Source organism: Caloenas nicobarica, chromosome 3 (genome assembly GCF_036013445.1).
Source record: "Caloenas nicobarica isolate bCalNic1 chromosome 3, bCalNic1.hap1, whole genome shotgun sequence".
In the NCBI taxonomy this organism is placed as follows: domain Eukaryota; kingdom Metazoa; phylum Chordata; class Aves; order Columbiformes; family Columbidae; genus Caloenas; species Caloenas nicobarica.
The window spans coordinates 100,705,213-100,849,391 of NC_088247.1; the positions used below are offsets into that span (position 1 = coordinate 100,705,213).

At 41.8% G+C, this 144,179-nt stretch overlaps 2 protein-coding genes across 2 annotated transcripts; both read left to right on the forward strand.

Moving 5' to 3' along the window:
* Positions 1-5,582: 5,582 nt before the first annotated feature.
* RRP15 (ribosomal RNA processing 15 homolog) lies at positions 5,583-29,483 on the forward strand. Its single transcript, XM_065632032.1, has 5 exons — positions 5,583-5,692; positions 9,358-9,632; positions 11,509-11,606; positions 12,433-12,634; positions 28,427-29,483. The coding sequence occupies exons 1-5, from the start codon at positions 5,629-5,631 to the stop codon at positions 28,577-28,579; spliced, it is 792 nt and encodes a 263-aa protein (XP_065488104.1). The 5' UTR covers positions 5,583-5,628; the 3' UTR covers positions 28,580-29,483.
* A 12,673-nt stretch (positions 29,484-42,156) lies between these two features.
* Positions 42,157-108,451, forward strand: TGFB2 (transforming growth factor beta 2). The gene is made up of 7 exons (XM_065631840.1): positions 42,157-43,017; positions 84,889-85,052; positions 99,340-99,472; positions 99,591-99,701; positions 102,195-102,369; positions 102,944-103,097; positions 104,944-108,451. The coding sequence occupies exons 1-7, from the start codon at positions 42,675-42,677 to the stop codon at positions 105,100-105,102; spliced, it is 1,239 nt and encodes a 412-aa protein (XP_065487912.1). The 5' UTR covers positions 42,157-42,674; the 3' UTR covers positions 105,103-108,451.
* The last annotated feature ends 35,728 nt before the right edge of the window (positions 108,452-144,179 follow it).

Here is a 144,179-nt window from a genome sequence, read left to right on the forward strand (position 1 = left end):
CCCGTCCCAACAGATGGGATGAGGGATGAGTTAACTCTGAACGTGACACACGCCCAGACTCAACAGATGAGATCAGGTGTGAGTTAACTCTGGGTTAATTCTGTGTGGTTATGTGAAGTGAATGGCAGACAATCACTCCAGAGGTCCAATTCAATTATGAGTTTTACTAAAAGTACGTGTTGGAATACTAGTTACAGTGAATAGTGGCTTGGCAAAAGTATAACAGCAAAAGTCCTTCTACAAGCAATGTATTGGCAACTGTTAGTAGCTATAATACAAAACTTAGCAAGACTTTAACAGCAGAGCTTAAGAAGGTGTTATTCTTATATGTTCAAAAGAAAAGAGAGAAAGAGAGTGGTAGAGATGGAAGGAAAACTAAGGTATAAGAGAGAGAGAAAGAGAGTAATATATCACCACTTATGGAAGGAGAGACAAAGAAATAGGGATATAGAAAAAAGGAGAGAAGGAAAGAGCAGAGAGAAAGGAAGAAAGAAAAGGGTGAGGGATCCAGCCACTCTTATGGCTCTGCAGCATGGATGACGAGACTTGTACGATGATGTATGGCCTCTGGTGTCCCATGGCGAGGATGCTGGGGTTTGTAGTTCGGGAGCGCAGTGCCCTCCGGTGTCTGGTCCAGTTCCCGTGATGAGGCTGGTGGGTGGAGGGTCCTCAGGGTGGTGGGTTCCCTACCAGTGCTCTTTTAGGTGTGCTCTTTTATAGCTGTCATAGTAAAGGAAAGTCTGGCGGGAAGGGGTGATTGCAAAAGATTGACAAGTCTCTGGCCATGTTGAAGGGTCTCAGCTTTTCCCCCTTGTGTGCCAAGCTGGGCATATCAGAAGATGGAGCTATGTGCCCTCCACCACATCCTCCACCTTCGGTATCGGCCAGTCGGCCTGGGCCGTGGCTCCTTAGCTTGTCGTTGATATGTAAATCACAGTTCACTCTATACTGAATGTGTCATCTCCTGTGGCTGGATGAACAAGTTTCGCCACAATGTTTTGGCCATGATCCTTACCAATACATGACAAGAGCTGGGGTTGTTCAGCTTGGAGATGGCTCTGGGGTGACCTTATTGAGGCCTTTCGGTACTTAAAAGGAGCCTGTAAGAAAGATGGGGACAGATTTTTAGCAGGGCCTCTTAGGGTAGGACAAAGGGTAACAGTTTTAACCTAAAGGAGGGGAGATTCAGGCTAGACATGAGGAAGAGATTTTTTTACAATGAGGGTGGTGAAACACTGGCCCAGGTTGCCCAGAGAGGCGGTAGATGCCCCATCCCTGGAGACATTCCAGGCCAGACTGGACAGGGCTCTGAGCAACCTGATCTAGTTGAAGATGTCCCTGCTCATTGCAGGGGGGTTGGACTAGATGAGCTTCAAAGGTCCCTTCCAACCCAAACTATTCTATGATATTTAAACTTTAAGAAAAAAACCCCACACACGCACACAAAATATTCCCCCACACATTTAAAATCTCGGACAAAAATGTTAGGATTACAAATCCCTCTGTCATCTTTTTTACAGCTTTTTTCAGCTCTTGAGGCTGCTGCATCCACAGATCAAAGTTTCATGCTCTGTCTCATTAGCCCTGGTTTTACTACAGAGCTGTATGTGCAGAATGCCAGCTTGTGCCTCAGCTGCTCTTCAGATGCTGCTGACAGTGATAAACTGTGAGGTAACTGCTGCTTTGTCTGGATTGGAAAGATTTTTGTAGGCTGGTTATATCTCCAGCGTTCCTCAGGCCACAATTTCAATACAGAAAAACATTCAGGCCAGAGTGATGGGAGACAATGACAGTCATTTGAAACAAGGTTTGGCAATGAATTTGCTGACAAATGCTTCGGGATAATGCTTGTGGAGCAAAGTACGCTATCAGATGTGACTGGTTAATTCAGTCTGAGGGAAGAAGGTTCAGACCCGTCATTTATTGGAAACCATTGCATGACTTAATCTGAAGATTTTGACATACTGCCTATACAAATATGCTACCAAGAGTGAGTCATGTTCAATAAGGTGCGTGTACTAGGAATTGAGGACTGTAATTGCCATATTGGAGGAGCTTTTTCTCTGTGCCATTTAATAAACCTCTCCTAGCAGCGTCCCTTCTGACGCAACCTGATTCAGAGATGAATCATGCCAAGCAAATGGGAAGTGTCTTTATAATCACACAGCAGACTTGACCAAATGGTTAGTGCTTATTATTGGCAGACACCCTAGGATTTGAGCCCTACAACGTGTAAATGTAATGTGTAAAACATTAGGAATTATGGCTCCTGTAAAGTTTGGGCGTCTTCATTAAACATCATGGAGATGTTTATAGTTTCCTTACTCAGCAGATCATAGCAGAGGCCCGAATTTTTCTGCACAGGATTTCTCTTTGCTTGTAACAATGAATTAGACTGAAATTCTTTCCACATAAGCTGTCCGGCAGAGCAGAGTTATGACAAAAACAGTAAGTCCAATACTTTTTGTCCTCAGCTGGCGTGTAACCAAGACATACATATTTAGCGTTTATAATCTTTTCTTGTGAAACAGTTTCCCCAGCCATGTAATAACTTCTGTCACTCTTATCTGACCTCTCTCAAACTTCTAATTTTTCTGTCTGCTACTGAGGTAGCAAAAGGAAGCAAAGGAAGTTCCACCTGAATATGAGGAGAAATTTCTTTACTTTGAGGGTGCCAGAGCACTGGAACAGGCTGCCCAGAGAGGTTGTGGAGTCTCCTTGTCTGGAGACATTCAAAACCTACACAGACACATTCCTGTGCGATCTGCTCTGGGTGAACCTGCTTTAGCAGGTGGGTTAGACTAGATGATCTCTAGAGGTCCCTTCCAACCCATTCTGTGCTTTGGTGATCCTGTGAAAAGGAATTTGCTGTCTTGGTTGCCATCCACATTATTAGGAAATAAATGTGGAATGACAGAAGTATAAAGACATGGGTCACTGACTCTGCAGGGTAGAAACAACCAATGAAATATTTATTTACAAAAATACAGGGTGCAGAAATTAAATAGCATTTTAAAGATTTTCAAACCTGCAAAATACTGAAGAACACTCTACATTTAACATTTTTTTTCTTGTAGTAATTTTTTGCTGAGACATCATCATATGATTATTGAGCTTTAAAAATCAAGAAAGTCACTTTAAAATCAAATCACCAGTCTGAGATCATTAGTACCTAGGCACAGCATTGCCTTGCACCTCATTTACAATATGAGCCACCATTTCTTATTTTAATACATGTTTGTGTACACGGGCTCTCTAAGGTGTCAGTGAAGGTGCAGAGGAATGCGGTATTTCATACATATGATCAAGCTTAATGATTATGACCTAAGACAGCAAGCATTTGAGGCAAATCTTTTCAAATACATTACTACCTATACTCATATATATATAGATAGATAGATACTTTTCAAAGTCTGAGGTTATTTGTACCGCACCTTCAGGGCTCCAAGGAATACTGGTGCTTCTGCCTACCAGCATATTTAATTGTTACAATAACAGCAGTTCTTGATACCTAACTTCTGCTTGTTTAGTTTAGAGTGCTTTTAAGTAAGCAGTTGCCTGAGATTTGCTTCTTTTACAGTTTTGGTGTTCTAGCGGGTGCTTTCTTCAATATGTACTCCTTACAGATGCATCAAATTGAGTAACTGAATGACCAGTAGTGCTACAGTCTGGCTTTAAAATCTGTGTGTCCATCTATTGGTTGTGAAGTGACAGAAAGTTAGTGTTATTAAGAAATTCTCTAAACTATTTTTTTTCTACACATAGTGGATAGTCTGCTCTTCCAAACACCAAGTGCTGAAAACAAATACTGCCATTATGAGTAAAGAATTTCAGTACAACAACTGAACAGGAGTTTGCAAAAATTTCTAGCATCCTAAAGTCTTAATCTGAAAAAAATGTAGCAGAATGTAAAGGATAGTCAGTGATCTAGTACTTAAACTACTCATGCTAAGCACCAGATCAGTGTAATATTGGTGGATACAGTACTTGTCATGTGGAGATTAACATCTCATCCATCCCACCTTATCCAACCCATCCCAGGGGAGACCTGTAGTGGAACACGTCATTTGGGACACGCAGAAGAAAAGCAGAATTGTTTACGCTGGGTCCATAACTCACCTATACACTCATGTGCCCCTTGGTGTCTGCGGAGGTTTGAGCCCATCTACCCCACAGATACCAGCTAGTGCAGAGGAACCTTAAAAACTGAGTGCGCCCTCCCACGTATGTCCTGAGGGGACATCTCTAGTGTAGAAAAACTATATTCAAAATAGTATGCGGAAGTATCAGTGTGCAAATAGTGTATCTTTAAGCGGATGTAATAAATGTTTGTGTGTGTGTGTCATTTTTGTTTGGTTGGTTGGTAGTTTGTTTTGTTTTTTTTTTTAATTTGACTGAATGAGAAGCCAACAAAAGATCATGAGGGTCCCTTCCAACTGAAATGATTCTATGATTTCAGTTTCTCATTCCTTCCCATGTTAAAAACCACCCTCCTTTTGGGCCTTGACCGATGTCCGAAAGTGCAGCAGTTTTCTTAGGGCCACCAGCCCTGTGAAGGTAGGACTTCCAAATTCTGCTTCCCACTTCAGAAGCTACAGCAAATACGACACTAATTCATCATTGCCATGTTCACTGCAGGTCCCCAAGGTAGAAGAGGAGAATAAGCAGAGAACCACCAGCCTGAGCTTTGCTGGGTTTGAGGTTTTGCAGGGCAACCCTCCATGCTTTGCCTGAGGTAGCCTTTCTGAAGGATTGGAAATGTGAGGCCATGTATCAGCGTCAGGGTGGTGATGACCCCAGATGGGGGCGCAGACAGCCCGTGGAGGAGAAGCCCTCAGGGTCTCGCTGGGCTTTGCTGCCTGAGCCCCACAGACCTCCCTGGGCCTGAGTGACAGAAGCCCAGGCAGACCTCTCTGCTTCATTAGAGAAGTGATTGTGCCACTGTACTCGGCGCTGGTCAGGCCCCACCTCGAATCCTGTGTTCAGTTTCGGGCCCCTCACTGCAGGAAAGACACTGAGGTGCTGGAGAGAGTTCAGAGAAGGGCAACGAGGCTGGTGAGGGGCCTGGAGCACAAGTCTGATGAGGAGCGGTGAGGGAACTGGGGCTGTTCGGCCTGGAGAAAAGGAGGCTGAGGGGAGACCTGATCGCTGTCTGCAACTGCCTGAAAGGAGGTTGGAGCATGGAGGGGTTGGTCTCTTCTCCCAAGTAACCAGTAATAGGACAAGAGGAAACGGCCTCAAGTTGTGCCAGGGGAGGTTTAGATTGGATATTAGGAAAAAAATTCTTGACGGAAAGGGTTGTCAGGGAACAGGCTGCCCAGGGCAGTGGTGGAGTCACCATCCCTGGTGTTTAAAAGGCATTTAGACGAGGTTCTGAGGGGCACGGTTTGGCGCTAGAGTTGGGTTACGGTTGGACTCGATGATCCTGAGGGTCTCTTCTAACTGAAATGATCCTGCGATTCTTTCGATTGTTCCATTTCTGCCGCTTGTTCCTACGCACCTCCTCCTGCCCGCGACCCGCCCCGGAAGCCGCCGCCACGGCTCGCCTGCCCGGAGCCTTCGGAGGCGGAACGCAGGTTCGCGGCGCGGGGCCCGGGCCGGGCGGCGGTACCGGGAGGACCCGGGAAGATGGCGGCCGCCGTGGCGGGCCCACGTGGACGCGGGGCTGCGGCGCGCGAGGAGGCGGACAGTGGTAACGGGCGCGGGGGAGCGGCGGGGGTTTGGGTCCCTCTCAGCTCGGACGGGCTTCTAAGGCTTCCCCGGCCCCCGCCGTGGGGCCGCCTCCTGCCCCGGCGGCTGCTCCTCTCTGCCCCATCCGAGCCCGCCCGTGGGCTCGCCCCCCGCTTCCTCCCCTCCGGAGCCTGGGCCGAGGGTTGGAGCCTGTTGGCGGGGGCAGCGGGAGCTACAGCCCCGGCCCAGCCGCCGCCCCTTCCCGTGGGAGGGGAGGCAGCGCGGCCCGGGGTTCGCCCGCTCCTGCCCGCCGGCCGTGGCTCCCCCCTGCGCGGCCGCTTTTGGGTTTTGTGGTTCTGCCTGCTCAGCCCGCGGGGTCCCGGCAGCAGCTCGTTCATTTCCCGGGCCCACCGAAAGCGCTTGGGCTGCGGGGTGTCTGGGGTGCCCCTGTCCTGGGGGGAGGGGCGATCGGGCTGAGCTGGATGAGCTCTGGGGTGCCGTGGGCTGTGGGTCTGTCTGTGTCTGTCTGTACGAGACGGGGTTCTGCTTCCTTCTCCGAGGGAAACCCGTGCGATAGGCCAGTGACAGTAACGCACCAGGAGCACAGGGTGTAAACACTGCGTGAGCACACATTCCATCCTAAATATGTGATTAGAACCATAGAATGTCCTGGGTTGGAAGGGACCCACAAGGATCACCGAGTCCGACTCCTTTCCCTGCACAGGACAACCCCACAGTTCACACCATGTGTCTGAGGACATTGTCCAGTCTCTTCTTGAACACTGTCAGGCTTGGGGCCGTGACACCTCCCTGGGGAGCCTGTTCCAGTGTCCAGCACCCTCTGGGGGAAGAACCTTTTCCTGATGTCCAACCTAAACCTCCCTGGCACATCTTCCTGCCATTCCCTCGGGTTCTGTCATTGGTCACTAGACAGAAGAGATCAGTGCCTATGCTTCCACTCCACTCATTCTTGCCTCTTCGTGTGTTGGATGGTCGCTTTTTAGTTATATCATGTAGTTGATTTGTTTATTTGTTTGTTCATTTTTTCTTTATTCTGGGAGGAATCAGGGCGGTGGCCATTTGGAGCCATAGCTCACAGTGGTTCTGTTTGGTTGGAGAGTTAAAACAGAACCCGGGGAACCTGGTGTGGGAGCTTCTTTCAGAGCTCACTTCTGAATGATTGCTGGTTTTAACTGTACGTGTCTACACCTAGGTCACCGAGCAAGTTTAGAAGAATAAAGTATGGACATGCATGTGTATATTTCACACACACAATTAGGACATTTTTTATTGCATCTATGCTAGGCTTTAATCTTTGCAATTCAGAATGGAGCCCCACATCCTACTTCGATAGGGTTAACCTGGTTTAAATTACTTTGAAATACCACTTCTTTGTCTCATGTTGCTGACAGATCTTCTCATGTACTAAATCTTGTTTATCTTTCTGTAATTGTTGAAAGCAAAATGTTGTTGGGTGGCTCTGGCGTTATCCTCCTATTTTAGTAGCAGAAATGGTATGTAAAGAAGACTAATACATGCTTTTGAATTTTTATAAATCTGATCTGGTTTTTATGGCTGATGGTGGAAGTTGGTCCTAAGCAGTGTGTGGGATTCAGGTAGTTGTTTTATATGTATAAAAAGTCACAAGTAGGGGTTTAATTAGTTGTTTAAATACTATATAGCAATATTTTAGCACAGACAAGGCTTAGGGGTGAAAACTTGACAAATTGTTTTACATGTAGGAACCAGGATGTGGTGATGGACCTACTTCTTTACATTTGATGGTTTGAATTTTTTTAAAATTTGGAAATCAGGATATGGAGATGTACTGATATCATAAAAAAGATGCCTTTAGTAGTTTCTGAAAGTGTTGAACAAATTTGCCATTGCTAAATTTCCAATATATACTAAGGACTGTTGAAAAAAAAAACAAACATAATTTATCCTGCATGGAGCATGACGCAACACTGTGTTCACCTTGGCGGCAATAAAAGTCGTACTGATATAGATAATGAGCAAGTATTCAGTAAGTATTTCTTTTCTACATATCTGATGTAAAGTTTTAATTTTGCTTCTTTCTGTGATGATAACTAAATGCTTTCTGAGCCTTTAAACATGCCTGGGCAGTAGAGGTTTTGTTTTAGGTTGGTTAATGCCACTGGTTTGCTGCTATGCTGAGGGTTTTTGCTGGTTCAAAAGGCACATGGAGAAAGCAGAGTAATGAGTTAGTCTGGCAACAGAATGCATGTTTATGCTTGTTAAGTAATTAATAAGAAATATCATTAACAGTTGTCTGCTTGGTTTTGTGGAAAACAGACCTTGTGAAGCAGTCCTGACTTCATTTTCTTCATGATTTGGTTGTGAAAGGTGGTTCATGGGATACAGTAGCGCTTACAAAGTAAAGCACTTGGCTCAGCAGTACTTAGCATCGTGATTTCAAAATACACATTTAAAGTAGCGTGAGACTGGTAGATGGATGAAAGCCAGTCAGCTGGTATCTCAGAGTTGGTGGGGAATTGTCCCCTTGCTGGTGGAACTGTGGGGGTGTCAGAAACCAGTGTCCTGCTTTCCAGCACTTGATTTGCGGCCTTGGAAGTTGCATATAACATAATTTATTTAAAACTTTTGGGTGACGCAAGTATTAGTGGAATGTTAGTTAATAGTGGCGGGACACTTGTAAGCTCTGCTCTTGATTATGTGATAAAGTAGGTCCACTGAAATAACCAACCATATTTTAGCACACCCTAAACTTGCCACCTGTTTCATTCTGGTTAATCACCCGCACTGTTCAAAAATTTATTTTTGCTATTTGACCCACTGAGCACACTAATGAGGGAAGTGGTAGATTCTTCATGTGTTCGATTTGCCATCTAGTTGGCTGTTCTCTCCTGTCTTGCTGTTGCTTGATTCCAGACTTCAGTATTTTAACTTTGATTCCTTCTTTTTTTGTTTTGAAAAGGGCATAGGGTAAGAAAAATTTAATTTGGGGATGTTTTATTTGTGTGGCAAGAATTTGAGCAGTTACTTGTACCAGAAAAGCTCAGTGCCTCTGGTTTCTTTTGAGCTACATGACAACTGTCTTGATTTTTTAATTTGCAACGCAGTCTTCCCTCTGTGCTCATTCTACTTAGGTAATAATATTTTTGCTGGTGTTATTTTTCTTGAGCAGATTTTGCTCTCATGTGAGAAATACCCCCTACCTTAAATTTAATCCATGTGTCTGTCTGCATTTAAACACTAGATGTCACTGTTGCAGTTTGTATATAAGTATGTACACACATACATATATGCATGCATATGTGTGTCCCTGCATTTATAAATCATAATTTGGAGCTAGAAAATATATTTTTTTCCCAAAACTTGCTACTCTTAAACATCAAAATATTATTGAATTTAATAATAAATTTCCAAGGCTACCTTTTCCCTTTTACCCAACCTTTTAAATCACTTTAAATTATCACTGAGATGAGCAAGCACTTGCACTGGATACTTTCTGATAAATTCATTATGGTACTGTATGCCTGCTTGAAGAATTAATTGTAACAGTAAACAGTACATGGTCCTGAACTCGGATAACATTTACAGATGGAGCAAATTAACTACACTAGTGATGGATCCTTACTAGAAACAGAACTCCTGATACTTTTCTGATACTTTTTTTTTTGTTCTCTGTTTTTTTACCCCTAGATTCTGAGTTAAGCTCAGGACTCCCTGAAGACAGCTACTCTTCAGGAGGTGAAGCCCTGGATGGTGATGACGAAGATGAAACGGCAGCCCTTGGCAATGTGGTTGAAGAGGCAACAAGTTCCAAAGCTGGCCCAAGTGCGGGCTGGGCAGATGCCATGGCAAAAGTGCTCAACAAAAAGATTCCACAAAATAAGTCCACCATCTTGGCCAAGAATAAAAAACTCGAGAAGGAGAGAGAAAAGGAAAAACAAGAAAGGCTGGAGAAGAGGATGAAAGTGAGAAAAAGATGCAGTATTTTGTTGTGCAGTCAAATTCAGATGGGCATACATGCAAGATCCCCTCAGCAGGGAGTTGGGAGAGTGATATGAGACTGTCTCAGTTTTGGAATCTCTTATCCACAGTGATCTCTAGTAGCTTCAATTTTTTTACTTTCCAGGCAGTCATGTTGTAGAGCTTTTCCCCTTACTGCTTTTTCTGGGCCATCAGGCAGGCTGATCTTTGGCAGCAGGATTGTTCCAGTCTCTCAGCTTAAGGTGTTTTTATTCTTGAAAGGGTGAAAGCAGCTGCTTTAAGCTTAGTTTTCTGATTGCTGTTGTTAATTTGGGGTATAATTCACTTTGTCAACGTTACAAGTTGAAATAGTTCTCTCTTATTGAAAGTCAGAAAGAGAACAAAACTGCTTTCATTTAAATTCGGCTGTGACTTCCAAAATCAAAATCCTCTAGGTTGAGATTGCAGTAATCATTGATGTGGTTGTGAATCCTGGTAAGAGTTTTCTATTACATGTCCAGGCCCTAAGTTGCTTCTGGTTCTTAAACTGTTATGAAGAAAACAAAACTATGTTGGCAATTAGGTCAGTTGTTTGTGTGTCTGTAGTGGAACTTTTAACTCCAGGCTATGACTGATTTCCCTTCAAGCTAAAAATACATTAATAATTCTAATGTCTCATCTTACCAGTTCTGTTTCAATGGGCTAACCAGGTTATCCACCTGACAGTCCGGGACACGCTGTTGTTAGGCCATGGCCTGCCTTTGGGATAGAGAACTTCTGTACGACATCTGCTCACTTGTGGTTGTCCTAAACGGCCGTTCTCCAAGTGGCCAGTAAATGTGTGGGAGTACTGCAAAGCAGAGGTGGGCTGCAAGTCCCCAAACTCACTTGTTTACCCTTAGAAAAACTTGAGAACAGCCTGCCTTCTATTAATTTTTTGCTGACAGAAGCTAGAATAGGGCAGTTCTTTTGATCAAAGGCCAAAGTGTGGTCGTAAACTCATGAATTCGTAGTAGTCTGCCTGGAATTATAAGGATTCTGAAATTCCATGGAAGACTTCTTGCATAAAACAGACTTAATGCAACATCACCAGGCCTAGAACACTGTCAAATTGCTAAAAGGGGAAAAAAAAACTTCACTACCTTACTCCTGAAGCAGGGGCTGGGGAAATACAGTGTTCTCTTACTGTAGTAGAAATAAAGCTGGTGGTGTTGTGGCCGCTGGTAATGGGAAAGTGGATCAGTTTGGTTTTGAAACAGAGCACCTCAAAAAAAAAAAAGAGACAAAAATCAGTGTTGTACACAGGAGTTGTGTTCCAGTGGGCACTTGGTGCTCTTCCTTGTGTCTGAGTGCTGCCTTTTCGTAGTCTTTGCCACGCGTCACTGTCAGTCACAAAACTGTACTGTGATTACTTCAGCAGAGGAAGTCAAATTCCCAAGGTTCAAAATGCAGCATGTCTGTCTTGATAGACACAGGTTTTTATTATGTATAAATTTCAGCTTGTGAAGTATTGGAGTTAGAACTGTCTTTGAATAATTTCCTTGTCCATAGCTGCTGGTGTGAAAGCATTTGAGTTTTTCTGGACTCCTTTTGCTTGTCTTGAGCCAGAGGCATCACTCTGGTGCGAGTCTTTTCAACTTTTTGTTACGGAAAACAAGTGACAGACTGAGATTTTAACTGTGGCCTCTGGTGTGCCAGTGCAAGAGACTTGCCTCAGACCTGTTGTCTAGCCCCATATTGAAGCTCCCCTTACCCTCAAACCAAACTGAGCTTTGTTGATTTATCTTTTTTTTTTTTTTGCCTTCTACTACATACTCTGTCAGAGTATGCTGCATTCTCAAATGCTCCATGTTGTTTCACATAACAATATTTATAATGCAGCTCGATAAAAAGCGGGAGTGGGAAATGATGTGCCGAGTGAAGCCAGATGTTGTCAAAGACCGAAACATAGAAAGAAATCTTCAGAGAATTGCCACAAGGTAAGAGGTTTTTCTGAATGCTTTCCTTAAATAAACGTATATCAAAAAGAGGAAGAAAAGGCCAGCGCAGGTAATCTGTTTCCAATCAGATTGAACTCTTAAGAAGGGGCTAGCAGCAGCCGAGTGATTTATATACAAGTCTGCATTGTACAGTATCAAGTTCAGCAAAGGATTTCAGAAGCTTTATGAAAGAGTAAAAATTTAGATGGGAATGTAATGTTTGCTTAACAGAAGTGCTTTGTTGGATCCCCCCATTTTGTTAATTTAATGCTTTAAAAATGCAGAACAGTTGTTTCTACTACTCTGTTTTTTCCTGCTCTGCAGAGGATTCACCAGATCCATGGCTGTTAAGTTCAGTTGCCTGTTCTGCGTTGCAGTAGTTTGATGTCGCAGAACTGGTTGAACACCTTGATGTTTGGTCTGTGTCGGCCTCCTTACTCATTCCTCTGCCTTGTCCCCCTACTTCTGCTGCTCTTAAGATCTTGCCTGAGGAATTTAATAATGGATTATAGGATGAGTAACGTGCTTCTGGGGATGAAACATGCTCTTGCACTGGTCTCAGTGCCATGTTACCATGCTTATTTTGGGGTCTGAATAGCAATTTGTGGATTTGTTTGCTACTGGTTCCTAGCAATAAGTGTGAAGGAAGAGTGAAAATTGAAAGTGTCTTATGTTGTAGTAAATGTTACTTCTTAACTGAATTGAGGTTCTGAGTTTTGGGGAGCTAGAAGCCATCCAGCATCTGCACTGATTAGTTGCTTTGGTAGAGGGTTCATTTCTGTGAAGGGAACTTGTGTTAAAAACGTTTTTGTTTTGTTTTTCCCAGAGGTGTTGTACAATTGTTTAATGCTGTCAGGACACACCAAAAGAAAGTTGATGAGAAGGTGAAGAAAGCTGGGAGCTCTGACAGGCAGCGTGCGAAACTGCTGTCATCCGTTTCAAAGAAAGATTTCATCAATGTTTTAAGAAACGTGGAGGGTGCTAAAGGAAGCAAGAATTCTGCTGGAAAGGCCACAAAAAGTAAACAGGTAGGCTTCGTCTGGGAGGAAGAAATGCATATGAGCTACCTTCTCAGTATAATTGCTGTCTGTTAATGTGCCTGTTTTTCAGAACAGCTGTCATCCAAGTGTCTGGGCTTTTTTGAGGCTACTTAAAAAGGGAGCAAGTAGCTCTTAGCCTGTTTTCCCTGACTTTTGAGTATCAAGGTACAAAACACTGGAAGCTCTTCTGATTAGACAGCAAGCCTTGTGTATAAATAACTTGTTTTAGCTGTGCGCTTAAGAAAATAATACGAAAAATTGGATTTTATCTTGGATTTTGCACCAACTGTGGAACAAACTGCTAGATTTTAGTGGGTTGTAACATTTGGAGTTTGGCCAGCAATAGTTATCAGCTCTTTAAAATTGTTCAAGGCATGGGTGGTCTGTGTCTTACATGGTGTATTAGGCTGTACTACTTGTGTGTACCCACAGTTTTGGGTATTTCAGACTCATTTGCTCCAAATGATTATGGTGTCTGGAACTGAAGGGCTTTGCCCTACAGGTGAATATTGAAACAGAAAGAAACTGCATCATATTAAACATTATATGTAGGCTTTTCTTTCCCTAATTCTGTGTGTGTTATGGAGATGAGGCTTTATGGCTGTTACCATGTTTTGGAAAGAAGTATTTTAACACATTCCCCTTTTTCCAAACGTGCTCAAGAGAGACACAATGAGGTTGGACTCATCCAAGTCTTCACCAGTTCTTCCAACTCACCAAGTAGCTCGGGGTAGAAAACAAGTTACTTAGATGTACTCTTTCTCGTATTTCAGAAGCTGCACGTTTTGAAGCTTATTTGTGTTCAGGATTGAACTTTGTGCTTGGTAGTGGGTGGAATACTTCTCTTGGCCCAGGCTCACAGCAGTTAACTAAATGCTTTTTTGTGCCAGGAAGAAATACTTTAATCAGTTGGGAGACAACAGTTTGTCATATGTTTTTTGTTTGTGTGCACTTGGGAAGCATGCTGAAACACTGCCTGGCATGAAAAGCTCATACAATTTTCATGCAAGTGTAATATTAAAGTACTTTTTAAATTCTTTGGATAATGAGAACAATTTAGCTTGGTGCTGACACTTTATTTCTCCTTAAATAATTCCAGCTTGCTTGTTTGGGTGGGGGGGTGCGCGTGTGTGTGGTGGTTTTGTTTTGGTTTTTTGTCCCCTGGAATAGCAGAACATTGTAGTGATAGCAGTGCCAACATCTATTGTAGTAGGCACTGAATCAACAGCTGAGCAAAAACTAGGACCTTTTTTCTTTGTGTCAGATTGTAGTAGGGCAATTTTCTAATTACTAGTCAGAAGACATAGATTGCAAATATTTCTCTGCTATAAAAAATGTCTTATTTTGGCAGCATCAGTAACAGAATATTTCCATTGCAGTGCTGTGGAGACGTTTTAAATGCTGGCTGGTTAGTATTGGTTTTGAGTATTGATATAGGTGCTGCTTTCACATTGTTTTTGAACAAAAACTTCAGATCTTGGAGTTTTTCATTAATATAAGGCTATACTTGTAGGCTTGTTCTTTTTGTTTGGGGAGGGGGATTTTAACAGCCATGTCTGCCTGGGTAGACCACCCCTCCTCTCCCTCCGTTGTTGCGTTTGGTTCAGTAACTCTCCATTCAGTATTGAACCGAACTCTTTAATAAAAACTCCTTTTCAAGCTTTTCTTAATCTGCCTTATTTTCTCTTGAGAACATACTTACCCATTTAGCAGGCTCCCATCCTTGTAGTTGTTGATGCTTGAGGTTGAGGCCAAAATTTGATCTTCAGTCTCGTCAGAATTACACACAAACATTTAGCCACTGAACAATACTGCTGGCCTCCACCATCGTATTTCTGCTTCTTGGTCTTTGAGGGTTTTTCAGAGGGATGAGGCTTTTGGGTGGTGAATTCCTTGGAGCAGGAATTTGGCAGATTGTTTGTGCCATCTGAAAGTGTTTGTTTGTTTTGTGTTTGTTTGTTTTGTAGCAGCCTGCTTTGTTTTTAGCAATTGAGAGTATGGTGTGTATTTCATTTTTTTAAAAGAGGGGGGGAAATGTATTTATTTATGTCAACAAAAACAACGGAAGAGATGCCAATCCCAAACTCCAGGCACTCTGCCATCAATTAAAATGCAGTCCAGAACAATAAAAACATTACCCCACCCACATAAAACAAGCAGTCAGCAAGAAAAATAGGAGAATAAAGTTTTCGCCGTGAAAGCAAACCTTTCCTGACTCAAACCTTTCCTGACTTTCCTTGTGCTGTGAAAGGCGACTTGAATATTATTTGCGAGAATGGGCAAATGATTTTTCTTACTCTGCAGTGGTTTTTGAATGCAAAATTTGCTGCTGTATTTTTGAAAGTTTGGCTTCTTCCAAATATCGGGGTCGTAAAGCTCTGTGGTGACTATTTAGTCAGGTATATGTATGTGTGAGAAAAAGAAACTAAATGCTCTGTAAGGGCCCATCTGTGGGATTTCACAATAGCACAACCACTTTAAAAATTTGTTCTCTATTTCCATCAGCTTCATGCATTGATGGAAGGGACAGGTCACCTGTGCCCTGTGAAAACTTCATTTATAGTCTTGTATCCCTATAGCCATCGGTCTAAATATTAGTTGGTGTGTACCGACCCAGCGTAGCTATGAAGGGAAGACTGTCAGGCTGTGAAAATTTTTCTGTGCCATGTGAAACCATAACCCTTCATCGGGTTTTGTGTGTCCAGATGGGAGTAATTACTTTCCTGAGCTGGAGCCAAAACCTTTGCCTTTCATATCATTAGCTGTTTATCAAGGTATTTCTTAATCCTCGCTGAGCCAGCTGACTTGTGTAATATTTTTCCCTGTTTTTTTCCAAGGTAATGTACCTGATGCTTGCCTCTGGGTAAGATCATCTCATTTCCCTCCCTTTGCCACCTTATCGGAAAGTCTTGCAGTGTGGGAGAAAAACATAATCATTTTATTTAAAAACAAAATCACGCTCGTTGTTTGTGTAGGGCTTTTTAAAGTTTTGGGGTGTTTTTTGGAGGGGAAGCATTTATTGGGAGATATGAGAGCTTTCAATCTTGTTCAACACAATTCTTGCAGAGCGGGTTCTTGTTTCAGTATGTGTTGGTTGTAGATTGCTGCTTCCCACCTGTAAGTTACTATAAGAAACATTGTTAAACTGCAGGTTAAAAAAAGGTACACAGCAGAGATGCTGTCTTTCCAGCCCTAGAGGCTGAAGTAATCTTTATATCTATAGAACAAATCCAGAAGTAGGCAGTGGCAGTAAATGATTTCCTGCAGGAATCCTTTGTTTTCTTCAGGTCCTTAACAAATTCCTAGGTCCTTTTAGGACTGTGGGTTAGGGAACTGCCTTTGCTTCCAGGGTTGGGTGAATTTTCTGGCCTCTTAGAGTTGCACAGACGTGTTGGCTGACGTAGTGAATTACATGAAGTCTTGAAATCTTAATTGTAAGAAAACAAAGAAATTCAGCATTAACATTCCCAGAGCAGCCTTGACTCTTCTCCCTTGCTGCATGTTGGTTACAACAGGGTTGTTCAGCACCAGAAGCTCTAGTCTTGACTTTTTATTTGGCATTTGTGCTGCTCCCCATAAGGCATTACTGGGTGGTAAAACATTTTCTAGAGACATAAAAACAACTAGCATGAAAGTTGCAAATATTCTTTGCAACAAGCATAACCTGCACTCATCAACCTTTAATTTTGAATTAGGCCTCTGTAGCATAGTTTTCTGAATCACTTTTGTTTGCTTCAACTTGTAAGTTTCCTTACACCAGATCCATTGCAGAGCATTTCAGTGGTAGAAGTGAATTTCCTGGTTTACTTTCAATAATCAGGGTCCAAATTATGCCAGATAATTTTTCTCTAATCTGTGCTGACTACATGACTTGGAGGTACAATTTGCTTCCTGTGTTTTGATGGCATCTGGAAAAAATTGGTGTATTGGTCTCAAAATAGTACCTATTCTAAAATAATTTATTGATGGGAAGGAAGATGAGAGGAGAAGAATACAAATGTTGTTTCATATTGGTTATTGCTCACATGGGACTTGAAATAAAATACTTTTCCAGAAAAGTTCCTTCTGCCTGAAGTGTGTTTTATAAATGCTCCTAGTGTTTGGTAAGTAATTTGTAAACACAGTCATTAGAGTCAGGTTTGCTATAGATTTTTTTCTTTTGTTCATAAGACTTCTAATATTCATAAATATTTTAATTTTAAGCAGTAGTTTGAAGATTGTTCAAGGGCAGGAGGAATATTGTACTTTTGACTCTGCTGTTCTTGCTGGGATCCTGGAAGTTACACGGGAGCTTTCATTTTTCAAGTTAGATGGGGATATAAATGTGCTTTCCAGCTTAAAAGTTAGATCTGTTTAAAACCTGTGAGAGTGACTGACGCCTTTTTCTTGCAGCTGCCTAAGTACTGGCCCTTGGAGTGGTGTTCTGCTTTTTTCCACAGTTTCCACAGTGCAGAAGTGGGGAGAGGGGAAAAAAAAATTATTTTCATCCATATACCTGTTTGGGAGGACAGTAATCTGAACAATTGCTTCAACCAGGTGTAGAAAATAGTTTAGTTCTGAAGTATGGATGAAGACATAGATGACTTCTAGAAATTTAGTAAGGTGTATAAACACCTCTTGTAATCTTAAAAGGAAACTCTTTTTCTTAGGTGATTATGACATTGCAGAGTAGCAGAAGTTTATTACAACAGCTGTTGTGTGCTGGTTTTACAGAACTAATTGAAGGAGTAACCAGGCGTGCATGTATTCCAACAGATTTGAGGGGGCAGCCAAGTATTAATTTAGTTCAGCTGCAGCCAGAGTAGATGTGTTCTCCCAATTTTAATAAATGTCTTTCCATCACATGCAAATAAACTTTTAATTTGGATTCCTTTATAAATTGTGCGTTTGTATCTGTTTTTCCCATATGTATCTGCATTCTCTTGAAGGTCACCTTGGATATGTTTGGAGCTGATGCTTTTAATACATTTTTTTGGTTTTGTACTAAAAGGTTGCTGACTACGTAGTTGTATGATGTATCCTAATTTTTATCCTTAGGGATAAATACAATGCAGCCTGCCACCAGTTTGCTATGTCCTAATTTCCCTATGTTCTTTAAGGTAAAGGGTTGTTGTGCAATATTAAAAGTTGTTTGATGGTGACATTTGTACTTTAAAACTATATATGGGAAGATGTATTGACTTATCCAATTTGGGTTATCAGCAGCATTAGGTCTTTAAGATGTACAAGCTCAGTTCACTATCTATTGCCATAGCTGGTAACACACATCTGTTAACATGCAAACGTTGGTCTTCGTCAATATTTCAATGTATATTTGATTGTTAAATGTCAAGAACTTGACTCTGAGTTCAACTCCAGATAAAAGGATTAAGGGCCATATGGTGCCTGTATTTATTTCACTAGGTTCACCTATTTTCCTGTGGTTTTATCCTCAGATTTGTCTTTCTGCTGTCTTTTTCAGATACTTGTTCAGAGGAAAAGATTGTGATTTTGCACTCTGTTTCCATCAACTTTTTTTTTTTTTTTTTTTCCCCATAGTATCCTCTTCATGTTTTATGTTCCTGGCAAGGTTCTTTGCCCTGCAATGGAGGGCCGAGCGCGCAGCCGGTGTCCTCGGGCCTAATGCGAGAGCAGCCCTGACAACTGACAGAAAGACCGGTTCCCTCTTTGTCATCACGAGTCACAGAGTCTGGTTTAATGCTGTCTTCTAAGACGCAGATCGTACATGATCAGTGAGGACAGATATTTTAAGAGAATTTGGATACTAAATGCCTGTTGTCTCTACTGAGGTGATGACCTCAGGTTTGGGGAGGGCGGTCCTCCAGGTGTTGTAACTTGACCAGATCCAGGAAGATGTTAATGGAGATACTAAAATACACATTCCCCACTCCAAAATACATCCTTGACTGCTTTTTAAGTCCAAAAAAAAGGAGGACAATGCAAGGTTTTAATGGATGCCTGTAGGAAATGCCTCTTTCCTCCTTAGAGCTGTAGACAAAATGCTTTTAAGTTCATCTTTCTGTGGAAAGGGATGAAGTAATTTTAATTGAAACATCGCAAAAGCTTTCAGCATGGAGCAGTTGAAGTTTGGCAAATTTTGTAAGTGGATATAAACAGGGACTTGTGATTGAAATGTCAGGTAATATTGAGACAGCTCCATCTGTCATATTTGAGACTTACTTGTCTTGCCATTTGATTATTAGTGCACAGGATACTACAATGGTGTTCTTTTTTCCCAGATGACGTTGCAAGGCTTTTTTTTTTTCCCAGTAAAACTAGGTCTAAAACAACCGCATTTGAAAATCTTGTGTTATAGGTCTTCTTTTGATCTTCCTGTAAGTATGCAAAGCACAAAAAGTCAAATCCTAATGGATTTTTATCTGGTACATTGAGTTGGAAGCCTTATAAAAGCATCTCTCTACTTTTGGCTTTGTCTCCACTTTTGGCTCTGTTTGTGACTCTTATAGGCAGGGCAATGTACTTACAGAAAGATATATCTAAACATTTCATGGAGTTTCATAAAAAAATATTCTCTGGAAGTAAGAAAGATCAGGTGGAGCTTGTCTATCTGAATGAGTTTGTTTCCCCCATCTAAGCATTTTCCATTGGAAATTATCTTGAAAAGTGATTCCCTTACTTTGAAGTTTTATTAAGGTCTAAAATATTCTGATTTCCAGAGTGTTGAACTAGAAGGTGTGTATTACAAATGACCTCTGTGGGCACCTACTCATCTGTTTATCTTGGTAGACTTCAAACTGCTTCCAGCTTCCAATGGTTAGAGGGTTGTTGGATTCAGGTTTTTTTAATATGCGAAAATATGGCCAGTTTTTAATGAATGTTTCTGAAATTTACTGAAAGCGTAGAAAATATACTTTTTTTTTTTTTAAGCCTGCTGTTATTGCAAATGATACTAAAGCTGCCTTCTTGGGAATGTCAGACCTCTTTTGGGTTTGTTGCTGAACCCTGGACAGTGTTCTGCATGTGGTCTGTGTCATTTCTTCTCCATCTGCAGGCGTTGGGGAAAACCCATACGGAAATGTAGAAGGAGATGGAAGGGTCAGAAGGGTAGCCAGATGTCTAAGAAAAGGGATTGGGATCGTAGGCAGTTTATGTATTCCCTCTTCAGGTTTAAACTGCTTTTAGAAAGCAGCACGGGAATGCTGAGGGGTATGGTCTGTTCCTTAATGAGTTTGCCACTCACCCACAACAGTGTGAGGGAAATTACAGGAATATAAAATCAGAGAGACTTGGATTTGCAAACATTTAGGATATGTTGCAAAAGCCATTTAAGTAAAAGCAGGGGCAATGAGGGTAGGGAGGTTCAGCCAGACAAGCTGCTTACTAGTCATAAAAACTTCACTATTTCATATTTAGTAATAAAAATACACAAAAGCTAGTTCTTTGTGAGGGTTTTTTTTCCCTCTCCTGCCTTGCAGTTTTTTGGATCCGTGTATTTGTTTCGGAACTCAAATGTAAGTGGAAATCCTGAGTCAGGAAGAGGGGGCTTTTCATTAACCCCACTTCTTCCTCATCAGCTACTCTGTGAGATGATTTCTTAAGTGCTGGAAGTGAAGGACTTGGTCATTACTGTAGCCTTCGTTGTTTGAGATGACCTTTTGGGACTTGCTCTTTTAGGCCTCTTGCTGAATCATAATGAAAAACAGTGGATGATTTAAGCATCATTTGTAGGAAATAATCTGAGCCACATTCAGATTATTCAAAAATCTGCGAACTGCTGATTTATTCTAAAGAAGGATCAAAAAAATACTCCAAGCAGCTGTGCGCCTGAATGTTTCCTTACTGTGCCAACAGGCAAGCTTTTGTAAAAGCCTGCAGAAAGTTTTAGGTACCCAGCTGAGATAATGCATGTGTCTTGCATAAATGGGTGACATCTGAGAAAAATCTGTTGTGACTTGAAAATGTTTGTCTAAAGTAGACTGTTGAAAGACATTAGTACTTGACTTTTGAGGGATAGCACATTGAAGGCCGTAGTCTTGAAGGGACATTTTTTACAAGGCATGTTACTTTAGCTCCATATTTACCAGATACGGCTTGATGGTTCAGGAACTGTGCAGCTAATAAGGATGTTGTGGATCTGAGTAATATTTAGGCAGATCCTTTTAACTCCATCATGTCTTCATTACTGCAGCAAATACACTTTAAGAAATGTAGGACTGGCTGCTGGATAGAAGCAGTTTTTTATCGCCTATGGGAAGCTGCATGGCATTTCTTTCAGGGTTGAAATGCAAAGTATCTGGAAAAGTTCTTTCTTCCTTTATTTTGAATCCCATCCATACAGAAAAATTCTTGGTTCATTATTTTCCTTTTAGGAATATTGATGGAAGCTGGTAAGGAGTCCATATAAGTTTGCTTTTGGTAGTTAACTAATACTAGCTGATTTGTTGTGGTACAAAATGAACAATATTTTGCAGACTGTGATTACCTGGAGCTCAGGATTAGCTAGCATGAAAAGCTGTTCTTTCTGATGGACAACACTGTGTATTTCCAAGTCAGAATTAAGATTCTTAATGAAGCACTGCAGCCACCTTAAACCCTACCTGGTTTATGAACAAAGAGCTTGTGATTCAACTGCTCTGAATACCAGAACTTACTGTACAAATTTTTGACTGATGAACAATGGAAGTATAACATATCTTGCTTTAAATACGAAAGTCTTGATCATATGTTCTTTTTAACCACAGTACTCTTTGGGTTTTTATGTCAAGAGTTAATTGATCTAGGTGCTGTGCAGTCTTTGCTCTAGGGGTCCAGTCATTCAAGTAGGTGAAACACAAAAGCTGCATGGAGACTTACAGATGGAGAAAGGGTGGGAGTAACAGGTGAATACTGAGAGAGAGGTGGCCAGTATGGTAGGCAGGAATTTCACTGTCAGTAGTATAACTGCTGATAAACAGGCATTGCACGTGTGAAGGTAAAAGCATATAGATGAGGGTAATGAAGCAGCTTTGGTTTTAGAGGAGGAAAACCCAAAGATGACTGAAAATGAGCAGTGATGGCATATTGAAAAAGTATACTATCTGGAAATTTTCTGTTCTGATGTGTTACATGATGACCTACTACAGGGAATGTCTTATTTCTCTCTAGGTATCTTTTCTGTAATAATTTGCAGTCTACTTTGAGCTAGCTTTTATGTGGTACCTACTAAACAATCTTACTTGGATACTTTTTTCCTTTGTCGGTGGAGTGACAATGTCAGTAGCCTGACAGTTGTAAGGAGAGTAATGTAATTACCCAATATTCAGGACATTGTCATTTTGCTGGGCATTTTACAGAACATGAGTTAAAAATTACAATAATTTATTCCATGAGTAAGAGTTTATACTTGTGTTGTAACTTAATTAGAAGATTATGTTTTATTAGGTGAGGCTTATTTTCAGGTGAGTTTTATTTGATGAGTTTTTATTTTCTCTGAGTAGCTCCTGGGTCTAATATGCCCATGCTGTTCATCATCTCATTAAAATGTGTAAAGAGAATCTCAATGCCAGACGTTGTCTTGCAGCTGCATGTGGTAGAATTCCTTGTGCGGCAGAAGGATTTCTGAGACTGGTACTCTCAGAGCTGGAGCACAGCACAGACTGGGGAGTTCCAGAGCATCCTGTATGCTGAAGGGACCTGTGGTACCCTTGAATTCTTAAAATATTTTTGCTTTCTCCAACAGAAATACTGATTTATGAGGTTTCAGATGAACTAAGGCTGAGGAAATCTGTTCTCTCATAAGCTCTTTCTGCAATTCTTCTTTACAAGTGAGCATTTAATAACAGAATCACGGAATGGTTGGGGTTGGAAGGGACCTCTGGAGATCATCTAGTCCAACCCACCTGCTAAAGCAGGTTCACCCAGAGCAGATCGCACAGGAATGTGTCCAGGTGGGTTTGAATGTCTCCAGAGAAGGAGACTCCACAACCTCTCTGGGCAGCCTGTTCCAGGGCTGTTCCAGGGCTTTACTGTTCCAGTAAAGAAGTTTCTCCTCATATTCAGATGGAACCTCCTGTGCTTCGGTCTGTGCCCGTTGCCCCTCATCCTGTCGTTGGGCACCACTGAAAGGAGGCTGGTTCCATCCTCTTGACACCCACCCTTGAGATATTTATAAACATTTGTGAGATCCCCATTCAGCCTTCTCCAGGCTGAACAGACCCAGCTCTCTGTCTCTCCTCATAAGAAGATGCTCCAGACCCCTCATCATCTTTGTAGGTCTCCGCTGGACTCCCTCTCAATGCTAATGATCTTTTTTCTTTGCTTAAGTCCAGAAGATTGCTTGTTTTTAGAATTTCTGTAATTCAGTTCTGACCCTGCTAAGATTGGGGCATGTTTAAGCCTCTGCGTGCCAACCTAAAGCATTCCTTCTCATTCACACATCCCCAGTTGTAGTAAACCCTAGAGGAGGATGTGAGGATGGGGAGGCTCCTCATGTAGGTCATTAAGCTCTGGGTGGTCTTCTGGCTGTGCTTAAAGGGAAAATCAGTATTTGTTGTGCTTGTGGTAGTAATTCCAGGGTGTTACTTGCAGAGAAGTTTTAAGAGAAACAGCAGGTTTCAAAACACACTGTAAAAAAAAAAAATTTCATTCTTAGATTTATTTACTGGAAATGCCAGTGCAGATGCTGTTCACAAGAGACCTTGTGGTCTGAGTAAACCTCCTGTGCCATTGCATATATCTGCAAAATAGTGTCATTTCAAATAAACCCAGGCAATTTAGTTCAGTCACTGTAATTTCTTGTTCAGAGAGAGGATGCGAATGGATATTGAATGACTCTTGCCTAAGGAATGAATGATTGTGCAGGCTTATGCTGCAGGAGAATAGGCTTCTATGCAGCTCGCATGTTCTGCAAGCTCAAAAATGCTTCCCAGAGTCAACGTGAGTTGCTGTGGGACTTCAGCTCAGACATTCAAGATAGTAGCGGTACAGGGTATATTCTAAGTTTCCAGATCTGTGGTTTTTTGTGTGTTTGGGATTGAGTGTACATAGGAACCTTTCTTATAGTAATTCAAATTAGTTCAAATTGCAAGCAGCACCGATGATTAAAATCAAGTATCATTTTTCTGTTAAAAATCATTACATTTTACTTTCTGCTTATATTACTGCTGCAGTTTTCTTTAATTCCTCCCAGCCTAGAGGAAACTTATTTTCTCAGCCTGTGAGCCTGGATATTCCTGAAAACAAATTTAGGAGAAATTATTATGCTGATGTTCCTTGTTTTCCATGTCCTCTCATCTCTTACAAGTGTTTTCTGATTGTTGTTATTGGATGGTTTTGTTTGTTGGTGGTTTTTTGTTTGTTTTTTCTGCTTTATTTGTGGAGTTTTGTGTGTGTGTGTTTTTGTTTTTTAATGGAGATTTAGCACACCCCAGCATATGCCTATGCTGGGTTTTTTTGCGCTAGGTTGAAACGAACTTGCTTGGGGCTGGGGAACAGAATAGCAGCAGTCATTTGGAGCAAGATGCAGGCTGGCAGGGACGGTAATTGTCAGATGTATGCGAGAATGTGTTTTGGCAGTTACACTTTTCAACTTCTTCCGTGTGACAAAAGCGTTCCTGTATTTCAAGGTCTTAGATGTTTGTATTGAGCAACAGGGAGGAACCTGGGGAGGCAGTTCAAATTAATTGGACGTGTTAGAATCATTTTCTCGGGGCTTAAAGTTGTTGCTTGAGAGATATTTATGTTAGAAATTCCTTCCCTGACAGGTACAAATAAACTTTTACTGTGTGTGATGGTAAAGAGAGATGCCCCTGCAAGCTCTGGCATTTCATCATGTACATGGGGCAAAGGCGTGTGAGCCCAGTGTCCTGATTGTAATTTCTAGCTCCGAACAATGTTTGTTTGTTAATACTCTGCAGTTACTGTCTCCTGGACCCAGGCTGTAGGGGAATCTCTACGGTGATGTAGGTGTTTTTGCTGTTTGGCGGATGCAGAAACTGGGATATGTTCAAGTGACACATGCTGGTGGAAAGCGGAGTGAAATGTGGTCTTTGATCTGTGAGCTCTGATTTCAAGACATATCTTTTAATGCCATTACTTACCAATAAGCATTATGGGACTTCGGTCTACTTACACATAGGGTTCTAAAAAGCTCTGGCAAACTTTCCTGCTCTGGTTTTAGGATGTTGCTGTGCCAGTAAAGCAACAGATGAAAATGACAACGTCCTGGGACTTAGACTGAGCTTAGCTCCCTTAAGCTTTCAAAGGAAGCAGGTTTTGAGCTAAGGCACTCGTTTGCAGGCTGAAGCAGCTGTGTGCAGTGACAAGTGTCCTGCTGCTGCTTCTGACAATGACAAAAGAGGGAGAGAGGATCCATCTCCCACCTGAGTGGCAGCGCAGTCTGCCACAACTCCAGCGTTGAGTTTGGCAGGTCTCCGCTGAAGATACTTACAGTAATGTCATTACCAAGAGTGAATTAAGTAGCTCCAAATTTTTGCAGTAGTAAAGAAATGAACCAAACCTGGGAGATTTCTAACTTCATCATATAGCTTCTGATGCCATGGGGCTTTCATAGACCAATTCCTCCAAAAGCATCCAGGAGGCAATCCCAGCCTGGATCCTGGAAGGAACAGCTGTTTGTTCTAGGTGACAGACCTAAGCTTGGTGGGCGGGTGGGTGGTTTTGTTAGGATTTGCCTAAGAATTTTGGTTCGTGTTGTCCTGGTGCATATTTTAGAGGGTATGTCTTCAAATCAGAATTAGTTGGGTAAGTGTGTCCTCACTGCAGAGCCCTACATGTGTCAAATTTGAGCTAATGCTGTGATAGCTTAGGTGTCACACCAAGCAGGCAAGATGCTGTTTATTTATATGATCTCTTTTCAACTGGACTACTGGTCTGTCCCAGCAAATAAGTATCTGCACTGGAGTAACCACACTCTGCATTTTGGTCTGTCTGTTTTCAGCTCATGATAACAAGTGCATCACCGTGTACCAGTTGACTCCTGAGATATTTTACTAGTTACTGCCTCTCAGACCTTTTGAAATAGGTTGCCACACCTTCGGGCAAAGAACAAACCAATTCAAATGTATGTATAAAAAAGGAGAAGGGAAAAAGCAACACCAGAATTTTTCACTCATTGCCTTACAGAGGGATCCACTTTATGTAGCATTACCCATTAATGTTTATATAGCCTGTTTTGGTTTTGTTGGAGATGTTCAAAGGGAACTTCAGTGTTGTAGTGAAGCGTGGGAGATGAGGATGAACAGCTGACTGGATGTTCAAAAGAGGTTGTATAGAATGAAAGCTGGTTTATTTTCCATGTGCTGAGAATCAGTTTCGGTTTATTTAGATGAAACCACATTATGGCATTGAAAACCCAAGTGTATTAACGTTCTTACATAAAGCAAGTCGGGAAGTGATGTTAAAGTTGAACTAATTGTTAATTATACAAATAGTCTTGCTGCATATTTTCTTAAGACTCCAGGAATGTTTTGTGATACAATAGATTTGAGTAGTTTTGATTCTGAGGGGAAAATAGAGCAGTAAATGAGTTAGGAATGAAGATACTAACCATGGGGTTTTCTTCACTTGGGAGCATGCTTAAAATTGATTAGATATTTGCTTCCAAGAGTTTAATCTTCATCTGAGGCATAGACATGCTACCTCTGTCTTTCTCCTTAAGGCTTCTTGTAAAACTCCATTCAAAGCTTTGTGGTGCCTTACATAGCGGGTAATGCTATGGAGGGTCAGCATCGCTCTTTTGTCGAGGTCCTGCTTTTGTCCTGTTGTTCACTTGACATAACCAGAAAGAAGGGCTAATGGTTGCTGAATGGTAGCTTGTGATGAATTTGAGCGTTGGGCTTTTCAAACCCTGAGCCTTTCACTGTCATTGCTGACAATAATCTACTGCTTCTATGCTGTTTCACCACCCCCCCAAAAAAAAAAAAAATTCCCCGTTCCACACATTCGGGGGGGGGAATGGAATCTCTGGTTTTATTATTCTTGAAAAAAATAAGACAAATAAGATTGTTTCGTAAGGAAGATGGAACTTTTCCGTTTAGGTATTTCAAATTTGACTCTCTGGCACGTTCAAACAGTGATTTATAGAAGATTTGAGATTAAAAAAGAAAAAGCTTGGTGACTTCGGTAATCTTTTCAACCTTTCTCTACTCTGCATAGGTAAACTTAAAACAACTGAAACGCAATTAAAGAGGCAGGGGGACAGGAGGGGGAAGTTACTGTCTCCTTGCATCCCAGAACAGAGTAGAGTACCAGTGTTTCCAGTAATACAGATAACACCCATGGGAACATCTTAAGGTCTGCTTAGGGATCTCCCTTATCTGTAAGTCTGAATTCCAGGTAATTGAGTAGAGTGGTGAGAGTAGCCTTTCAAAAAGAACTGCCAGAAAAGTCACATTTAGCATTTCTTCTTTGAATGCCTATTAAAAATACCTCTCGTTTGGCAGACTTTTTGCACTCAAGTAACTTCTGTTGATGTGATATGAAGTGTTAAATTTACAGGGATGGACCTGCATTCTCTGTTCCTCATTTCTCCTGCCATTAAGTTCTTTATGCTGCTCTCTCCCAAAGATTGCATGGACGTCATCTTAAATATGCCACGGTTCTACGTCTCGCATATTCCTAGATGCATGACAAATAAGAGGCATGAACAAATGTTTACAGCAATAATACATTTACTATGGGGTTTTGCATCTAGTAGGCAAATCTGCATCTGCAGAGGATGCTGGAACAGGTGACCCCCATCCTCTGTACAATGCCAGGAGGTGGTAGTTACTTAAACTGGGCTGAATCAGCTGAGGTCTGTCCTTTTGAGCAGGGGAGTGGGAAAAGCACACCTGAGATGCTTGTAGGTTCAAAGACCTTGCAAAAGTAAGTTATTGTTTTCAGTGCCCCTAGTTCCCTTTTGGCAACTTTTTGCTTTCCTGCTGGACGCTGAGCCACGTTGTTCCTCGGAAGTATTTTGCTACTAAGGCTTAAACTTTGTCAGCACATTGAACAGTTTTTAGCATTTTCCTTCAGGAAGAATGTAGAAATAGCTTCAAGCTGTTCTTTAGTACTGTTGCCACAGGATGGGGCTGTTGCACTGCTCAAATACGATCGATCTGTCACTTAGAAGAACTGCAACAAAGTGCTGTTTTCAGTGCTAACCTAAACCTACACTCCTGTCACTTTTCTTTATTACTCACCAGTCTGCTGAGCGTGGCCTCAGTTTATCCACTTTCAAGAGGTAGGAAATTTAGAGTAAGGTGGTGTTGGCTTGCTGAGTGTAGGTCAACTTTGTTTCTTTTAGAGGCAGCTTTGCACCATATGAGAAGCCCAGGTAGTGAGGTAATAATCCACATAAAGAGGATTTGGTTCAAGTATCGCAGAATATGTTAAATATTAAATTTGGGGGATTTTAAGCCTTTATTAAATCCATATTTGTGTTTTAGAAATGTGCCAAGAAGTGTTCTAATGAAGCAGCACCTGGGGGTTAATAAATGATATCATGAATCCATTCTGATTGCCAAGAAAGATTTTAATAAAGGAAGCCATGCCCACGGTTGAATGTTTCATCCACGAGGAATAAATGTTTTGTTTCCATATTTCTTTTATTGGTTGGTTAAATCAAGTTTACTTATTAGCATGAAGCCGCATATGATTGTCCTGCGTGTTTCTGTGTACCATCGGCATAAAGAGCTAGCCCCCAGTATGCCTGCCAATGCAAATTGTAAGAGTGTGAGAGGTGTTATTTTGATTGCATGATGAGTTTCCATCTTTTATGGCCTTTCATATTCATCTCATCTCCTTCTGTTCCCTCTTCTCCTCCCTTCAAACATTCAGGGCGAAGTGAAGTCTGAAGAGGCGCCAGAATGGAATATACTGCGTGATGACTTCATGATGGGAGCATCTATGAAAGACTGGGACAAGGAAAGCGATGGAGAGGGCAATGCTGACCAAGGAGGTGGTCTGAAACAAGAAGATGAGAGTGACTGAATGAAATTGAAAACGATTCAAGATAATGTTTTATCTTAACTTTGTTTGGATAAAAGTCAGCATTCTGTGAATGTACAACACTTGGAGGATATTTCTTTTTTGTTTTTTTTTAAAAAAAAAACTTGCACAACTTTGGAGTCTTTTCTCCTCCATGTCAAACTTTTATTTAATATAGCTTCATTTGCTATACTGAAATCCTGAAATATTTTCCAAAACATGTATAATTTTCAACATATTTCCAAAACATTTTGTACAGTCAAAATAGTGGCACCTGCCCAATGAAAGAAAGGTTTTGCCAAGGTCATTAAAAGTTTATACATTAGTCATGGCAATTGATGTATTAGTGTGCCTGCATTTCCAAATCGGTGATGCACTTTGAAAAGTTGTTAGCAATTCGCAACAGAAATGGCTTACAATAAACACAGAAATGCCGTCACTTTGTAAAGTTGTCGGACTCCTATAGAGTCTTTACTACTTTGGCCAGAAAAGGTTTTGTACATAATAAAGAAAAGTCACCATTAATGTGATAGTTCTGGTCTTGGAGCATTAGTTTGATTGGAGACAACTCTGGAAACATAATTGTAAAAAGAGAGACATGACCCTACTGGTTGGCTTTTGTATTTGTTTTTATATATATATGTATGTATGGTTTTTTTCTATTGCAAGTCTGAAGTTGACTAAGCTAAGAGACTGGTAAGAGAGGAAAGGACGGTTGTTGGTATTGTTTTTGTTGGAGGAGAGAGGGCTTTTCTAGCAATACCACATAAAATTGTATTCAGTGTTGCTTCATTTGCAGTTCTGGTGTTCTGGCCTTTTTCAGTAAGGTGCTGGTTTAGTCAGCTATAAAGCTAATTCCTCAGCTCTGTAAAGGGTCAAACAAAAGCCCTTCCTCTTAGGTGTGTATTGTAACAGTACTACATTTTGGAAGACATCTGTCAGCATAACAATTTGGCTCTGTTTAAGCTACAGCAGTTTCTCCTAATTAATGTTTGATTGCAAAGGCGCAGAAGCCAACATGCATAATAAGAATGTATATATTCTGTATAAGCATATGCATACAGAAGAAGGGGCGTTGTGATTAAGTTCTTCTAAATGAGAGGCTGGGGTTGAATTCTGCTGCCTTCACTATTCCAGGCTGGCTGATTCTGTGTTGGTTGTTTAACTTCGTTATCACACTTTCCCATTTGCTATGTGAAGAAAATGATTTGGGGCCTATTAATTTGCACTTAAACAGCATAGGACTATTCTGTCTGTTTCTACAGATGTCTTGTGTACAAACCTTTCTTTGTACCTCCTTATAAGCAAGATATGATTAGGAGCAACTTTTAAATTTTCAGTCTTCAGCATAGGAATGTGTGGTAGGACAGTGGATTTAGATTTTCCTGATGAAGACGTTGAGGAGAGGAGAGGGATTGAACTGTGTGTATGCTGCAGGACAAAAAATGTACGTACAAAATGGCAGAGAAACCCATCCTAACAACCGGCAATGGCTCCATTATCCCTAGCCTATTCATCTGGTATATATTGTAGCATAATTCTTTGAGGAGAACTCAAAGCTAACAGCAGAAATGTTTAGATTTTCAAGCTGTTTTGAGTGTTAAACATATTAGATATCTGAGGAGACATTAGTTTGTGGCCTGATATTTATTATCATAAATGAAGGCGTACACCCAAAATATCAAGTGGTAAAACCACAGAAGTTTGACATATGGTTATCCCAGCTTCTGAAGGTTAGACATCTGTACAGCTGTTCAGCGGGAGTTGGCATCTCATTAGTGCAATACACATATATACTACAATGAGTTTTGAGTCTATAAAGCAGCATACTAGTCTAATCTGGCATTGCTTTTTTTCTGCAGAGTTCAGTTACTTGGTGTGGAAAATTACATCAGCCACCCTTAAATCTACAGTTGTTCTCTGGTTTGATTTCACCAGTGTCTGTCTGAGATCAAACTTTTGGAAAATAATCTAGTTTTTCTAAGGAACTACAACATCCTGAGGTGATTATTCAAAATTTCAAAATACTTTCAGAATACTTCTGGAATACTTGGGTGTTTACGAGTTTTATTTGTGCATTTTTGAAGTAATGTTTTGATTAAAGCGCTGAAGTTTCACTTGTGCATTTAAGAAAACCATGGAATATATTGATATTGCTAAAAATATCTTGAGCTTCCATTTAATTTAGAGCACATAGCAGTACTTTTTGCCTATAGGTGGAGAGCATATCTTACCTGTTAAGAAGCATAATACTCAGATTTTTATGTATATTGGGTAGTTTTTTTCATTTTGGTGCTGCACCTTGCTTTTACCATGTCCTTTGGTTGCGCCATATGCAAACTCCTTGAATAACTTAAATTGGTAACTACCTCCAAAAGAGAAAGAAGCTTGAGACTCTTATGGCACGTGGGAGTGGTATATTTTAATTCTGGGCATTTGGCAGGTGATTTATTTCACAAGTTTTGTTTTAATTGACCAACAGTTCAAAAGAAGAGCTAAACCCTGTTTGGCCCAGACCCCTCCCAGTCTCCTCTCTCAGCTGTGGGATGGGCTGCCCTCCCTCCCTGCCTCCCTCCCTGTGTTTTCAGTCCTATTCTTTTCAATAGTTACCAAGAACAACCTTCAGCAGCTTTTCCCAGCCCTCGGAGCGCTCGGTCTGCTTTTCCTGCTCCCATGAATATCTCTGCTCAAGCAAAACTCTGCTGCTGCCCTTCATTCCAGAGAGCATGAATCATCTCAACTTTGTGTATTTCTGTACCTATCTATATAAAGCCAATAAGGATGGGGTGGTTCCAGTTTTGTTAGGCTTCAGGCCAGCTCCAGAGTATGTGGAGTTTAATATTCTATGGATTGCATGCAAAGCAACAAAGTTTTGTTTAATAAGAGAAGGCACAGGGTCAACTCTTCCCCATGTCTCTTATCCTCTGGTCTAATTTCTCTTCACGTTAATTATGCTAACTTTTTTTTTCAGCAAGGAAAGCATTGAAAAAAAAAAAAAACAACCAAACAACCAAATAACATCTTCTCCCTGCTTTCCTTCAGCCTGCTGTTAAGGAAACACTTTGGGAGTGGTGGTGGGATATCCTTGTTGTGCCTGATGCCACTGCACCACGGCATCTTCCCTGCTAAAAGATGGAGGGAAGAGCTCCCGCTCCCGCAGCTGCGAGCCAGGTTCTCCTGGGTTCACACCTTGAGCAGAACAAAAGAGCTGGAAGCTGCTCCCCGGGGCCCCTGCAGCTTCCTGGTGGAGATAGGGCTTTTGTGTGTGCGTGTGTTTTGTTTTAAAGAGAGAAGTGAGTTGTTTGGAGGCCATAAAAGTGTTTTGACTATCGGATGCTTCCAGAAGAAGGTGGTCTGTAAAGCTGCATCTGTTCAGAGCTGGCTCAGTAGCTGTCTCCAGGGAGGAAGGCAGAAGTCATCTGGCACGCAACGCTCTGTACGACTTAAAATGACAAACTCCTCGTTCTTACGAAATGAGTCCTGGCATAGTTAATATCCACACAGAGCAATCATCAATGTTGTGCACTTCCAGCCCCTGCAAATTGCTCAATGACTTCTTCGAGACTTGCTGAGGTAAGGAGTAAGAGGGCCAGGAGAAGGCTTGACGTAGTGAAGACTCTTAGGATCTTGTTAAATAGATAGTGGTAAAAAAGATCCTAGTGGTAAATAAGACATTAAACTTAGGCTCTAGGACCTCAGGGGCAGACATGGGAGAACAGAGAAGTTCTTGGTTAACAGATGGCAGAAGACTGACGAGTTCTTTTATGTTATTCTAAAGCAGTAGCTTTTAACCTCTTGTCATCATGTAAACCTCAAAGGTTTCACCTCCGTAGATGATCTAGCAAGAAAGGGCTTCTCCTTAATCATTCTTTTTCAGACTGATAGGGATGGCTGATATTTCTTGGACAAAGCATTTTGTTTTCAAATGCATCTTTTTAATTGCTTTATGTCTTAAGGGACCTGTTGAAATGAAACTCCAGACAAACTGAAAAGCTTCAACACCAAAGATGCTTGTGCTTGTGCAATGCTTCATCCTTTGAAATTATTTCCTTTTGTTTAAATCCATGTGTTTAATCTGTTGCATATCAAATTGTAAAATTGAATTAGGACGCTTTCGTCAAGCCTTCAGATATGACCTCATGAGAACAAATGGCTTCCAAGAGGCAGTTTGGAAGGTGATTTTAGGAATACTTATAAAAAAGTATTATTTCTTCACAGTGCCTTGTTCGTTCCAATAGCCCATTCTCTCATGCCAGTGAGTCAACTCTTTGAGCATTATTTTGCAACATTTTCTTAGTGTTTCTTAATTCTGTTTTCAGTATATGTGGTGCTAATTGTGAACTGCTAACCAGAATCAGACTTGCATTGAGTTTTGATACCACTAGGATTTCTTGCAGGTATAAGTGTTCTCGGAAGTAGCTAAATAATTAATAGCAATAGTTCACTTGAAAGATACACTGGTTACACTTCTTATCACAAACCGCCTACTTTAGAAACGGTTAAATATGCACCCTGCTGATGTTATGTACTAATCAGGTCTTTAAGTAGTGTCTATTATAGGCATGTATGATCACAAGGAGAAGGTAACAGAGTTGTTTGCCATAGTTTTGAAACTTGTTTGAATATTGAAGTACTTAAAAGATTCCACTAGCCATTTGTGAGCCATTTATAAACTGTGTTATGAATGTAATCTTGGAGATTATGACTGAGGGCCCTTGGCTATTCAATGACTTTGTTGCTTTTAACTTTGTTTTTCTATCCCAGTTAAGAAGGGCGTTCTTGTTAGGAATGGAAATACATACAAGTGTTGCTTCATCCAAGCAAAATGGTAGTGAAAAGCTTTCTTGATTATGTGGATGTTTGGTTTTGATTATTATCTTGAATATTTACTGCACTGACTTTCAGGTTATGTACAGTTTATCTAAAGAGGATTTTCTTTGTTTTTCAAGTGATCCAAGAATTGCAAAGTTTGTGGGCAGTGATGTATTGGGAGAGTAGGAAGCTGCGGCTGGAAATACAGGTATGAACAATCCTGGGCTTCACTCTCAGCTGTGCCACTGGCAGAGATTTCTAAGAGTATGCTTTTGAAGCAGCCTTATACTTAGGGATTCTACGTCCAGGAACAAATACTGGTGTGGATCGTTGGCAGAGATGGTGCCTGAAGTCTGGCAGCTGAATGACGACTGTTGCTAGAGGGCCGAGTGCCTGAGCTTACTGCTCTTTGTCATTGAGACTTTGACATACCTGCCCGTAGCATCCATACAGTGACCACCTCACAGTGCTCCTTAGAGATGAAGGGCAATCAAAACCACCCTGTTAGCCCTTCCACTGTTGCGCAGGCTGCTCCCTCATTTATAATCCCAATGACTTTCGAAAGAGCTTAAAGTTCGTAAGTAAAGGATGTTGCACAGCTACGTGTTGGTAACTATAGTGTGGTTTTGTATACTGCTGGTTTTTAGGTGAGTTAAACACTTGACGGTACCTGCTGACATCTTGTTATGTGCTTATGAAAAAGAAAGGTTGTTTTGTTTTTTTTTTTTAATCAAGAAGACTTCATAAAATTCTCAAGTGGATGTCACTTCATGATAACAGAAAAAGACTACGAAATTTTTTCAGAATCTTCAGACAAGATCCTCAATTTAAGGGCTCCTTAGTTTACCAAAACAGTGTATTAGACCTGCATATAAATATACTTCCAGTTAGAACATTGATCAAACAAATCCAGCTTGGGGGGATGATACAGTGACATTCATTCTTGCAGGTTGTGTTAGGAAAGGGACCAGTCAGGCCTTGCAAGGTGTTGAACATCTTTCTGACGTTGTATAAGTGCAGCCAGCAGGTCAGATCAGGATTGCCAGTGCCACTGCTGTCCTCTCCATCTGCTATGTTATTTACCTGTATTCCTTTTTTTTAACTGCTGGAGCATACTTTTATTTTAACTTTTGGCATCATTGACTAGAATTAAAGTGGAAGTGATTTTTTTTTTGGTAAATAAGATAGTCTAAGTAAGAAGGGAAATTAATTACTCATGTCTTTCTATAATATCAATATTATACTTACCAGAGACAGACCTTTGTCTTTGGTTGTCATTCACTTCAGTTACTGTTGAAGCATATTGCTGGACCATCTGCCTTGTGACAAATTAACATCTTCTAATTTCTTAATGTCTTCTAATTTCTTAAGAGACTGGAATGATTGGTCTGTGGACTCAGGTTCTTCGTGTAGGATGGTACTAGGTCTGACTTTAAATGCTCATTGTCAGCCAATGCATAGGCTTTTCTAAGCTATGATTTAATGAGGTGGACGTACAAATGACACTTAAATTTGTGATAGTAGGCATTTCAGCTGTCAGTCTATATCCATGATAGAAAAATTTAGAAGCTAATGCCCGAAGTACACAAACGACTTTGAAATGTTCAATGGAGAGAGCTCTCCCAGGACTGTTCAGTAGCTTTGTGCAGAGCAGCCTTCAGGATAATATAAATATGTGGGCTTTATGTAAAGTTCTGCTATGGGGAGATGAATCCCAGCTGAACTGAAGTGGATCTTTCTGTCCTATTTCTAGACTAAATCACCAAGCTCAGGCCGTCTTGATGGAAGGGAGTAGTTCAATCAGCCACTCAAGAATACTGCTTTCATTGATTTCAGTAGCCAGGCATAGAAAATGGGCTTAAAAATGTGTAAGGCTGGGAGGAGAAGAGGGAGTGTCAATACAGAGACCTTCTCCAGAGCTAGTTCTGTGAGTGCAGCACAAAACCTTAATATTACATGAGTGTTGTTTTTGTTTGTTTGTTTGTTTTCTGAAGTAATATCAAGCAATGTGTTGCTTTCTCTAAACTTGCTAGCATCATCTTGAACATGTGTTGCTTAAAAGCCATTAGGAAAAACATTTATGAAGCTGTAGTAGCTTATCAGAGCTTTTCTTCCATGCAGACTGTACCAGCAGATTGTGAAAGAGACAGGACTCCATACCCAAGGCTCTTTGGTTTTTTGTAGGTGCAGAATATGACTTAAAATATAACATTACTGGCTGGCCCATTTTTGAAGTTGCTGCCAATTAATCTTGCTCTGTATGCAATCCTCTTAAACCTTCCCCGGTGCAATCTGGGTGCATATTCTAAGTTGAGTTACATAATTTTAATTTGTTGAATAAACTCCTATAAATGCTCTGTTAGGAATACAATATTTATATTTATCATTTGTGTGTTACTTAATGGGATATAACCCAAATCATCACTGAGCAGTTCTGAAATAGAAGGCAACAGCTGTAATACTGAGAAAGCGATGCAGGTCAGGAGTTCAAACATTGAGATTAAAGGGATGACTTTTACTCTACTGTCTTTACTTTGTCATGCTTGCTGTAAGTAGATGTCAAGACTCTCTGGTATATAAACCACGGCGCTTATATTTCTCCTTTTAAAAAATTATTTTTATTTTTAGTTGCTGAATCCGATCACTTTCCTCTGCTGATATTTAAGTCTTACTGACTGTAGTGGAAACAGAATTTCCTGTGGTGATTAAAACCACAGGTGCTAGGATTAAGGAAGGCCTCTTTTTTTGGTGGTACATAGACTAAAACTGGAATGATACAGAGAAGATTAGTGTGGCATCCTCAGGGCTGACAGGAAGATTTGGAAGAGCGCATGAGGGGATCAAACTCTGGGAGGTGTCACCATGGGGACACTTCTCTGGCATTCACAATATTTTTATCAAGACTTCAGTCTGACTGATTTGAAGATGGGAATTGGCTGCTGGAAGCAGAAACCTCTTTGGATGCAGCACTGATGTGTGCAGCCTTTATAGAAAACGTACATTTTCAGGATAGGCGGTTTAGACCACTGATCATTGCATTGCTTCCCTAGAGCCTCGCAACGTCCAGCTGTGCTGTTTGGAGAGAAAGGGCACCTTTACTACAGGAAAGCTATTTTCTGGGTTGTCAAATCCAAGCCATGTAAGATGTGGATAATAACCCTAGCACTGAAATACAGACTAATGGTGACAATCCTTTCTGTTCCCTTTTACCTTTTATCCATAAGACTTTTTTTGGAGGAGGAGAGTTATTCTAAGGGACAGCTATAATATCTCAGCACCTCCTGAACATTCCTCTTTCCTTCAAATTTTAGTCATTCTGGCTTGAGGAGTCTTGGGATCAGGATCCTGTCTAAAGTTCTCTTGTTTTTTTACTTTTGTAATTGCATTCTAGGTATCTTTTATTAAGGTACGGTTTTAAACAGACTATACACTGCTGTATGGACATTACAGCTTGCTCTAATACTGTGTTCTCACTCAATGGTGGAGGTGGTGCCATTCTGTAAGATCACAGAGGTGACACCTGAATGGCTTTTTGGACCAGATCCTGTTGGCTACTCTCTTGCAATTGTTTGCACTGAATTTATTGAATCTGTTTGTAGGAACGAGAATTTTTATATATGTGTATATATATGTGTGTGTGTGTATAAAAATATATTTATAAAATATTTAAAATATGAGTTTGTATATCCATACATATGTGTATAAAATACATATAAAAATAAGTTTTCATTCCTTATATATAATATATATATTAAAATTCATTCCTATATATAATATATTAAAAAAAGTTCTTGTTCCTACAAAAAGGTTCTCTCTATATATATATATCAGAAACATAGCTTTGATTTGCAAGTTGACAAGTAGTTACATATGTATATGTATATATGGGTAGCAGTCGTGCGTGTCAAACAGCATGTTTTATAAAGTAGCCTTTATCTTCTGGAACATGAGCGTTGCAGGAGCGGGCTGTGGTCGGGTGAAATGCAATCCTTGGGGCAGCGGGGCTGCTTGTGTTGGTAAGGTCAGCAGGATTTGCTCTCAAATTCATCCAGGCATTACTGCGCACACTAATGAAATGTGCAGCGCAGAAGTATGGTCTTCTACTTCACTAAGGATAATAAACAGTAAAATCTAAGGTTTTATTATGGTATATATTACAATTTTCCATTATTTGTCATCTCCTCTTTGCCTCACCTTTATTAGGTGCCACCTCGGCTCTACGAGTTGAACCTTCGTACATGTATTTTTATAAAAAGGAGAATTCAAAGGTTTTTTCCGTAGCACCCTGCATCAGAGTAACTGAGATTCTACACGACCACAGTTACGGCTGCAGATTTCTGTGCGTGCCACAAAGAATTATTTGTGCAATCATCCTGCACTCGTCATCAGCGTGAGAGTTTACAAAAGTCACCTCTTAACTTTTAAAAGTTATTCCTCTTCCAACAATGTTCTTCAGTTTATGAAATGTGGCCAGCCACCTTACTTAATGACCTGGTCGTCAGCAGTTTTACAAAGATTATTGCCTTTGTATTTCACACAGCACATTTGCGTATAACCAAAACAATCTAAAAAGAAACCACAAATTGTAAAATCCTGACCACATAATTTTTAAGTTAATAGGAAACATGAAACCTTTACATTTAGTGAAGTAACTTTCCAGGTGTCCCTGTTTTTCTAATAAACAGTTACTATTTATTAAAAAAAAATCAATTTATAGAAAGACAGTATTGTATTGAATTAAAAGTTCCAAAACAGATAAGTTCTGTTCTTTCCCTGTATGCACACTAGGGGCCCATTTCTGCTTTTTGACTTACAAAGCTTCCACTGACAGCAGCCCCACAGGATAAGTCCATAAAGGCACAGGGAACAGATAAGTGTAAGTTGAGTTAAACTTAGCTCCCGATAATGCCAGCAGCTTTTGAAACTGACAGGTAATCATTAAATACAAACTATTTTGGAATGAATAAAAATAAAAAGCTTTCCAGGCTAAAATACAAAGCCGTAATTGGGATGATTTTGACAGATATATCGGTCCTGAAAATTAAAGGTAGAACATGGGAGCTGTGCAGAAGGGCATGTGATTATTGAATTCTGATGATACTACTCTTTATCCAGCTTTGTAGAGTGCACACGGTTTGGCTCTGTCATTTCTGACAATTTTTCATTGTCTCTTCTGTGCGTTGCTCACTTCAGCAAGGTAGAAATGGCACCTGTTTAGAGTATAGTTTGTAGTGCTTCACGGCAAAAAACCCCACAAATGTGCAGGGGAGATCTTTTAGAAATAAGATCAGGTATTTCATGATGTATGTCATGATGTATGTATTCCAGATATTTTCCATTTACAAAATGGAAAGTTGGTGTTTGTTAATGTCTGTGTATTTCAGTGATGTGCATAGTAGGTAGGTGTCCCTTCCTGAGACAAACCAGAGCAGCTCAGGGATGTGTGATGGGCCTTCTACAGCTGCTGGGGATTTGGCTCCAGTGGTCGGGGCTTTTGGAATGGAGAAGCCACAGCTTGTCTCTGCTGCTGCGCCTGGGAAGTTCTGCATGGCACAAACATCACCATGCTGATAGCAGAAAGTTTTAGGGAATCGAGCTTTGTTGCAGTGCTGAGGCAAAACGGAGACCTGCACCTGGGTAAGCCTGACACTGTGTCACACTAAAAGGGTCTGAGAAAAAGCAAATGGGTCGTCTCGAATGAGAACAAAACCAAGATGTATTTTCTTTTTTTTTGTTTCTTAGACTTTCTGAAGGGCTCTGAGGAAACATTGCCAGATCGGAAGGAATCTCAGCAACTTTCAAAATCTAGTCGGACTGGTTTGCTGTCAGCCTGGCTGGATCTCTGGCAGCTTACGGGGAGAGCTCCTCTGGAGCTTGGACCTCCAGCACTTGTTGCTGCATGGGCAGCCCGGCCAGGCACTGGGCACATGAGGGGTTGAGAGCCTCCAAGAGGGCATCTCGAAGGCTCCAGGATTTGTGAAAGACACCGCAAAGTTTGGGTTGGATTTTTTGGTTTTCGTTTTGGTTTTGTTTGTTGGTTTTTTTCCTTCCAAATTGGAATAAGTTTGTAAGAATCAAAACACTTAATGATTTGTGAAGGTTGTATCTTTGGAGGTCTCCTGAGAAATGGTGGGAAGTTTCCTGCAAAAGGATGGCATAGAGTACTGTCCCCATGCTGCTCTGAAGCCCCTGCAGCAAGTGATGGGCAGAGCACGGACAGCAGCCAAGTCTTACAGGGCCACAGATGCCATCTAAGGAATATCTCCATGGTTTAGCTATAGCTCTCAGAGGAAATAATTTAATAACTCTCTTCTTTAGAAGTGTTTGGGTTTGAGGTACCTCGTGTAACAGAGCTGGTTGCTCAGCTGGTGAGCGGCGGAGCTGTGAGATGTAATAGCTCGAGGAACTGTCCCCTTGGTTTTGTACAGGTGTGTTGCAGAAGTGAAAACAGCTGAATCTACACGTTGAGTTTGCTTGTTTATTTGAGAAATTTTGGAAACATTGCCATTCTTGACACTGCAGCTGTGTTTTTAAGGTCAGTAGGAGCAGCACATTGACATGTACAGCAGTAAAAGCGTGATGTTGTGGCAGAGACATTTAATCTGGCCTTGCAGGAATTCATAGCGAGAAGTGGAAAGCACCATGAACTCTTGCATCAGGAGGATGCGGTCTCAGTTGTGTCTGCAGCATACCCATGCACTTTTAAAGAATGGAGAGTAAGTTTACTTTCAGAGCCTGTGTCCACATACCTGTAAATAATATATTTCCTTAGCTCCTCCACCTCTCAGAGAATCTCATATTTGCTGGTATTTTGGGGGCTGCCATCCTCGTGCTTCAGAAAACATTCAAACATTTTGCAGAAGGGCGATGGTTCCTGAGATGTGGTCAGCTGGAGAAAGTCTTTGGTGGTGTTTGGCTGGTTTGTGTCTTATGTGATTTTCATTGCGCTTTCAGTGAGATCCCAGTCATCCTCTCTCACTTCTGGTGTGTTTACCTGTAATACCGTGGGCAATGGCCCAGCTGTGCTTCTCAGTACCTCAGCTCGAGTACCTCAGCTACATCTTTCTTCATCTCTAGAAACAAAGCAGAGGTTCTTCAGAAGCAGCCTTGTCCCACCCAGGAGGGTGTGATTACAAACCCCTGGCAAGTAAAACCTGTGATGACTTAATTCAGGAGGGAATACAGGGCTAAAATGGGTGAGGGTATAGAAAAAAACTACTTGATCACTGTTAATGTTGATGTACAGCGTTGCTAAACGGAACGCAAAAGACAAGTCTTATGGCATAAAGTTGAGGGATGCCTAGTCATTTCCCTAGGGCAGCTGCCCTCCCGAGGTCAAAGCATGACACATTCCCCACACACAGGCACTGGAGCAGGCATGGATGGAGCCTGTGATGTTTGTTGTGGCCAAAAGAGGCAGTGGAAAAACTGAATTACAGGCGCAGCCTAAGCATTTGGGGCTTGAGAGTTTCTGTCAAGCGCAGATGGGGATGTATTTGCACGCTTCCGACAGGAGAGGAGATCTCGGAGAAGGCGCAAATCCTCCTCAGCTCTGATCCCCTCCCTGCTCGGCAGGTCGCACCAAGTGTCCTGTCGGCGGGGAGCGGTGAGAACTGCCCAAAACCCACTTGGAAGCGAAACCCCGGAGGCGGGCGAGGGGCAGCGCCGAGCCTGAACGCCTCCTGCTGCCGGTACCGCGGGCAGATCCCCGCCCGCTGCCCCTGCAGCCTTTAGCAGAAACGCATCCCAGCGGGTTCCTAGAGGCGCCTAATCCTTCCTCTAAAAGCAAGGGCGCTATTTGTCCCAATTACTTTAATAATAGGTGCAAGCAATGTTAAAGCCTTCCTTTTTTTAGAACAACAGGAAAAAAAAAAAAAAAAAAAGAAAGAAGTAAAAAGCCTGGTATGAGTTGCTTTTTCGTCTGGGCTCCGGGCTGCCTCCTCTCCCCGGCCCCGGGGCGAGGCACCTCGGCGGCCAGGCTGCCGCGACTCGCTCGCCGGTTGCGCGGAGCGGAATAAATAGGCGGGCGGCGGCGCGGCCGGCGGAGCCCTCCGCTCCCCGCAGCCCCTCCACGTCACTCCGCGGCGAGGCGAGCACGTGGGGCGGGGAGACCTTATAAATCTCCCTCTCCCTGCGCGGCCGTGATGTTATCTGCTGGCACCCGTCCCCTCCTCGCAGGGAGAGCCGCGGGGCCGGGGGAGGCGGGCGGGGGGCGCCGGGCGGAGCGCTAGATCCGCCGGGAGCTGCGCGCTGCGCTGTGCCGCGCCGCCGGGGCCAGCCCCAGCCCCAGCCCCAGCCCCGCGGGGGAGGCCGGGGGGGAGAGCGGCGCTGCGCTCCGCGCCAGCGCCGGGCGGCCTCTCCGCGCCTGCGATCCGCGGGAGGCTGTCGGGGCGGCGGCGGCGGCGCTGCCTCGCTGACTGCGGCGTGGGGTTGGCGTTTGGGAAGGAGGAGGAAGAGGAGGGAGCTGGAAAAAGCTCTGCAGCGCGCAGCGGCCCGGGCGGGGGTGGGTCGGTGCATGCGGCGCGGGGCGCACGCAGCAGCCTGCGGGACGCGGCCGGACGGAGGAGCAGCAGCAGCACCGCCGCCGCTCGCTGCCGCCGCGGGGGCAAGGCGCCGCCGCCTGCCGCTCCGCCCGGCCGCGGGGGCCGGGACTCCGCGCAGCCCGGCGCACACGTGCGCGCCTCTGCCGGCGCCGCCGCGGGGGCTGAGCGGGGCTGAGCGCGGGGCGGTGCCGCTGCCCGCCGGGAGCCGCCGGGCGCCGCGGGCGCACGGCGGGGCTGAGCGCCGCGCCGGCCGCCTCTGCCCCGCCGGCTGCGCCAGCGCCCTTTAATACCCATCACTGCTTTTTCTTCCCCTCCTTTTTTTTTTTTTTTCCCTTTTTCCTTTTTTTTTTTTCCTTGATTTTTTTTTTTTGTTTCCCAGCCGGCTCCGCCAGCGCGTTGAGAGCAGTCTCCCTTCCATTTACTTGATTCGCAGGTTTGTTTATCTGTTTGGGGGTTTTTTCCTCCCCTTTTTTTCCTGTCCTGCTTACTCCACCCCCGAATTTTATCTAGTTGTAGCAATTTGCTGCCTTTTTTTTTTAATAATAATTGGTATTTTTTTCACTGACGCCTCCCGTGCGTTTTTTGATTGCAAGCCGTCCTTGCAGTCCGGTTTTTAACTGCATTTTGTCTGCAGGTCTTCCCTTTGTTTGCACACATCCCCTTTTATTTTTAAATTTTTGTCGTTGTTGTTTGCTGTTAAAGTCACTCTTTTTTGGGGGGGGCGCTGTATTTAAACACTTAAAATGCACTGCTATCTCCTGAGCGTGTTTCTCACCCTGGATCTGGCCACCGTGGCTCTCAGCCTGTCTACCTGCAGCACCCTCGACATGGATCAGTTTATGCGCAAGAGGATCGAGGCGATCCGGGGGCAGATCTTGAGCAAACTGAAGCTCACCAGCCCCCCGGACGAGTACCCCGAGCCCGAGGAGGTGCCCCCGGAGGTCATCTCCATCTACAACAGCACCAGGGACCTGCTGCAAGAGAAAGCCAACCACAGAGCTGCCACTTGCGAAAGGGAGAGGAGCGACGAGGAGTATTATGCCAAAGAAGTTTACAAAATAGACATGCAGCCTTTTTACCCGGAAAGTAAGTCATCTGTGTTTGTGCATGTGTGTGTAACTTCAACCCCGAGGCTTGGCAGTGGCCAGCACCTTCAAATACCAGCCCCATGCATCAAAATCTGCCGCCTTTGCTCGGTTTGCTCTTATCTGCAGCATCTCTTCAGTGGTGGCTTCTAGAGTTTGGGTTAGGTGGTGGGGTACGCATATGCCAGGGTGGGTGGGTTGGGGGGTCAGCTGTCCCCCCAGACTCACGGGGTTTCCATCCCCTTTGAAGTCACCCAGGAGTCCCTAAAAATGCCTCTCTTTCCACCACCATGTAGCTGAGCAAAGCCCCCCCTGCCCGGGATCCCGCTCTCTCCCCAGCACTGGGTTCAGCTTCCCCGCAGCCCCGTGTGCAGCCTCCAAAAAGAGCCAATATCTTTCCACTGCTGTTGTTTCCCTTGGAGTGTCTGGATCGGGCAGGTTTCCATTTCTCCATAACTGAAAAGGCGGTCTTTAAAAAAAAAAAAAAGAGAAAGTCACCGTCTCCTCTGCTGTCTGCGCCCCTCTAGAACATTGTCCCGCAGCCCGCTACTCAGGTCGGTGCTCAGAGAGGGCAGAGGCACAGACGTCCTCCCTCCTTCCCACTTTAACTCGCCTCTTGTTTCAGTTCAGGAGCACTTTCATTTCAGATATAGAAAAAGTTTTCCCTTCTGGGTAGCCTCGGTTCTTGGAACCTGTCTCAGCCCGTCTGCTTTTTGCTGGTTTTAATGACCTTCTGGTGATCCGCGCCACGTTTTGCACCAAAAAAAAAAAAAAAAAAAAGGTACAAATGCTCCGTGCTGACCAAATCCACTTAGAATGATTAATAATCATAGCGACGTGCCTTTTTGTTTTGGTAGTGAAGTTTAAGTGTATAGAAAAAAGAAAAGTAAAAGCACCACACTCCCTTAAAAGAATCTAGATCATCAGCATACCGAGGAAAGTGAAATACCAGAAGCAGAAAATAACTTCACCGTTCGCATATCCAATACCTAGTCACTACTCTTTTCATTTCGCTTGCTTTTCTCTCTCTTCCCTCCCCCGCCACTTGATGCCCTATATACTTGCTGTCTGGTTTTGAAAAGCACATACCTCTTGCTTAAATAGATAATGCAGCCATCTTGGTAACTGTATCCTAGAGTTTCTAATTGCATTTTCCACTTATTTATTTTTAGTTTAGCAAGTTGTAGCTTTGGGGCTTGCTCCGTCTTGCATGTGATAGTCCTAGGATGCCAGCCAAGGCATCTGAACCCCACGCTCGGTGCAGCTGCCTGCCTTTCTCCCTTTATTCTTAAATGACAGCATCAGGTACAGGACATCCTGGCAGTCAGAGCCATTTTATTATTGTAATTATGGCACCATCCATAATAGCCATGGTAAATACACTCCACCCTTGTTACCCTCGGGGAAGAAATTTTTTTTTTTTTCTTTAAATGGGTATTTGGAGCCAAGTGGGTATGAGCAAAGAACTTCAGTGTAATTCATAGCAGTAGCGAGAACACAGAAATCATGCCCATTTTCCACGTTGGTATATTGTAGTATTTTGCTGGTGGTTTTGGTGGAAGTCAGCACTTTGTTTTGAGACCTGTCAGGTGATGCCCTGAGCAGAGCACTGAGTACCTATGGGCGAAGGTTGGGAAGACCGATAGCAGTGCCTTGGCTTTGGTGGAATTGACCCTGTAACAGAGAGTCCCTGAGCCGTAAAATGCATCCATCCTGAGCTCGCCTGTCCTTTTCCCTCGCATGAGCAAACTACAAAGAACTGATAGTCCAAAATGCAGCTGCATACTTTGCAGAAAATAAAAATATCTATGGTATGTGACTTGGATGGTGTTGACAAAAGAGGATTTATTTTTAAAATCTTGTCAGAGGCCAGATTTGTACCGAAGTGTATCGATAGAGGTTTTGGAAGAGCAAAGGAGATTGCGGGTATCTACCAACAGAGTGCATCAGACGTTTGGGATCGGAGGGCCAGTTAGCAGCAGATCCAGTACTACTGTGCAAGGGCTGTGGCTAACATCAGAGTAAGTAGGTTAACTGTTTTTCCACTGCTCTCTAGTTATGCTGGATGGAGCGAACCTTTCCAAAAAAGACAGAAAGGAAGAAATTGCTCCACCATATTTTAAAAGAAGAAATTGAGAGAGCAGCTTTGGCGGTCGCGGGTACTTTCTCCTAGATGTCTCAGAGTGAATTTTTTTAACTCTACAGTTTCTGCTGGGTTGGAGAGAGGCAGGAGGGAGAAGGGGATCAATGTGAGCGCACTGGAGGTCAAAAGCTGCTGGAAGGAAGGCATGGGAAAGATCAGTGGTTCAGTTTTTACCACAAGTTGTTAGCGTTCAGTAACTGACTACAACCCAAGTATTACAAATATGCTCTAATTATACTCATAGTCAGCAATATATCACTACAGATCGCTGATAGGTCTTTGTGGGGCATTTTGTAAAGTTCAGACTAAATATTTTTAGCAACGAGGAGATTTAAAAGGAAAACTATAAGAGATATTGTATATACCCTAAGGCATATTTTGTCTTAAATATTATCCTTGGCCAACTGTACTGTATAAATACAGTAAATATGAATAGAACTGGCAAGATGCCAATCTCCTGGGATGAATTTTAGTCAAGAAGGTATTTATGGGATATAAATAATACTGTGTCAACATTTGAAGAAGGGATCTGATTAGTTTTGAATTTATTCATATTAATCTTTTCACATGCTGTTAGTTTAAGGCTCAAAGTAAAGTTATGCTAAGGTTTACTGATAGTTTGCACTGAGGAAGTAAGGGGGCATCTGGCATCTGGCTTGACAGTCCACTTGAGGTTAAAGATACATCAACTCAGAATGTATGTGGAAATTCAGCGAGCTGGGGACTGCTGGACCAAAAACCAACAGATGCGAAAAGTGGTGGCGGAAAAACGTACTACAAAGAGGTTTGGAAAAACCAAAAAGCTTTTGTCTGTGAATCATGCCTCCCTGTGTTGTGCTCGCAACAGCACGGGTCCTAAGTCCAGTTGGCAGTCAGAAAACAAGTTGTTTTACGGAGCAGTTTAAAGAGGGAGGTGGGATATGGAAGTTGAGCACAACCTGAGAGAGAGATTTTGCAAATTCTGTGTCTTGGCGAAGTTATCTGAGCAGGTGCTTAATACTGATTTCTGTGAAAAATGGATCGTGTTGGAAGTTTATTATTTATCGGTTCTTCATTGATTATCTGGGCCCTGATAATTAAGCTAGTGATTGATTTGAGGCTGAGTGCTAGTCACCATTGCACTGATAATAAACAGAAGTTTAATGCTAGCACAGTTATGGATTGCAAATTGTAATACTAATGCATACCTGGGATACCAGGAGAAAAATGGCACCATGCGTATGCGGGGGCCAGGGCCCAGTTCTGTGATCTTCATTCATGGCAATTTTTATTACAGTCAATGAGCCAGGTGGTTTTGATGGCTTAAGACTCACGCAGGTAAATTTTCAAGTTTTCTGCATACTTGGAGGTAGGTCTGTAAGTACTCAGTAGCCTAAGAAGTCATGGTTATTCTGGGTTTGGTCCTGATTTTGCATGGATTTTAAACTACTTTAGTATGAAGGAGCCTCCATGAGTTCCAGCCTGCACTGGGAGGTAGGATTAGTCTTCTCAGGAGCTCTCTACCATGAATATTGCTTTACATAGACTGTCATTCTGCTGCCTGTTCGCCTAATGAAAGACAACATTATAAACTGGCTGGGCACAATGACATGCTTCTACTTTATCAACAAGGGCTCGATTTACAGCAATTATACGTATTTAGGCTCGTTCAGGGTACCAGAATTACTCACACAGGAGCAGCCGTGCTCCGTGTCTGCCGGCACTGACTGCATCATTACCGCGATGTTAACAGCTACGGCTGTGCAGCTCACGTGTGTTTGCATTTAGCAGAACACAGAACTTAATCTTTCAGGATTTCCTATGTTGTTAATGATATGGAAGCAGTCTCAGGAGCAATACCTTGTTTTAAAACCTTGTAGCTACGCTAGCCCTATAGTCATGCTCTGGAGCATCTATTTGCAGGAGGTGTTTGCCAGGCTTACTCTCTGGTTTGCAGAGAGGACTTAAAGCAGTGTGAAGGCTTCCCTGACGAGAGATGTGGGAGGAACAGTCCTTTGCTCCTTGTTCGTGAATGGCACTTACTGCAGTCTTCCTAGGTGGTGATGAAGAAAAAAACCCAACAAAACAGGATATTGCAAATGTCTTTAAAAAGGGCCAGGCAAATCTTCTGGACAGTAGTTTTCTGCATACTAAGAAGGATAATAAAATAGCATGCTCTGGTGCACTAACCAAGGGCAGCTGAAATGAAAGAGCTCTCTTCTTCCACTCCCACTCACGTGGAGGAGGTGCGGGGTGCACCATGTGTGTTTCCTGCCCATCTTCTGAATCACCAGCAATGTGCTGTAAGCAGGGCACCAGGCTGGGAGCGGGGAAGGTCCACAAGCCAGTCTGGCATGGTACATGGTCCCTGCATTTCTTCGAGAGGATGAAGCCTACAGGATATCAAAAGACCCTTGACCCACTTCTTTAATGCTACAACGTTGGAAGACCTGCAAGACAGAAACAAAGGGCTACATTCCCAAGTCCTTTCCATAACCCTCATTTTGTTTATCATCTCTGGTACCTGTTTTAATGAGGCGCTTTCACTCTAATTTGGTGGGTGAAAAGGTTAGATGTCCATCAGTGACCTTGCCATTCCCTAGCCCCCCACCTGTTCGCAGTGCGAACGTTTAACAGTCCCAGAGACCTATCTGGAAATGTGCCCTTGTCTTTTGCTCATGGCTGGAGATGTGCAGAGAGTGCCCAGAGCTTATGTCACTCTTGATGGCTCCACTCATTTGCAGGACTGGGTCTGAGTAGGTGTTTGTGTGAAGAAAACAGAGCATCTTCATTAGCTGCTGGTTTTAGCCTAACCCATCTTTGGTGTGCTACATGAGAACAGTAGTGGTCATCAGGATGGCTCTGTTAGCTTGGAGTTACTGTTCCAGTGTTTTGCAGCCAGTTTGAGATTCGTTCCTGCATCAGAGCTGAGCAAAAGGATGAATGAGGACTCCTGGGTATTGTCATCAGTGAGATTCTTCAGCACGGTGCTGAGACATGCACAGAGCTTCACACACATGAATGGACTCATTAAGGCTCTGTGTATGCCTAATTAGCTTCCTGAATTGGGGCCCGGTTTATGGCACATTTGCAGGGATGAACAAAGCCGGACAGTTGAAATCCCTCACGCTGGGATGAAATCTGCCATTTGGGCATCAGAGCCCAGGGAGTAGGAAATGCTTTACAGCATTGTTTAGAAGGAAAGAAGAGGTTCTTCAGTACTCCGGTGATCCCAAAGAAGGCTGGCCCTGTTGGGCAGCTGTTTTTTTTTTTTTTTGCCTTTGCAGTGTCCCTGCTAGACTGCTTCTGTATTACAGATAAAGAGAGGAACCCTAGGGTATGGTGACAAAACGAGTCATGAGTGAAGACACACAAACATTTCCATTCCTGTTGTGAAACCACATGCTGCACGTTTTCAAGCAGGCAGTTTCTAGCTTGAGGATGATACGCTCCCCAGGTGTTATTTAACGTAATACTGTGTTACAGTTGTTTCTGCTGATTTGTTTAAACAAAAATGTTTGGTTTGGTTATTTGTTTAGGGAAAGTTTGCATTGTGCCATCAATCAGGGGCCATAGTTTGTTTCCCTTTCACTCCATGATGTGGGCTAGTAGGTGCCAAGCTCCTGCATCACTGTCGGTTCGCTTCCTCCAGCGGTCTATCTGAAGCAGCAATGTTTCATATTAAAACGCATCCCCCAAGCTTGTCCTCAGTGTCCTTGCTGCTGTTAAGTGATGGCAGCTGGGCGCACAACTGTACAAGACATGCAGCTGCAAGGTGTAGAGGAAAAACTCAAAGATCTGTCTGTGACAACAGGATGAGGAGAAGGAAAAAAAAAACTTAGTGTGAAGGGTTGTGTTTTATCTCCTTCCAGTGTGACCAGTTGTTTCTGAATTTATGAATGACTCATGAGCCTGTTTAGTACTGTGGTGCTCTTAGCTTGAATGGCACAGGATAGGCCCTGGAGAAATAAAGTGCTAGACCTGGCTTCATTAGACCTGTCTGGTGAGCAGGTTTTTACATGTTTTTGCTGCTCTGCAAGTTGGTCCATAGTAGAGAAGTTGCCTCTTCGGGTAGTGTAGCATTCTCTAAACCAGCCAGGTTTTCCAATGGGAACCTCACGGCAGGTCATGCATGCTGATGGGAAAGCTCCTGGCTCCTTGCGGAGGAGGTCAGGTGGGATGAGTGTGGAAAGGATCTTTAGAACATCTCTCCCTCGTTCAGGTTTTAATTTGGACAGTGAATGAGAGTTCCTTTTAATTTCGTGTGTGGTGCTCATTGACATATCCAAGATCTTAATTCCAGAGCTGAGCTTTTTCCCACTGAAACCCCCTTAGGGTGGGAGCCTCTTTTTGTTCTTATATAAAAGCTAGCACAGTGAGATGCTCACTTCAGGCTATTATATATAACTGTATAAAGCATAAATGATAAGCTGACCTCATAGCTAACCCAGCTTTGAGCTGGAGGTTGAACTAGATGTCCCTTCCAACATGGATTAACCTATGATACTTGTAATACTACATTTAAATAGAAGAAAAACAATGCATTGTGTTTCAGCTTCCCTAAGGTGGTCTTGATTGAAGTATCACCCAGTTTCTAAAGATGTGTTGTTTAATGTCAATCCTGGATTTGTCTCCCTGTTGTAGCTTTCTTGCACCAAAATGTTCCTGTTCTTCTCTCCCGCTGCACTCATTTTTCCTTTACTTTTCTTGGGTGAATATTGCCTTTCAAATAAGCATGGTAGGTTGCATGAAAATCGACCACTGTGCCACACTTCAGCGAAAGCTGTGGCATTGTTTTAGGTGAACTGAGGGGGGAAAAAGAGAGATGTTGTGATACTGACCTTTCACTTTGCTTGTTTGTCTCCTTCCCACTATATCTAACCCACACTGTACTGACAAATACCGCATCTGTCTTGACAGGCAAGTTCACAAATAACCATTCATTCATAACTTGGAGCTGCTGTAAGACTCCTAAAGGGTTGCTTAATCTGACAGTTGTGCATTTGAGCAAACTTTGAAGAAAGGACTTTGCAGAATGACCATACGTTCAGTCTGACTTTATGCAAACTAAGAGGGAGGTCTTGTGTGAAAGAGGATACTGTACTTAAGTATACGTGTGTGTGTGTGTGTGCATGCATGCACACATGAACTTGCATATATTTAAGAGCATTAAAAATCTGTTGTTGCCAAAGCCCAAATTGGAATGTTCTGGGAAAGATAATTTCATTTTTAGCTTCTGGATTCATTTCAGTGATGGTAATTTCAACACTTCCTGGGGAGAGTCTGTCAGTGGTTATGTGCATCAAATGCAGCAGTAAATCTGTCATTCTTTCCATTTCAGTTTTTCAGGCTTACAACTTCGTTATTTTTCCCTGTTTGGCTGGTGTTTGTATCCAATGTTTTCCCTGGCTTTGTCTCTTTTAAACCCCTGCCTTGAATTTTAAAAGGCGAGCTAAGCTTGCTAAGTTCCTTCTCTTGTTTTTGTTTACGTATTCATTTGCAGCTAGCTTAGCTGAAATAGTGATGGTGACTTATCTTTACTGATGATTGAAAGACAGAAATCAGAACATGTTGGTTTTTGTTCCTTGGGGTGGAAAAAAAACCCAACCCACAAAAAACCTCAACCCTGTGGGTGGACTTTTACTCAGGAGGCTGAAAAATTCACAGATGTTAGCAGCACTGACTCTTTTGAAGTGGTCTGAGAGTACCTAGCTATCTCATACTTGATGAAGGCTTCTGCACAATAATACTTAATAATCCTGAGTCCACAGTTGTGTTTACAGATGATCTGCAATACCCCAAATTGAACAGAGAGTAGTCCTTGCTTATTAGAGTGGGTGTTGTCCAATATGGTGTAAAAATTGACTTTTTCGGAGTTTCGGGCAAATAGTGATGAAGATCTTCTCTAGGACTGCCAAGATGTATACTAGGAAGAACACCTGCAAAACTTTCCATCTTCCAAGTAACATGTAAAAACCATGCAGCAAATTTACCCTCTTCAGATGGAGCAGCGGGTTGAAATAATGGCAGAAGTGGCCGGCAGGCGCTGTGTGGTGGGGCTCCAGCACTCGCCAGGGCCTGTGGCACGCTGCTGCTCCGTGTCCCAGCTCTGCTTGGTCCAACGAGTGGCCCAGGTAGGCAAAGCTGGGAGATTTCTGTGCTCTCCTGGGAATGTGACGGTGGAGGGGCCGCTCTGCCCTTTGCATCGCAGTTCCTGGCCTTCGTGCTTCGAGGGTTTGATGCAGGAATCAATCCAGTTGACTCAGTAATACCAAAACTGAGCACTTAATGAATAGCTAGTAAGCAAAATTTATGGATACCAGGGATCAGGTCCACTGACACATGCCGTACTGACAGTTCATTTCTTCATCCAAATGCCTACAGGGGGTGTAGGGAATGTTTGCCTTCAGGGAAGGATAAGTGATATATTGTATTCTTCAACATGATAGGAGATTTTAAACTGTCTGGAGATGTGTTGGATCCATGCAGATCCTTGGTGTTCTCATTCTCGCCCAATCTCTGAGAGATCCAGCCCAGTTTTCTTGGCTGTTGCAGTTGGCTCTGAGCCTCCCTGGCAGCGCAAGGGCTGTATATATCTTGTGCCAATCGCTGCTCTATACTCAATTTTTTCCTGATGCACACTTTGGAAGTGAAGTAGCCACATTTCAACATTGAGGTATGCTGAAAGATGTCTGTATGTATCATCTGTTGTGCTTGTTGCCTTTTTACCTAGCGTATAATGGCAGGCTATTGCAGCAGACATACATACATCTTTAGGTTTGTGAGTGGGGAACAAGTTCCAGCTTTCTTGAAAATAAATCTGCTGTTCTGATCTGGTGGTGTGATAGGAACCGAGAGGCTCCCTGCCAGGATATACAGTTTGGAAAGCAGGGAAGCTGAGCGAGCAGCTTTGTCTCTGTTAGGACGGACTCAAACAGATTGTTGGGTGAGCTTTCTCTCCCTCTTTGGATCTGGATTCCCCCATCCCAGCTTGCATTTCTCCCCGATGCCAGGAGCCATGTACTTGGAAATTTCACATTCCCCTTGCTCATCAGGGAGGAAAAGAGCCCCAAAAGGATCTAGAAAAAGAGATCTTTTTATAAAGGTGGCCAGGGGGACTGAGTTACAACAATATCATGTGTCTGAAGGAACTTACCTCCTTCCAAGTTAGAGTCCTATTATTTACCCACTTTATTGGGAGACTTAATTTTCTCTGGCTGGAAGTGTATTTGTTGAGGTAGAGTCTGGAAAGGAATCTGCCTCATGCACACTTGCCACAAGGCCAGCTATACATGTGATACAGCCAAACCTTTCAATTTTTCTGCTTTTTGAGAGTATGTTCCCCAGATTAAGGGCCCTGGTCCAAAGCCTGCTGAAAACACTGGAAGTCTTTCCATTGACTGCAAAAGTCTTTGGATGAGGTATTAAGTGCCATTCCTTTGTTTCAGGGAATGGCCACATCTTCAAGATACATTGGCATGTTTTACTGTAATGTGGTGCTTTCCCTTTTATTGAGTTGCCACTGGAGATGTTCTTCTGCATAAGGCTTTGCAAAACAAAAACAACAAAAACTTTTAAAAATAAACACCTCAGTAGCTTATTGATAGAAGCATTTGATGGCAGATGTCATCTGGGAACACCATATGGCAGCAATATGGTAGGAATTGCAGCATGCAGAGAAGGAGGCATGAGTTCATGTCCTGTACTTCTTAGGTATTCCACACCTCCCCCTGTCTAAAATAAATGACCATATGACTGCAAAGGCCTTGGCAAAGAAACATGTCATAGTATATCTCTATCATCCTCCCTCCAGCAAGTTTTTGTCATAAGGCTCATCACTCCACATCCAGAGGCTTCTTATAAACCCATGCAAAATCAGACCTCAGTGCCCAGAGCAAGGAATAATCTACAGACTGTGAATAAGAATGTGGCAAATTGCTGTGCAGTGGAGTGTAAAGACGGGTCAGGGCTAAGCCAACAAGGTGTTTTTATGTTATTGATAAAGTCTTAAAAGTCAGTTCTGAATAGAGCTGGATCCAGGAAAACAAATTCTGCAAGTCAATTTGCTGCATGATGCATGCTGAGTTTACAAGCTGGAAAGCCAAGTCATTTGGGAGCAGGAGCTGTGCTCATAGCATGAAGGTGCGTGTGATTTTACCTAAAGCCTCTCTGACTTGATAAGTCTCAAAGTGGCTGACGAAATAACGAGTGAACATTTGAGGTACATTTTTTGCATGGATGAAAAGTTGGAGCAATTTAATTTGAGTCAGTAAAGCTACACCAGATTCTTCCTTGTGGTGTTGAAAATGGAGTCTGTGCAGTGATTGTTTAGGCAAGCAGAACCATCACTGTGGCCAGGGTTTTAAGCAGCACCTAAAGGAGTTAGAAATTTCACTCCTGGTGGTTCCTTTCTAGCCTTTGAGAATCCCAGCCTTTTTTTTTCAGAGGAAGCCTGAGTCAGGTAAATCTGCTTTGCTGATTAGAAATGTCCTACATGCTGTTCTGTATCGTGTTGGTACTACTGCTACTAGTGTGTACTTTTCAAAGCCTGAGAGGACTCAACATCCAACACAGGTTGTTGGGTTGTTTTTGTTTGTTTTTAAGAAAAGAAAAAAGCTTGGTTTATATTTTATCTATGTGGTACTTCCTGTGTCTTGTTGGGATGAGATGTGATCCCAAGCCATTTGATACGGGGTGTGAAACCAAAGGGCTTGGTTCTTGTTTAATCTAAGGCAACATTACAATGTTATAGAGTATAATGTGCCTTAATGTAGTCACAGCCAGACCTGCAAGCAGGTTTCTGTTTGAACATGAATGTTGCCTTAGAACTGAAGGAGATACTCATCTCAGCAGGGATCAGATGTTCTTCTCAGGGTATAACGTTCCAGGTTTGTTCACACTCATAGCTAATGACTATTGTACTTTAGAAAGGACTAGACTGAAGTTGGTGTAGAAGGCTTTGAGTTACGGTCAAATGGACACTTGCAGACTAAAAAAGCTGGAAGCCACCGTGATGGTCTTTTGGTCTCCCTACCTGCATTTTTCAGGCCACTAAGTTTTGCTAGAGTAGTTCCTTTCTGAAAGACAGTTCACACCACACTTGGTAAATTATACTGGTTATTAATTACATTCACTAGAATCCAGCATCTTTGTGTTTTAAGTTGTTTAGCTTCAAGTTCTAGCATTTGAATCTGGTTTAAACCTTCACTTGCTATTTTGAAGAGCCATTATCAAATTCGTGGGCATTGCATGGACGCCTCCAGGAGAAGGAAGTTTTGCAGACAGGATCTGATCTGGCTGAGAGCAACCTGGTGTGGCTGCTGGAAGACCTGGCAGTGGGGCAGCCAGGAGCTCAGCATGGGCTATTCTACCCAACTTTGAGCATGTTTCAGATCCACAGACTGTGACTGAGCCACAGCTCTACTTCCTAGCCTTTTCAGTTATTCTCGCACTTTCCCTCTGAAGCTCCTGCTTTATTCATGTACTGCTGACATTGTGGACAACGGTATTGGCCACAATATTTCAGCAGTGGCTGTGCCTTTATCAAGTACATGCATGTTGCAGGCACTGCTCTAATTCAATATTACACAAGTTTATGCAGCTAATTCTGGCAGTAACTTTACCAGGAGCTCTACAAGAAGTAAAAATTCATATTTGGGTAATTATCCACCAGGGCTTCCCATCCCCAAGTCCTTTTCAGAGATGCTGACTCTCAGGATGGAGTCCCATACTCTATAAGCATGGTCTAGTTTCTCTGTCCTAGAGTTGTATTTTCATATTGATTCTATTGACTTTTACGTCTTGATTATTCAAGATTCAAGTGACCGTATCCATGATGCATCTTCTTCATTATTTGTCAGATCCATATCATTATTTCATCTGCAGTTGGTTAATAATGGTTTAGTTTCCTTCCAGGTGATGGATAAAATTATTAGATAGTAGAGTACAGTAAAATGAGCATTATGGGATCTTGTTAGAAACTTGTCTTTCAGTAACGGTTTCCTGTCTACCTTTGTATTTTGAGTCTCATAAAAGCACAAGGCTTTGATTGCTTTATTGCTTGGCCATGTTGGTGTCCTGTTGTTCCTGTTTCCTAATGAAACCATTATGTAGCACCAGCTTAAATGTCTTGCAGCTACCAAAGTACATTATACTAAATCAGTTCTCTTACCAACAGGACTACTGGTCTCACTCACTAAGATCCCAGACCAGTGAGATCTGTTTTTCTTGGACTGATGTTCAAGAGTTCCTCTGGATTCCTTGAGTTCCTCTGAGTTGATTCTCATTCCTGCACTTTGCATATTTTTTTTCTGGGATCGATATAAGGCTGACTGTAGATGTGAGATAGCATGGCTTGCCCTGTTTAGGCATTGTATATTAGCAAATATGTACTGCCTCAAATCCTTAAGATATTTTCCACTGTTTGGGATTTATTGAAGGTCAATTTTAATAATTCAGATAGTTCCTTGGACAGCTCTTTAAAAAGTCTTTATACAAGTTACCTGGTCTTGCTTGTTTTACAGTGGCTGATGGCAGTAGTTATTGTTTTAAGACCTTCTGAGTTGCTGCTAGAATAAAAAAGCCCAACCATCTTTTAATCTTGTAATTGCCTGGCTATTTTATCTACAGAAGTATATTTTGTATTTCTATATAATTATTTCAACAGTTTTTGACTTCTAATGGATGAATATCATTCTTAAGCTTCCTTAGTGCTTAAGGAAATCTCATCTTTAAGTTTCTTGGCCATGAAGCTGGTATGTCTGTTTAATTTTTCTCTTCTGTTATCTACAGTTCTTATTTTCTGATGTATAGTAGCTCTCAGCAGCTATTACTTTTACCTTTGTGTGTAATATATAGTTGTGTTTTGTAATTTTATCTTCTTATGGTTACATTCAGTTTCTGTAACAGATAGTTTTCTGACTTGAGTGGTCTTACTTGTTGATTGTGGAACTTGCTCACTTCTACCTGTCCAGCAAACTGAGCGTATGTCCATTATCCTTTCCAGTTTTCTCTGTAAACGCTTCTGTCCAGTCGATTCAGCTCATCATTGTATTCGTCTTTATATGACTGTCTCCTTCATAATACTAAACCTGAATGTGTGCAGTTCTTTGGGACTTCTTGATTTTGTGCAGAACACGAGGTGATCACTTCTACCTAAGCTATGAACCTTTCCTGTCACATCTGGGTAACCAAAGCACCTCAGTTCCATGCTTAAAGTAAACTGGTACCTACATCTGCCTCCTTGAAGATGCTTAATTATTGAAGTGCCAGGGGCCTAAAATAAGGGGTCTCTAGAAATCAGCTCTTCAGAGAGTTACCGTATCTCAGCAGGAACCAGATATAAAGATGTGACCTGATGGAGCTGGTTGCCCTCATGCTGGTGGGAGTCGTGCCACCTGCATCTCCTAAGTGCAGAGGAGGAAGTAGGTGGTGTTGGGTTATCTAGTGCTCGTCCAGTTGACAGCTCTTCACGCAGAGAAGTGAGGGGCCAGACACTCCAGCTGTGAGGTTAGTTCTGTTGCTGGAAACAATCATTTTGAAAGGCAAATAATGTTTTGGAGTTTCTTTTCCATGTTCAATAGCACAGGACGTGGAAGATCTCCAAGTCACTGACTCACCTGGTGACTTCATGTTGCAAAGTAGTTAGTGGAGGTGTTCTTCCTACCCCAGCCAGAGGTCTGAGCCCTTAACCCATGAAGAAATTTCGCTCACATTAAAAATGGTGTAGGGGGCACAATGGATCATAACTCATCCTAGTAGTTAGGACTGAGTAAAAGGACCTTGGAATTAGGAATATCTGTACGTAAATAAAGAGTTGATACTCTCATTGAGTGCATCCTCTTAACACTGAACTGGAGGTAACTCTATCAAGTATCTTCAGGGAACAATCTGTTTTTGACAAGTTACTTTATAAAAGAGAGTGACTTAATAGTCAACATCAATCTTCTGATAGCCATGGTTTGATAGCCGTGATTTGGGGATATTTGTACACGAAGCTCTGCAGATGAGCTCCTTCAAGCTCTGTTGTACTGTACTGTTTCTTCTGCAACTCCTAATCCTTCCATGTCCATCTCCATAGTAGTTTCTGGGCTCAGTGAGCAGCCACGTTTCGCATGGAATCCATGAAGCATTTTAGGGATCTTCAGAAGTGAGCTGCCTGGGAGCTTCCTAGGCCAGTTGAGGTGAAAAGTAGAGGAAGGAGTTGAAAGCTGAGCACCTCCACATGGGCAGGCAGGTGTGCATTATCTGCATCCAGGCAGCTAGTGGCCCTGGCTTCTGCTGACTGGAGAGTTTTCCCTAAGACAGGTTTACAATCTCAGTGCTTTTCTGTTCCTGATTTACACTGGACCAGAGTGTAAATAATTTTAATTGTAATTACTGTTATGAAGCAGGAAAGACTGTACAATTTTAATGTGGTTAAAAGCTTTCACTTTTCTCTGTCTCTAACATTCATCTATTACACACTGTCTTTATCTTAATCATTTAAAGATGTGTCTCCTGTGCTTTCAGTGTTAATCTTGACTTCTCTGCGATGCAGAAAAATGTACAGTTTTATTTTGCCTTTCCTTCTCCTTTACACTTTTATTTCTTGTATAATTCCTTTTTCTTTTTTTTTTTTTTTTTTTCCCCTCCCCAGAGCGAAAGGGTTGGACAATCCAACCTGCTTTTCTTGAAAATGACTTGCTTTCATTTCCTCCTCCAGCCAGGGAATAGTTTGGAAAGGCTTTTTCTCTGGACCCTTGGCCGAGGAGGAGAAGGCAGCCAGCCGCGCCGCTTGCCAGGGGAATAGGAGCGCTTCCTGGCAGAGGTGGGGCGAGGAGAACAGAGCCTGGGCCGTGGGACTCGCTTTCATCTCCTTCACTCTCTGCGAGGCAGTCCTGAAATTTCCTGACCGCTTTTAAATCTTCCAATTAGAATAGCTGAGCAGTGAGGCCCACTTATTAAAGGGGAAAAAAAAAAAAAGAAAAAAAGGAGGACAGAGCAACTTGCTCTTATAAATAGCAATATGTTAAAAATACTAATTTCTGCAGGGCAATCCAGTGCAAGGTTCTCTGTATATGATTTTGAATACCCAGTAGGGCAGAAGGGGTGCTTCCACATGCCTGACCACCATCACTATCCCCTTGTATGAATCCCCTTTTGTATAATCATCTGCACAGGATTCTTCTGTAAAGAATAAGAACTAGGTCTGTGGCTTATCTTGTTGTGTTTAGCATATTTAGGATTAGATGCACGTTGTACTATTCAGACTCCTGTATCTTTTGTGTGCTGCACAAATGGCATTTGCTCCTTCAGAGTCATTCCAGTAAGAATTCATGTTTCTGACTGGAAGTTGCAAAGCCTGTGAGAGCCTGGGATCCTTCTGCCTTAGAGACTTTGTTAACCTCAAGTAAATACCAAAATACCCATCTTACCTTTAGCATTATGAAGCAGTGGTACCATTTTTGGGTACTGACAGCTAAGCAGGTAGACATGAGCACTCTTACTTCAAGAGCATTGGCAGCTGTTCTGTGTTGTTTATAATTTTTCATCACTTTTGACAAGGAACTTTAAACTTTCATTGATGCCACCAAAGACAAAAATCTACATGAAAGCAGTCTTGTTCTTCTATGCCAGAAAAATTGAAAAAAGAGAAAGAAGTTCACTCTGGATGAGTTTTTTTGTATATATTTTTTTTTTAACCTGCTTTGTGTTATTAAGAGGTGCTAAGTAAAACATCCATGGGTAGGAGCAGTCCAGCTAGGGAGGCTGTAACTGCCCACGTTGAGTGAGTCAGGGCTCTCCACAGCTCCTGTAACAGAGATCCCTTTCTTTGCTCCCATTCTGGTCCCGCTAGTGCATCAGCCAACTTTCACCCCGTATTGCAGCTGCTGACAGAGAGGTTTTCTGATGTGTGGAGCCAAGGGCCAACCACAATTTGTCCATGTATTTACAGGGATCATTTCACTCCAGTAGAAGCGTGGCCAAATATTTCTTGATAGAAACATGCTGCATCCATCTAACAACACTATCCAATTGAGGCAAAGAGAAGAATGCCGTAATATTTGTATTACAGTAGTTGCTTAAGCCCCAGTGAGGGATCAGGACCCTGTTGCGTGAGGCGTGCTATGGATCTCACAGTACTTTTCCCCAGCCCTACAGACTTCCCCATCTAAACTGACAAAGTCAGATAATGATGCTCCGTGGTGTAATCAGTTACACCACAAAAGGCACGTGTGCTGGAAACCAGAGGCTTTCATATGAGCTTAAATATTTCTTCATGCGATAGCATTCATCATCTTGCGGCTGTGCGAGTCCAGCACGCTTATCTGGGAAGGGATCATACATGAGAAATGGAGAAACCCCACGTGTCATTCAGTGCTACTGGTGGGTTTTTTTGTTTTGATTTGTTGTTTTTGATGTTTGGTTTGTTTTTTTTTTTTGCAGGGCCAGACATTAATCTTGGCCTTACAGCCTCAATAACTATTATTTCTCATCAGTAGCATGGTGAGTCTGAAAAGAGAAATTAGAGTCAAGAGGATATTTTCCCAGAAGATTAGAACGGTTAAAATGGAGGTCAAACTTTTGGCTTCAGCTATTGGACTGTTTCGCTTTAAACTTGAAATGCACATCAGCGAAATCAGCAAGTTCAAAGTTTAGGATGAAATAATGCCAAAGACTAAGGAAAAAAAATCATAGTAATTTTACTAAAACTGCGCCATCACTCTTCACACTGAATATAACTTTTTTGAGCAATTTAACAAGCAATCCCAGGATAATGAATCACTACTGGAGGAAAGCACTGCACAACTTCGCATCCTAGTTTGGGGAATTCAAGGCCAGGAGATAGATTATTAGTTATAATTATTTACTGTGTTGTTTTAAGTATGAACTTGATTATTAATACCACAGAGAATTTACTGATTATACTTACATTATTATACATTTCAGATATCCTGGTATGCATTCCTTTAGCACAAGGCTTATCTCTAACTTAAGGAGCTGTTATGATTTATCAGCTAGTTGCAGAATAGTTGCAGCAGACCTTCAAGCACATTACCCAGGAAACAGGATGCTTCAAAGAAACATTAAACTTTTAAGTTAATCGGTCAAATGGCACATACAAATCATTCTCTCAGGAAGAGTTTTAGAAGCCTGTCGCTCACTCTGGCTGCAGTGAGAGCGTTCTGCACGTGGCAGCTTCAGCTCGGTGCTCCCAGCTGTTATTACCTTGGTACGTACTGGGCAAGGCTCTAGCTGGTTGGAGGACAGGTCTGGTCATGTTAGTAGGGTTCATGTATTGATCTAAGTCCTCTGGAACCTGATCTAATGGCATACATTTCAATATTACTTTGTATAAATATATCTGGTGCATATAGGTATCAATAGATGTGTTCATAAAGCTTGTTTAGGAATGCGAGCCTGTTTGCCAACAGCCAGTTATCATAGAAGAAACACAGAGCTTGGGGGACTTCAAGACGTCATTCTGTTTACAGAATCACACAGAATCACAGAATGTCAGGGATTGGAAGGGACCTTGAAAGATCACCTAGTCCAATCCCCCTGCCGGAGCAGGAACACCCAGATGAGGTTACACAGGAAGGCGTCCAGGCGGGTTTGAATGTCTCCAGAGAAGGAGACTCCACAACCTCCCTGGGCAGCCTGTTCCAGTGTTCCGTCACCCTCACTGAGAAGAAGTTTCTTCTCAAATTTAAGTGGAACCTCTTGTGTTCCAGCTTGAACCCATTACCCCTTGTCTTACTATTGGTTGTCACCGAGAAGAGCCTGGCTCCATCCTCATGACACTCACCCTTTACATATTTATAAACATTAATGAGGTCACCCCTCAGTCTCCTGTTCTCCAAGCTAAAGAGCCCCAGCTCCCTCAGCCTTTCCTCATAAGGGAGATGCTCCACTCCCTTCATCATCTTTGTTGCCCTGCGCTGGACTCTCTCCAGCAGTTCCCTGTCCTTCCGGAACTGAGGGGCCCAGAACTGGACACAATACTCCAGATGAGGTCTCACCAGGGCAGAGTAGAGGGGAAGGAGAACCTCTCTCGACCTGTTGGTCCTGCATTAGAAGAGGGTGTAGACTGTGGCCATGATATTTCAGATAGGTATTTGTGTAACCTTTTCTTAAAGATTTCTGGTCACCACCACAGCCTCCCCATGCAACCTGTTCTAGTGCTTCATTATCCTTGATGTCTAAAAGTTTTCATGGTATCTCACACGAACCACCCTTGCCACAGCTCAGAACTGCTCAGTATTCATCCATCATGGACATGGAAAGTGGATCATTCTCTGTTTTTTTTGTGGCAGCTGTTTACATATCTGAAGGCTGTTTTTATGTAACACCTTCAGTATTTTGGCTGAGCAACCCAAATTTACTTGTGAGAGTGGTTTTATAGCTCCATAGTAATTTCATTGCTCTGCAACACCTAGTTGGGTAGATGCTTCTGTTTTGACTAAGAACCACTGATAACTGCTTCCTCAGTGCTATTTTCTGGTCTTGCAGCCTGCCTACTGTATTTTTTTGTTGAGACCATATCTCCCTCATTTGGTAATGGGCGTGTCGGTGTCCAAACTTACTGAAGTCAAGATAAATGTCATCTGTGGTTTCTCCTGTATTTGCAAAGCTTGTTATCCAGTCCTGGAGGCACTTCAGGTTGTTTGGACATGGATTGCTTCTGACAAGTCCATGTGAGGTGTTATTCAACTCCTTGTTTTCTTCCAGGTGCTAACAAATAGTTTTATTGAATATTTTTCCACTCTTGTTCTGTCTTTAATTCCTCACTACTTCTTATTTCCCCCATCCTTTTTTTTTTTTTAAAGTAGCGTATGTTGTTCTATTCCAAAATTCTGGTACTACATACTTGACACTGTATTTAAAGCTGTCTTTTCTGATATGTAAGTGTAATTGCTATTAGAAGTGGTAAGGAACAGTAACATAGATAAGGAGTAATGTATTAATTTCCAGCAGATCTTTTCAAAAGTTTAGGTACGTGTAGAAAAATATGCAGGTGTCCACTCTCCTTTGCATCCAGTGCTGGGCATTAGACCTGCATTGCTTGTGGAAGAAAGGCAGAAGAATGGAGAAAGGGACTGAATGCATCTGGGCCTGGGTCTCTGCCTGTAATCGTAGTCTGTGTCTGAGTTTTTTTACATTGTGCTCTGGCCCTTGTTCACCAGCTGGTCAAATAATTGGTTCGTACCTTGCTACATACTTGGAGAAGCGAGACAGACTTTTGGAATCCCTTCTGTGGATTATATTGCAAACAGGGAACAGAGTTGCTGGCAGTGTATGAAAGTCACTTCTCTAATTCAAACAGTGTCACAATCGTACCTTTTTTTGTTTTAAAAATCAATCTGAGGGAAGATGAGTAGCATTCTGTAGTAGCTTTTACTCAGGGATCTCCACAGATGCCTACAGGAGGTTATCAAAGGAGAAGAACAGAGCTCAGCTCTGAACTTTCCCGTCTTGCATTACTGTTGTTCCTTTTTTTCAGATGGAATTAGGATTTGATGCCCTTTCAAAAAATGAAAGCTATGAAAAGAATGAAGGAATAACTTCTAAGCATTTTCTCTCAGACCTCTATTTTGAAGTAACCAAATGAATTAGGAAAGTAACTTTTTCGTACTCTTTTCAAGAAATCAAAACAAAGCTGTATCATCTTTCAGGCTGAGTCTACAACATTGGCTAGGCTTGCTGTTCCAGAGCATACAATTGATATTTATGTGAAACATAATATGCTGGGTTCTTTGGGCTTTGTTTTTTTGGACAGGGAGTACTCTAGTTTCATGCCAGCACAGTACCTGGCACAGGTCTCCAGGACAGTGGTGCTTCATCTCCTCTGAGCATTAGTGATTTCCGAGCATCATTTTCTTCCAGTGGCCTATATCTGATCCCATGGATTATGTTACTTTGCACATGAGCTCATCTTTTTTACCTTTCCTCTCCCATTTGCTTCAAGTCTCTGTGGCTCCCTTGCTGTATCCAGGCATCCTTCCCTCCACCCTTGGGGTAGCTGGCAAGGGAGACGGGGGCATTATGTGTTTGCAGTCCTTTAGGCAAGTGGTGACACAGTTTAACCGGAGATGTGGTTTATCGTTAGTAGGTGCTATTCACCTCCTCGTTAGATTAGGACTTTGGTAACTCATTTTCAAAATGAACTGTATGTTTGTGAACTGGATCCTTAGCTGATAAAACTTCAATCAGCTGCGTCTGCTGGGGGGCGGAGAGCTGCCCTGATTTATTCCAGCTGAGCTGAGAGCAGAGTCTACTTCTCATGTGCTTGCATGGTATTTCTTCTAATTCCTTTTTGAAGTCAACTGCAAAGTTTTAATTTTTATAAGTGGCAAATCTGGAGGGTAGATGTGCCATATTTAATTCCCCCAAAACTTGTTGGTGTTTCTGTGTGAGAAGTCACTGATAATACTGTCCTTCTAGACAGTATAGTTAAGAGATCAGCTATATACATGGTGGAGTAGAAGATGAGAATCATAGGATTGTTTACATCGGAAAAGATCTTTAAGATCATTGAGTCCAACCGTTAACCTCACACTGCCGAGTCCACCGCTAAACTATGTCCCTAAGAACCTCATCCCTGTGTCTTCCAAACCCCTCCAGGGATGGTGACTCCACCACCTCCCTGGGCAGCCTGTTCCAATGCCTGACAGCCCTTTCCATGAAAAAAATTGTTCCTAATAGCCAATCTAAACCTCTCCTCGTGCAACTTGAGGCTATCCTCTCTCATCCCATCACCGATCACTTGGGAGAAGAGGCCAACCCCCTCCATGCTCCAACCTCCTTTCAGGTAGTTGCAGACAGCGATAAGGTCTCCCCTCAGTCTCCTTTTCTCCAGGCCAAACATCCCCAGGTCCCTCAGCCACTCCCCATCAGATGTGTGCTCCAGACCCTTCACCAGCCTCATTGCCCTTCTCTGAACTCGCAATGATCCCTCGTCCACTCCCACCTTTGAAGAAACACAAAAGGGAGATGAGTATTCTCCAAGTAGCTTGAATTAAAAATACATGTTTTGCTGAAATCCACACTTGTCTGCCTTCTGGGTAAATGCAATGATCTCTTCAAACACCTACATCTATTGGCATTCATCAGATTGAGCCTCTAGAGGTTCAGGCGTTGTCTTTTCCCTGTGGTTACCCAGTTGCAGGCTGTGTATTTTGTCTTTTTTTGGATGTTACAAGCACCTCAGCTCTTCTTGAAGATCAGGTCGTATGTAAACTTGATAATCTGCTGGTGGCAAAACCACTTGGGTTGAAGATGGATGTCCATGACAAAGTTGCAGAGGGTTAGCAAAATCTTTCAACTAGTGCCCAGAGGTTTTTTGAAAAGCCAGGTTATAGAAAAAAAAAAAAAAGAAAACAAAGGGGAAGATTTTCACTGCTGCGGTACTAGAAGGTCTTGCTGCTGCTCCCCAAAAATGGGGAGGAAGCAAAGAAAAAAATCATTTCTATGGAGATGCTCAGCTGGACTTGCTGGAATCATTTTGGGGGAATTTCAAGTACAACAGCAAGAGGCAGGAGTCTTCCCAAGCTCTGGAAGTGAGGTTACAAAGGATCTGCTTGGCGAGTGGTCTGTTTCTCCACCATTACTGGCATGTCCTTTTTAATTTAGTCTACTTTTAAAGGCCAAGTGTGCAAATTTTTGGAAGTTGCCATTTGCACCACTTTTAGAGGCCACTTGGGTTATTGTTTTAAAATAGATACTTAACTGCCAGCTACAGTTAGGTGAAATATGGAATCACGTCAAACTAGATAGAAAACTACATGAATACCATCATTAAAAAGATGCTGATTTTTTTTTTTTTCCCCACTTTACTTTTTCTGGTCCACTCAATTATATTCCATTACTTTTCATATAGGTGTTTAGTCCTCATTGTCTTTCATCAGACCCTGGAGCCACTAGATCTCCTTCCGTATCTCTGACTTCTCTCCATTTTAACACTACCCTAGTGGAAAGAGAGGTCCAGCACTGAAAGGAAGATTTTTTTTTTTTTTTTTTTTGGTCTTACCAGTTAATTTTTGTAGTGAAAGACTTATTTTCACCTTGCCTTGCAGTCTGAGAGCACATTAATTTTGCTGCAGCGTTGCAGTGAGAACTCTGCATACTCTCCATACATCTATCTGCCATACACTATCAACCCTTGTTGTCTTGCAATATCCTTGCAGTTGAACTAGTATCTTGGATTATTTTCTCAGTCATTTTAATATTTGTGATTACTTCTTATTATGGTTTTGTGCCTTCTAGGTTGCAGTAAAGCTTTTGTGTATGTAAAATAACCTATTGTCCTTGTTGTGAATATTTGAAAATGGTTCTTTGTTATTTGGCATGACTACAGGGTGGTTAGCTGTCTTTCCGTACTTCTCATTTGAATGTGTGATCCTAAAGTGTTATGGTATGTGTGTATCAAATATACAAAGCCGGGAAAGAGACATCACCTCCTCTTCATGGATGTAATCTACATGTACATTTTGAAGACACCTTCATTGTGAATTCTGAAGTTCCACCTCTGAAATGAGGAGCTTTTCCTTTTGACAGTAGGTCAGCCTTGGTTTGAATAGAGCTAGAGTACTCCTGAAGCATCCTGTGTTTTGTGTGAATATGTATATTTTTCTGTCACGTATTCTTTTGTATCGGTGTTTAGAAGGGCTCTTCCTCCAGGGTGTGCAACCAGTACATCCAACAAAACATCCAACTCAACAACAAACTCTCTGGATACTTCCCTGTTTCAGAATCTACTTTCCAGTGTGATGTCCCCTCTGAATATGGTTCTTAAGAAGCTTAAGTATTCTGAGCAATTTGTGCCAGTGTCATATGACTAAAGGAGTAAAGACTATTTCTGGAGCTCTACTTCCATAGGCGCAGGTCAGCTGAACACCGGCAGCACCCCACCAGTAGGAAGTGTGACTCATATTGCATGTAGAGCAGAAAATTTTAAATTTGCTGTGAAGAGCCACCATAGTTTTCATGCTCCTTTGAACTAATGTGTTTTCAAATAATTCTTTAGGTTATTCCGAGAAGCCGCTGGTGCATTCCTAGTCTGTTTTGATCTTTAAGAAAAGCAGACATTGACTCTGTAATTTCTATCCAAATTCATTATCGCAGTCATGGTGTTATATGATGCAATTTGTGGAGCTCTTTCACTGATTGTGATCTCTGTCTGTAGTCTGCGTTAGTTTTGGATCCTTCTGAATCATAAATGGTCAGAACATCTTTTTCTAATATTTTGTTGGATATCATCTTGTTAGTCTGAAATACTTATTCTCTTATACTTTTGGTTTCTTCATGTGCATATATGCCTGTGTGTGTTTGTGCATACCTCTTTCTCTAGCAAATTTTGTCTCAAACATTTATGTTTGCCCAAGAAAGCAGAAAGTAAGTCGCTTGCAAATATGAAGCCAGGTTTTTTTTTGCAATTATTTCAAAAATTGTCAAACAATACAGGTGAAGCTTCAAGTAGAGGCAACAGGTTCAAATTAATTGAGGAAAAATTACCATTAAAAATAGCAGGCAAAAAGTCATCCGTTGTTAAATTTGAGCATAATTCCATTGTCTTGGCAATTCTGTGAGCCCACTCATGGTATGTGCCCATATTGCTGTCACTCGGGTGCTACCACTACTAGTGCAGAGCTGTCCTGCACCACAGTTTTATTATTGTGATATCCCCTTCAGTGTGTGATAGAACTCCCCAATAAAAGGGAATCAGAAAGTCTTGGTGGTGTATGTCTAAAAGCCAGTGCCCCGCAGATGAATCTGAAGCAGGTGGCCACACTTGGAGTGACTGATATTCGTAGCATCTCGGGTAAAGACATTTATCTTGTGCTTTGGAAAATCCAACTGGATCCATTTAGCTGTTTTATTTGGACACAGGAAAACTAATCTAGCCTTGTAAACTTCAAAACTCAGCTATGAATAGCACAGACAAGAACTGAGTGCCCATTATGGTGTGAACCTGTGCCATTGCCTCATGTGTTACCTCTCATCTTAACCTGTCACAGGGAAGGGGCCGCACTGCAAAATGACAAGTATCTGTAATGTCCTGTGTTACCTTGTGTATTGTGGAAAAAAAAAGTATGTACCCGCAGCAGCAGCAGCCAGTCACAGTGAACTATACCATTCTCTGTTTTCCTCCTTATTCCCCAACTCTCTTCTGCTGTTCCAGACACTAAAAGGTTAAAATATAAAAGGTGCATATATTGTAATAAAAAACTTAATCCTTTTTCAATCTGTATGTGATTTTACTGCAGACAAGGCAACTTTTCCAGATTTACATTAACCCATATTTGAAATCGGATGGTTTTAAAACTGGGAAAGCTGTTTAGGACATCTTACTATGTTAACCTGAAATGTTTCAGATTTTTTTTTTTTTTTAAGAATTTCAGAAATAGCAAAGTTTTGTAATACCACCAACAAATATGAGAACTCGAAAAGCTCAAACTCTTGACTATTTTTGGCAATTTTTTTTAAGTGCCATCGCTGTTCTGGAGTGAGCTGGGGAGGCCCTCACTTGCTCACAATGACATTATTAATTCACTTTTAATGTGCTTGGACCAGTAAAGGTTGGAGACCACAATTTCGATCAGACAGGAAAAAGGTGGTTTTGAGTTAAAAACGGAATAAGTCACTTGTTGTCCTCAGTTTCTAGAACATTTCTAGCATTGGGTTAAAAAAAGTGTTCAAATGGAGCAAGAAAGTCTGAGAAGCAATGGTCTTCCCATATCTTGACACCCGTCAGAGGTTCTTGCATGAGTGTTGGTGCTGAATAATGGTGTCTTTTCAGTTTCAAAGGGATTTTGCTTGTTTCTACTTTGTATTTTGAGAGGTTAAAACCTACATTTCGGTCCAGGGCAACTCGGTTCCAGGTTGGTATCAACAAGGAAAGACTGAAGTGGAGCCATTGCTTATGTTTCTCTCGTGTCTAATATTGAGCTGAGACCTACCTATTGCCTTGGCTGTCTCTCCTTTACAACAGGAGAAGGTTGGAATCTTTTTTTGGTGGCTGTGGCAGGCCATGGCAAGGTACTATCCTCTGCACACACAGCAATCTCTCTTTACCTGCCAGTAGGGTCTTGTCACCTGCGAGCAGTTTGGGTGGCCAGGCTCAGTGGTAAAAGGATTCTTCAGCTGATGGTGTAATGTGTGGCGTTTTTTTTAGTATTTTGTTTAGCCTTGGTGCAGCTGTCCTACAGCCATGTCATTACAGAGTAGTCCTCTTTCCTTAGCTTCAGTAGAGAAAAGTGCTTCTCACACTTGAGGAGGCAAGTGGGCTTTCATGCTTCTGAGGATTAGGTTAGCAAGGCATAGTTTTCTGCCTCAAGATGTATGGGCACCATATAGTCTATGTGTAGATTAATAAAGTTATATTTGAGGTAGACTTTCTATCACTGAGTAAGATGAGTTTTGTTACTAACACGAGCTCTGAGAGAAAATTTTGGACACCGCTGGTTTATGTGTATTGTGTAGATGTCTTGTTGAATCGTCTTTGCTCCTTTCACAGGCAATACTAATTCAACAGTTATAGGTTCAGCCAGGTAAACCATTTGGGTGGACAATTCTGTGATTTGTAATAAGAGGAAAATCCGTTTACATTTAGTTACAGTGCCTTTGAGAAAGTCCTGGACCACTGACTGCTCTGGAAGAAGGAGAAAGATGGGTTTATATCTTACTTACACTTTGAATTGATTTGGATTATAATTTTTCCCATCCTGATTTATAAATACCTCTGGAACAAGTCAGTGCATCTCACTTTAAAAAGTCTTTACAACATAGCCAACTATACTGTTCAAAGCTAAATACATATTGGTATGTAGGCATGGCCAGCCATCCCATTCACATGAGAGAAAAGTTTTTAAGCTGAGAATCTTGTCTCTTCCTAACTCGCTGTGCTGGACCTGAAGCATCTAATCCATGCAGTTAAGTTAGTAGGAGAAAAACATTAAACTCAGAAGAGCCCTTCCAGCCTTAGGGGATCTTGCAGTTCTGAACAGAGCACTTTGAAGTTAGCATTTGTCAAGACTGAGCTATATGGACACAGCAGTAGGATAGCAGGTGCGAAATGCTTGGGGTTTTCCTTCCCAAGCCATGCTGTGTGGTGCCATTCAATAACGCTTGATTATAAAGAGAATTTGAGCTTAATTGTTGCTTTGTGACTCTGTTCTCGTTCTTCAATATCAGCAGTATCTTTTGCATGAAAGGAAAAGGCCAGGTAAATGCATACTCTTCTGCCTTGGTAGCTGTGGAAGAAAGCTTTGAGCAGATGCCTTCAGGCTGGCTTTCCCCATCTATTCAATGGTAGGGCTCATTCTGTAAGAGCAGGGCAGTGGCCAAATGTGTGCCAAACCCTCTGTCCGGGAAAGGCCTTCAGGTGGGTCTCAGGGCAGTTCTGTAAACCTTGTTATTAAATCTCAAAGGTTTGCATGTGTTGGTCCTTGCTGTTGTGTGGATTAAAACGTCACAGGTAAGGCTCCTAGGGGAGGACAAAGCATGGCAAACTGGCCCTTATCTTCTTTCTCTTGTCTTTATTTAGTAAGGATGAGAACAAAAACATAAACATATATTCCAGATTGAAAGGTTTATTCGAGACTCTGCGCTTTTCAGGAACTCTAAAAAGTCAAGTAGCACTTGTCTCTTCCCTTAGGAAGGCATTTCATGTTCATACAGTTCTGGGATTTAATATCTTCATTTGTATTGAATAAAGCCAGTAGAATACTGTTTGGCACTAGGCAATAAGGAGGTGCCAAGAAGAGACTCTACTGAGCTCTAGATGCTTTACATTCCAGACCTGTTACCTTGTAAGTGTAATATTTACTGGGTTTCAGTCCGGCTGGAGATGAAGAGCAGGCCGGTGAAGGCGAGCAGAGTTAGGGAATAAGCTAGTACCACATGCTACGTTCTTCCTGGGTACTTGACTTAATACAAAGATGTGTAACAAACAGTCACTCATGGACTAAAATCAATGTGCATAGCGGTAAAAGAAAAAAATAAAAAAGAAAAAGAAAGGGGCGGGGGGGGAGGAGGAAAAGGAAAGGTCTACTCTAGCCATGGATGAAAAGCCCCAGACTTTGCAGGGGATATTGTGCTTGCAAATGTGAACAGATTATTACAAGGGCACAGGAGCAATTTTAAAACTTTTGCTCCCATGCGCACTTAGCTTTTGTACCCAGATGGCTTTGTCTCCTGAGAGGACTTCTTTAGAGGAGATTGTGGTCCATGGTTCAATCAGTGATTGAAATCTTGTTTACAAACAGAGCTGGTAAATGAGCAAATGTGAATGAGTGGAACTCATAAACATTTTTAATCTGTGTGGATCATAAAATCCAAAGCCTGAGAAGAAATGAAGAAGATTTGCAAAGTCACCCAGATATTGCATGTTTCAGTCCCAAGTGAGTACTGCTGGAGAATAATTTCAGATTCTTGTCTACCAAACCAAAATATCAGGGAGAAGCTGGATCCAGTTCAGTTGGACTTTCTGGAGTTATGCCTTCATGCTATTGTAGCTGAAAAAAATGCTACGATTCCAAATATGATGTGTAACAATTGTGCAAATTCCTTAATCCTCTTTTCCATTCATTTATGTAGTAATTACAACCATAGACCTGGAAACTATTTTCACAGGCAACTTTCATTTGCAGAGGCTTATGTAATTTTGTATATTTTATGACTGCATATTCAATTTTACTCTCTTCCTCTACCAGAAGAGAGAGAAACTTGATGGTGTTACATTCATTATCAATCTGTGCATTGGCTCGGTTTCTTACAAGTTGTACATTAGTCCACTGTACAAAACAGGACAGTGTAATTGTGGATGTTTTTTTTTGTTTGGTTGGGTTTTTTAAAAAAAAATTCAATTTGTTCTCCTTAGAGGGCACCACAAAATGCTCTAATGAAAGAATAATCATAAGCTTAAAGAGGAAGGAAAGTTTTAAGGGACTAATTGAAGAGGGGAAATGGCTGAGTGGTTTAGAGGAATGAAATGATGGGAGAGCGCCAAGTGAGATGAAGCAGCAAAAGTAAAAGAGCTACCACCAACCGTGATGAGTGATAGACATGCACTTAAAAACTGCGGTCATGGGGCTGTATAAGTATGCAGATAGAGGGAGGAAAAGGATAGTTCACGGTTTGTTCAGGAGACAGCAGTTTGAAGGTACATTGCCTTATGTGGTAGTCTGCAGCCGTAGGTAACAAGCAGTACTTTGTGCTCCAGACCCGTGGCAGTAGGACACTACCCCTTCCAGGTCCATGTTAACAGGAAAAGCAACTTAGGACATGGTTTATGGCATACTCTTAGTCAATACAGTCATCCATGATCGAGCAAAGACCGCTGCCCTACTGGGTTCTGCAGGATGCGCTGTTTAATTTGATCTCTGTGCAAGGGACCTACCTTAACCAACTTCTGTCAGTTAAAACTGTACTGCGTTCCCATTTTAGAAAGAAAAAAATTTGGTAGACTGCATGGCTCTGTCATCTAGACTAGAATTTATTCCAGACTGGGGAGGCCTGGAGAGCATTAGGAGCAGGTGGCTGTCCATTGGCCAGTTTGAGATGAATGGGATGAGCTCAGCCTAGCGGGTAGATCTCTGCATGCTTGTGGAAAGCTGGCTCTCATTTTCATCTTTCTAATTAGGAGGTTGAACTGGAAGGCCACTAACAGCATAGGCACGAAAGCTGTCAACCACTGGTGCTCCTTCCAAAATGCAGAGGTTGTGTTGGTTAGGAAAGTGGTGACAAAAATCACAGAGCAAGTGTGAGGAGCCTGCAGGATTTGGTCCTGTGAGCTCTCGTCAGTCTGAGGAGCTTCATGAGGACAGGATTCACCCCATTCTCCTTCCCTGCTCGGAGCTCTGAGGCAGGAAGGCTTTTGCGCGCACGGCTTTGTAGGAAAGCTCATCGGATGGCTTCAGCGGGACTGTGTTTAAAGTGGAGCCAATGCCCATGCTCTCTGAAGCAGAGTGTTAGGCTTCTTCCCCTGTAATTCTACTAAATATTCGGACTGATTTTACCACTTATCTCACATATATTCACTTCCAGTTGGTTGAAATACCCTGCAGGTGAATAACAGGGGAAATAAAATGTTTGACTTGGAAACAAGAGAAATGATATTTGGGTTATTTTGTGCTAAGGTAGAGAGACACATAAACACAGCAATATGAACAGCTTAAACTGAATTGTGAAACAGCCTTGAGACTGTCTTTCCACTGCCATTTCCTTGATTTCAACACCACCGAGTTTGTCATGTATGACGGCTTTGTGGTTGTTGTGACACTGTTGGAGAAGATTGGATTTGGGGAAAGTTTTCTTAGTTCTTTAAATAATTCAAAATGTTTTCCAGTTGTGTTTTTTTTTCTCTCCAGCACAGCTTTGTTCTGCAGTGGTACATATTTTGTAAAGTAGATTTTTGTATAGTGTTGCGTCGCTGTGGCAGTGTATAATCCTCAGGATATAGCCAAGTGACTTCCAGCCATCCTCTTGCATTTCATAACAATACTTGTGATTAGAAGCCCTGCTACACAGAAAATGAAAATGCAGATGTGTATTCACGAGCTTTAAACACAGCTTAAGTCATTCAGCACTAAAGGCACAAGTCAGAGCCTGCGATGAGCGTGTTTGCTGTCAGAGTGCAAGCTGTATCAAATTGACGTTTAGTGAATGGCCTAATTTTACAGACATAGACACATGATGGATAACCACAGCTTACCTTAAAAGAAGTATTGAGTCCATTTCCTTGGAGAGGTTAGCCTTATGAACATACTCGCTTGATTTCTAGCACTGAAAGTGCGTGCCTGTGCTTCTGTCCAAGGACCAGGCTTAATCACAATCCTGCTCACTGGAGCTGCCTTCTGGGGTCTCCAACAGCCCACCCTGGTCTCCAGGTCTGGGGGGACCTGATCCGAGTTGTCTCCGCAGGAGCACTGTCCTGTGGCCCTCGCGAGTGTCCTGACCCTGCGGGCTGGCTGCCTTCTCCACCTTTGGTGTCGCTGGAGGGGCACCGTGTTCTTCACCCGACTTCCACGGCACCCATGGGCACAGGGTGCAGGGGTGTCCTGCCCACGGGTGCCAGGTCCCGCCGGGACTGCAGGATGTCTCTGTCCCACCTGCTGCCTCGTCTCTGGTGGCCGCGGATACCCTGGAGCTGAGAGGAGAGAGGGATGCGGAGCGTGCGCGGGTGCATGCAGGTGTGCCGAGCTCCTTTTGAATGCTGACGGGGAGAAGAGATTTATAACAGAAGTAAATTTTTTTTTTTTTTTTTTTTTTTTTTTGGTGAGTCTGATGGATTCAATAAAAGTGTCTGCACGATATATTTTTTTTTAAATATAAGCTCATCAGTAAATTGGCACTGGGATAACACCGTGAAGCCAGTTTTAATCTTGCTGGCTGGGCTGTCAGTGAATTTCGCAAGAAAGGTGCCAGGATGAGGAAAGATTTTTAAAAAATAATAAACATACATAGACTTTCTCACACACACATACATCTAATCTTACACCTAATCTGCTGTTGAGAAGGTAAAATGTTTTCTTGGATAAAAATTATTTGGGGTTACTGGGGTTTTGGGGGTATGATGATTGCTTAGGGGTTTTTAGGCACTGCAGTCAGCATCCCAATGTCTCTGTAAAGCAATACGATATACAAGTAATGCTGCTGGCCTGGTGATCATGTCTGTCTCTTCAGCCTGCTGATGGAGAGGTCTCTTGTTACATATTGCTTCTGAAGATACAGCTTCAGCAGCATGCAACCAGAAGCAGGTTAGGAAATGAAAGAGAGAAAAGGTCTTTGTTATGAGGAAAACTGTTAGTCAGTCTTGTGAGCGACAGAAGGTTAACCTGATCTAAGTCACTGAAGTCATTGCAGCCGTAAAAATTCAGCTGAACAGTGCCAGCAAGTCATGTCTTATTTTGCCATTGAGAAAGGTTGGCTTGTGTTGCCTGGTGAGTTTTTTTTCTTTTTGTCCCTTTTTTTCCCCTCTCTTTTTTTTTTCCTCTCTCTTTTTTTTTTTAATTCTTCAGAAAAGGTAGGGTATTGTACTTGCAATTCTTGTTTATGATTCTTAGTTGAAAGAGGAGCAGCCCTTCATGGAGAGAGATGAAAGACACTAGGAGTATTTTTCTTACTTTCCAGTGTAAGCAGAATAGCAAAGTACATACCTGAGAAGCTTCCAAACACAACACACATCTATTTACATATATGATTTCAGTGGTGATACATGATAACCTGGGATTTCATTCAAAGGATCCTGATGGGGATTTGAAAGGAGTTCTTCTTCCCTGAATGTTCACAAAATAACTGCTGAAAGCTGAAGGACCTTTGTTGGCAACCCAAATCCACAGAGAACAGGAGGCAGAGAGGCTGGAGACAGTTTTCTTGTGCCGAAAATCCTCTCTGTGCTTACAAGTGTGGGGGTAAATTCCTGGCCCTTTTGAAAGTGATGGGAATGTTTTGTCGGTGACTTCAATGGGACCAAAAGTTCACTCAGGTTTCAGAGAGGCTATGGTAACTCTAATATTTGTTCTAATGCCTGTCGACGGACGCAGCAGCTTTGCTGTTAGCTTGTCATGCATCTTCCCAGCAAAAAAGGATCTGTCAGCTCCCGTTGGAAATGCAGAGTCGTGGGCTTGCTACATGAGTGTGGGACACATCTGAAGATGGGTTTTTCTCTCTCACTATTAAAAATGTACTGTTGCATAAGCAGCAGTGAGATTACAGGGGGGTTATGTTTGAGAGATCGAGCTGGTATGCTCTTTCTTTATCCCATATGTTTTAACCTGCCACGAGATTAAGCTTTCTTTGTTGAGAAACAAAGATAGCAGTATGGTTTGTATTTACATTCCCTCTTGGCTCCTTTGCATGACAGGCGATGTGTAAATAGGACTTTAGAAAGAGGATAACTGAGGTCAGACCTTCCAGACTTTCTAAAACGCGTGGAGATTTGTATACACTGAAAGATGGTCCGGAATGGAAAAACCAGCATTTGCTGCTTTCCAGAATACTCCCAAGTAATTAAGTTACCCTAATTAAGCATTGCTCAACAGCTCAAAATTTAGACCCGAAAACAGCTCTCATGTGATGCATCAGTGTTATTCGCATTACCCAGCCCCTGCCTTTCAGCATGGATGAGGGAAAACAAGCCAACAGCCTGGAAAGCTTTAGAGGCAAACAGAGAGGAGGGTCTGGTACATTCATGTGAGGGAATTTTTCTTCAGGAGATTAATTTTCAAGCAATTGTAAAGGCAGGGACACAAAATGTCCACCGAGCACCATGTTCTGAGGGGGATGCCCAGGTGTTGCCATGTGAGGTGCTAGTTTGCCCCCATTTCCAGCTTCTCCAGCTTTTGCAAACAGGCAAACAGTCTTTCCTGCTGGGAGATCATGCATGGGGCTGTGCTATGTGCGCTGCTTCGTCCCAAGAGGGGCCGTGCCCTGGGAGGCGCTCCACTCTCCTTTTTAAGAAAGAGGAGTATTTGAGTTGGTCACACCAAGTCTGCCTGGGTTGGGGTTTTGTTTTTGTTTTCCTGGAAGGGACAGTTTACCCTTTCATTTTAGCCAGAGGCTTCAGCAATTCGAACTGGCTTTTGATTCTCCTCCAGCTTTCCGGGGTTTGGATGCAGGCAAGTCAGTTTGAGGCTCAGTGCTCAGTCTGACTCTTCTATAAGTTAATATCCAGAGTTTTGGTTTATAGCAGAAGTGGCCTTCTGGGCAGTCCTTGCTTTCTTCAGAGTTTCAGATGAAAAGTGCACTTTCTTAGGGACGTTCAGTCTTATTCAACAGAATGCCCTCTTGGGACAGGAGAGTTTGTGAAGGACTGAGACTGTGGCTTGTAATCGCCTCGCAACTGCCCTGTGGCTGTAAAGTAGTCATAACACAAGTTTCTGCAATCTCCATGCTGCTTTACCTTAGCACACATTTGAAAATGTCATGCACACAGTCTGTAGGACATCGTTACTTACAGATCTCTTCCTGTATGTTCCACAACTATTTCCTTTTTGTTCAGGACAGCCTGCACAGGCAACTGATTTCCTGAAAAATAAATTGTGTAGCTTGTCTGGAAGGACTATGCACTGAGGTCTGTCTTCCTTAAGTATTTTTCTTGCAATCCTGAAACTCAGTCAGATTTTCTAATTTTCTTTGCAAATAAGCAGCACTGGGGGACAGGGGAGGCACAGAGGGAGGATTAAACTAGTGTCTCTTGGGAGATACAGCACAGCGCTTACAGCTGTCCCTGAAAAGGGTTATTCTATGAGCATCGTTTTTTGATTGAAAATGGTGTCTCTTTACAAAAACTGGTTAGTTCTTGCTGCCTCTGCTCTGACAGCATGTTGCTTTGGCTGGGTATTTGTTCTTTAATGGTCCAGTTGAGGAAAACATAGGAGCTATCACACTGACACCCAACATGCACCAGTATTGTGTGGACCACCTAGATGAAGGCTGGAGATGACATGTGGTATCAAAAGAAAGGGAGGGAGAGGAAAGGTGCACAGGGGATTTTCCTGACTTTTCTGCTTTTTTGGTAGGCTTTTTTGTGGGTAGACCAGTGGCTTGGCCTCTAATCCCGCTGATGTGTTTTTGAATTTTTTTTAATCATTACTGTTTTCTACATATGTGGCTACACTGCAGCACACAGAGACTGGCAGAGGATTTTTGCTTCAGGTTTTTGGGCAAAGTGAGGCAAGGAGGAGGCAAGATTTAAAGTCATGTCTCATCACCCAAGGCTGGGATTAGCTGGCCAAGAGAGATCCAGCTCTATTTCAATGCCAAAACCCAAACCTGCTTTTCAAAAGATCACAAGGATAGTTAGGCCCTGTGAAGATCAGGCCAGAAATATCCAGTTGGAAGATTTCATTCTAGGGACCTTTGGAAAAATTAAAACAAACAAACAAAATATGCCTCGAAATACTGGATACTGAACACTTGAAAATCTGGTCTAGTCTTTAAAGCACAAAAGGGGTTAGTCGCTTTCTGATTGCTGTACATCAGCATTAGCAGCGGGGGCTCGAAGAAAAGCTGGATGTTTTTGTGCAAGCCTGCACCCACGTTAGCTCACCGTCCCCTTGCAGCAGCAAGTGCCTCTGTGTCACTCACAGGAGAACGATCGCGTGGACTCTGTGCGAGGTTTTTTGGTCATCTTCTCGGATAAAGCAGGGTGTTCCTGCAGTTTTGCTCTCTCTGGTATTAAATTTGACTCCCCTTTGCATTTTGGGTGGTGGAACCATTTTCAAGAAGGGTGTGTTCTTGGCTGTTGATGTTACAACCTCACAGGAGGTGGACAAACATATGTGATGTCAACGCAGAAGTTTTTCTTTATATGGTACCTGTAGGAGAGGGAGGAAGGAAAACAAGAAGCCATAGGTGACTATTCAAAATACATATTCTGTCTTCCTTCTTTCTAGCTAGTATAAGCAGTATGGATTTTTTCAGGCTAAATAACATTTCAGACTGAGCCTGCACAGACTAGTAGCTTTGTGAGAATAATTGTGAAAGGGTGGCAGAGAGAGAAATACAATGGAAAAAATTATATAAATTAGGGCTTTCTGGCTGATAAGATTCAGTTAAATCAGATAGTTCAGTGGTATAGGAAAATTATGGCCCTTTTTACAGTGGTCCCCAGACCAAATTAAGGAACAACCAAAGTCAATTTTAGCTGCAGCAAGTACATACAGTTGAAGTTGTAACATGATTTGGCCCAGCTCAGGGAGATCAATTACAAAAAAATGCATAGGTCTAAAATGGCTTGTATTGTTACAGCCTTAAAAATGCAATGGTAGCTTTTCTTGGCAGGGTTTGATATCTGCTGTAGGACTCACATCCAGCTCCAGTGTGCTAGTAGAGATGAAGTGACAAAAATTAGAGAACATGTAACAAGATGCCATTCTCTTTGCATCTTCAAAATGACCCACAAAACCAGGACTTAACCTATTTTGTAGCAAGAATCTCGTGGAGCAGCTTTCCTAGAACAACACCAGTGATTTGAGTTTTATTTTGCTGCTTGTGTTTGTGAGAATTTAACCTAAACCTTAACTCTAATTATGATTCTCCAATGGCTAATTACACTGTCTCAGTATCCCTACTATCCAGCTGCATTTTGACCCAAAGATGTCTACAGGATATTTTTCACCATTATAGAAATCAAAAGACAGTTACATAAGTGTCAAAGTTCATCAAATTCTAGAGCTATAGGAGTACTTTGAAGGAATTAATTATTTGTGTAACTGGAAAACAGACTACCAGATCACTGTGCTATTGAGGTCATAGCTTTGGCTAGTTGTCTTTTGACTGAGGCTTGGTGAAACAATGAGAAAGTAGCCGCAGAACCAGAAGCACCTTGTCAGATTTTAAGTAAGGAACATATAATTTCATAAACATATCCTCAGAAACTTCCATCTTTGCCTCATTGTATCTAATTCTTCAATCTGGAGAACATCCTGGCGTTTTTTACTTCTCATATGTTGTCATAGATCTTAGTGTGTTTTAAAAGAGGAATAGCAAGTGCTTCTACAGTGGGGAATATGTCACAAAATCTGGTTATTACTCTCTTCTAAACCCTTTCCCACCTAGACCTTCACTGGTGTATGTTTTTTGGACATGTGGAGCTTGGCAGAGACAGTGTAGGCAGAAAAAAGAAACCATGTGTTTGTGCTGTGTGAGCACTGCCGAGTGTCTTTGCTCTGAGCACTCTAGAGTCTAGTAGTGACGTTTATTGAGTCTTTATAGCTGCTTTATGGAATAATAATTACATGTATGGATTCTCTGCTGCATATCAGGAGCTCAGTGAGTCTTCTTTACAAAGAAAAGGTTACCTAATATAGGAAGAACTTAGAAGTGAGAAAACATTTTCAGGATTGGCTTCTGTGAGTGTAACTGGTAAAAGAAAGTCATGTTTGAAGAGCTGCAGCAGAAGTCCCTGTAGGAGTGAGGTTTTGTTTCTTTGTTTTTTACTCCAAGGGGAATCACCTCAGGACTCTAAAATCCATTGTCTCAGTGAAGCTGTATTGAGGCTTCCCCGTGTGACCACAGGGACAGGTCCAGGGGTCGGTATGGGTGGTATTGGATCCCCAGTCTGTGCTCTTTCTGAGGAAGAAGCTCCGTCTTCCTTTATGTGTATGGCTGTCTGTTTCTCTTACTAACTGTCAGCATATCCATGTGCAGTAAATACCAAGACCGAAGGTATCAGGGAATGTGGGATTGTGAACCATCCACTCCCCTTTGACATGGATAAATTACGTATCTAGGGATTGTTCAGCGGAAGATGCCTAGCTGCCAGTTTCTGGCCTGGGTTCTTCACCAAAACCAGGTGCAACAACAGAAGACGTACGTCATGTCTTGCATTGCTCTGTCATAGCCTGTTCTGCAAGAGGAGCTGCTCCAGAGCCGTCGAGCCTCAGCTGAAAGCCTTATCCACTGTGTTCCCAGCAGTTCTGTTCTTTCAGTGCAGTGTCCCTCCTCAATTGCTGATGGTTGAGGACAGATAGAAGTAGTAGCTCTTTGGCAACTGCCTAGGTAAAATCTGGAATATTGGAGTAAGCCTCTTAACGCTGCTTTTGTACTGTCTGACTTTGAAACTTTGCTACAAGAGGCTGGAAACGATGGCTGAGCGGAGAGCGACTCAAGTGTTTCTGTCCACGAGCACTGATAAAGTTATGAACACATCCATTAGCTAATGTCACGGCAGGACAGAGGTTCAGAGCTAATGGAAAGCTGATGTACAACTGATTTACTTTGGAGGGCCAATCCCAGTTCCGGAATATAACCTGTAGGCCTCTGTATTTTGGTTCACTGTATTTATATATCCCCTTCCATTGTAGAGGAGCGGTTTCCAGCAGGATTCCTGCAGTCACGTCAGGGTCAGGAGGGGTGAGCAGAGTAATTATCTGTGGGCTTTGGGAGCCCAGATATATTAAACAAATTTCTAATTTCTTGGACAGACTTTCCCTGGCAAAGACGAGAGGATTTGTGACCCAAGGGTGCCTGACAGGAAGGACAGGATCCTGCTGGAAAGATGTGCCGTTACAGCTGACGAGCTGCCCATCCTTCCAGCAGTCTGGATGCCCTTAAAGGCAGCCTGCCCTGGCTCGTGGCAGGAACCTGTGTCGTGAGCAGAGAGTAAATAATGTCATGGTACGCTGGGTGGCTGCTGCTTGTTACAAAAAAAGAAAAAAAAAAAAAGTAGGATTTGCTATCAGTGAGCTGAAATCTAAACAGCCAAAATGGTCCTAATAGTTAGAGGGGTTAGGGAAGCTTGCCAGAGCGTGGAAAGTGTAACAACTGCATTTAATAACAATCAAGCTACTCTTATAAATATTTGCGCGTGCGGCTTCAGAGCCTACTACATGGTCATTCATGTACTGCAGTTAGAAAGATGAGGAGGGGAAAAAAAAAAAAAAAAAAAGGCTGAGAAGAAAAGGGCACTCCATGGTTTGTAGCTGCCGTAATAAAGAGTGGGCAAAGCACCAGAAAGAAAAGAAAAAGGAAAAGAAACCCTCCAAAGTTTAATAAACACAGAAAGGAATAAAAATAAATCTTTGGAGCATTTATTACAAGCCCTTGATGGAAGGATTAGATTGAAGCTCTCAGCCTTTCCAGTATTGGGTGTATGTGTGAAGTCGGCCTGTCTGGCCTCTTGCAACAAGAAAAGAAAAGTTGTTTACATTTCCTAACTTGGGCTGCACACATAATTGATTTTTTTTTTCAATAGCAGAAACAAAAATTCAGAGAGAAAAAAAGCCTGTTTGGATACAACTGAATATAGGTCTTTTTTTCCTTGCCAGGATGAAAGCCCAACTCTCAGAAGAGCTGTGTCAAGCAGAGTGTTTTGTTTCTCCTGAAATGTCAGTACAGGCAGTACTTGTGTGGAAAGCTGGGGAAAGGCAGGGCTTAGTTCATCAAACACAACTGTGGGAGGCAAAAGTGTCATCCTTTTATGCAGGAGATTCCTGACTTGGGGAATGTCTTCAGCATGGAACAAACTCCTTCCATTCCCACTTTTGGTTTAAGGGAGCTTGACTCCATCTCACTCTTCTCCCAGGAGCTATGCCTGGGGGTCTACGTGCTGTTTTGGGTGGTTGGTCAGAGGACGTGTTCAGTCTCTCCTGTTGACGACTACAGACTGTTGAGTATTTTGGGAGACATCTTCTGCACCCCTGCCACTGGTGCTTTGCTGCTCTCTCAGAGCAGGACTGCTTTCTGTCCTAGTTGCTGGCACAGAAGCTTAGAGGATGCTGGATGTTGAACAAAGTCAGTAAGAAACACAGAAACCACAGTGTCCTCATGCACTTAAATGCTCGCATACCCAAATACGTTTTAACCTGGCAGTTTGGACTGTCCTGTCTAAAACAGCTGATGAAGTTTCAGCTCGTTCAAGAAAAAAAGAATGGAAAAGCTAAACTAGTGATGCTCTGTGTTCAGCAGGCTAAAGGGAGGAGGAGGGATGCTGCCTTCATCTTCTCCAACTGTGTTTTGTAATTCTTGTCTCAACTGTACCGTGGTGATTGTGATTATGATTATTACAGCTGGAAGTCTTCAGTTTTTTGAGGGCTGAATTGATGAATAATTTAAAGATGATAAAAGTGGAATCTTTCATTGCATTTACTATTCCCTCTCTCCAAAACAAAAGAAATCTGTGTTTTCCTAGCTACAGGAAACATATTGATTTAATTCCACTCATTAATGCTAATGGTTCAAAGAATACTTAAGGAGTCTAGTCTGCAGCAGGGTAACTGTGTTTGCAGACTGACTTGGTTGGAGTCATACTGGCGTCCACTGGAGTCATTGGGCCAAAACCAGAGGGGAGTCCAGAGGTATCCAACTGAGACTGGATTGATACAACTGTCAGGTTAAGGTGGAGCCGCAAAGAGATATAAATTGCGGCATCTGAGATCACTTAAAGGCTAATCCAAAACCTTGTAGGCTCCATAGGGTTCTTTCCATTCCCTTAAAGAGAGTAGCAAGTCTCTATTCTCAGTCTTAATGTTGATTAATTTTCACATAAACTCCAATTCTACAGTCAGCCATTTTTTTTTTCAGAGGAAGGGTTCCAGCTAGTAAATAAACCTATTTTTTTCAGCTGTCCATGAATAATGCCTTTTCCCGAATTGACTTTCTGTGGATACTGTTGTGAATGATGGAAGAAAGAAATCAAATTTCTAATGTGGATTTTTGCAAGACGTAAAACTATCTTGTAAGAGAGATGAAAATTCTCTAGGATAAGAATTCATTCTTATTCATTGTGAGTGAAAGGTAAATACTCATTCACTGGGTATGCAAATACACATATGCAAACACAAAAACATGCACACCGAAAGAGTATTACTTCTTTGTTTATCTTTTTTATATATGAGAGAAAAATGTAAATGCAGAGATGATTTAGAAAAATCTGTTCAGATTCACACATTTGTGATATAGAGTATCTAAAATACAGAAACTGAAAAGAAAGACTACAAATATAGTGCAAGAAAGTTCTGGAAGTAAGTTAGAAGCTAAATATAAATAAAACAGACAGTGAAACAGGACTTTTCAATCTGAAGTAAAGTCAAGTTAGACAGGGTTTGTCTGTGCCAGGGCAAATGGCTGGCTGCTAGTTTGGTTTGTCCACAGGGAATGAAATGGTAGGTTGATAGCTCAAATAAATGACAGGGAAGGACAACTTACAACTCATCCTGGAAGCATCAATCTTATATATACCTATTATTATGCCAAATTGTATTCCTAGTAGGATTGGGTTTGGCTGAAGAACAAGTAGTAGTCTCCGAGTTTCCTATACCAGAAGAATAAATTGAAGAGATTATTTCTTTATTAAATCAGGATATAATCTCTGCACTAGGTAGCTTTTATAAGAATTTGCAAAAGTTATCAAAATTAGGATCATCATTGCATAAAGTTAATGTATCTACAGTTGAAGCCGAGAGTCTTCCTTTATGGTCAAAAGTTTTCTCATAGCTGTGATTATTTTTAGGAGTTTTCACCTCTGATCATTTAAAAAAGATATTTTGACTTAATTATGTAGAGGAAGTGTGTTTGTGAGTGTTGTGAAAACAGACTAAATTTGCTTTATTCCTCTTATGACTGATTTGAATTAGGTATTTATTTTGTAGTCAGTTTTGGTAGTCAGTTTGAACTTAGAATTATTCGAAGAGCTACAGCAAATAGGTTATTAAATGTGTAACTGCAAGTGGTGTTGCCTCGTGTAGCCAGTTGCTCAGAAGTTCTGGTAATAGCAGCCAGTCTAGAAACACTAAATATTTTGAAGAAGATCTTTAAGTTATTAATATGTCTTATTGATATGTATAAACATTATTAATCATTTATTCCAATTATGTTTAATCGTTCGTAGTTAGAAATAAAGGTAAATGTACTGGACTTGGCTTCTCACATCTTTTTACATAGAAATGATAACTCGTGTAGATTATATCTGTTAAGAATTAGGTGTCTTCCAGAAGAAGGTGTTTTATTTCATCAATAGGTGCCTGGATAGCCAAGGGAGGCAGTGGAGCAGGAGGCCTTGCTGGGATTTTAGACAAGGCCCAGGTCTTTCACGGGAGCTGAACTTTTCATCTACCTGACCTTGAGGCTGTCATCTCCTGCCACTGCATGGCAAATCCTGAGCTACCTGACTAGTGGGAAGACTTTGTGTTTTGTAATTATTATCCAAAGTCTTCCTGCTGGCGTGGCCCCAGGGAAGCCTGTGAGGTTTGCTTCCTCAGCTGAAAATCCTCCCTTCCCCAGCCCCCCAGCACAACTTTCCTCTTTCTTCTTTTTCTTTACACACTTCAGTTTTCACACTGTGAGAGAAAAGGAGACCTTTCCCTCGGCTTGGATGGAGATTTTTCTCAGGGCCAGGTGGCAGGGCAAGGAGGGACTTGCAGACAGGGATGATGGTGGGGACCGGCTCCTCCTCATGCTGCTGCCCAGGACAGGGTGGAAAGACATCAGCTGGTCCCTGAACCCTTCAGGGTAACCCGTGTTGTGCTTTGCTGCTTAACCTCAGTCACAGTTTACAGCTGGAATGGAAGAAGAGACTGTTTTGAAACCTAAACTGATATTTTTAATGCCATTACTGAAGATTTGAGTCTGCTTTTCTAGCTGTTTTTTCTTCTTTCTCCTCAATATATAGTAAGGAGTGGTTATGTTTAAGGCTTTTCCTCCTTCCAAGTGATCAAAATGCGCATAATTCTGTTTATAATGTCCGCTTTCTGCTTGTCATTTTCCTGCCTTTCTTCTTCCTCTTCTCTTCCTGCCCTTGTTATTATAATCAGAATGAGTATTTTACTACAATAAAATCCTTCAATAACTACATAGAAAACAAAATCTGAAGCTGGCTACTTTATTCTCCCATGTTCTGGGGTTGGAAATGGGCTTCAGTGAACATGCAGAGCACATGAGTTGCCATTGCTTGTTTTCTTAGCAGATCACTGTGAACTCTGTGCAAGTCTGAAGGCGTTTGCCAGATACCAACTGTCGTGATTTTTTTCCCAAGTTACAGTCATCCAGGATTTTCCACCAGTATGTTGAAAGAGAGGAGTTTAAATGCATGACCTGAAATAGAGTTGGAAATGGTTAATCTCTATTAATATGGTATTCCTATAATCAAACACATGTGGGGTTGTTGGGGTTTTTTAAATTAAATTGTTAGTAATATTAAATTTGCAATTGGAAACTGAATCACGCTACAGATACTCCCCTCACTGAGGCTGTCTCGTATTGTACTGTTTGAAGGAACAATTTATTTTATCATTAGAAAAATAATAAAATCACACTGCCTTCTTGCAGATGCCATCCCACCGAGCTATTACAGCCTTTACTTCCGAATTGTCAGATTTGACGTCTCAGCGATGGAGAAGAACGCCTCCAACTTGGTGAAGGCCGAGTTCAGGGTCTTCCGCCTGCAGAACTCAAAGGCACGGGTCTCAGAGCAGCGGATAGAACTGTACCAGGTACGGTGGCACCTCGTACGCGTCACCTCCCCATCTCTCCGCAGCAAACCGGCCTCGTACCCATATAGCCAGATGGAACAAACCACGGGGAGAAGCAGTTGAATCCCGTCTTTCCAAAGTAGCCTCTTATTTCCTGTGCCTTTCCTAGAAAGGACTTTTTTCAAAATCATATGAAGCTGAAATGTGCAAACTTTTTCTAGCAGTTTTTCCTCAGGACTCCAAATTTCAGCACATAACACTAAGTGACAGAACAAGATATCAAACAAGTCATCCCTGGGATCTCTATCTCCCAACACGTGGCCTGTACTGTAGTTTACATAGAAGAAGTCAAATTCCTCTCTCTGGTCTGTGTTCAGGAGAAGCCTGTTAACTGTTCCTCACAGAAATGATGTTGTTAATAATTGAGTTTCAAAGCTTAGCAATTTCAGACTTGGATTCTGTATAGTGGCCTAGGGATTGAGGCAAGGGAGTGTACAATTCAGGGACTGAGGAAGAAAATGACTCCATGACTCTCTCACTCCTGAGTGTTGATAAAATTCATGTCATTTAATCTTTAAAGCCATAAAAGTCACTGACATGGAGCCTGTGCATTTGAGCAAATATTGTCTAGGGCATATTTCATCCGAAGCATAGTTCACTTCACTGAGAAACACAGCAAAAACCAGGGCTCAACTCCCAGCACTTTTCTACTGAGTCAAAGTCATGGTTGTTCCAGCAATCCTGGACTTGTTCTGCTGAAAACCCTGCCAGATAGGACACCATCTTGTAAAACAAAGTGTGCTGAGCCCCTCTTTGGCTCTGTTCTTGCTGCCCTCATTAGCTGACCACTGCCCCAGGTTTGCAGCAGTGTAGAGTCCGGTTCAGATCCAGTGAGCGCAAATTTGAGTTAGTCTTCTCCTTTGCTTTTGACATTCACCTTCTCCTGCTTGGTCTGTTCAAGTGCAATCCAAACTTGGAGCAGAGAGGGGTGTATTTCAGTTCATAGGCTGGCCAAAGTGATAGTATAAGCCATCCTTAGAGGCTGACAGCAGGAAAAGGTGCACTGGACTGTTTAGACATTGTTTAAATGTAGGAGAAGCACGATTCCCAGTTGAATGTGGTTCAGGTCCCCAGGTGGTGACTGGGTGCTTGGCTTCACGACTGCAACCTGGCTGTCTTGCTTCCCAAGGATAGGCTGGCAGAGAAGTTGAGTAAATAGTGACATTTCTTAAAAGAGAAAGTTAGTGGGAATATTTAATGAAAGCCACTGGTGTCATCTATATATAACAGCCATCACAGAGAATTACACTATGAGTCTCTCTGACGCTGCCACACCAGCCTGTTGAAATGATTGTATGTTCTGGCTTGACCTCACTGCTCAGACATCCTAAAAAGAGTTGATGGCATCTCTGGGCTTTCTGTTGTTCTACTTTTGAGAGCTGTTAGTCAACCACCTGAAAGGAGTACAGCTGCTGTTGCCTGAGCCCGGCTCGTTGCCTTTCCGTGTCTGAGGAATGCAGGATGCAAAGGGTTCACTGGAGGTAGGGAAGAAAGAGCCTTTGCTTGGCTGGGAATTTGCTGTGTGATGAGAAACAGCTGGAGCTTATTTGAGAGAGCCTGACTCCAGCAAGCCTGTGCCCATGGAAATGACTGACACCTGCATCCAGGGCAGGTACTTGGGTCCTTTAGATAAATATATAGCTGGTGAGTAAGGCAATTTCTTTTTTAGGCTGGGTGGGGCATAATGAGTGAAGTGTTAGGTGAGTCGTGAGTGTAGGTTATTGTAGAATTAGGTCTTTTCTCTACCAAGTAACAGGCAAGCCAAAGGCAGCAAGCTCTGAGTGTGCGTTTGTGCCAGGCATGTTTTAGGCATGTTACTTTGCTCCTTTGCCTGTAGAGAGGCAAGCTGTCTCTGGAGCCCTTTCAGAGCACCTATTAAAATGATAAAAGCTGCCTGTTAGTTCCTCTCTCTGCTTTACTTCTTACAAGCTCCTGTAACTGCCTTCTGCTGGTTGTTTTTCCCCTTCTTCGGTCATATTTACTTGTTGCAGCCTTGTATGCAGCTCTCCCCAAAACCTCGTATGCAGGTATTATCTTAGCTCTGTGATGGTCAATCTGAACTGCACAGGTTCCTCACCAGCAGTTCTGCAGGAGCTTCGAAGTCCTTTAAATATTGCTGCATCTAATCTCCATGACAATGCATGAGGTTAGTGTACAGTGTTTAACAGGAGGAGCAAAAGCAGGGAGAAGGCAAAGATGAGGATGTGTTGTAGGACAGCACTATAGAAAACATCTTAAAACTTAGAATATGAATTTTAGAGAGAAAAATCTAAGGAGCTGAAGGTGGGGAAGCATGGGTAGGAGGCGCTGGTGCCAGGGTGATGCTAGAGAGGAGCTTTCGGGACTATGAGATGATAGACTGATAGGGGTTGTCTAGCAGTGGAAGAAGGAACAAACATGGGATGTAAAAGGGGGGAATGAGGAAGATGCTTATTTCAGTGGAAGTGGGAGGGGCAAATACGTTCTGTAAGGGCTGAAGACTTTCTTGGATATCTTCACTTCCAGCATGAAAAGCCGTGCATGGAGGCAGAGCCTCACAGAGGAGATTGCTGATGGAGTTGTCATATGCAGCCACCACTCCTCCTCCGTGGAGAAGCCCTGCTTCCTCTCTTGTGAGATGTGTGCTGGGCTTGCCAGGGCTGTTGTGCCCAGAAGGAACAATGTGGGGTTTTGTCTTGCCTAAGCAACATTTAATTATTAGGGGTTTTTTTAATTCCACCAAGTTTTGGGTTGCCTGATGTTTTGCTTTGTTGAGATCTTCTTGATGAGGGTTTTTGAAATTCCTTTCATACCTGTAGTTTCAGGGAATGGTTGTTCCTGTGTACCCTCACCTTTCTCAGTCAAGCAGGAAGAGAGGGGCAGAAGTCTCCTGAAGAGAGTCAGAGCTCTGTTTTTGTGGTTCACTGGGAAAGTGGCATCCCTGAACACATTCAAGTCTCCTAACTGCTCTCCAAGAGCTCTCTGGTTTAGTCCAGTGGCAGTTGAGTAGTATATATATCTACCACTGGTGCAGAAGGGACAATATTACTCTGAAGGACTATTTTAGGAACAGCTAGAGACAGATGTGAAGGGTAAATGGAAAAAATAAGCAAGCAGAGTATAAATATTTTGTTTCTCCTCCCGATTCTTTCTTTGTGTGGTCCTCTGACCTTACAGATCTACCCCTTAAAACGAGAAAAGAAATGCAAGACTGCACCTTTTCGGCTAAGCTTTCCTCAGGCTATGCTTGGCTCCCTCTTCCAAACCACATCAGAAAAGGACTTTTGTGTTTTCCTGCAGCCCTTGTTTGCACTGACTCCGGGAAGGAAGGCAGTCCGGGGCTGCTCGCTGCGGTGAGCCGGTGCCGTGGCCCCTTGCTCCCAGCCCCCAGCACAGCAGCAGCAGGACCCTGTTCCCACCCCAGATGCAGGGGTGGAGCAGAGGTCACCCCATCGTATGCTGGGAGCAAATGGCTGTGGATCTGTTTGCCAGGTCTGCTGCCTCCTGGGTTTCTCTGGGCAGTAAGTCTTGGAGATTAATTCTCATGGGGGTCCCCTGGATGCATCTGCGAAGCCAGTGGGGGAGTGGTAATCTATGAGAGCAGAAACAGTTTCTTTAATGTCTGTTTTCACCCAGAATACTTTTCTTGGTATTTAAGGATTAGTCAGCCACTTCTGTGTGTTCCTGCACAGATGGGAAGGCGCAGTGCACATATTAAGTAGTCTTAGGATGGAAAATAATGAAACTTAAAGAAGTAGGAATTAAGTTTCTTTTTTATAAGGCTGGTGTAAAAGCTTCTGTCTCTTCTTGGCTCTGGTTAAGTGAAGCCCTGGAGAATTAAATTCTTTAAACGCACTATCATTTCTGATATTTCTTCTGCCCAAAAGTGAGGGTTAATCTGCTGGTGGTGCTGCTGCTGATTGGAGAGTGGGGAGCCGGAAGGAAGGAAGCAAAGTGGCACGACATCAGATGCCGCGGGCTCTCTCCTGCGCTGCTTCTCCCGCCCTTCCACTGCACCATGTTCATGTGATTGGCTTCTCAATGTGCACCAAGACTTCAGAAAATATTAAGAGGATAAAGTACTTTCGGGGGAGAGGGGAGGAATAATATTAAATAAACAAGTTTTAGCATCCTCCAGTGGCCCTTGCTATGTTTTTAAAGATTTATGCCAAATGCAGGCTTTATTGGAATTTGATCAGATAAAGCTCAGTTGTTATGGGAATGTCTTTGTTCGTCAGTTTTCTTGCCTGCTTTGAAGACTTCATCACATCTTTCTTTTATTAAGGTGCTTCTGTATTTATGAATAAAGTCCCTGCACCCTTCAAAGAAAAGCTTGTCTTTTATGAATAAGCATTCCAAAAAATAAATAGGCACCGCAGCAAAACTGTATGAGTGGAAACCTTTGCAGGGCAAAAAGCTGTCATTCAGAGAGCATTGCGTTATTGTTTTTAAGGTATTTTTATTATGTACAGACGGTCAAACAATAACAAGTAATAATTACTTCCTATGGAAGTGGTGCCATGTTTTGTTAACACATAGTATCACAAAGAAGGCAGCTGGAGCACTGGTTTTTATTGTCATCGTTATCTGAGGCTGGTGTGGGTGTGGGTACCTGAGAGGTTGTGGATGGGGGGGACACACCACGGGACGTATCAGAGCACAAGGCTGGAGCAAATGAACGGCGCCAGGTTGAAGCCCAAGGGGGACATCAGATTGCGATGAAGAATTGAAGCAAGCAGTAGCAGACCTTTGGTCTTTCCATGGCAGGGAGAGAGCCCGGTCCATGCTGAGGGCTCCTATGGAGCTTGCTCGGGGTCTAGGAAGAACCGTCTGCCCTCCAGACAGTGGTGACCCCCGTTTCTTTAAGGGCCTCTCTCCCTGCTTGGAGGTATGTGGAAGAAGATGCTGTGGAACATATTACCCCATTATGAGTCAGATTTAAATTTAAACCACAGTCGGTTTTTCAAATACTTTCAATTCAGACAGTGTTTTGTCTTGGTTTTCAGTTAGGGAATACGTTTAGAGCGAGCTACTATAGATTTGGGCCAAATCTCCGCGGTGCAAATCTGAGGCAATTTACACTGACTGCAGCTGAGCTACTCCAGACTGATCTCTGTATAATCAGGAGCAGAGGGGCCTTGCTCTGTTTTCTTGCCAAAAAGTGCCGTCTCTAATGCCACGGAAGAAAATACCAGGAAGCAGGATTTGTGGCTGTGAGCTGACGCAGGATGTCTGTATTACAGATATCACCTGGGGCATTTGATTTTAATTGACTGCCGTCACTGTGACCCACATCTAAAGTGGTATATTTAGATCTCACAATTTGTGTACTGCTGTCCTGAAGCCAGACTCTTGGCCATCGGAATGTCTACAAGGTTATGTTAAATGGCAAATGTACAGTGCTCCTTGAAGTGCCAAACTCTGTATGAAGTGTGGACTTTCTACTCTACCAACATCCTCTTCTTTCCCTGGCCCCCTCAGTGACAGCTCAGGACCTGAGGAAGTTAATTTGCAGTATATTTCAGTTAAATTGCTGCTTTCTCCTTGTTCCAGAATCCTTTTGTTTGGTTCCAAATACTGTATCCCCTACAAAAAAAAAAAAAAAAAAAAAGTCAGTACGCTGGAGACCATGTATAGAGTACGTTTGGCAAATAATCTGTGAGCGTGGGTGAAGGGAAGTATTTATCGTTCCATCATATTCACTGCGATTTGAGAGCTTATCTCAGATGCAGCCACCTCTTGCCAGGAACATCTTATTGAAGACGACTTGAAGAAGTGTATAATATTACCATTAGCTACTGGCACGAGCCAGTGTGTACTCTCAGCTCGACACTACTGTGTGTAGAAATGTCGGGCACTGAGCTGGTAGACAGATTTATTGCCATTTGCTGTGTGTGTAGGTTATGGGGAGTCTAGAAATGCAGGACACGGATCAGGAACCAGCCGTTGGGTCTGAGTTCCTGCTCTTTGGGCTGCCGTCTGGTGAGGTAGCCAAGCCCATGTTGCACTGAGACATGGGCAAGTCTTAACAAAGCACCGCAACATGGTAGTAACGGCTGAGGAACATCAGGTTGGCTTACTGACCTTGCATTAGGGAGCCTGTTGAAGGGAGGAAGATAATATTGCAGTTTTGGGGCAATGTAGGGAGCAAAGTGAAGCTGTGTTGGAAGGAAGCCTGTATGAAGGAGAATAGACAGAAGAAAATGGAGGAGGACGGGGTGGTTTGGGTGGAAGCCTGTACGTGGTGGGAAGAGCAAACCACAAGGAGAATCATGACTTAGAGATAACAATGCAGGCAAGAGAAAGGGAAGAAAGAGGAGTGACTTGCAGAAGGAGACAGCATCTTAGAAGAAGAGGTAGGTCTAAATATTCAGATAGCAAAGAAAGTTGCATGCCAAAATGTTGTAGTAAAATGCATGCGAGCAGGACTGAGGAAGAGGAAGGGCTTGGGAGCCCTGCACTTAAAGGGGAGATGAACACAGGAGTACCCTGCGGGATCTAGGGGATTTGGCTAGAAGACAGGAGAGCCCACTCTGTTTTTGTTGACTTTGGCTCCTCTTTGTTGATATTTTAATAAAACATAATGTGCCTCTGGCAAGCTAAAGCTAAATGCTAGATAAGTTTACAGGATTTTTTTGTTTTGCTTCATTTTATATAAAATCTTTCTTTGGAGCCATCTTAAAAATCTCCTAAACGGCAGGAAATTGCGCTCAATATTTCAGAATCTTCCAGGAGAAGGACCCTAGACCCTCCGTTCTTGTTTATTGCTTACACAATGCAGCGTCTTCCTGCCTGCTTAAGCATAAATCAGACTGAAAGGCCTCAGGACTGTATCCCCAGCTTGCACTGCACATGTATCCTCAGTGGCAGGAGGAAGGCCCTGCCTGGGGAACAAATGGAGAGGAAATCCCTTCTCAGGATCCATTCTCTTTCCAGAGCTCATCCCCTCACCACAGGGCAATGCAATGTGTCAGTCACAGTGATTCCATGACATGATACTCAACTTCCCCTCCCTTTTTGACATGCTTTAGCCACTCACCTCTTAACCCCCCTTGCACTTCACCTTCTTTTACCTTTAAGCGAGTAGCAGCCAATGGTCTATGAGAATCCTCCTACAGCTGTAGCCCATCGAGGTATAAAAAGGCTTGGTTTATGCGCGCAATATGTTCTTTTTATTTGCAAGTTTGCATGAAGAACGTGTCTGGCAAGTTCTGAGTAGATGGATCAGAGAGCTATGGGTTTTTTTAAACTTTGGCAAGTACTCCATACCTTTGTATTTTGGCAGGAACTCTGCATCTCATATACTAGTCTCTAAAGATTCTGCCCTCAGTTTGAGCCTGATTCAGAGACCTTTGCCGAGTAATGGAAAGACTTCCCTTGATAAGCAGGGGGGCTGTAAAGCCCTTTTAACTCCATAGCACTGAAGGCAGAGTCTGAATTGCTCTTTTGCAGAGGTGATTACAAGAAGAGCTTGAAAATTCACACTGAGAATTTTTAAAAAAATACTGTCAGTCTCTTGCACTAGTGGTGATAAGAAGAAGCTAAGAGTTTGATAGCTAGTAGATTCCCAGTTATCCGGCAAAAGGTACTACATGGAGGATTTGCACTTCACAATGTATGTTTCCACATATAATGAGTAAGAAACTGGAGGGTTTGCAACAGAATTAGGGGTTTGCTTATCCCTGTGTCCAAGACAGGATCAAAGATGTCGAACTCAGCCAGGGAGTAAGAAAGGATTGAGAATTATCATGGCCATTTTTTTAACTTTAAGCTTCAGAAAGGGCTGGACGAAGTCCCTGAGAGCTGTCTAAGGAGACCTTTGAAATCTGGAACCATGCGGCAAGTGAATCTTTCAGTAGGGTGTATAGTATGTAAGAATTTGGAAACCGCGAGCAGCTGCATATGCAGACCTTGGGAATCTGGTTGTTTCACTGCAGAGGGTCAGGCTGGAGTCCCCTGCAGGTCTCTACTAGTTCAGAAGAGGTTATCCTAAATGGCAGTTTTCAACCATGATGTTGTGCATAGCTGAACTTATCTCTGTTCTGATGTTAACCAGTATTAGCACATCATTTACCACTGGATCTCATTGTTTGCACTTATTTACTTTGAGCTTACAAGTACATGTCAGGTTATTTCCATTATTTTAAAAGGCCCTTGAAGTTCCAATGGAAACCATGGATAATGACTGATAAGTAGGAGAAAGATTAGTGAGCCTGCCAAGATGTTGTAATACACAAGAACATCACAGGAGTCTGAAATGACAGAGGAGACAAGGGAAGGAAGGAAGTTATCAGGGAGCCAGCAGCATCTGGAGGGAGCAGATCAGACAGTCCAGAATGAATGGAGAGGAAGAACAGATTAATGGCAGGTTTTTACAAGATAATGCCATATTTGCTGCTATTCAGTGACTGCAGAAGCCACGCTGGCTGACAGCGGTGACCATCCCAAAATACAGGGCAATGCAGCAGACAGGATGGATAATTTTAAGTGGCCAAATGTTCTTCTTCTTATTTTTTGAAAGTTTCTCAACTTGTTTTAAGAAATTGTAAGTCACCAAAAATATTTCCTAACAGTTGGTGACCATAATTCTCAAACCCAGCTATAAAATGCCCTCGTTGTTGCTAAAGCTTGGCCTTTGATGCGTGCCTGGGGTTTTCTTGGCTAGAGCAGATGTATGTCATTGATGCCTCAGCCTGTGTATCATCACTGCTGAACCACATTCTGTTGTTTGTTTGTTTGTTTGTTTGCTTGCTGGGGAGGTGATGAATTTATTAGCCAAAACTATTCCACTGTAAATTATATTTAATTGTAATTTTCCTACTCGTCTGCAGCCGATTGTGCTAACTATAGGAGACTAGAAGTAATTATTGGCCAGACCATCAAATCTTAACTGAACTAAGCAAGTTGCTGGTCTGGAGCTCTAGTTATTTGAAAGAACCAGTGTGTCTTTCTGTCAAATTTTTTCCTTTTGTGTGTTTAATGAGTCATGAAGATGGGCTGTTTTGGCGTCTGCTCTCTGTGGTTATTGTCTAGAAGACATACACTAATGTGTTCATTCAGTCATCCCTTGCTTTAGCTGCCTATATATATGAGAAGGGGAGTAGTCAGAGGAAAATTTGAGCAAAATAATTATGTTTCTATTAACAGAGTTGTGGGTTTAGGAGGTTTTTTGGTTTTGTATTTAAACCAGTATAATTACACTGCTGCTGAATGCTGCTGCTCTGCTTACATCGGCCTCCATTATGCCTCATTTTTTAAAGAAACCATGTTTCTGCTAATTTTGCAAACATTCTGCCTTGTTTGTTATCGTGAATTATATGGTGTTCTCAGTGCACTTTACAGTTTATAAAATACAGACTAAGACAATCCTTTTCCTTATTTTTAAACTCAGAACTGTGTGATAGTTACTTGAGAGTATAAACATGTGTGCACATAAATAAACAGTTTTATCCTCCAGTATTATAATGAAGATTTCAGCTACTTAATACTTAAATGTTAAAAAATATATCAGTTAACGCTCTCCAGTTGGTCTGAAAAATACGCATAGCAGGTGACAGAAGTAATATAGAGACCAGTATCTTCTGGAAACTTGCTTGTCATTCTTCTGAAACCAGTTTGTGACAAAACAAAAAGCTTTTCACCGCCAAATGCCCCAGTCATGGTGATTAGGGATACACTTCCAACATCGTGGTCCAGCCTCCTCTAATGGACAAGGGGGATCACAAGACAAATCCCTGCCAGCAGAGCAGAGGGTCTCCTGCTGAACACTGAGCAGAATGCTTTGCAGAACCCATGAAGAGCAGATTTCAATGGTGTTTATAAAATACCAGAAATCTGGCAGGCCTAATGAGGGTGGCATGCGAGTGCTGTCATCACCAAGATCCCCAAGTGGGCTTCCTTAACATGTGTAGCTGTACAAGCAAGAGCCAGACTTGCTTTGCATCTGGCTTCTTCATGAGCCCCTTTCCTGCAATTAACTGCATTATTTATATATTCACGTTTGTTTTGCCTTGATCTGCTGGCAGAAGGTGCACGTATGTGATATCTAGAGAACCTTCATGGGTATTTGTAAGATAATGTTTTGCCCAGGTGTTTCTAAGAAGGGTCAGAATTGAAAAAATATTATGAGGGGAAGGTTAGCAGTGCCCGTAGAATAAGATAGCTAGAAGGTAGGGCTTGAGTGTACAAAATACTTTCTCAAGAAGAGATTAACAAATGTTTTGGCTATTTGCTTTCCTGTGAAAGGCAGGAATCTCATGCCATAAGAGGGAAGGCAAAAACAAACTGTTCTTAGAGTTTAGCGTGTTGTTGGTATTGAATGAAAATTACTCTGCATACTGGGCTAAAAGTCCACTGGATAACCTTTTGGTAACACTTCTACTTATTGAGCTCATCCCCACACAATGCGATCATATGCATATGTTCCCCGTGTCATCCCTTGTAAGAAACAGCAGCATCGCATTATCACTCTGTTGAAAGTGGGACCAAATAAACAGATATACCTGGAAGAATATCCCCGTGTTTAGAAGCTGCAGAGGTTTTGCAGAACCTGAATGTTGATTTTGTTGACGTTGAGTTCTCACGTGTGTGTGAAGGTGTGCGTGCTCCCACCTGCACCCCTGCAGTTGTTGTGCATCGTCAGCTGCTTGTGCGTGCAGGTGTTTAAATGTGTCACTTCTAAGTGAGTGGGGTGAGGTTGTGTGTGTGGAAACTGTCGCCTACTCATGCAAGTGATTGGATCTGTCATTTCTACAGGCAGGTGGTGATGCACAGGACTCCCCCACCCCGAAAGCCCTAGTCATCCACCTCATGAGTCACAGACATACCAAACTCTTTCTGCCTCTTTGAGAGGGAGTGTCTGGACAAGGTGCCAGATGGAAATGAGAAAGGATTAAAGGGGAATTTTAACTCCGTCTTCCTTCTCCCCTGTGTATTTTTTTTCCCCCTGGTTTTCTGTTGATATTTTCAGTGCACCGAAAACTCTTTTGCACAAAGGCCTTCTACTTTTTACGCCTGCATTTAGCTCCTGCAGATACAAGTTGTGCAGTAATATTTCTGATAACAGTGTTTGATGTGGTTGCAATGGGCTAAGCATAAAGGTAAGGCAGTGTTTATAGGCAAGACAAGGCAATGTTTATAGGTAAAGGTAATATCTCTTTTAAGACCAATCAGTATAATTGGAAGAAGTAGACAAGCCTTCAAGCTCAAAAGCTGCAAGGCACAGGAAAGGCTTTTCTTCTTTTTTGCAACTAAACTAGTTGATCTAGTAGGAAGAAAGTATAGGAAATACTGAGAGAGAAGTTTTTCAATGGGCATGTAGGCCTGAGGGTGTATTAGAAAAAAAAGATGTGTTGCCGATGGGGAAGGTAAGACCAGAAATGTAGTGCAAAGTACAAAGAAGCAAACCAAAGTGGAGAAACGGCAGAGAAAACCTAAAATGTTTATCTCATGTAATAATTTCTGGAATACTCATTTGAGTAAAGTATTGTAGCTGTAAAAAGTTCTGATAGGTTCCTACAAAGAGGCCACTTTGTTTACCACTGTGTAGAGTGCAATTGCTTCAGTGTAGATGGAAACACAGAATGCAGCAGTGCAGGAAAAGAAGTGAGGATTACTTCATCAGGTTATTTTGTGGGAGGAAATAGACTCTGAGGATCCAGCCTAGGATTTTATCATCCATTAGCTTTCCACACTTGCAACGATGTAACAGAAAAAGAAGGAAAAAACGGAAATGGGGTGGCTAGAAGATCACTCTTGCTTTCAAGCAGTCAGGTTGTTGAGATCGTACATCACCCTAAAACTATAAAGATACTTAGCCCAGGAGAAGGAGATTGAAGCAGAGATGCTAATTTCACTAACGATGGCACTCACCGCACTTAAAAACCTTTTGCTTAAGAACGACCAGTGTCTATTTAACCCATGAAGTCACTTGTGGAAATTATGCCATACCTTGTCTGTGACTTTTTGGCTGATTATTTGTAGTTTCCTTCCTGAACATGCAGCATAAACATGAAGAGAAGCCTTACTTTCAGATATTATAGATACTGTAGTATGGATAATATCTGCCTCTTCTGACCTATGGTGTCCATCCTGTCTCAGAATGTCCTACGGTTTTGAAACCTGCAAACACTTTTCTTGTCATTCAGTTTATCGTTGAGGATGGATGTTCATTGTACCATTGGATATGTCCAGTGGTGATATCTTCTACTTTTACAACCAGCCCTTGACTTTGTGTTTTGATAGCAATGGGGTTGGGATAAAGACTTTTTATTTTGGATACCAACTCACAGCTGAGTCTTCAGAATATATCTAAGGCCAATTATAGTTAACATCAGGAGATTGCTTTTGGCACATTACTTACATTTAGATCCTTACATCACTGCCAAAACTGAGGTATGCAGTTTCTGGAGTCTTTGGAAAGATATGACTGTGCAGAAAGGAAGAGAAATGAGCCAAGTTCTTTTGTCCCGTTTGCCTCCCCCCAGTGCCCCAACACATCTTTGCAGAATGACAGCTGCATTACATCCTCAGAAACACTTTAGTTGACCTGATAAAGAGCAAAGGGAAGGCCAAGTTATATTTGTACTTCTCTGGGACTTTCCCAGCATTGATTACTGATTCTCTCATCCCTCTGGCACTTCTGAGCAATGGTAGTCCCCTTGCTGCTGCCAGACTCTCTGTAAACAGTTATTCAAACACTTTGTTTGAAAGTTGCCTCATAAAAAGGAGTCCCAATGTTTGAGTGCCCTCAGTTTCTACTAGAGACCACAGCATCGCCAACTAGAGGCGCTTGGTAATTTTCTGGACTTGAACCAACATCTTCTCATGTCTTTTTGCTAAATGTGTTGATCAGAAAGAAGGCAAAGAGCTTGTCATGCTGCTGTTCTTCTCATAAGACAAATGCTGTTGTGGGAGCTGCACTGTTGGCTTTTGAGAGGTCCAGCACTCCCTTGAATAAATAGGGAGGCTCTACATGTTGGACAGAATATGGCCTTTTCAAGCCTGTTTTTCTGTTTAATCATGGAAATCTTAATATTATCACGATGACATAATTTCACACCTCTTTTTAAATATTTTTCTTTACATGTATTATGCAGTTTCATGGTTGTTTTATTCCAGCAGCATTTGCTAGATGTCAGGTTGGTCTGGGCTGAGAAAATAGGAGGAAACAATGAGACTTTGTCAGTTACTCATTTGGAGATGGACATGGATGGTTAAAGAGAGGAAGAACCCAAAACAATATAGGAAGTCACACAGCCGAAAGTTACAAAGTGGTGTTATCGTGTGGTTACTTGATTGGAGTTGACTTAATGTTACACGGCATTCCAGCTTCCTGCATCGTGAAACTATCGACATAGTAATAACTGTGAAACCAGAAACCCGTTAGCAGCCAAAAGTCCGGTTGTTTTTGTCCTAGAATTGGGGTAAATAATAGCAGGTTGTGCTTGTGTGTGGGAAAGCACTCACTGAATTGTTTGAGTATGAGGAGGACCTGAAATTCTGGGCATGCAGTGCTGTGTCTTGAAAGGGAGAGGCATGGGGGTTTTTCGTGCAGGTATTTTTTTATTGCATGCTCAGTAGCAAGCTTTACTGAAACTTGACAGAAACACAAATACAGCTGGCATCAAAGTTTGGATGGAAGCAGCATCACCTGTTGCACAGATGCATGTGTGGCCATAATTCACACTGGGCTGTCTCTGCATGTCCCCAGGTTACCTGTATGGACAATAACATTTTTCTCTTTCATGTATGACCAGTGCCTGAAGTCAGAGGGAAGGCTGGAAGAATTAATAAGGCAATGCCATACAGATTAGTTAGGGGTGAGCAATAGAATATCTTCAGTGTACAGACTACATTGCACAGGCTTTAATTTAGCATCTGATGTTATGCTCTAACCAGTGTAAGTATTACTGAAGAAGGCAGAATAGCCTCTTTTGATGTTCCAGTTACTATGATCTCTTGACCACTTGTGTTGCAGGACAAATTTTCAGGGCGGTTATTCTGTGTGATTTCTCTTAGGAAGGAATATGTGATGGCATGTTTTGCTTGGGAGCATGAGCGGATTTCATTAGGGTGTTTTTATATCATACTTCTCTGCCCTCACACTCTTAAGAAAATTCTTTTTGAAAATGTGCCTGAATGTACATCTGCTGCATAGAGGTTTGAGCTGTAATAGTTTCTTCTGCTGTTTTGTAATGTTGATGGTCCATTTTTATAAAAAACAGGTAAATGTTAACTTGTAGTCGATCATATTTGTTGTTTCTCACAGGTTCTAAAATCTAAAGAATTATCATCACCAGGACAGCGGTACATCGACAGCAAAGTAGTTAAAACAAGAGCTGAAGGAGAATGGTTGTCTTTTGATGTCACTGAGGCTGTACATGAGTGGCTCCATCACAGAGGTGACAACAAGTGCTCTTTGCCTTCACTCCTGCCCCAACTGCTGCTCCATTAACTCAGCAGTATTTCAGGGTCATTCCATATCTAAAAACCAACTCCACTTGCTTTTATGTTTTGCAGACAGGAACCTTGGATTTAAGATAAGCTTACATTGTCCATGCTGCACCTTCGTGCCTTCCAATAATTATATCATCCCAAATAAAAGTGAGGAGCTTGAAGCAAGATTTGCAGGTAACAAAAGAAAAAAAAAACTTTTTGAAATGTTGTGGTACTTACTAATTGAGGAGGGAAACAAAGACCCATTACTGCTTCTCTAGAATGGCATTCGGCTGATAGAAAACTTGTTCATTTGAGAATCTTGATTCTCACCTGGTAGGAAATGGTATTGAAGGCACAAGGGTAAAACTATGTCAGCTGAACTATTCTAAAACCAGATGGCATGAATAAGCCATCTCGTTCCATACATACAGCTTCCATGTTCTTAAGTGTCTGTTCCAGTTTTCAGCATGCACACAGAATATACACACAATTTTGGATGTAGGGAAGACTATTGCACAGTAGACCATCCATTGTTTGACAGTCATGAGAAAACTTGTTGAATATTTTCAAAATAAACCCTTTGACTGCTGTCCATCCTGGCACTGTAATGGTTCAGGCTTAGTAGAGAAGGCTACTACTGGAAAGTTGAATTGTGATGGTGTTTGGCTCGCACCTAAACTGCTTGCAGTAGGTATGCATGTGAGTGTGGTGTGTTTTATGAATGAAACTATACTTGTTGTGGCAAATTTCCAAAGCATAAGTAAGGGAACAGTTGGCTGCTTTGCTTACAGAAGCACCTTTTGTCCTCAGTGAGTATAGAGGGTCCTAGTCTTTGTATTATAAATACCCGCACATGTACTTCAAGTTCTTCAGGCACACTAAGTATCTTCAGCAATCTCTTCTCTTCTCTTCTCTTCTCTTCTCTTCTCTTCTCTTCTCTTCTCTTCTCTTCTCTTCTCTTCTCTTCTCTTCTCTTCTCTGCTCTGCTCTGCTCTGCTCTGCTCTGCTCTGCTCTGCTCTGCTCTCCTCTCCTCTCCTCTCCTCTCCTCTCCTCTCCTCTCCTCTCCTCTCCTCTCCTCTCCTCTCCTCTCCCTTTTTGGGAAGAGCTGAGCAATAGATGACAAACTTGTATAAATGTCCTACATTCGTTTTGCTGCCAGTGAGTTATGGGTTGAAAACCAGAAATGATGTGCCTGTCTACATTCTCCCACTTCCAGCAGAAGTCTGATTCTTAGCTGAAGTCAACAGAACTACATTAGTTAACATTGTTTATCTCTATATATCTACACTGGCACATAGAATTTATTATAACATATCTATATAGTAGCTACACAAGTATTTTTTATGCTGACAGTTTGGAAAAAACGTATAGATTGGATTGAGTGGTCATTAAAAAATAAACAACAGTGTGTAGTTAGGGTTATGGATATATGTGCTTCTTATGGACAGCAGACAAGGTGATATACAGTAAATCTTTCAAGGTCGCATAAGCACTCTTGTGTTTTTAAGTCCTTCAAGTTTCAGATTGAAAAAGGGAAATGATATTTAATCAGTAATTATTAAATGATATTCAGTCACTAATTGACCATGCTGTAGTTATTGTCCAGCAGTACATATAAAACCATGGCTGTGTTAGAACAAACTCAAATTCTGTTTGTACAGTGCTCATTTATTAAAGAATATCACTATTTGCCTCAATTGTTTTCCAAGGATTTGGCTATATTCCTTGTTAAGTATTAAGTTTTTCTAACCATTGTTTCACTGCATTGGAATTTTTTTCTGTAAGTAAATACATGGACGGTACCTATGATTAAAGCCATTGTGTGTATTTAAAAAATTCTTGGTATGATATTTTGTCACTGTAATTGCAAATGTTACAAAAAGAAAAGTGTATCTTTTTCTTTTAAATAGTAGTATCCAGTTCAGGAGGTTAATTTTCAAAAGAGTCTTAGCAACAGGCGTAACATGAGCTGTTTGAACTCCTAGGAAAGGAGTCTTTTGCCTGTGCTGTTGCCATGATAAGAGGCTAGTAAGGCAGTTAGTGTTTCAAGAGAAAGTACAAAATGTGAGGTCATTGATTGCCACTTCAAGAAGAAATATATTGATCAATGTCCTTGCCATGCCCATGCAAAAGAAGGACATAGAATAACTGACTTTCTGGGAAAAAAATAGCAGATTTAAATAAACTAATTTTGGGAAACAGAGAATTTACAAGCATTAGAAAGAAGTAAATGTGATAAAGAAAACTAATGGGTGGAAGTAAGCTGTGGGAAACGCAGGGGAAGTGTCCTGAGCAGCTTTAATGGTGTTACAAGGTTTTAAAAGGTACATAGCTGTTAAAAGGTGGGAATATTGCCCTAAGTGAAGTGCCAAAAGCATCACTGCTTGGGGCATTTGAAACTAAGCAATGCAGATGCAGTGGGTGAAGTGATCTTTTCTGTTACTCATTTCAACAGTTCGAGTAAATGAAATGCCGTTATATGGCTGTGAATGTGGGAGGGCTGATATATGAGAATTGTGAATATCTTAGGGATCTTGGGTTGAAATTTGGCCCCACTTTCCCAGTATACATGCTCAGCTGACACCAACATTGCCCAGTTTCTGAGAGTTTTTTAAAGAGATGGTTTATTTAATTTGTGAAGAAAAAGCAACACAATGTTTATCACCAAAATGTATTTTTTGAAGGTATTGATGACTACACATATTCCAGTGGTGATGTGAAAGCTTTAAAGTCCAATAGGAAAAAATACAGTGGGAAGACCCCACATCTCCTGCTAATGTTATTACCCTCCTACAGACTTGAGTCGCAACAGCCCAGTCGGCGGAAGAAGCGTGCTCTAGATGCTGCCTATTGTTTTAGGTAACTATGCATCCATATTCAGTACACTTACATAGTAGTACCAGCCTGTCAGGTGTGATGCAGTCGCTTATCATGTTTCTTTATGGTTGGGATGTATACAGAGCACAGACCCTCACTTGCAGACCCGCGGGGTCTGTGTGCAGCAGGTCTCTGCCCAGCGGTCTCCAATCCTGCAGAGACAGTGGCTGATGAGGAAGGTTGTGGCCTTAGAAAGCAGAGGCCAAGTTCCATCTGGGATGATACCCAGACCTATCAGCCCCATAATTACAGCCAAATTATCACTTCCACTGTGCTCACCTACTCAGAGAGGCCACTCAGTAGCACCTGGAGAAAAATACTTACTAGTCCTCCAGGGAAGCCATTAGTTTTGTCTGTATAAGCAAGTCCTGCCATGTCTAAGCATCTGATTTTGGTTACAGGGTAATCTACTATTGTTTTGATTTGGTTGTAAATTTATGGGGCTCGGACTTACCTGCTTGTAAAGCATCATTCAGGGAGGAAGGAACTGAATTATATTTATTCCCTGTGTTATCTTTGTTATGACCGATGTGTTTGTGTGTATTTTGTTTCCCAGGAACGTGCAGGATAATTGCTGTCTGCGTCCACTTTATATTGACTTCAAGAGGGATCTTGGCTGGAAATGGATTCATGAACCTAAAGGATACCATGCTAATTTCTGTGCAGGAGCCTGCCCATATTTATGGAGCTCAGATACTCAGCACAGCAGGGTAAGTAATGATTTTGCTAATATTCAGCTCGTATTTTATAACTGCAGGGTGAAATATGTTTCTAGGACTGACACCAGCATCATGCCCAAAGCTTGTATTTATCTCAATAACTAAGGATGATGAAATGTGGTCCAATAGAGGGACTCACACATGGCCTCGAGCTGGTGTTGAAGCAGTAGGAACATGTTGGCCCAGAGATTTTTGGTTTAATATGTTCATCAATATGACGTATGGATGGATGGGATGAATGCTCTTTCTGAGTGTGGTATAGCTTTGGGATGCTGCCTGGGAAGGGATCTTTCATTGTAGAGCATGAGTGGAAGATGGCACAATGAGTCTGGTCAGTGAAGGCATCGAGCGAGGCCTGTCAGAGTAACAAAAGGACTGAGTTGTACCCCCTCATTATCACCTACTTTTATGACCTGCTATTTTTCATTTTTTCATTGTTACTGATAAGAATTTCATGAAAATGTACTGATAGAAGTGCTTCTTTTACTTCAAAAGATGTTTTCATTCTTGTACTTACAAAAATTATAAGCAAAGGAGGAACCTTGTGTCTAGGATGCCGAAGAGCAGATAGTTATCTGAGATGGGACTTTTTATTTTACAGGTTAGCTGTGGTATTTTAGCCACCTGCCTTAGGATGAGAAGTGCTTATTTCTCTCAACGGTCAATAAGATGTCTAGACAGTAAATGCGAGAGGCAGACTTATGCATCGCAGTTGTCATGAAGTAAGAATTTCACCCTCAGGTCCATACTAAGAATGATGTCTCCCCTTTTTCAAGCCTCCCTTAAAATACCAGGTCAACATTAGCCAGCAAGTAGAACTCTTTGTGTCCAGGGGGCAGCTTGTTTTGCCTTTGGTCTGTAAAGCCATGATAGCTTGTTCTTCCTGACCTTACAGACCCAGGTGTAGCTGTCACTGCCTGTGGCATTGTACTATTGGCAATGTCAGCAGGCAGAGGTGTAAATAAGGCAAGTATGTTTCTGTGCTGATGTGAAGTAGTAGAGTACACAGTTTGGAGCAGCACTTGTTTTTAAAGGAAAGAGGAAGAGTAACTGTCATGGTCACAAATATGTGGTTTGGATAGTTGCCCATGGAGTCAGAAGTTGCTTAATAAAGTAGTTAGTGTTGCTGTCCTGAACAGATCTTCTGTCTCTCTAAGCTGCAAATGTTGTGTGGAAGTTCTAGGAAAAGGTCACTTGGTGTTTGGCAAACACATTAATGGCATCCTCAGAAATACCTATGCATCATCAGCGGGTAACCCAACATACTTCCTTTGCAGAGAACCACGCATATGAATCCAACGTGACATAAAGCACCAGAAATGCTGACTTCACTGCAGCTGATTCTCAACAGGAGTAGCTGCAGCTTACGTCCTGGTGCTTGCAGGGTGGCATTCATGGATTTAGTGAAATGTAGCCATAGAAGAAAAGCAGAGGAGTGCTTCCGCAGTGAAGGGCTCTCTTCTTCCTTTGGTGCACTTGTAAACCACAAAATTCTGTAGCAGCAAATGCCAGTCTGAAGATAGATAAAAACCTTCCCATTACTTCTTTCCATACCAATACAGTGTGCGTGTTGATTTAAAGATCTACACTTTCAAAGCAGGCTGCAGGCATGTACCTGTTTTAAGGCTGAAGACCATATGGATAAAACCTGAAGAAACTCTGGCACATTGTGACACCAGATTGAACTGGAGAAGCATAAAAAATATTAAAATCCAGGAATCTTCATAGTGCTTTCAGTGGCTTTCTCTCAGGCACTGTGAGAGGAAGCGATGCAGAAAGGAATTTGCAGTGGCAGGAAGGCAGAGGTAGCTGACTTAATCTCTGTTTTTTCTCCTAGGTACTCAGCTTGTATAACACCATAAATCCAGAAGCTTCTGCCTCTCCGTGCTGCGTGTCCCAGGATTTGGAACCCCTCACCATCCTCTACTACATTGGCAAAACACCCAAAATCGAACAGCTGTCCAACATGATCGTAAAATCTTGCAAGTGCAGCTAAAGGGCACCCCTGAAACAGCGTGACGTGTGTGTATTAAAAAAATAATCAAGGAAAAAAGGAAAGAGAGAGCGAGAAGGAAAGAAAGAAAACCGAAAACCCAGGTTCATCAGTGTTAAAAGAAAAAAAAAGAAGAAAAAAAAAACGGTACTAGTCTGAACTGTTCGAAAGTTTGATTTTGTTCTTTTTTTTTTTAAACTGGCATCTGAAGCAAAACATTGAAGGCCTTTATCCTACATTTCACCTAAACATAGTGTGAGATAGACAAGAAGCAAAAAAAAACCTTTTAGAAAATAAACACTGGAAGAAATTTGTTAGTGTTACTATGTGAAAGGAAAAAAACAGGAAAATCCCATGAAGTGGAGTTGCTGTATCTGTCCCGTGCCTTACTTGATCTCTCTGTATCGTTACACAATAGTCATCCTACCCATTCCTCTTAGTTGTAGTGTTAACAGTGCATTATTTATTTGTGTGTAAAAACTATCAAATGAACATTTCCGTATCGCCATTGGAAAAAACAGCCAATGTGGACAAAGTGGAGACCAAATAAGCTGCCAGAAATACATATAAAGCCTAAAGGAACACAAACTCAATCAGAAAAGTAACGGTTAGTTTAGTTTGATTAAAATAGAAATCAGTTACTACATTATTGAGAAACTCTGCCTTTAAAATACCTTATTTTTCATGCCAGCTGCCTAGAGAGGCTTCTTGTAAGGTCTCAAACCCTTGTTTTAAATACTGAATAATTTACTAATAAAGGACGCTCTGTTTCAGTCTCAAAGACAAGTCTATAAGATTTTTTTTTTACTGTAAATGATTTAAAATGTCAGTTTAGTAAACCAGTGAAATATTTAACATGTACTGGTCTAATCTTCAGACCTTAATATGTTGCTGTATAGCTATGCTATGGGATTTTTTTGTTCTTTTGGTATATGTAACCATACCTAGAGTATTACAATAGGTGGGTAGTAAAAGCCAGCTTAATTGGAAACATATCTGTAGATCTCTATTTGTAAACTATTAAAAAATTAAGTACTTTATGTGTAATGTGTAAATTTTCACCATATTTTTGTACTCTGTAATACTGTCAGCTCTCCTGAGTTTGAATTTGAATTTGGGGCTCTTTTTGATCACTCAGAATCACGTGTTTCCCTCTAGCTGGCCAGTATGAGTAGAGTCCCTATATTTTGACTTGCACTACAAATACATGTTTTATAATAATTGCTATACATGTGCTTTGTATATTGTTCATCATTATGACATAAGCTACCTGACTCCATTTGTTTTTCTGTTTTATAAAAAGGATGGATTAAAATTATCTCTCTCCCCCCACTTCCTCCCCTCCCTCTTCAGCCATCCCCATTTGTAACGCTTGAATCGCGATTGCGGTTCAGATTCCCAGACCTTTTTTTTTTTTTTTTTTTTAAATTTCCTTTTGGCTGTAGACATTCAAACAGATGGGCAGGGAGCGAGGTGTTGCAAAAAGAGATGTCCCAGCCTGGCTGGGGCGAGGCGAACCCTTGCAGAGAATGACATTCACCACTGTGCAGGAGGCTGGTAGGAAGCGTCTGCCGCGGCCATGCCCCAAATCGACCTCACGGGCAGCGGGGACTTGCCCCACTGTTAGTCTGTGGGACTGATCTTGCTCCTGCTGCGGGTAACAGAGGTTCGCCTTTAACTCCTGCAGCGGCATGGCAGGCCCCTTTAGGCTATTGATGGGTGTGTAAGGATTTGCAGGATCAGACCCTTGATTTTTGTGAGTTTGCCTTTTTTTTTTTCTATTGAGTTCACACTGAAGCTTCTTTTAAAAAAGAAAAAAAAAGGAAAAAGGAATGTGGGGATCCTAGGATTACATGTATTTAAATATTGTAGAGGGAGTAAAAAACCAAATAAATCCACATCACATAATTCATTTAAAAAAGCCCCAACCTAAATTAGCAAAAAAATCATGAAGAAGGCGCATTCAGTTCATTTCCCATGATGAATGGTTTTGCACAGCAAAGCTGGAAAACTCCGTTAGAAGCATACTGCTTGGATGAGAAGGACATTTTCTGTCATTGACCCGAGCGGTGTCAGGAGGACGCTCCTGAGCTTGATGTTGTCGGTTCCAGTTTTCAGACGTGCAGTTTCTTTGGCTCCAGCAGAACACTGATGCAAAAGTGAAGTGCCGCAGCGGCTCGCACACACGGCTCCTCGGGACTTCGGTAGAGCCTGTGCTTGCTGCCTAGATGGAAACGTAGCCCCGCAGATGATCTAATCCCACCTGTTGACTCAGCGCAGAGGAGGAGGTATGTTAGACTTCTGATTTATTTAGTGAGTTGAGAAGAATAAGTGAAAAATCTGTCCTGCTAACACTTGCTTGAGCCAGACTTACTCCATTGAAAAGATGCACTGAACTCAGTGAAACTCCTCAGGGTAGTAAATACTCTGGATTTTGTTGTATACAGCAGCAAAATTAGTTTTATCAGGTTCAGTACGAGAACTGTATTTTTGTTGGACAGGAAAGGAGACAAGGATGAACACATTTTAAAAAACTTTAAAACATTTTTGCAATTCTCTGCTGTGGGAATGTATCTCAAAACTGGTTTTGAATCTTTGAAAAAGTGGAGTAGGAGATAGCATAGTTGTCCAACTATACTCACTATGCGCTGGACGCAGCTGAAAATTTCGTTTTGGGTTTGGATTTTTCTCTAAATTTAAGTATAAATCCTTATTTCTGTGAGTCATTACCCCAAGATTAAAACTTTTTTTTTTTTTACTTTTTTCTTTCCTTAAAATGCACTGATAGTATTTGAAATATTCTATTATAAAGCTCCTACAATTTTTTGTTTGTTTGTTTATTAGGCATGTATTTCCCTTTAATTACCGAGGATGTTAGGCCTGATCCTACAATGTGCAGAACTCGTGAGTGAAATTCCCATCTACAGAGTGGGGTAATGTGAGTCCTAAGCACCGCTCAGGTCTGATGTAAGTCCCCCCCCAAATGATGTTTAGATGGGTCTGCCACACTCAAGGTGTTCGTACCAGAGGCTTTATCATGACAAGGTAATTGCCACTATCTGAGCAAAGTCTCTGGCAACTGGTGGGAAAAGTTCAGCACCTTGGAAGATCAGACTCAAGGGGTTGACTGGGGCTGAGGGGGAATCTTAGCACTTAGCTGGGTGGGGTAGGACAGCATCTTTAATGTGTTTAGCATCAATACGATTGTATGGTTGCCATGGTTTAAAGGAGAAAAAAAAAGGAACTTAAAGGACAGCTGTGTTGTACTTTGGTGATCGATTACTCTGTATTTTAACACATTGTATGTCTGTTTTTGTGGTGCTCCAGTGGTAAATAAATTATTTCAATTATATGCTGGTGTTGCTTTCATATGGCAGTGTTCTTCTGGCGCAGGCAATTCCACAGCTCTGGCTGATCTGAATCTCTGCAAAGCCTGATAAGTTGTGTGACTTTAGTTGGTGTTACCCCACAGCCCCACCGCGCCTGATCCCTCATCAGAGCCATACCCTTGCTGTAGCCACCAGTTTTGGTGATTTTCCTCTGGTAGGCAATCTCATAGTTTCTTCCTCATTTCTGTAGTGCTCTGGGAGGTGAGAAGGTGATCTACTTCATGATGCCTGTGGAGTAAATGGTCCCATGCCACTGTGTCCTTCAGTGGAGCTCAGTGACATGGTTGGTTTTCTATGTCATACAAAATAGTCTGCAATGGGATGAGACGGGGTGTTGGAGAAGAGGCAACAGAGAAGTTAGAACACAGTGAATTCTGGCTTCATGCAAGGAGAATATTTCTACAGTGGAGGTGGCCAAGCCCTGGAACAGGTTTCCCATCTCCATCCTTGGAGATGCTCAAAACAGGCTGGGCGAGACTCCGAGCAGCCTGGTCCCCCTGCACCTGCTCTGAGCAGGAGGTTTGGCTGGAGACCCTGCAGACCCCTGCCCACCCCATGAGTCTACAGTCATAGTCCAATCCAACCACTATTTCTGTCATTGGCTAAAAGAGCACAGGGAACGCTGGTGCTCAGCTGCCTCAGCTGTGTCAGTTTGCCAGCAGCAGCCACATAACCTCATGGAACTGGGGTTTTTTTTGACAGAAAATAGGATTCCCTAGTTTGTTGTAAGTCTCCATGTACTCTGCAATGTGCAATTGCATTATCTAAGCAAGTAAGAATTAAGGGGCCTGGTACTGCAGCTTTTCTTTATCAGACCTTCTGCAGCTCTAGTCACTTAAATAAATAAAACTGATGGGAGGAAGGGCTGTGGGATTGAATCATTACTTTTACAGTTGATAAAATCGTAGATGAAAATGCTTCCAGACCAGGGACTGGTGATGAGAAGGGGTGAACATCTGCTCTTCTTGGTGCCTTCTCTGGGATCTAAGGGATGCGTAGCATTTCTTGGCATGAATGAAAGAACATGTTTATGCTAGATTGTTTAGTGTTGTTGTGATAAATTAGAACAAATGGACCCTGTGGTCTGTGAATATGTGTTTAAGAATGCAACTTGGGATGAGCATTAAAAACAATCTTGGGGGCCATTTCACCACAGTTACACTCCAGCCTTACTGTGATCTGCCTTAATTTATTTCAGTGAGTTTATACTAGCATAAAACTACAGGCCTGCAAAAATTGCCAGATACTAATTTGCATTCTAACTATTTTTAGTTACCCAGCTATGTCCTTTGACATGAATGTAATCTGCCAGCCCCATTCTTATCCAAGGTAGCCCTCACGCAGCGAGGTGAGAATATTTTGCAATTCTGTCTGCTGTATTTCTGAAATCAGTGAAGAAGGGGGGCTTTAAGGAAGAATGTTGATTGGAAATATTATGTGGGAAAGTGGTTGTAGTGCCTATAACTAAAGAGGAACAAAGCAGAGGGAACACAGTGTGCTAAGAGAAATTTTATAGTGTGGGGCTGAAATGATGGAAGCTGTCCCTCGATAGGAAGATTTATGCAGGATATTTCAATGCTGGGCTTGTCCTTTCCTTTCACTAACACAGCCTCTCCAGACTGTATCAGTGAAACCCTCGCTGCTCTGCTTGAGTCAAATTGTGGTTAATAAATGTGGAATATTCAATATAGGAAAAAACCCAAAGCATGTAAATGTCTTGAAAACCATTTTTTTAGGCCAAAATCTGCCTCTTAGATCAGACAGAACAGATTCTATGAGGAGCCATGAGTTCTGGAAGAAAATAAACTGAGAGGTTGTGTAATTATATGTGGTTATAAAGTAGATGTGAAGTAATGTAGTTGGCTTGTCAGTGGGTATGGGTGTAACAGTAATTTCTTCATCTGTATAAAAATAAAATTAAATGGAACAGAAAGCTGATGAGAACTTCCAATCAAATTTGATATGCTCATTTAATGAAGTAACCTGCTGGAATCTAATACAGAACCCCTGGGATATAAACCTTTTTTAAAACATGGTGGGCCAAGAAAACAAATATTTCCTTTGAATGGGGTGTTTTAGTGCCAAACCAAGATGATGGCAGGAATGGAGGAATGGCCAGTGGTCACTGATCTCTGGGTCTCGGCACTGTTTGCATATACTGTAGGCAGGTCCCAATTAAAAGATCCACACAACTCATACCAAAAACATTTGCCACAAGGAAGGGAAAAAGGAGGATACACATGGCAAAGGGGACCCAAGTCTCTTTTTTTTCAGTGAAGTACACCATGAGGCTCAGAAAGGAGTTCTTACATACTATTCCATCCAGCTAATTAGAGATAGATCAAAATGTTAACGTGACAGTCCATGTTCTACCAAAGTCGAAAATCAAGTGTCTGGGGTTCTGATGTAATGTACAAACCTGAACACTTTTACAAAATTCAGTTAGGTCAAATCACTGCAACTGGTTTGTAAACTTAACTTTAATCACCAAATTCACTGCTGGGGTGTGTAAGGCTTTTAGCTTAAGATGCCTGAAGTTCTTGCACTTGAATAGCTCTGAGCACACCAGATGCAAGTCTCACAGAATAGTCAGACATTTTTTTTTCCCCCAGGTACAAAGATTTATAAATCTAATTGCTATTCATAGTAATGGCAACGAGACACAAAGTGTCCCTATATGTAAAGGTGGTTCCCAGAAAACTGGTAGTGGGACACCACACCTTAGGTCACCTCATTCTTCAGTGATTAAAAGACCAGCATTATGGGACTATGTGATGGCTTTTTTGCTATCTAATGGAAGTCAAATGTAACAAACTGATGGCTTCATTCCAGTTCCTAGTGTAAACTCGTTGGCAGTCTCCAAGGATATTGCAGACTAATTTCATCCATCAGAAGCAGAAAATATCTTTATCCAGAAAAACCTGCTTTTTTTTTTTTTCCTTTTGAAAAATGTAAATACAAAGGACAAAATATGCAACAGTTCATGGGCAAGTTATGCATTCCTCTGCAGTGTGTAACCTGTTCTCAAAGAGGTGGTCTGGATCAATTTGTGGACATCTGGGAGGGAACACTGGATTTGGAGATATTCTAAAATATAGTTTCCTCTGCTTATTCTATGAAACACTCAATTACAAAAAAAGCCAAAAGACTGTAAATAAGAATATGAACTGACTTTCTTTTTTTTTCACATGGATATCCAAATATGATGGATAACACAGGAGGTGAATCACTGCAGATCTTGAGTGTCAAATAGAGACAATTGATGCAGGCAAAGCTGGGTCACAGCAAGCGGAGCAGGAAAGATGAACACACCAGGTTTATGTCAGCATAAAATATAGGCCCTACATGAAGCCACAGGAAAACTGGACTGATTTTTGTTGAACATTTGCTTTGGACTTGGCTGTGCTTCCGTAGCACAAAGGGCTGTTCCTATTTCTCATCCTTTGTCTTGGAATAGGAGAGTCTTAAAGGAGGTAGGAATTTACCTAGGAATAACTGAAAGTAACTGATACATTTTGAGATCATTATCAGTCAGGAGTCATAATTTAAATGAGCTGCTAACAAGACATTAATTAACTTTTCCTGTAGCTAAGCACCCCTAACTGTTCTCCTGGACTCTATCTCTTACTTTAGTATTAAAAGTTCCTCCACTGCTTTGTAGTAACAGATGCTGACTATCAGGTAGTTGAAACCTCAGCGAGTATCCCAAGGACTGAGGAAGTGATATCAAGCACTAAACCACTGGGTTTTTTTAGTGCTGTAACACACCAGGTGCTCCGCAGGCTGGGCACAAAGCAGGACCTCAAATGCACTCTCAACAGTGGGCTATCCATGGAAGGAATGTAAAAATATTGTGTTGTGGTCTCCACATGGCCCTCATTTAGACAACTACCTCCCTGATCAGCCCTCCTCCCTGCCTTGTAAACAGTGTAGGAGGAATCAGTGACTCTCACTCATGCCAGGGGAAATCTATCCTCAGAGGGTGATGAATATGTATATGCAAAAATATGTGTCACAGGTTGCAGATGTGAAAAGCCCATCTACACACCTGCAAGCAAGAATGCACATGATGAGAAAGGAAAGAGGCAATTCATGCTGGGTCTATTTCTGTGGATGCGTAGATTGAAGTGGTACATATCAGTTTAAAGACCTCTTCAAAATTTATATCGGACTGCAATGTTTATAGTTTTTTCTGTATTTGTAAGCCTCTCCCTCTGTTTCCTAAGTATCTTTGCACTTTCTGGACAGCTTCACTGGTTATATTCTTAGTAGTCTTACTGTATGGCCTCCAGGAGGAAAAGAAGAAGTGTCAGAGACTGTTTCACTTTTGGGTTACTACAGCCATAGCTGGTTGCTTTTGTAACTTGCGTTGCTTGATGCAGGAAATTACTTTTGGAGGCAACTGAGTTGAACTGTCTGGTCTTATTCCCAGGTCTCTTACTTTAGCTTTACTTCAGCACAACTATTTCAACAGGGGACAAAACAGGCATTAAAGGAATTTGGTTAAGAACAGTCAGACTCAGTTTACCATTTTACCAGTGGCTTCAAACAAAGCATGTGTGTTTGAACATGGATTGCCACAGTAGCCTTCATGAAATCATCTGTATTACACATTTGAGTTTATAGTTGAAATCTAGAAAAATGAAGAATACAACAATTTTCTGAAGAAGGAAATTGATCTTATCATTTAAATTGGTATATTTCACAAGGTTTTGCTGTCATTTTTATCTCATCCAACAGTATTGACAATAATATTATTTAATGCTGGATTCAATTCTTGTGCTGTCTTTACTGCATGGATATATTACAGGGCTATAGCTAGGGGAGACTGTCCTTTTCAGTTGCTTATAGCTCTCTCAAATCATTTTCATGCTGAACTTTTGCTATTGGAATTCAGCCCAGAGATCAATTTAATCTGCAAAGTTTTATCAGACTTTGTTGAGATATCTTTGACTTCTGAGAGAACAGGTAAGTGTATTTGCCCTATACTCTCCAATCAGAAATGCTGTGCTCTCATGGCTCAGCTTGAGAGCAGAATTCGGTCATTCGCACTCTAGGTTATTTGGGTCATGTAGTTAGATTAGTATATCAGTTTTCATTTCAAACATGAAAGCAAGTTTCCAGTCTTCCTGACTGTAAAGAAACACTTGAAACCATGAGCTGTATTGAATTAACACAGCAACGTCTACTTGAGGGTGCAGAGAACAGAGCTCTGAATGAAGTTGTGCTCTTTGCAGCTTTTCAGAGGAGAATATGCTCTCTTCAGAGGAATGGCCTCTCCCCTGTGCCTCTGGCATACAGCAAAAAAAGTCTCTGAGCTGAAACAGTTCTCATCTTCTTTCTTTGGTACTTGAGAACCAAGAATGAAAATGTCAGGTTTTCATGTTCTTGCTGAGAAAAAAGAAACCTGAGGAAAAAGAAATATCTAATCATCTAAGCTGTTTTCAGCCTTAACAATGTCCTCTCCAGAAATTTAAAAAAAAATTATATACGTAGCACGAACCGGTCCACCTGTGTAAGTGTCCTGATGAGAAGCCTCTCCAGAAACAACCCAGACTCCTCCTGCTTGTGAGAAGGGGGCAAAGCACCTGAATGCTGATAATCCCTCACCAGCTAATGGGATGGGAAGACAGATGTGTCTTAAAATTCTTAGCTGTGCTTCTCCCTTCCGCTTGGGCTTTTATTCACTGTAAGTAGTGGGAACCTGACAGGAGAGTAAAGCTATGATGTTCCTTTGAGATGAGGTAGATCTCAGCAGAAGACAAACTGTTCAACCATGTCTTGATGTTCAATCACTGCCTGATTGTGTGAAGGAATCTCATTCAGCAACAAATGACCACAAGGAACAAAAGCTGTCAGCTGCGTCTCCAGAGACGAGGAGGCAGAATGAGGTTTTATACCAAACAAAGACCTGCTTAGGAAAGCACAAGAGCAGTGACTGTCTCTGTCAAGGCACTGAAAAACTGATGACACATCCCTAGGCTGGCCAGGCACTGTGTGGGAGTAGCCTCATCACAGTCTAGTTTCAACTTCATCATGAACTTGTGTTACTTGCTGGTATGTGTCTGTCTCTGAATCTTGATCTATTCCTTTGAAATCTTTTCAAGAGTTATCTGCCACAGAATGTTTTTGTATAAAGGAATGAAAAGTAGCGAATGTCCAAATGAAAAATGAAGGTCAATCAGACTCTTTCTGTGTGAATCATCATTGCACCCATATTTCCTGCTGGAATAATTACAGGATTTGTTTAGAAGACTGTGGTTCTTCTGCTTTATTCCAAATCTGTTGCAGATTACTTACTAGGGGTTGCATACTCAGCATCTTTGTACTGAAATAATTCATAATCCATACAAAAAAAAATTTATTTGCTTTAAGAGAACTGCTTCCAGAAGCTAAAGGACCAATAGGAGAACAATAGGAGACACACATGTGACCTTGAGTAAAGTGAGCTGGCTTGAAGTTGAGTTCCTCAAAGTGAAAGAAGCTTCTCAATCTCCTAAGCTTGAAGTCCCCTTCTCCAAAGCATTTCTTGAGTTCTTAGTCACAGTCACTCCTCCACAAGTCTGCCTACCAGAAACCAAACAGACCGCTGAAGGCACCTTTCATGATGGAAACAGTGGGAAGGCCAGAAAGCTCTTAGATCTTTTTATAGACTTGGCAGCCTAAATATATTCACGGCTAAGGAATACTTATATAAATAGAAGTAACCATACGAAGTGATCAAGTAGGGCAAAATTATTCTTGTCTCAAAGAAAGCAAAGAAGACATCTCTACAGAAATCATACAAAAGAGGCTTGTTAAAAAGGGGACAAAAACATTAGTTCCAAATAAATCATATGGTTCACGTCATTGAATTTCCACCGTTCAATTAACATCTTATTTGTTTGATTATTGTACTTCTGGGTTTTTTAAGATAAAATTTGGTGCATTCACTATCCTTCAAATCCAGCACTCGTTCCCTGCATAAATGAGAAATATTGTGTTTTTATGTTACTAGTTTAATGCAACAAGCAAAAAGAGATCAAAGTATCTTGAGAACTACATTTAATTATAATCGCCGCCACAAATGCCAGAGCAAGATGTGCCTCTTTCATAAAAGAAAACACAGTAAAACAATATTATGCAGTTTACAAATTCCATCAAACCACTGTACAAATAAACAATGCTACCGAATCACACAACAAATCATCTTACAATTAGGCCACACAAGACCATCTGGTTTACAAACCAGCCTACGAGCCAAAGAGGAAAACTTTGAAGATAAATATTGCCATATGTGGAAGCCCAGGAAAAAATATTACTTACTAGCATGGAGCATCATTTTGAAATGTAATTCTCCGTGGGAACTGAAGATTTCTTACTGAGACTAACATGTTTTGCAAGAAACATCACAAAATGGAAGCATAAGGTATTACAGAAAAGAACAGAGATTGTGAAGGAATGAAAGCACTTTTAAAGTGGGTGGATTTAGATTGTCTGCTGGTTAAGTACCGAAGTTAATTTGAAAGTTTTATCATTTTCTCTGTCCAGAACATTTGTCTAGTTGCATAAGGGAAACATCCTGTTATTTCTCAAAGTATAAAAAGTAGAATTTGGTCTACATGAGCTTCGAATGGCTAAAGTAGAATCATTTTATCACTCCTTATTTTAGCTATGATCAGAGTTTCTTAGCGTGCTGATGGAGAGCTTTGCAAAACTCCAGGACTAAAGAGCAAGAGTTACCAAAGCAAAGAGACATTTGGGAAGTCTGTCTTTGAGGCACATAATAGTTGTGCTGTTCACAGGACTGGAATTCAGCACTTTCGAAAAAACATGGCACTGTAAGACACCTAAAAATACACACCAACAATCAAGATGTCTAAAATCATCTTTAAAAAATGTCGACAAGTGAACATGGTTTTTTTCCAAAGTAAGTAGTAAGTTCCTCCTCAATGTTGGTGATGCAGGATCAGGTCCTGAAGCACAATGGTCAAAAAAGGAGAACATAAAAAAGGCAGCGAATCATAAAAAGCACAAAACCAACATCAGTTGCTTATCCATCTGAACAAATTTTGATTAAAATGAAAAATACAGAAGTGTTTCATTTGTTTGAAATTTACAATCTCTGTGCAGTTCTGCGGGTTTGTTCTCAATTTGTTTTGCCTTATGTCGTGAAAGACCATGAACATGTGAAGAAGGTTTATCTTTCATGCTTTGGAACAAATGAATGAGAAAAAAAAGTTGAAATATTAAAAAGGATAGTTTAGGACATTTATAGAATGATAAAATACCCTTTAAACTATATTGGTTTATATGCATTATATAGGGTATAACATTGCTTGAAAGCTCATAATTGACATCTCTGGCTCATTAAATGTTTTATTTCTGTCACAGGTATTTCTCATAAAGTTGATCAAAGGTTTGGATTCTCCAGAAAATGGCTCATATGTTAAGAATAACTCAGAATTGCTGAACTCACAGTTTTATTCTTGCAGGATGGCTAATGAAATCTGTGCTCTTGGTAATGACGTTTCAGATATAGGTTTAGGCAATTTTTTATAAACTAAGAAAATACCTTTAAAATGCAGACCCCACCCCCAATTTTCAGCCTCAATCCAATTGTAACATGCCTACAGTTGCCCTGCTTTAAAATTCTTCCCATCTGTTGTGTCCAGTGCATCGTCCTTTAAGGAAATGATATAAAACTACTTGAGGGTTTGGGAGCTTCTACTTCATTTCACTAAGATGTGAAGTTGTGCATGACTCTACCACATCTCAGACTGTCCTGATGCACGCTGAGCCTTTTTAATGCTGGGTCTCCATTTGCTTCATACTTTCAGTCTAGTGGTTTCAAGGGAGGTCTAATTTACATCAGTGCAAGTCCAAGCAAGGCCTCAATAAACCAGAATAAGAAACAAAAGTGTTGTTGGCCCGACTTTGGGTGGTACTACCCTAGGGCACCAGAGTATTCCATCATATATTCAATAGGCGCTGCATATCATAGGGGATACTACTGTGCTTTATGTATATTACTGGTTAATGAGAGCGGCTCACTCTCTGAAGTTTCTCTAAAGGTTTCTTAGATTATAAGGTGGAAAAAACATGACCTTCTTTAATCCTACATGTAACAATTGAATATTTTCTCATGTTTGCTGACTGATTTCTTACTTTGAGGTGCTGCCCTGTATTTGCAGGCTGTTTGGAACAAATGGCCAGTGCAGAATGGGAGATCTCTCTTTTCGGCACCACTGAGCAGCAGTTTTCACGGAGATTTAGAAATTGATATACAAAGGCCTGCCAGTTTATATTATATACAGATCTCAAATTTGTTAGAATTATGTCGATGCTGCGGATTAAAATGGTGAACAAGCCCGCTATGCAGAGTTTCGAGTCATGATCTTTCCATTACTTACTGCTTTTTAATTCAGAAAGCAGGAGTTATTTTGTAGGCATTGGCAGTAGTCCTAGACCTATACAGAGCATAGAGGAAGACCTGATCTTTGCCCTTTCCCTGCAAGACAGGTAGCTAAAGCTGTGGAGAAAACCAAGACCAAGCTTCTTATTTAAAAGAGTTTTCTCCTCAGATGACATTGATCTCAGGATTCTTTGACGAAGTCACACCGGCTTATCCTGGCTGAAAATCTGCTCATGGCTAGGCATCAGCTCTGACCCTGAGATTGCTTGAAACATGTGTGAGTCACAGAAGCAAGATTTTTGTATGGGAAATTCAGAAGAGATGTGCCAGGGTAGGGTAGGGCAGTGTAGGGCAGGATAAGTGTGCTGCATTAGCTGAAATCGAAGTAATTTTCCATGCAGTTAGAATCTTTTCTTCTTAGTAGCTAGCATGGTCTTTTGCTTTAAATTTAGTACACAAATGATGTGGTAGCACTCTGGGATAGAGTCAATGTTTTCTTTCGGTAGCTAGCTGTGTTTTGGAGTCAGTATTAAGAGAATGTAAGAACTTACTGATATCTTGGCTGTTGTCAAGGTAACCGAGGACTCCTTCAACTGTCCAGCTGCAGGTACAAATTGGTAGGAGGGGGGCAGAGATGAGACGGCACCGAGATTGACATCCAGGTTGATCAATGAAATGTTCCTTACCATCACCATCATGGTCTCTATAAAGCTGCAGCTGGCTTTTCTGGCTAGTTGTTTCAGATTTTCTGGTTTGTTAGTTTGGTTAGTTCCATTCAGGAGTTCCATTCTGCTGGGAGCTCGGTGTTAGTTCAGCCTTTTGCCATTCTGCTGCTGGCCTTTGGGCCTTTCTGCCTTTTGCCTTTTTGCTCTCTCACTGGGATCGGCTGTTCAGGACCAGAGTGCTCTCCTCTCTGGGACTTGCTGTTCGGCGCAACTGGAGTTTCACGAGGGATTACGCTACCATTTATTTTATTTTATATATATTATTACTGCTATTAGTAGTGTATTATTATTATCTTGTTGTCTTATTAAATTGTTTTAGTCTCAACCTATGAGTTTCCCCTTTTGCTTTTGTTTCCCCTATCTCACTCAGTGGGTGGGGGAGTGAGTGAGCAGCTCTTGTGGTCTCAGTTGCTACCTGGGGTTAAACCATGACAGTAGGGCAGGGCATGACAGGTCATGCAGGAAGGTGCTCATGGCCGGAAAAGAAGGGCACTAATGGTGTTAGGCATTTTATTTATTTGTTTCTTGCCCTGCTGTCTCCCTGTCTCCTGGTATTTCCCCCACAGTGCAGGCTGTAGCCCTTAGCATGCAAACAAATGAACAGAAAGAAAGAAGCCTTCTCCCGGGTGCTAGATTTTGGCTGAAATGTGAGCGAGAGATGAAATCTCTCTTGTCTTTGCAGAGGCCTGTCTCTCTGCAGCTGATGTTGAATGGCACTGAGTCATGGTGAAAGACACCATTAACTCCCTGAGGCCAAAGAAACCCTTGCCAGCATCCCAAAGGGGATTCCCAGCCACCTCACTCCTGCACACCATCTCTGGCATCTGGTGGCTTGCCCAGCTTTATTTATTTATTTGCTTTTTTCACCTCTGTTTTGTCTGGAAAAAGACTCATCTATTTCTCCTCCCATGACTCAGGTCTTTCTTTCAGCTCCTGCCAAACCCCAAAGCCTCCTTGGAGGAGGAACCAGCCCATGTCCCTTGGCTGGCTGGCTAGCAGCTGGCTCATGGGAGGCGACCAGGACCCACAAAGAAAGAGATGTGGTGCCATGGTTGGAGGGTGAGATGGCAGGTTGGAGCTGTGGTGTTTGGCAACCCACAAAGGCTGTGGGGTTGAAGCTTCACCCTGGGACATGGCTTATAGAATCATGGAATGTCCTGAGTTGGAAGGGACCCACAAGGATCATCGAGTCCAACTCCTGTCCCTGCACAGGACAACCCCACAGTTCACACCATGTGTCTGAGGGTGTTGTTCAGTCCCTTCTTGAACACTGTCAGGCTTGGGGCCGTGACACCTCCCTGGGGAGCCTGTTCCGGTGTCCAGCACCCTCTGGGGGAAGAACCTTTTCCTAATGTCCAACCTAAACCTCCCCTGGCACATCTTCCTGCCATTCCCTCGGGTTCTGTCATTGGTCACTAAAGAGAAGAATTCGGCACCTGCCCCTCCTCCTCCCCTTGTGAGGAAGCTGTAGACCATGATGAGGTCTCCTCTTAGTCTCCTAAGCCCTGGGCTGGGCTTCCAGCAGGGACGTGGCCTCCTCTCACATGGGTGTGATGGGAAGGGCAAATAGGATGGAGGTAGATGGAAAAACAATGGTCAGTGGCACTAGGAAACTTTATCATGCAATAAATATGACCCCCAGCATCTTGCATGCGTAAGCTAAGCACTTTCATAGGAAACCCCTCTCCACCTTTTTCGCTTGGGTGGACACGATGCTAGCAGGCGCCATTCTGTCTGGGACAAGACTTTCAGCTGCTGCCACAGCTGGGCCATTGGTGTCCATGGAAATACGGCAGTTTGTTCCATCTCTGTGTTTTTATCTGTGCCTTGCTTAGGAAGCTGCCCGACTAGTGTCCCCAGAGGGACAGGCCATCTGTGTGTGCATCCCCTGCAGCTAGGCTGCAGCAGGGGGAAGGGAACAGGCCCTCCCTCTATTTTGGGGGAGACTCAGCTCAGCGTGGGCCCAACTGCACTCCCAACACCAGGCTCAGCCCCGCAGGGTGCAGAGGAGAGTGCTGTCAGCATCACCGAGATCCAACGCCCTTCACAGCGGCAGCACACACAGCACTGTCCTGATGTTAAATAAATAATAAAAATATTAAAAAAAAAAAAAAAAAAAAAAAAAAAAGAGATGGAGAAAGGGAGGGAGAGAGAGTGAGTGAAACGTACACCCTCCATTTCACACAGTGTCCAGAAAGCCTGGCTGTCAGCATCCCACTGGACTCTCTCCAGGCAGGTATTCATTACATAGATTTGACTTTTAAAATACGATAGAAATGAGAACTGCAAACTTAATATGTTTTTCTTCTTGGGAGATGAGGCGGCAGGAGGGAGGGGAATAGCGTTTACCTCATAATTTCCCTTTCTCTTCCCCCCTCTGTGTAAGCCACATTATTCTTTCTGCAAAGGTACTTGGGGAAACTTGCTAAAATTTTCCCTCATGCTTGAAATTTACTTACCCTGGGTAACAGGAAATGTGGAGTCTTGTGATGTAGATTGTTATACCAGATGGTAATCTTAGCACATGCTATTTGTGTAGATCTGCGGTGCAAGTGAGTCATCATTCGTAGCTGACCTTCACTGCTGTGAAAATACTTCTTTCAATAATAACAATAACAATAACAACAATAACAAACAACTTTTTCAGCACAGTTGGGCTCTGCCTGGCGTGAAGACAAGGGCACACTGTGCAGCTGGTGAAGGTGGGTCCTGGGATCTCCATGGAACAGCGTTACAATCCCTCTAGAGCAGGATCCAAGGCTCATTACGAGTCTTTCCATCAACTCCGCTGAGCTCTGGATCAGGCCCAGATCGTGTTGCATCACATTTCTTTACAGTCTCCTTACGTTCCCCATTTTGCTCTCTTCCATTGACAGCCCATTTTCTGTCCTATAGGAAGAGGCACTGCTGCATAATCAGACCTAAAAAATGGGACCAGTTTACTGCTCTTTCTAAAGTCCCTGCATCATGCTGAATTTAGCAGAGAGAAAAGACTGTGAGGTGCATTATCTCTGAATCAGAGTTATGCTTGCAATTTCTGCACCTGAAAAAGGAGAGTTTTTACCTGAGACAGGTAACAAAAACCCTGCTACTCTAAGTGAGAATCAGGTTGTCGGACACTTAAGGAACATGAACATACGTAAGTCTATGGGTCCTGATGAGATGCATCCCAGAGTCCTGAGGGAACTGGCTGATGTAGTTGCCAAGACACTCTCCATGATATTTGAGAAGTCCTGGCAGTTAGGTGAAGTTCCTGGTGACTAGGAAAAGGGAAACATTGCACCTAGTTTTAAAAAGGGGTAGAAAGGAGGACCCCAGCAACTACCAACCTGTCAGCCTCACCAAACTGTTCTATGATTCTATGATAATTTGATGAGGGACATCAACTTGTGCTGGAGCCTCCCACAACACTTGTGCCAGCTCAGTCCTTTTTATCCCATTCCGTTGTCTGCATGGATAACTCTGATAATTCCTGCTTTGGTGAATCTGCAGATCTAAGCTCAGATCCTGCAATGACTCTATTTGTGCAGGACTGAGCCCATAAATTGAAATTACAGTTGTTATTAGCAGTGCCACTGCAGTCCTGTTGAAAACCAGACACAGTATTTGACTTCAGTGTTTCCTGCAGCAATGAATTCCACTCTGGGAAGAAGCATTTCCTTTCATTTTCCTGAAGTTGTCCTTGTACTGTGGGATTTCAGACAAAGATTCATTTTTCTTTCCATTAAAATTAAAATACTGGATGCTAGCAGAAAGGTATTTCTGGCCCTTTGTAACTATCAAGACCTCTGCCCTTACTAGCCGGGATAGCTTTCCAGAGCCATTCTTCTGGTCATTTCGGTACCCACTTTACCGTGTCCTAGAAAAAGGGTGAGAGTTTCAGACCAGGTTACCTATTGTGCTTAGAAAGTCGTCTGATAAAATAAAGCAAGAATTTAAGTAAGGAGAACCCAGAAGCCTATCATATGTCAAACATTTCAAAACCGATTACAACTCACATCTGACGGAGTGAAAATCAGACTGGCAGTTAGATCAAGAATGGCTGATTGAATTCCTCAGGCTTCCAAGTCACAACCCTTGTATTTGTTTCAAAGACCTTATAATTACTGTATTTAATAGGGTGTTATTCAATACTCTTCTCTAATTCTAGATGGCTCCTGATGTCAACTCGAGGTACATGAAATTCTGTCTATGGCATATGCTATAGCTGACCACTGAATATGAGCTTCATGGCAGCGTGTACATCTTTTGCTTTGTATTAATCTTTCTTTGAAAGATCAGAGTGGATGGATATGGTAGAAGAGGTAGTAGGTCTGATTAAAAGCCTATTCAATCAGTGGAAAAACTTCCATCTTCCGTGGATTTTAATGGGCTTTGGATTACATCCCTTGAGACTGATTTTGCTGGATCACTGTCACAATAAAAATGCCTGTTTTCTAATGCTGAACTGTACTTACCTCCCAGCCAGGGGAGAACAAGTGACACATACATTCATCTTAACCTAGTCCACATTTTTCAGCTGCTTTGATGTCTTTAGATGAGAGGATCTGACAAAGTAGGAACTAGTTGCAAAGCAGAAAAAAAAAGACTTCAGAGTACTGTGAAATTATATATTTCTTCAGCAGCCTGTCTCATTCAAGAGAATGTCGTATTTGTTACACTGTACTGCTGGTAGCAGTGATAAAGTGTTTTAAAACTGAAGTGGATTTTCTTGCTTTCACATCCAATATGTGCAGCCCTTGTAAAAGGCAGAAAAATTCCTGATGTTTGAAAAAGTTGCTTTTGGTGCCAAAGCAGACAGAAAACGTCTATGCTCCTGTAGAAATGCAAGGGGAATGAAGCTGTTTCTAAGGGGATAAATGTCTCTCCTATTTCCTACCCCCTGTTACTTTGGTTACTGTTACTTTTAAACATTCCTAGCATTTTGCACATAATTAAAAAAATGGCAAAATCTGTGTTCAGTTCTGGACACTATTTTAAAACCAAAGCTGCTTGTGTTGAAGAAAGGTGTAAACACCAAAGTCAACCCCACTCCAGTATAGCAACCCATCCTAGGTGGAGCTGTTGCCACTTTGCTTGTTGAAGGAAGGAGATACAGAAAAAAGTGAGAATAAAAATTAAGGAAGCATGAGGACTTGAAAAACATAATCATAAGACCCAGAGATCTGCCCATTGTCTGTGGACTTATGATCGCCATCGAATGCATTTCTTCCTTTTGTGGTTTAGTCCATGATGCGGGTCCTATATATGGTCATGTTGTGACATTAAATATAGTCATCAGCTATGGACAGTGCATAAATGTGATTGTCACAGGAGTTGTTCTAGCAAACTACTGTACTAAGGGGTTTGGTCCTGGTAAAGGCAAAATAAACTTATTATAGCCTGTCCCTTGCATCCAGCTATCACCACCTATTACCCTCTACTGCCACTCTTTCCTCCAAAACTGTTCTTCAGAGGAAGCGAACAGCAGGCAGCCCTACCCTCCATTCCTTTTCCAGAGCCACAAACCAGTGCGTCAACATCAGGACAAGGAGTTTGCCACCAGGAACATTTCCTTCTGACAGTCTTGGTTGCTCTCCTGTAGCTTGTGTTTCTTTGATTTATTTAGGAATCTATTTCAGCTCAGTACTTAATAGTGCTAATGAGGAGAGCAGTGCAGCCACTGTGCCATGAATCTGGGTTTGGTTCCACCTAGGAGGTTACAGATAGTGAAGGAAAATAGAGCTCCCATTTCCCACTTGCTTGAAACCTTCTTTATGTTTTGCTGCAGGACTAGATGAAAGATAGCTGCTTCAAGACCATCATTTCTAGGCTGAAATGCTAGGTGGACTACAAAATGCAAAACTGAGTGGTTTTGTTTTGTTTTGTTTTCCTTAAAAGTAAATGAAATTAATTATTTGTTTTCCTCCAAGCATTACATAAAGTAGCATCCCTGGCTGGAGTATCTACAAATATGGCAGTCTCTGATGTTCCTCATTTGTCTGTCATTAGTAATATCCTTTAGTAACCTCTGGCTAAGGCATTTTTTCAGATATGCAATTCTTCTGCTAACTTATTTACTCAGGACAGTTTAATTCAGAGGCAACATCTGGATTTCCATGGAAGCCAGTCTTACAGCTTAGCTGACTGAGGTACCACAGAGGTCAAGTGAACTGCCTGTGGTGATACTTTAGCTGCCATTGAACTTAGGACCTTCCTGCCTCCAAAACACTGTGTTGTAACGGTTAGACTCTCCTCTCTCCTCAAAAATCATATTCCCAGGGATGATTTCCTCAGGTCCTGATTATATCCTTCCTTTTTCATGTTAATTTTTAGGCCAATTTTATCTGTTCACTGTATCAGCCCTGTAGGACTGTCTTAAGAAAACACTGTGTGACCTCCTCGCTTTGGCTCTGCATTAGCTTCCAAATCCTACTTCTGAGCAAAAGTTTCTTGTTTTGTTCAGACCACAGACAAGGCTTGAAAGTGTGCTTGAAGCCCATGAAAAACAGTGTTCTGAGATGCACAAATATTTCATCATCTGTGACTGTCTTGTGAAATCATGTCCTGTTAAGAGGTTTTTGAAGCCATAAAAATCCATGCAAATGAAATGATATGGTATGGTATTGTCTTCAGCTATTGTTTCTGTGCTAATTAAACATTTCTCTGAACAAACAGATTCAGGACCGTGTAAACTCTCTAATAAACTTGTAATGAAAGAAATATTCAAAGCCTCAGTGATTAATGAGCAGATGTTAACAGGCAGTGCAAACTTATGGGAAACCATTTCTAATAGTGATGTCAACAGAGAACAATTCACAGACATAATTACTAAAAAATTATCAGAGACTTCCTTGTCAAGTATTTTGTATGTTTATAAAGCTGTTGGTGACTCATTTTAAGCAGTCTGGGAGACTTATTTGATTTGGAATCAGGGTTTTGTTATAGCTTAGCTGTTATGTAATAGTTTACTCAGACGAGATGGTCAGCTACTCTTCCATCTCAGCATCATCCTTATGTGTGCCCTGAGATTCCTTGTAATTCTCTCAGCAAATCATATCCAAATACTTTTCCATACTTTCAAACCCTGGAATACAGTCCTCGTTAAAGTTGAGTAGCAGAACAGCCCTTTGCTTAATTATGCATTAGGTTGCCTGCCATCCACTTTAAAGTTCAAACGCTGTAGTACTAACCACCTTGCGCAGTTCAGTTCCCTGTGCCATGTGGACCAGGTCTCTCTGACATGCAGCAGCCTCAGTAAACTTTGCTGATGTTTGGTTTAGAGGTAATTTCACAGCAGCCAGAGCACTGCCATTTATTCAAGACAGGTGCATTCATTAATTTCTTAGGTTATGGCACAAACTGCAATTAATTTTGCCTGTCTCTCTGGTGTCATTAATGTTCAAGCGAAGTAATCTGCATGTAATTTTCACACTGGCACTAAAATGACATTTCAGTGATTCCACAAGTTTCTTTTCCCAAGGCATTCCAGTACAATCAGTGATAGAATTACCTATCTTTTTCTTTGATTGCTTACTGTCATTCCTTCAGATGAACTCCAAAACCTGAACTCAGAATTTTTAAAAAGACAAGCACAGCTCTCCACCACTCCCTGCTCTTCTCTGGGAGGCTTTGAGCATTTTATGTAGCTGAGATGTAGCTTATTATTTGTAGAAAGCACTGAGATTTTTGGATGTTAGTACAGAGTTGTTGTTTTGATTTCTGTATCATATATCATGGTAGTGACAAGCTGTGGCAGATGAATAGTGCCCACCAATGCCCATCAATATTATATTTAGACTTGCACTACCAAAGCACGCACAGCATTACCAACAAACCATAATAGTTTCGGGTCACCACTCTGAGAACTCCCTGTAGCAGACTGTTGGTACTCCTTTGCATACTTTCATGTTTTCTCATCTGCAAATGTTATTTAGATTAAATTTAAATTATCAGCTGCAGTCAAACCTCAACACAATTTCCTGGAGAAATATTTTGCTATACAAACAAGAAAGCTTATCAGTACAAGAAGGTCTTGTAAAGCATTTCTCACTCAGACTGTAATCATTTTGGGGCAGGAAGAGCCTATATTTTTAATATGCATAGACAACACCTTGTATACCAGCAAACTGCTTCTAGTGCAGATGAGGCCCTAGAGCACACTCTCAGCCTGCAAGGAACTTCAGAAAGAGTTGTTAGAAAAGATGTCTTCCTAGTAGTGACACTAGTAGTTGTCTAGTACTCTAGATGTCAGAGTACTCAACAGTACACAGGGAGTATTACAACAGGAAGCAGAGATGTCACAGTTTGTTATGCTCCTATTCTGTATACCAACCCTGCTGAACTACCCCATGGTGTCTTAGAGAAGAGATGCCTCAATGCATTTGGCTTCCAACGGTCCCTAGAAGCCAGTAAGAGCTGAGTGCCTAAAACCTGCTTTGCAAACTCTAGCCCTGCTCTGGCAGGAGGAATGAGCAAAAGGAGTTCTGTGGCCAGTGCTTTTGAAGGAACAGAGGACTTCCAGAAAATGATGGAAGCATTTTTAATCAGGAAGCCAATGGCTGACATCATGTTCTCAGACATATGGGTAGATCTGAAATGGCTTCTCTGGTGTTGGGACACCTGATCTTGTACTTTTCTCTTGCCATTTTGAGGCTCTACTACAGCCTATGTGGCTCTGATCTTGGGAAGATCTCTTCTGCTGGAGGAATTTCTTGAAAGTAGATGCAAAACCAGAGGGTTTCTAACCACCTTGGTGACCTTCAACTGCTGCAGCACTTATGCAGAGCAAGGCTTATGAGGGATGGTTTGAAAGTCACCCTGGTTCCACTTACGACCTTCTCTGCTAAGCTCTCACAAGTGCTTCTTTGGTCAGAACTGACAAGGCGCCCACGTGTAGCTATCCTGAGTCCACTGCAATCACGTCAGCATCTGTAAAAGACTTACTCCCCCACTACAGAGAAAGGCCACTCTTCCTGCTAGGAAGCATTTGGTACCTGGTATGAACCCTTGCACCAACAATGCAGCCCTGAAGTAAAAGTCTTGTACGAAAATGTTCTTCCTGTAAGTGTCCAGTGAGACTCTGAACAGTACTGATTTGGTTTGAGTGTAGCCTTGTTGCATTTCACAACAAAAACACAGCCTCAGTAGAAGTTGTGGATTACATATTAGTGATGGACAGATTTTCTCCACCTCCATGTCTCTGTGCACAGAGCTAGTCATGCTGTGAAGGGCAGGAAAGGCAGAGGGTGAAGCAGCCCTGGACCACCCCAGCCCCACCTTGTCCCTGGCCCTGAACCCCAGACAGCTCCCACGCGCCGAGGAGAGGGTTTCTACCAAAAACGCGGCATGTGAGGCAGTTGCTGGCTCCTTTTTGTCTGCAGATAGTTTGCTTCAGTCTGGTAGTGCGCCTAGCAGGACTTCAGACTTGTGTCTAAGTTTAAACCATATTTTTGTAAATATATCAGTGCCACAATGCAATAGAGTAGCAGAGACATACTACACCTTTTCCTCTTTGCAACTGTTTCTGTAGCATTACCGGGCAGGTGTTTATCCAAAGAACACCTATTCTGGAAAACAGGATAGTGCCAGTGTTGGTTGTCAATCTGGAAAAACTAGCACAGTACAGAGAAAGTGTGACCCCTTTTCCGTTCCCATCAGACTTGCGAGAACTTATGAGGGCGTCCAGAAGTGTTTGTGTTCCCTAAAACACTGCCTGCAAAACTTTAATAAATGACTACAGACGATAAGGCTTCCAAGTCTGGGAGACCTTCTGCCTTTGCTACTGTGTTCAGCTGTGGAACTCCCTTTCCCGGGCTGCAGGCCGTGCGCAGTGCCAAGATGGCCTTTGCAACAGCAGTGGCAAAACAGAAGCGTTTAGTGGGTGAAACTCATCCTTGGCAGAAGTCCCTCCTTAGCCCCCAGCTTAAATTTCTCAGAGCAGAGATGATAGGGAAATTAGCAGCAGGAAAATCTCACTCATTAAGAGCAAGTCCAGGCCACGTGCTGTGGTGGGAAGGGGCATGTTGGCCAGCTTGAGGTGGGTTCCTGCAGGAGCTGAAGTGACCCAGCTGGGCAGCCCCAAGGACTGAACGTACTCAGCTCTGCGTCCCTCAGTGGCCATACTGCTTCAGAGGTGGAAAATTTGAAATGGACAAGAGCTTTTAAAGGGTAAAATGTTATTTTAAGCACACAGTGTTTCCTAAACTATTTAAGTATCTAACCTATACTCATTTATAGCATGACCAAGCAAGGTACTAAAGCCTGTATTTAAGCATGGAAGAACTCTAATCAATTTCCTACTATATGCTCAGAATTGAGTCTCATCATGAAATGCTTTCTTAAGTTCATGCTTTTAATGGGCTTTGAAAAGCCCATCTCTACACCGCTGAATTGCATGTGAGTCATTTAATTCAGCCTGAGCCTCAGGTCAGAAAGCTTAAGTCTGTAATATTCATTTGAATAGTAATTATTGTCTTCAATAGATCTTTCAATTACAAAAATATTCTGCTTTTCTATGGAAAAGGCGTAAACAGCATGCAATTTGGTAAATGGTAATGGGAGAAATATTTGAGGGTATAAAAGAGGTGGAGAGGATGACTCATGTACGTATAGCTCTGAACACCATACTTTCTGAAGTGACTTCTGGATAAGAAAGTTAAAATTGTTACCAAAGCAATAAAGTTCGGGGCTGTTTTTATTTTGCAAAACCCTGAAGTAACTCCCTTTTATATATTTAAATATTTTTTAATCTTCAGTCAGACCTTTCTAAAGTTAATGTCCACATTTTTAAAGTTATTTTAAATTGTTATTTGTCAAAGAAATTTGGGTGAGCTATAAGTGTTATGTGTAAAATGAGCAGCCATAAAATAACATTGTAAAATACAAAAAAACCCTAAACGGCAGGTACTTTCCAGAAGAGTTTTTGTAACTTTTTATAAGAAATGCTTGGAGGAGAAATGAATGATAGAGCGACCAAGTGGTTAAAAAAGCAGATCCAGTAAATAAACCATGTTTTGGACTGTTTGTATGTAGCTGGGGACCAGAGAGCAGAGAAGGGAGGTACTCTGCACAGGGGCTATTTGAACTTTGTAAAAGTGAAAAGAAGCTTTGGGGGTATCCTGTGCCATAGAAAGAAATGTGTGTCAGAGCTGTATGTGTCTGTATATTTATGTGGTGTGTGTGGGTGAGAGAGAGGGTCGTGGAAACAGAGACTAAATGAGGGATGTGGTCCTGGAAAGAGAAAACTAGAGAAAGGCCAAAGAGCATTGCTGAGCTGGATCCAGCCCTGGGACATCACTCCAGCCAAGGAAGCTGTGAGTTAGATTTCTTTTTTTTTTTTTTTTTTTTACATGTACATTTTTATTACATTCTGAGTTATTTCCCACAACATTCCACATTTTTAAAGCCTTTTCAGAACGGGAAAGGGAGGGAGGCTTGAGAAACATCAGAAGGTTGGTTTTTTTTTTTTTTGAGAAATTCCAGATCTCTTGAGGGCATAAAGCATTTTTAAGGTTCCTTACCCATATTTAAAAGCTAATGATGACATAACCAAATAGACTATAAAAGAGCAACAGCTGCTCGGTGAGAAGAAAACCGTAGGGGGCAGATCCTCAGCTGGCAATCACTGGCAAAATCAGACAGATGTCAGTGGCTGATTGTTCACAGCCATCAACAAGGGCTACAAATACTCATTTTTCTGCTGGGTGTTTCGTACACACCTCTGCAAAGTGAGCTGAGAGCGGGTAAAGAGAGCGTGCCTCGCTTTACAGAGTGAGGAACCTGGGGCCAGCTGAGTCACTGAAATCTCACAGCGAGTATGTGGGGGAGGCAGGGATAAAACACATCCTCCTGCTAAAAACACGGGGCGAGCCTCCCTGCCACCACTTAGTCCTGCCGGCACACAGACTTGGGAGAATCCTTGCAAACTGCTTTCGATGGCTTCCCTGTGCCCAAGTAGGTGAGGTCAAGCTGGTCACAAAGCACACAGAAGCGATGGCCATTGCTGTGTTCGATGTGGGTGATTTTTGCTGTCTATGATAATTGTTGCTGTTATTTGTCATTGTTAAGGTCTGGTTTTAAGTTGATTCTTACTGTTTTCACTTCTCAGAAGAGCTGGGAAATGGTTACAGCCTGGGGGTGATGATGGTAAAACTCACTAAATAATTTCTGAGTACTGTGGGAGATACATCCTCCCATCATAACATTTTTATGGCAAGTTTAATGTTCAGCTCATCTGGAATAAGCTGTAAGAGCCACACTACAGGAAGCTGTCAGGGTTACTGACGATTTTTTATTCTCTTTGGAGAAGAAGAAAACACAGGCTTCTGTCCTCAGTGGATTCTGTGATTTGTGAAGCACTGAAAGAGATCAGATTTCTGCAGAAAAGGAATATCCAATGGGTAACTATTTGTGCCAATTCCAGTTCAAACATAAGCCCTTCTTATACAAATAGTTCATGGCAGAGCAAGAGGTATTAAGAGGGATGTGAGCTGTAACCAGAGTGGAGGGAATGCTAATATTTCGTCCGGACTGGGGTTTGGGAGGCGGGTTTATTACTGTTTAGAATAAGAATCGAGAAATTCTGGAACAGTGCTGTACTTTATTTTTGTTCTGTTGTGAAATTCCATCCTTACAGCACAGTTCTGTCTTTCTGGCCACGCAGGAAAACCATTTTCTTTTCTAAATGGGCTAGACTCTGCATTTTATATGTTACCCCACGTTGTGGGCACTGCAAAACCATACCAATCCGGGAAGCAGCAGCGCAAAGCTACACCACCCCGCCCTGCACAAGCAAAGTACTGATGGGGGGGAAAGGTGGAGAGGAATTTACTACTTCTTTTTAAGTGGTGCAGCCACTCTCTTCTGCCACATGGAGCACAGGAGGGGGTAGAGACATACTTCTGTCCTCCCCCCCCACCCCGGCTCCCCCATTCCCCGCCTCCTCTCTGAAGAGTTGCTCCTGTGTTCCCTTGAGCAAAGAGGCTGTGATTCTTGGCAGACTTCATGTCAGCTACACAGGTCAGGGCGAAGTCATTACTTCCTCCTCCCACACTGCTCAGTCATGTTAGGTTAGGACAAGACTTTGCAAGATGTTGCCCAATATTTGCAATGTGTCTTTCCCATAAAGTAAAGGAAGAAACTGAAATGGGCCATAAACCTTAAAATTCCGGAAAATGAGGCTGCTTGGTTGATAGGTGAAACTGTACCAAAATGTATTAAACAGGGTAATTGAATATAGTTGTGGTTATGGCTTTGAACTGAGGATGGGGGGGGATCTTGAATTCCAGTTTTGACCATGCCCCAAACTTATTCTGGCTTTGGATTAGGCTACTGAGATGCTGCCTGTCCTTGTTGTTGTTATTGCCCTTATATTTCAATAACTTCCTGGCAGTTAGTTCCCTTTGTTGGTAGATTTGACAAAGAAAGGGCCTTTATTTCCCTAGCTGGAAAGAGATTATCCACCTGGGAAGGAGGAGTGGGAGAAGACTTTCCTGCTGTAGTGATGTATTGTGTGCCTTTTTTATAAAGCAGTGTGAGACAGTGAATAAAAAGCAAGCTAGAACATTGCATAAACCCTCACTATTGTTGTAAGACTTTATTTATCAAACACAGTTAGCAGTAAGACTACAGCTACACTAGTAAGACTACGATGAGGAACTTTTGTCATAGGAATGACACTGGGATCTAGGCTACCATGTTTAAAGGAAAAGAGAAAAGTAGGCAGGCTAATGGAAACATTACCAAGCCTTCTATCCCAGATATATTTCTCTTAGATAATTGTATTCCCCATTATTACTGTAGAATTTAGTAGTGTAACGGTCTTTCATTTCTTATCTCTAGTAAGAGTAATGCCATCCCCACAAGGATGGACAACCAGAAGGAGAGCGCATATCACTCAGCTGAGGAAACATGGGCTGCCTGCCTTGGGAAGGGAGCTTGCATTGGCATCGTGATCACTGGTGACTCGTTCTCCTTAAAAACACAGCCTCCCATCTTATCAGTCAATAAAATTTTATAAACTTGAGAATTTTACCACTTAACTGCTCTAACCTTGGAAAGTATAGAAAGCCAAACAGGCTTTCCTCTACGGTGGCCTAAATTTCCTCTCCCTGAAATTCCCCCCCTCCCTTATCACCCTCTTCCAGGAAAATTCTGGGTCCTGGTATAGTAGCAGACAGCAGACAGCTAAGCAACCACCTGGCTGCAGAGCATCACTGGTGGTAGTGCCTTTCCTGAAGGAGTTAACATCAAAATCTTGCTCTCTCATTTTTTCTGTAAGTGGGGCACTCCTAAGCCAGCTTGCGCCTAGAGTTCATTCCTGTCGATAATACTGCCATACTACTGCCATACCTTTTCAAAGCTTTCCAATTAGAAGGAGTCGCACAGGGACATTTCTGCACGTTGCTCACACCTTTCAATTCGCGATACTCTGTCTTTCCCAGGTTATAAAGATGGTGCGTGTTGATGCTGTTCTTAAATGCCTGGAGGAGCTGGATGCCATATCTGATGGTATGCTCTTGCAATGGCACGGCAGCAGACTGAACTAAGCTTCCAATAATAAGCACTGACACTAACATAAATATTTGTGGTTATGCTTTCCATTTTTTCCTTATAGGAAACAAGTTAAAATTTTTAAATACTTCAGTGATGTGATCAGTGGACAGTAGTGGGAAAGAATTTCTCCAAAACTTGAATTGCAATCAAAATAAGGAAAGAACATCTGAAAGACCAGAAAATATTTTTGTTAATCAGTATATGGCACTTTACAACATCTGGATGTCAAAACAAGTGTTTTGAATTCGATACTATGAACATGTGTCACTTAAATGAATTTTTTCCTTCAGAGATGATTGGGTGGTTGCAATTTTTGGCAATAGTTTGTAGTCTGTTGCTTACATTACCTGACCCATGGTCTGTTTGTCTTACGATGTCTGTGGGAAAACAAAACAAAACAAAACAAAACACCAGCCCTCCCCTACTCCCCCTCTCCAGCCCTGAAAATAGCTCAGGACCCAGAAAAAAGCTCTAGGACTGAGTCTCATCCTCTCAGTGAACCGTTTTGACCGGAGGGTAACCTCATGGGATTTATGCTGGTTTTGCCTATGACATCATGTAACACCAAACAAAAAAGTATCTGATTCTTCTGAATATCAAAGAGACATGATTAAACAGAATATAATAGCCTGGGAATGTAGAAAAAATGTTTGAATAATAGGTCAGAGAAAGATCAGGCATCAGCTCTCGCTCTCTGCAAAATGATAAAACTAACAGGGAGTAGTGACTCAGCTTCCCCTGATCAAAAAGCCCTTTCTTTGCAGTGTAAACAACTGTAGTCAGTGTTCTTGAAATCCCAGACTGAAACATCAACCAACGCTGGAAAATAAGATACCCCAGAATGCCTTCCTTCTCCTAGGCATAGCCTGTCACTCATATTTCAGGGGACTTGATCCACTGTGACTGGGATTCACTGTCCAAAAGAGGTTGTTGCATGAGTAAAAGGGAAAAAAGTTTTGTGTGTGGATTGTGACCTCAAGAGCATGAAACAAATATTTTGTTTCAAATCGTTTCTTAACCCATTTCAGCAGTAAATTGAGTGACCAGTATTGTAAACCAGGAAAATATTAGGGAAGTGTGGCTTTAGAGGAATGAATAAAAAGTGAACCTAACAAAGAATAACTCTTACAAGCTAAAGCTTGGTTTCTGATTTTTTGCTGAATAACTTGTTTTGAAGAATAAGAGACTCTTGCTCTTGCCAGGTCCCTGCAGCTAGATTTTATAGCTACAATGAACAAGTATGCATCTGTGTAAATGCTCTTTAATTTTCTTTTTACATCATATTTACACTGCTCAAACAGTAAAACTGCTGAATGTTTTAATTAGCACTCCCATGGCTATGAAATTGTTTGAAACTTTCAGGCAATGTGAAAAGGCTGGCACACAAATAAAGGCTCCAGTCGCTAGATGCTCACAAAGGGGGCGAGATGTTTAAAGTGCACCCATTGTATTTGTTTTGGGCTTGGGACCGACCGTACAGAGGATGGCGTGTGCTGGGTGCCAGATTCCTCAGCCCTTACACACAGCACAGGCAGACCTGACCCACAGCGTGGGCAGTGTACTTTGGACTCATGCTGGCGTCGACAAAACAGCTCTGAGGAGCAAGAACTGCTCAGCATGAGCTCAGGGTTGCAAAGTCAGGCACGGTGAGAGCCACAGTCTGTTCCTGCTCGTGGGTTATTTCGCCAGCACTTATCACCTTCCACAGTAGAGGTGGGAAAAGTTTCATTCTCAACATTTTCAGTTAAATTCCCCAGGGAGGCTATTAAGAAGAAATCAAGACATTTGAATGAAATGAAAGCTTTCTATGGAATCCTTGGGTTTTTCAAACGTAATTTTAATGTAATTTTCATGCACTGATAGAATAAATCAGGCTGGAAAACACCGCAAGAGGTCATATAGTCAAACCTCATTAAGAACAGTATTTTGCATGTAAATGTGGAGCTGGCAAAACCTGCCAGCTGCAGAGTAACTCTTGTCTGTGTTTATTAATGGAACACATGCAACTGTGCAAACTGGCTAACACTGGCCTGTCAATTTGTTTCAGCCACAATCCACCCCTTGGGGAGGAGAACAGCTCCTCTGTGCTGCTTGGCCTCTGCGTTGACTCTATCAACACTGTTGCTAATTATCAGAGAACCATACCACTGGAAGAAGACTGAAAGAGATGATCTAATGCAACCGCTATATTGAGGCAAGACCAAGAGTCTTAGTGCCATGTGGGCTTGTGTTTGCAATGTTGACATTTGTCCCCAAAGACCTAAACTGAAACCATGGATTGAGCCATGGCTTTTTATAATGTTGCTGGCACTTTTATAGCTTAGATTCTAATCTGACAGTGAGTGATTACCCTTAGCTGGGACTCAGCACCCCCCTAAAGATCTGAAGGTTGGTCTTTCACTTGGTGTTGGAGAGAAAAAGGAAAATGTTGGGACACAGCAAGTAAATATGCTCAGGGACTTGAGAAGGCTGTTAAAAAGGATAATAATTTATTAAAGTTCAGGAGAGAGCTAGAAAAACTGTGTTATGATATAAAAAAAATAAAAAGAGGAAAAGTGGAGGTGAAAGGAACTAAGAAGATGAGTGGTGACAGAGTAAACAAGATTTTCCCCATGTTTCTTCAAACGAAGAAACAGATGGTTAGGAGGGCACAGAGGAGATTGTACTGCAAAGGGTATTTGTTTCTTGTGTGTGTGATGTGTTGTAAAGATTAGATTTTGGCTGAAGAACCACAGGCCAAAGAGCAGACAGAAAAGCAGAAGCCTTCTGAAACAATCTTCTTTTTCATTAACGTTATATTTTTGGTAGTATGGATCTTCAAATTATAATGTAATTGCATTGTTCTACCTGAATTCTGGTTTGAGGTCAGCTTCTGGTTCTTGCCATCTTGTGGTGTGGTGCTGCACTGCGACCATCCTTCTGTTTCTCCTCTGCAGATACAGCAGCTGTAAAACAATGTGCTTTCATAGAGGTCTCACACACACACAAAAAAGAAGACGAGTTTCTTTAATAGTTCCTTTCCAGAATTTACAGTTTTTCCTGAGTTTAGGGCTTCATTTAAATTGTATTTCTCTTTTTGTTTCGCCAGTTTTTAGCATGATCCATGCCATTCCCAGTCTGGACCCTGAGTGTGACAGAGAGGATCTCTCCCTGAGTCTCTTTCTAGCCTGATCCCTTGGGCTATTTCCTACTTGCACAGGCACAGAGTCTCCACACTCTTCTTCCTGAAGCTGTACTTGGATTTGAAAATACTCCATTTCATCATAGTCTTCACTCTATCTCAAACACTCCTTTGACAATGCTAAGAACATCTTCAAATAGTCCTTTATAGCTAGCTGTACAGCTCAAGTTCCCGTCCTTTCTTTTATCTTCCTCTTCTTGTCCTTCCCAGGACTATGCACTTTTAAGCAGGGGATACTCTAAGACAGAGATAGCAGACCTCCAGATCCTGCAGACTTTAAAGAGAGCTGCTGTACTGCTGCAATGCTTTTTATTGCAGCAGTCCATATCCAGGAGCCAAGCCCCAAAGAGTTACCACAGGTGTTTCCTATTTTTTCTATTCTCAACATTAGGCACATGTGCTATTAGTGACATACTATTGTGCTTCAAGGTGCTGGAAAATGATTGAGGTATAAGGGTGTCTACTTCCAGCTTCCGATGCAAGTTTACTGGCTTTCAGTAAGCCAGTTAGGAGAACTCATGTCCCTTGCAGCAGTTCTGTCTCAGCAATCTTTCTTACTGAGAGGTCTCCACAGAAGGCACCTGAGGCTTTGCTGAATTTCAGTATGTCTCAGGCTTTTCCAATCTTAGTAAGAGCTGAGCTTTGTTGACAGTAGGGTCCTCTCTCTCCCAGTTTGCCAGAATGATGACTTCATCCTGAGCTTGAAGAACTTGGAGGGCAGTCAAAAAATGTCTTGCTAACTGGTTTACCTAAGGCTGGTCAACTGCAGCTGTCCTCTTTACCTGATAAGCCAGGACCTAGTGAGGAAGAACCTGAGTGTAACAAGTCTGCAGAGAGGCAGTAGTCTTCTTTAACAGGACTCCAAGAATAAGTTTAGACTTTCTACTCCTAGTTGTATTGGGGGAAAAAAAAAATAATCCCCAGATGTCTTAGTTTGTAGACCTGATCGGAAAAAGGTGCAACAGGGAAAAATGAAATAGATGAGTTAAACTGAAAAAAAAAAAGGAAAGAAAAAAAAAGAAAAAAAGCCAAACATATTTTCCAGCTCAAAGTTCACGTCAAGCTTTTCTTTGTTTGTTTGCTTTAAAAAACCCCACAAAAACAACCAACCAACCAACCAAAAACCCCAAAATAAACACAAAACTGAGAGCTAGGTGAAACCATGAATAAAGGGGAAATTTTTTTGCTCTAGGATTTTGATCAAAATCCATAAGCTATGTCTGGATACCTGAATTTTGTGCATCTATGAGTCTCCTTAGGATGATTTAAGAAAGCTTGTACTATTTGCAGTTGGAGATGGAATATATTGCACTTTGCACTGTCTGACGTGTGGAAAAAAACTTAAGTGCTAGTAGATCACCTGAGGGGAATTTAATCAGGTTTCACAAAAATTCTTGTGTTCAGGTAAATTTTTTTTTTTTTTTCAGCTGTTATGAATTTTAGCTTTGGTGAGTTTGTCATCCTTTTCAGGAATGAGTTTGGTGGTGAACAACAAGAGCATTTCTAAGTTAGAATGTGCAGTGCAAAAGTCAAGCACTGAAATACCAGCTCTCTCCTTCCAGCGCCCAGGAGACCGTGAGCTCTCTGCTAACTGATCGGAGCCATATGGAGAGCGAGAGTTGCGCAGACCACAAGTGTGATGACGAGCTAAGGCTTTGTGCCTGCCAGAGGGAAAGCCTGAGTCCAGAATGACGATGGGTTGTTTTCTCATCATGTCGAGAGCTGCACTTGACAGCCACAGGGACTAGGAGTGCCCCACATTTGCAACCTGCCTAGGTACACATATAGGATGTTCAGTACCACCCTTTCCCTTCTCACTTCCATCTAGAAGTACAAACATTTAACATATATATATATATAACTATATATATATATAACTATATCTATATCTATGTAAAGTGATTGCATGGATTGCTGGATACAACAAACTGCAGCGGTGCATGAAATAGCTGCTCTGTATATAGGAATGGGAAGGAATTCCTGCTGTCTCATGCTCTCCCATATTTTTCTTTTTTCACAGTGTCTGTAAATGTTGGCTTCTAGAGAAGTCTACTCAAGCTAGGGAAAGGCAAGGGTAGAGTATGGGAAATGGTGCAATAAAATCCCTCCTCAGCCAAATTTACCACAGACTCCCTACGAGACACAGCTGCTTGATAATACATGCTAGAAGTCTGAATCATAACACATACAAAAAAAGAAAAAAAGAGAAAGAAAAGAGTGGCTACATACCAAAGTGTGAAAGAGTCAGAGATGGAAAAAAGGCTAACAAAAAAGAAAATAGACACCATGTTAAAAATTGGTTTCCTTTCAGAATTTTGACTAATATCTGGGGGCCAACAATGAATATACCACATCAGAGACCCTTTTCACCTTGCCCAGAGTGATGAGCTCATGTTGCAGATTGTCTAACACTTTGTTTTCAAGCCAAAAGTATCAGATTTACACTCCAGTAACAAATTGTTACAATGTGGGAAGAGGTTATGGACGAAGTACAAATCTGTGGGATGCTTTAACCATCTATGATTGTGTCTGGTAGACTGTGTAATAGAAAAGCACTGATCTCAAGGACCGTAAGTCCTGACAGGGAGAAGATGCAATGGTGCAGTACCATTCATTCCCTGACCCTTCAAGATATTTCATTAATGCAGAATAACTTTATATGTATTTAAAAGTGTCTTTGGTGATCTTGCATGCTTTGTGGAGTCCCTCGTTTTAATCAGAAGTAAGCACAGTTTTGCATGTTGTTTTGACTGTGGGGAAAAAGACACTGGGTACCTTCTTCCAAAATGAACATTTGCCTCTTCTGCCCTTAGGTTAGATGAAGCACTGAAAACAAGCTCCAGCAGACCAGCTGCTGCCTTCTTTGCTGGCAGGAGTGTATGGAAGTCACTGATGAATGTATGTGTGTTTCCCCTCTTCATCCTACTCATCTACACTCATCTCCTTGCTGCACTCTCCAGTTCTCTGCTAAACCATGCCAGGATTAAATTAAAGGAACACTTAGACTTAAATAAAGACTATTAAGTTGTTTCAAGATAGACCAGCTGTTAGTAGATCCTACTTGAAATTCAGCATTCTCTGCCTCCATATTTCTTCAGTAACTACCTAAGAACAAGAATCACTACTGAGTCTCCAAGGAACACTTTGAAAATTTTAAGAATATATTTTAGGTATGAACTGTGACATGATAAGCTCTCTGCCTGTCTTCTACCTTGGCAAGCATGGTAAGTATTTTGGAGGAAATTGAATTAATTGACTTAGCATCTGTTTCTGCAAATCCTTTTTGCTATACAGTTGGGTGTTTTTAGGGACGCTGCTTCCCTGTGTACTGAATCTCCTTCCTTCCCCTGTTTTATTTGAATTACTGATTGGAGATGATTGCTGTAAATACATGAAAACCAGACTCACTTTCTTCATTTTGTAGTTTGAAAAATACATCTCTAATCCTGTCTTAGAGAAACCTAAGAGGTAATTCTTTTGAGTGTTTAGACAGTCTCTCTCTCCTCCTGCTCCCCCCCGCCCCACTTCCTTGCTTTCTCTTTTGATATCTTATTGAACAGGAAAAGGGAGGAGAACAAAAATGCAGGACTTGAAGGGAAGTCTCAAAGTCATGAGGTACAAATCCTCTTTCCATATTCTTTCCTTGTTTCCATTCCCCCTGGGTCCTTGAAGGCAAAGATAAAAGTGTCTTGGATGGCAAACAAAGTGTCCCTGCTTGATTTTACTGAAAGAGAGAACATGAGACAAAACAGACTGCAGTGTTGTTGTCATTTAAATTAGCTATAGAAAAGTGTGATGACAGTCTCATCTAATTAATAAATCATTATTCCAATTTCATATATTAATATTCTGACTATAATGAAAACTCTACATAACTTTGAGAACATTGCACAAGCCAAATACTGCTTTGTTATAAGTCATTCAACAGATGATTTCCTTCTGTTAACAATATTCTTCAGAAGACAATTTAAAGCCTCAAAGGAAAAAATACATATTTCTACAGTCCTGCCATAAAGAAGAGAATTTGGGAAGATTTCCTGAATTTAGCTTCTTTGCTGCAGGTTCAGAAGGTTTTTTTCATTTCCCAACTGAATTGACTCAGTTACTCTTCTGAGCAGTTTAAAGGGAGCAGCTACTGTTGTTATTTAATTTTTATGTTCATTATTATGTACATAACACTTGTCTTAAGGAATTAGTGAGAGAAGCATAATATTCCTCATATTCACCGAGTGAAATAGCCTCATTGTCCCACTTGTACTGACCTTCCTCTTATAGAACCTCTATCCTCTGCTGTCCCATGCGCTTCCCTCCCACTCTCCAGTAAAATCTCTCTGCATTTTTGTCTGGCTTCAAAGAGCTGCTTAAGGTGAGAAATGCTTTGGACTGGGCCAGAGGTCTCCACGATATAAATTCATTGTTACTGATCATGTATTTTGATGATGTGCAAAGCACATACAAAAATAAGAAAAAGAAATGTGGTTTGGGTCCATTGGAAATAGTTCATGTAACTTGAAATCAAGTGTTTCAATGAATTTTCAGATTCCTAACAGGTAAATAAATAAATGACAATTAAAAAAAAAAACTGTTAAAAATTTCCAGAATGAAATATTTTTGATTCTTCAAAATACCCTTTCTACTTTATTTTGTTAAAAATTTTCATCAACAGGAATATGAATTTGAAGGTGATTTTGAACTCCTTGAAACTTGGTATTGTATCACCTTTCTGTTTTGCACACTACTGGCTTTAAATAAGCTGCTGAAAGCTGGAAGATGTTTTCAGGATTCTGAGTGAGCAAAACATTTAGCATAATATTAAAATACTCTATTGAATTGGAATTGCAAAATGTTCCATAGTGCCAGATATCAAATAAGAAAGAAAAAATAATAACCTTCGCTTCTTGGTAATGTGAATTATTCTGTACCATGTTGCATGCTGTTCTGGCTAGAGGACTTCTGGTGCCTGAGATAATTCAATTAAAGGTACCTGAAGTATCTCCATAGTCCATCAAGCAAAAATATTTGAGGAGCAGGCTAAGATCTAATCCTCTTCTCTTTCTCTTGGAACAATTTGGAAATTGTTCCACTGAAATAAGTACAGTAAAACTAGAGTGCAGTATCTTCTCTGAGGGAAAAAAAAAAAAAAAAAGACTGGCCCAACGTTTCTGAAGTCTTTTTGTAAAGTTTCAAAGTGAAGGGCACCATATGTATCTAATATTATTTGGTGAAACGCAAATATATCACTGCTGTGGCACTCAGCACTTCGATCACAGCTCCCTACAATAATATGCCAGGAGGCAGTGGAGGCAGGCAGCCCTTTCAAGAACACATTTCATCCCTAATCCTGACTCTCCCTGCCCTCCCTCTTCATTGCCTCAGCTATTCGAATGAGTTGTAGCCTCAACAAAGAACATGTTTGTATCATTGTTAACTGTATTCTCTCAAACAGTTTTATAATATCAGGCTAATAAATTTACCACCACTAGGAGATTTTCCAAGCAAACATTTCTCAGGATGACGTAAAAGTCTTGAGGATCAGTGGCAAAATAACTGGTATTTTCTAAAGGAGGAAAAATAAAGAGAACTTAATCCAGAAACTTGTTGTTAGGAAAAACAAAACAAAACAAAACAAAAACACCACCACCAAAAAATGACATTTCAAATAGACTTCTGCTATATGCAGAACAAATTGAACTACAAAGTTGTTTCAGGAAAAAATAAGGCCTGTATCATAAAGCTGCTGGAAATACTGACCTAACAAAGACAAATGATTCCCATTTTCTTCTGTCAATAATAAAGTAGCATCACATGAGTTATTATCAGCATGTAACTTTATCCACATGATGCCTCTGCTTTTGTTCTTCCATGCTCTCCGGCTGTATAGACTTCACCGTTCCTCTGGGGCAAAACAGCAAAAGCACAAGCTTTCTGCTTTTTTCAGCCATTAAAAAAACTGCTTGACTTTTCTTTTTTGCTCAGTCAGGCCACGACTTGCTTCTGTTCTTAACCCTGCAACAGAACTCCAGGGATACCCATACTTTCCTCTTTTGCATGGAAAAAAACCCTCTATTTTCAGCTGCAAAAAGTTCATACATATGATGATGATTTCACATGAGAATAACTTGAACTGTAGCACCTTCCTCATTCTCAGGTGGTATGTGTGCAGGCGGGTTGTATGCCAATGATTTCTTTACTGAGAAGTAAACTTTAGATCAACTGTCTCCAAGAGAGAATACTGCAGATTGACAATATTGAATTTCTCTGAGAGGTGAAACAAAATACAGAAGGATTAGAAAATTATATCCCAGATGGAAAACTTTATGGGTACCGAAAAAAAATATGTGAGTGAAATATCAGTATCATAAAATAAATAACAGGAAATATGGTAATTTATGTGGTAGAGAAAATTGTCACTTTCAGAATTGTCAGAAAGTCAACAGCATTTCACCCACTTGACTTGAGAAGTGAACTTAGACCCTGGAGGCTTAAAAATATATGAAGTGAAGTGAAATGAAATAAGAACTCGTGAATCCAGTAGGGATTTATGAAGAAGAAAGCAATCTGTGCAAAAAGAGTTTTATAGAAGTTGGGAATGCATGTAATCAGAATTTAACTTATTCCTGGAAAGCGATTTAGAACATGCCAAATAAATTAAATTCCATGCTGCAAGATGAACAATTAATGGGGGCCCTAATTCAGAAAGCATCACAATTCAGAAGTGGCCTTTAAGCCTGTTTAACCTTAAGCGTATGTTGAAAACCTACTGAATTCAGCTGGAGATGGAAATTAAACACAGAAAACAACAGAAAGTTGAGCATGTCTACTCAGTAATTTGCATTCCTAATACTTTGTATTTCTGGAGTTCCTTGAATCTCATGAGAAAAAGAGTGCTTCACAAATGCTGATGACTAACCAGTCCTCCGATAGTACAGTTTCCATCTGTCAGGCAGCAGAGTTGCAAAAGGAGAAGCCGCAGTGTAAATTTCTGAGAGAGCGTAAGTGCAGCTCCCTCCTCCCTGTTCCAGTGGACACGGAACAAAGAAGCCATCTCGCATTGAGTGACCTTGCAACAGCCAGTAATTGTTACCCACCCTTAGACCATAAGAATGAACCTACCACTACTAATTTCTATTTTAAGTGCAGTGGAATGCTGTGGTCATGCTGATACTGCTCTGTAGAGGCTGTTGGCAAGTGATAGTATAACATTTAATGGCAATTACTGCATGTATAGAAATGATACTTGCCACTGGGAAGCAGTTGTTGTAGGAATGTTGCTCCTGCTCTCACAGTTGCTCTAAAGACTGTTAGAAACTGCATTTTCCCATTTTTATCCCAACATTTGTGTAATTTTAGCTTCTATATTTTGGCAAATACCACCCTATATTTTTGGCTCACCCCTAAGTTATCTGAAGCAGAGCAGTGTGATTCCAGGCAGAAGAAGGCAGAATTGTCTCAGAATAACAAGCAGATTTTTTTTAATGCAGTGCAAATGGTTCATACATTATTTTTGCATGAATCAGACATTTATTTTCTAAAGAGAGACGGGTGGGGGGGAGGAGGGCAAAATCTTTTACTTAAATCCTCTCATAGTTCATTGCTGAATATCAGCTTCTAGCGACAAGCCAATGTACGCCAGGCTTCTTGATTATTGTACTTTTGGAGATTAGCTGTTTTGAGTCATGAGGGTGTGTTACCTCACCCCAATTACAGAGCTCCAGTAGAAATGGTAAAAACAGGCAGTACGAAGGAAGAAAAGGAACTTCTCTAGCATTCACGGGACATTCACATGAGCTACATGGGCAGGATGAAATCATGCAATTGCCAAGAAACAAAAGCAAGTAGTAGAAAAAGAACAATTC

Excerpts from the sequence above, each read along its gene's own strand:
- RRP15 (XM_065632032.1), top strand. The coding sequence starts at position 5,629 with ATGGCGGCCGCCGTGGCGGGCCCACGTGGACGCGGGGCTGCGGCGCGC. Across the intron at positions 9,633-11,508 it reads GGCTGGAGAAGAGGATGAAA|CTCGATAAAAAGCGGGAGTG; the intron begins GTGAGAAAAAGA and ends TTTATAATGCAG. Across the intron at positions 12,635-28,426 it reads AGGCCACAAAAAGTAAACAG|GGCGAAGTGAAGTCTGAAGA; the intron begins GTAGGCTTCGTC and ends TCAAACATTCAG.
- TGFB2 (XM_065631840.1), top strand. The coding sequence starts at position 42,675 with ATGCACTGCTATCTCCTGAGCGTGTTTCTCACCCTGGATCTGGCCACC. Across the intron at positions 43,018-84,888 it reads GCAGCCTTTTTACCCGGAAA|ATGCCATCCCACCGAGCTAT; the intron begins GTAAGTCATCTG and ends GCCTTCTTGCAG. Across the intron at positions 85,053-99,339 it reads AGCGGATAGAACTGTACCAG|GTTCTAAAATCTAAAGAATT; the intron begins GTACGGTGGCAC and ends TGTTTCTCACAG.